This window comes from Sus scrofa, chromosome 9 (genome assembly GCF_000003025.6).
Source record: "Sus scrofa isolate TJ Tabasco breed Duroc chromosome 9, Sscrofa11.1, whole genome shotgun sequence".
Lineage (NCBI taxonomy): Eukaryota > Metazoa > Chordata > Mammalia > Artiodactyla > Suidae > Sus > Sus scrofa.
Window position 1 is genome coordinate 33,230,096 of NC_010451.4, and position 133,946 is coordinate 33,364,041.

The 133,946-nt window shown below is 39.6% G+C and overlaps 1 protein-coding gene across 1 annotated transcript; it reads right to left on the reverse strand.

Moving 5' to 3' along the window:
* MMP20 (matrix metallopeptidase 20) lies at window positions 31,353–77,952 on the reverse strand. The gene is given in 10 exon segments (NM_213905.1): window positions 31,353–33,380; window positions 34,256–34,359; window positions 48,766–48,922; window positions 50,154–50,290; window positions 62,242–62,383; window positions 64,356–64,517; window positions 65,313–65,438; window positions 67,798–67,946; window positions 72,831–73,078; window positions 77,814–77,952. Coding segments are annotated over 10 exon segments (1,452 nt in total). The 5' UTR covers window positions 77,940–77,952; the 3' UTR covers window positions 31,353–33,279.

The following is a 133,946-nucleotide window of genomic DNA, read 5'->3' on the forward strand; positions in this document are numbered from 1 at the left end:
GGAATATAGGGAGGTAAATACTCTTAAAATGATACTACCAGTGAGAAGGGAACAGCTAATCCTTCCTATGGGAGCAAGGAATGATCCATATAGAAGGGGACATTTTAGCTGGATTTTGGAGGGCAACTTGGAATTCCCTTGGGATAGGGAATTATAGGAAGAGTCTGTGGAAAGAGAAGAGCATGAATGAAGAAGAGTGAGCAGTCATTGTTGCTCGGGGTGAGTGGCTAAAAAAGCAGATTGGGGTCAAGCCGTGAAGAGGAGCCTTGTATGCTAGGGAGTTTGAACTTTATCCTAAAGGGTGTCAGGGATGTTTTACAGGAAGAAAGTGGCATTATCAGATTTCTGATGTTTCTAAGAAAATGTTGGTGATTGTGCTGAGAGTGGGTAGTGGAAGGAGAGATGACGCTCTGAAGATGGATATTGGAGAGGCAGACAGATCAAGAAAATGTTATTACAACAATCCAGGTGAGAGAGAGAATGAGGCCTGAAACCAAGAATGACTGTACTGGAAATGAAGGAATTTCAAGATCTATATAGATGGTAGGATTGATCAAAACAAAACAAAACAAAAATTTAGGAGCAGGAGTGAGGAAGAGAGAAAGATGATCTAAGCATAATGGACTTAGTGGATGATCGTGTTACAGAGACAAGGCTTATGGGAGAAGGAACAAGAAGTAAAATTTTTGAGAGGAACAGTGACTCAATTGTGGTTAAGCAATGAAAAATTTGAAAACAGTCGATATTTCAGCTGGAAAATCAGCTTTGGAGTTCATGAGGGTGATCTGGGCTGTAGATACAGGTTGTGAGTGGCGTTTTTCTAAAGAAGGAAACCATGTGTTTTAAAACTGTAAAATATGCATAATATAAAATTTACCATTTTAATCACTTTTAAGTGTACAATTCAATTGCATTGAGTACATTTACAATGATGTACCACCATCACTGAGCTCCATTTCCTGAACTTTTTCAGCATTGCAAACAGAAACTCTGTACCCATTAAACAATGACTCTTTCTTTTCCCCTCCACCTAGCCTGGTAATCTCTATTCTACATTCTGTCTCTGTGAACTTGACTGTTCTGAGTACTTCATATAAATGTATTCATATAATAGTTGTCCTTCTGCATATGGATTATTTCAAGGTTCATCCATATTTTATCATGTACCACAACTTCATCTGTTTTTATGCTGAATAAAATTCCATTGTATGGATATATCACATTTTGTCCTTCGATGGACCCTTGAATTGTTTCCACTTTTTGGCTATTGTGGATACTTGTGCAGCTGTTTGAGTCCTGCTTTTCAGTTATGTGGAGTGTATACCTAGATGTGGGATTGCTAGGTCATATGGTAATTCTAGATTTAACTTCTTGGGGAACCATCGAACTGTTTTCTACAGAGGCTATACTATTTTAAATTCCCACCAATGATGTATGAGGATTTCAATTTCTCCACAGCCTTGTCAGCATTTGTTATTCTGTGTTACATTTTTTTTATAATAACCATCCTACTAGGTGTGAAGTGGTATCTCATTATGGTTTTGATTTATATTTCTAAGGACTAGTGAATGATGCTGACCATCTTTTCATGTGCTTGTTATCCATTTGTAAAGTTTTGGAGAAATGTATATTCAAGTATTCTGTCTATTTTTAAAGATTGAGTTGTCTTTTTGCTGTTGGATTGTAAGAGTTCCTTATATATTCTGGATGTTAAATCCTTATCAGATATATGATTTGCAAATACTTTCTCCCTTTCTGTAGATTGTCTTTGTACTTTTTTGATAATGTTATTTAAATTTACTTTAAAATTATTTTTATTAAAGTATAATTTATTTATAATGTACCAATTTTGAGTCACAGCAAAGTGACTCAATCATATATATCTCTGTGTGTGTGTGTGTGTGTATATATATATATAAAGAATATATATACATTCTTATGTTATATATATTGTTTTATGTTATTTTCCCTCATGGTCTATCCTAGGAGATTGGATATAGTTTCCTGTGCTATTTAATAGGACCTTGTTGTTTATCCATTCTAAATGTAATAGTTTGCATCTACGAACCCCTCAAAGTTTCTAATTTTGATGGAGTCCAGCTTACCTATTTTTTCTTTGTTTGTTCATGCTTTTGGTTCTGTAGTTAAGAATCCACTGCTAAGTCCAAAGTCATGGAGATTATGGCTATGTTTTCTTCTAAGATTTTTATGGTTTTAGCTTTTATATTTAGGTCACTGATCTGCATGCTTTATTTTAGATATCTTTCCTTTTTATGCCTTTAATTTCCCCCTGCTGTAGTGTGGTTTTCTGCTTTAGTGTTCTGATCACACTGACTGAACTTGTTATCAAGTTAAAAGTACCAGTTTCCTTTTGTGTCATAGTGACTAAATACTTAATCTCTTGGTGCTTCAGATTCCTTATCTAAAAATAGGAATAGTACCTTTCTCTTTGGATTGCAGTGAGAATAAGTAAGAGGATTAAATGTATAAAAGACTAGCAGTATTTGTGGAACATGGTATGGTAAGTGTACCATAAATGCTAACGAGTATCATTGTCATTATATGCTAGGAGTTTTTATGTATTGTAATGCCCTTTTTCTTCCACCTCTATGAACCTAGCATGATGATCAGATAGTTAAGTATAAAAAAGCCCCAGGAGGTCTCAATAGTTTTGCTCCAGTAATTTTATCGATGCTGAGAACACCAATGTTTTCTGCGATACAAGGAAGTAACTATTTTAAATATCACGGTGTGGGGTATTACAGTAACCAAAAAAAAAAAAAAAATCTCCTAATCACAGACATTATTTACTTTTTAAGCAGGAAATGCATTTGTGGTATTTATCAATACAATTTTGGGGTGGAGAGTATGAATAGGAAAACATCCACAGGAAAAAATAGAGTAAATCGTATGTTAGGACAAATGACACAACTTTAGTTTTAAATGCATGGAAACATTTCGCATTTAGGAGAAGATGGGGTTATACAGAGGAAAAGAAGGCAGTGAAATTCTTTAATGGATGCAGCTGATGATACAAACAGTCTTCCCATTACATCGGGTGAGAGGTGGCCAGACGAGGTGACATTTAAGCCTGTTCTGGGTGGAGTGTGAGCTGCTATAGCAATGTTGCCTCTTAGTGCAGCCCCACTCCAGGCCCTGCACCCCCTCTCTGACAGCTCCATGCATCAGCTAAGGCAAAGTTCTAGAATTGGGAAACAGGAGGAATAAGGAGCACACAGAGGGAAGTGAGAGAGAGGATGAACTGAGTGACCACAGCCTCTGCTTAGGTCGTGTTCTTCTTTAAGCTTCCTTCCTCTACCCCCAAAGGGAGAAAGCGAAAGCACAACCATTTACTCTTCCTCTCTGTCTAACCCCTTTCTTTCCCCTCAAACCATAACCTGCAGTGATCCAGACCTTGGGTAACCAAGCCCATCTCCGGGGCTTGCAAGAGGAAGGCAGGGAGATTTTGAATGGAACTAGACATTTTTTTCATCAGTGGCAATTTTTACAATTTGTACCCCCAAAAGAAAGGGAAGTGATTATCCTTGTTGCAGCCCAACCCTGAAGTGTGATATAACTCTGTGTACCTGACCTCCTCTGGATGGACTTGCAGCAGCAGCTCTGTATAAGGTGATCTGACAAAAGAGTAGGGACTCAAGGAAGGAGAGTATAACTCCTTATCTAGCTCGGTACTGCAGATAATTTAAAATTTAGTGCTAAAGAGATCCCATCGTGGCTCACTGGTATCGAACCTGACTAGTATCCATGAGGAATCAGGTTTGATCACTGGCCTCGCTCAGTGGGTTAAGGATCTGGTGTTGCTGTGAGCTGTGGTGTAGGTCGGCAGCTTTGATTTGACTCCTAGCCTGGGAACTTCCATATGCTGCTGGTGCAGCCCTAAAAAAAAAAAAAAAAAAAAAAAAAAAAAAAAAAAAAAAAAACCACCACCAACAACAACAACAAAAATAAACCAAACCAAACCAAAATTACTGCTAAGCTTCCTTGTTTTATTTATTTATTTATTTTGGTGAGTGTGCGTGTATGTGTGTGTGTAAATTTCTCGCCAGCTAGATCTACTTTCTGCCCTGCTGGGCTTTTCCTATTTCTACTGGCTTCTTAAACTGTACCCTCCCACCTGCCCCCACCCCGTCTTGTGGCATACAAAAGTTCCTGGGCCAGGGATCAAATCCTCATCCCAGCATTAACCCAAGCTGCTGCAGTGACAATGCCAGATTCTCAACTGGCCGCAAGAGAACTCTAAACTTTTGTTTCATTATTATTTTTAATAGAGGCCGCTTAGTAATCCTTACAATGCAAGCACTCCCTTCCCATTACCAAACAGGCATTTATTTCTCTAGGGGAATTCAGTGCCTACTGGTAAATAAAGCTTAGCTCTTCAGCTACCTCAAATTACATGAACTATATTTAGAGTGTCTGTAGAGGTGATTCATATTTATCATTGTATTGCTTTTTGTAATTTAAAAAATATAGAGAAGCAAATAATTTACTTGAGATTGTTTTTTATTTTTATTTTTTGTCTTTTGTCCTTTTAGGGCTGCATCTGCGGTATGGGAGTGTCCAGGCTAGGGGTCCAATCGGAGTGGTAGCTGCTGACCTACACCACAACCATAGCCACGCGGGATCCGAGCTGCGTCTGCAGCCTACACCACAGCTCATGGCAATGCTGGATCCTTGACCCACTGAACAAGGCCAGGGATCAAACCTGCATCCTCATGGATACTAATTGGGTTCGTTAACCAGTGAGCCACCATGGAACTCCTAATTTACTTGAGATTGTCTGGAGTAATAATAATGGCAAAACTTATCCAGATGTCTTTCAGTCAGTACCTCTAGGGATATTTGCTCTAGGCTGTTCCTTCTTCTCCCATATTTAGATTGACATTGAAAATAACTAGACTGGGGGAGTTCCTGTTGTGGCTCAGTGGGTTAAGAATCTGACTAGTATGCATGGGGGTGAGGGTTCCATCCGTGGCCTCTGTCAGTGGGTTAAGGATTAGCATTGCCCAGAGCTGTGGTGTAGGTCACAGATGTGGCTCACAATGGTGTCGCTATGGCATAGGCCTGTGGCATAGGCCTGCAGCTGCAGCTCTGATTTGACCCCAAGCCTGGAAACTTCCATATTCTGTAGGAGTGGCCCTAAAAAGAAAAATAAAATTACTTTGGGACTTAGAGACAGAAACAGTTACTGGGACTTTTTATTGTGTGTGTATTTTTAAGGGCATAAAATTTTTAAAAAATGTATCAAAGAGGAACATAGATTTAACAAGTTTAACAAGTACCAATTTAAATCATTAAAAGTATCAAAGTAAAAAAGAAGTCACAGAATAGTTATCAAGGAATAGAACACAAAATAAAAGTCAAGAAATAGAACATGTGCAAGTAAGGAAAATTATATATTAAAGCCCACTATGTATCATTTCTATTATAAAATATAACTAAATGACAAATGATAAAGTTTGCAAAACTCAAAGATTTCTGTTACAGAGAGAAAACTATAAAGCCCAATGAAAGTAAGAACTAAGACATAAGACTACTGAGAACCTATAATTAATTACAATGGAGCATAATTTAGAAGACTTCACATGAAAAATAGGGACAAAAATGAACATTTTAGTAAATATAGATGCAGTACCGTAATTTAAACCCTTGTATCTACATAAAATAAGATTGGTTATTTTTTTTTTTTTTTAGTACACACCAATCCTCCCTCCCTCCTTGACTCTCTCTCACATACACAACTAACAAATGCTGGAAACAGTGCAGCCAAACAGGAACTTCATTCACAATTGGTAGACATGAAAGCAGTGAAAGCCCCTTTTAATAAATGTGTGCAGTGGAGAAAAACCCCAAATTATTTCTGTCTAAAGGAAGCTCTCATAAAGTTATGTTACTAAAAAAATCCTAAAGACTGAAAAAATAACTCAAAATAACTCCTTAAAGGAACATTAGTAGCAAAATGGGTCATTGCTACATCCTGGAAATAAAGAATAACGCTATCCATTAAAAAAAATTGAAGTATAGTTGATTTACAGTATTGTATTAGTTTCATGTATCATAGGGATTCAGTATTTTTGCAGATTATATTCCATTATAGCTTATTAAGAGATAATGGCTATAATTCCATGTGTTATGTAGTATATCCTTGTTGCTTAACTATATTGTATATAGTAATTTGTATCTGGTAATCCCATACCCCTAATTTGTCCCTCTCCCCTTTCCTCTTTGGTAACCACAACTTTGTTTTCTATATCTGTCTGTTTCTGTTTTGTATATACATTCATTTGTATATATAAATATTTGCCAGATTTCACATATGTGACATTATACAGTGTTTTCTTTATTTCACTGAGCATAATATTCTCTAGGTTCATTCATGTTGCTGCAAATGGAAGCATTTAATTCTTTTTTTATGACTAATATTCCATTCTGTATATACATCATGTCTTCTTAATCCAGTCATCTGTTGATGGGCCCTTAGGTTGCTTCCATGTCTTAGCTACTGGCAATAGTGCTGCTATGAACTTTTTAGGGCACTTTATCTTTTTGAATTAATGTTTCTGTTTTTTTACAGATATATACCCAGGAATGGAAATGCTGGATCATATAGTGTTTCTATTTTCAGTTTTTAAGAAACCTCCAAAATATTTACACAGTTGCTGCACCAATTTACATTCCCACCCAACAGTGTAGAAGGCTTCCCTTTTATCCACATCTTCTCCACCATTTGTTATTTATAGACTTTTTGATGATAGCCATTCTGACAGGTGTGAGGTAATACCTTGCTTTGGTTTTGATTTGCACTTCTCCCATAATTAGTGATGTTGAGCATCTTTTCATGTGCCTCTTAGCCACCTGTATGTCTTCTTTGGAAAAATGCCTATTCACATCTTCTGCACATTTTTTGGATTATTTGTTTATTTAATTTATTTTTTTGGCTGCACCTGCAGCATGTAGAAGTTCTCAGGTTGGGAATCAAACACAGACCATGAGCCAAGATGCAGTGAGCCAAGATGCAGCAGCAACAGTGCTGGATCCTTAACCTGCTGAGCCATCAAGGAACTCCCGTTTTCTGATTTTTTAAAAAAATGTTGAGTCGTATGAGCTGTTTATATCAGTTATGTCAGTTGAACCATTTGCAAGTATTTTTTTCCTAAGGTTGTCTCGTTATTTATTGATGGTTTCCTTTGCTGTGCAAAAGCTTTTAAGTTTAATTATTTTGTTTATTTTTATTTTTATTTCTTTTGTCTTAGGAAACTGATCCAAGAAAATACCGCTACAATTTACATCAAGGAATATTCCACATATGTTTTCATCTAGGAGTTTTATCTTGAGGTCTTACATTTAGCTCTTTAAAGAATTTTGTATCTATTCTTGTGTAAGGTGTGAAGGAATGTTCTAATTTCATTGATTTACATGTGGTTGCCCAGTTTTCCTGACACCACTTGTTGAAAAGACTGTCTTTACTACATTGTATATTCTTGCTCCTTTGTCATGGATTAGTTGACCATAGGTGTGTGAGTTTACTTCTGGGCTCTCTATTCTGTTCTATAAGTCTGCGTATCTGTTTTTGTGCCAATACCATGCTGTTTTGATTAATGTAGCTTTGTAGCATAGTCTGAAGTCTCAGAGGGTTATACCTCCAGATTTGTTCTTTTTTCTCATAATTTCTTTGGCAATTTAGGGTCTTTTGTAATTCTAGTTCTGTGAAAAATGTCATAGATATTTTGATAGGTGTTGCATATTTTATAGCTTGCTTTGGATAGCATGGCCATTTTAATAATATTAATCATTCCAATCCAAAGAAAGGGGACATATAGGTTGGTTCACATATGTTGAACCTCCTGTGGCCTTGGAATAAATCTTCTTTGATCATGTGTGATCTTTTTTTTTTTTTTTTTTTTGTAATTGTTGGATATGGCTTGGTGATATTTTGTTGAGGATTTTTGTATCTACACTTGGCGAAGATATAGTCCTATAGTTTTCTTTTTTTTGTGTGTTTTCTTTGTCTGGTAACAGGGTAATTGTGGCCTCATAGAATGAATTTGGGAGTGTTCCTCCTCTTCAAATTTTTTGAAATAGTTTGAGAAGCATGGATATTCTTCTTTATATATTTGTAGAACTCCCCTGTGAAGCCATCTGGTCCTGAACTTTTTGTTTGCTGGGAGATTTTTTTCTTTTACAGATTTTATTTCACTTCTAGTGATTGCTTTGTTCCAATTATCTGTTTCTTCTTGACTCAGACTTGGCAGACTGTATGTTTCTAGAAATTTGTCCGTTTCTTCTAAGTTTTTCAACACTGTGTGGTTTTATAACTGTAGCTTCAAGCAGTTTTCAAAACTAAAATCAGCAATATTTTTTGAAGAAAGCCAAGGATCTTAGGGCTTGGGCTGTGACCCAAGCAGGAGGAGATGGATGGCAGGTACTCACCTCTCTGAATCAGCTTGCCCTCTTTCCCTAGGGAGGCACCTGGATTCTGGCTGGACCAGCACCTCTGATTTTTAAAGGCCGAATCTGAGGTTCACTGAGGGTGGTGTCTTCACTCAGGTTTCTCATGTGGTTATGGCTAAGGGAATTCTCTGGTTTAAATCTAGATTCACATTAGAGCTACTGCCATGATCAACCAGGGGTTTATCGCTTCTTTGGGCCCCTTCTTTCCAGTTTAGTATCACTGCCTCTACCCTCTTCAGTCTCCAAGCTCCCTGATGCTTGTTCTTTCTTCATCAACTCTTAGGATTTTATACAGGTCATCACCCCAATTTTTAAACTCCAATAACAGTCCCAAGGTTGCTTGCATTTTAATCCTTTGTTTATAACTGAGGACAATCATTTCCTTTTCAAGAAATCCCAGACTTCAGTGAATGGCCATTTGGAGAGAAGGTAGCTCTTGCCTGCCCCTACCTCCATCACACTTTCCCTACGGTGTCTGTCTCTGGGCCAAAAGAGTTTTGTCACTAGTTCATTATTGCCTGAAACTGTGCTTCTCAAACCTCTCTCTTCAGGTACATTAAAGGTTCTGAGGGTGTGGTCCAAAGTCGCTCACCATAGGTGGGAAAATTTCTTTGATATCTTCTGTTTCATTTTATGCCTGATAATTTGGTTACAAATTTGTCAAGCCTCCATAGTCTACCCACCAGACTCATGAATTTATCTACCAGTATATCCCAAAGAACATAAAGATTCAGGACATTAACAGATGTTACGTGGAAGCATACTTTGACAAAAAAAAATTGGGGGAAATAGTGTGTTAAAGCAAGGTTAACAGCTTTGCTTATTGCAGAAGTCTTATAGCCTTGAATATACAAATATATATCTTGAATCTGTGATTTCACACAGTTACTCCTGGTGGAAAACCTAACAAAACCAGAGTAATCTGGGGAAAGTTAACCTGCTCTCATAGCAACAGTGGCATGGTTCCTGCCAAATTCTGAAGCAGCCTTCCTGCTAAGGCCATTGGACACAGAATCCATGTGATTTACACTTATTGAAAAATAAATAAGGAGTTCCCACGGTGGCGCAGTGGGTTAAGAATCCAACTTCAGCTGCTTGGCTCTCTGTGGAGGTGTGAGTTTGATCCCCTGCCTAGTGCAGTTGATTAAAGGATCTGGTGTTGCTGCAGTTGCAGCATAGGTCACAACTGTGGCTTGGATTCAGTCCCTGGCCCAGGAACTTTCATATGCCACAAGTGCAGCCATTAAAAAAAAAGAAAGACAGAAAAGTAAATAAATAAAAATTTGGATTTGTTAAAAAAAAAAAAAGTCATAATGAAATGGTTTCACCAAGGGAGTTCCTGTCTGGTCTGATTCTCCCTCTACCCTGATCCCAGTGTGCTTATGAAAGGCTACTTAATCTTGCTGTGGTGACTGTGACAGGGACATACATGGACTAGACAAAGGGCAGAGGATTCTCCAAACTCACTGCCACTGCCCTAGTTATGGCTCTTAGAATCCTTTATTTGGAGTTTTGCATGAGTTTTTCACTTATTCATTTACCTATCCATTTTTTTTTTTTTTTTTGCTCTTTAGGGCCACACCCATGGCATATGGAGGTTCTCAGGCTAGGGGTCAAATTGGAGCTACAGCTTCTGGCCTACACCACAGTCACAGCAACACGGGATCCAAATTGCATCTGCAACCTACACCACAGTTCATGGATCCTTAACTCACTGAGCGAGGCCAGGGATCGAACCTGCAACCTCGGGATTCCTAGTCATATTTGTTTCCACAGCGCTGTGACAGGAACTCTGATTTACCTATCAACTATTTATAAGGGCTATGGTATGTAGTTTGGCTCTATGGAAGGGCTAGGGAGCTTGTGAAAAATAACACCTAGACCCTGCTCTTGAGAATTTGGTAGCTTGGTTGAAATAGGCACAGAAGAAGTTACCATTGTGGCTCAGCAGTTTGAGAGCCCAACATAATGTCCATGAGGATGTGGGTTCAATCCCTGGTGGCCTTGTTCAGTGGGTTAAGGATCTGGCATTGCCTCAGACTGTGGTGTAGCTTGCAGATGTAGCTTGGATCTGATGTTGCTGTGGCTGTGGTGTAGGCCTGCAGCTGCAGCTTCAATTTGATCCCTAGCCCGGGAACTTCCATATGCTGCAGATGTAACCAGAAGAAGATAAAAAAGAAAGAAATAGGCACAGAAAATCAGAATGCAATGTGGTCAGTGCAATGAGATGGTTTTGCTGAGACATTGAAGATACAGAGGAGGAATATTTAGCCTGGTTTGTTTGCTGATGCACTGAGAGCAAAGAAGGCCGACTCATACCTGCAATATCTGATTTAGTCAGATATTCTCACAAGTAACTGGTTGGTCCCTTTGAGGAAAGGTGCCACACTGAGGGCTCAGATTCAGTACTTAATACTGACAAGTCAGATCTTTAGCAGCAGTGGCAGCAGCCAGATCAGCTGTAGTTGGGCTCATGAAGAGCCTGTATGCCCATTACCATGTTGTTCATAGGTCCACTATGTTCTTGGGGTAGCTAAGGTTGGAGGTAACCTGACCTCCACTGGATGAATGACTCCAGCCACACAGGTGTTCTGTGCTTCCTCCTCAGTAGATGTGATTTATGTGTAGTCTTATCTGTGATCACTTCCCCCTCAAGACTGAGTTGGTGACTGCTTATCATCATCAACATCAATACCAAATGGTCTGCTCAGTGCTCTCTTACTGGAAGCATCACCCCTCACAACTGTTTTTCAGAGTCAACCATGTGTGATGCTAGAGTACTCAGCAGTCTACAGTGAGCCAGGCATGGATTTTTTTTCCTTGTCATCAGTTAGTGAAGAGGAGCAGAATATGCCACCCCCAAAATATGCCATTTTGGACGAGGGCTTATTTTGAGCTGAAGGCAAATGAGAAGAAACAGAAATAAGAAGAGCTCTCTTCCCTTTCCTTGTTTGCCTAAAGGTAGGACACAGATTAGTAAAGCTATCCCTCATTTCCTCTCCATTAGGAAGGACAGGAGTTAATCACCCAAATCAGTTTTAGACCCTTATCAGTTCAGAGACAGCACTAGAGGAATCTACATGACAGACTTTTCTCATTTGATCTTCCATTAGTTTCTCCCATATACTTACCTGCCCGCAATTTACTGCTCCTAGAAACCTAAACTCCTTGTCCTGTCATTTCTCACATTCATTTTCTCCACGGAATTAAGCCATCATCTTTATCCTAAGTTAAATGAAACTTGTGCACTATCATGTAAATATATCCAAGTATCTAAAGACATATAGTTAAAAGCAAGTAGCTGAACAAAGTCTTGAGTATTATTCCATTTACATAAAGAAATATATATTTAAATTAATATATTTGTATAATAGTGATTTCCTTTGAGGTGGAGAGGGCAGTAGAATACAGATAAAGGGAGATATTCAACTTTATAACAACTTATAAAAGCTAACATTTATTGCATGTCGCAGACCGCAGACCCTGTCCTAAAGCTTTAAACCCAAGTTGCTGCAGTGACAATGCCAGATCCTTAACCTGATGCACCACAAGAGAACGCACGCCTAAGCTTTCTTATGAATACATGTGTTACTTATATATCCTAGAGAAATTAAAAACTATGAAAAGAAATGTGAATGGAAAATCTAAGTAAAATTTTACTTAGAAATGAAGAGAGAATTTTGAACTATCATCTGTGTAATTTTAAAGAGAGACTTGCAGACATTAATAGTGTTTTTTTTTTAAAAAACAGCTTTATTGGTGTATTATTTACATATCATAAAATTCACCTGTTAATGGTGGTTGATTTTAAAAAAAGAGAAGAGTTTTGTTTAGTGAGTTTTGTTTTGGCTCATGGTAGAATTTTCAGATTCATTGTGGTATTTAGCTTGGTGTCCAAGAATTTGGTTGAATTCAACCCACTCACAATTACTAAGCACCTGCAGAGGAGAAGGCCTTGGGGGATATAGCAATGCATGTGAAAATCCCCTTCTTCCCTTAAGTTTAATAGCTGGTGTTTTTGATCATTTGCATTTGATTATTTTTGGCCTTTTTTTCTCTTGGTGTAAATCATGATTAAATTAAACATCACAACACTGTTTTGTGTGTGGCATTTGGTAATAAATTCAATATTTTTGCTATCAGGATTTTTCCTTCACCTACTTCTCAGTTTTGAAAAAGCTGCATTCAATTTTGGTGAATGAAAGACTTCTCTAATATTTACTAGATCCCTTGGAAGTAATTCTCACATCATATCTTATCCTGGTCATTCTCATTTGAGAGTTTCCAAAGTATTTGTACAGTCAGAAAGATAACCCTTGGTTATTAGGAAACCCCACCAGTTCTTCTTTCATGGGGCCTTCTTCTTGACTGAATTTCCCACATCTTATGACTAGCCTTCATCATAGACTGGCCTGAATTGAAAATTTGTATAAGGGTAGTCTTTCTTTAAGGACTTGAGTTTGGTGTATGTCATGAGCCAGATAGCAAACATCAGTTGGGGAAGCAGAATGGAGGTTACTGGAAGATTATAAATAATTGGGGTGGGTAATATGATACTGGAAGGGTTAGTGTAGCCCCCACGACAGACTTGATGGGGCAGTGACCAAATCTGACCCTGTGTTTGTACTGATGGAGATGGTTTGTTGTCTGACATGCAGGAGGCAATATACAGTGCTGTCAAGAACACAGACTTTGGAATCAGATACGTATTGATTCAGATCCCATTTTTTTTTTTTTTTTTTTTTTTTTTTTGCCTTTGTCTTTTTAGGGCCGCATCTGTGGCACATGGAGGTTCTCAGGCTAGGGGTCTAATAGGAGCTGTAGCTGCTGGCTTACACCACAGCCACAGCAATGCAGGATCTGAGCTGTGCCTGTGATCTGGCAATGCCAGATCCTTAACCCACTGAGCGAGGCCAGGGATCAAACCCACAACCTCATGGTTCCTAGTCAGATTCTTTTCTGCTGTACCACGATGAGAACTCCAAATCCCAATTTTATCATCACAGACAGGTGACCTAACTTCTCTGAACCTTTTTTTTTTGAACCTTTCCAATGATGTTCTAAAACTTTCCTGTTTCTAGTCCCTGGATCTTGGTAATTTTTTTTTTCCTGCCTCTAGGCCAGAAGAAATATCTAGAAGTCCAGTTTATTAAATAGTTAAGTCCAAATCAACTTAATAATTATGTCTCAACAACTTAGAAGCTATTTGAAAAAAGAATACACATACATTGGAAGAAAAATAATATTTTTGTTTCATTCTTAAACAATCACAAATTCTCGCTGTGGAATGTGTGTAGCACAATGTCTGGATTTTTGGAATAAGATCAGTCTACACTGATTTTTCACACAGTACTTGCTTTTTATCATAGAACCTGTGGAAAGCCCAGTTTTGTAAAATTTGATGACACCTAAAGGAATGTAGCATGAACCAGTATTGAAACTGTGAACTACCCTGAGCTATGAGTTTGCCCAGTTTCAAGGAAACACCGAGTTGCTGTATTTCCCCTGAAAATTTAAGCTATCTCATTTGTACACCTTGAGGTATGTCAATATGAAGTTTGCCGTGGGGTTGAGAGAATTTAAGTGCAGACATTTTTGGAGGGATCAATGTAATAACACATGGGCAGTGCCTGGTACATCACAGATGCTCAATAAGTGCAGCTAGAGGTGGGGGAAGGAGAGAGAGAATATGGCCCAGAACTTGACTCAGTAATTATTTCTCTTTAAAATAAATTTCACTCAGTACACCGAAACTGAGTTCTCTCTGGATGGCCCCTGGCACTAACACCTGCCATGATGCCTTCTTCCTCTTACACACACCCCCACACTAGGCCAGTAGAACATTGGGGAAAGCCTGGGAATTCTGCTCAGGAGATCTGGTGTGGTGGTCCCAGTACTATGGGGGTAATTACTTAGCCTCTCTGATCCTTTTCCAGAGTTGCCAGGAAATTTTAATACTACATGAAATTTCTGATTTTAAAATAATATTTGTTTCAGCTGTTCAAAGAAAGAAAGAAAAAACAATGCTATGTGACCCAACACCCCGCAGTTCAAACAAAACATGCCTTTAGTTTAAATTTTCCCCATGGACCACTCTTTCCAACTCTGAAGCCAGCCCAACCCCTTTATCTCTGTTTGGCAGAGGCAAGGCAAACTTAGTGTTTACGGTCCATGGAATGAGTCATTTTTAAAACACCCCTTTTCAGTCGTAATCAGGAAATGAAATGAATAAGAATACTGACTGGAAAGGAAATACAGAAAGTGAAAATTTCACCTACCGAACATAGTAATGAATAATAACAAGTTTTTGTTTTTGAGCCTGAGCTTCATTGTAATTATTCTTTGCCCATTTGTGTTAGAATTTGTCAGTTTATCTTTACTCATAGTTAACTGAAGAACAGTTATTAATTTGATTTTAAAGGTTTCTTTCACATGAAGTGACCAATATATAAATAATCACAAAAAATTTTAAGAATAAGTTTGTCAGAGTCATAAAAAATCCCATGGCATACCAGTTTCTAGAAATTGCGATGCTCTTCATGTCTGTTTCTTTGGGATTGATTTAGCATCTTTTATCTGTCTCTACAGTTGAAAAAATTTAAATACCACCCCCCACCAAAACCCCAACTGCTCCACATGATCACAGGGAATGACAGATTGATGGAATTCAATTTTTTAAAAAAATTTTATAATCCCGCATTTCTATGGTTTATCATGAATCTGCTGTTTAAACACAGGAATGTGTAGTACTATGGAAACTGGAGAAACAAATTGTGCCATAATGAGCATGAACCATTATGAACTGACTTTTAAGGGTATGTAAGTAGCTGAGTCTTCATTTGTTCATAGCTAACTGTTCAGGTAGAAGTTTTCCAAACTAACTTCCACATGGGACACAATATCTATTAAAGGCAAATAATAAAAATATGCTAACTTGAAGTCTACATATACATTATTTTAATGAGGTATGGTAATGTCAACATTTATTTAGAAGATAGACTAACACAAGATTTTTGGAGAGGGACTATTTCATCAGTTCTATTACTAGAATTGCTGGCATATGGTGATAATAGAAGGAGACGGAAATTTAGTTTGGGAAGATAAAGCAAGCCATCAGACAACACAGAGTTCATTAGTAAAAGACCGGAACTGGAACTCAGGTTCTTGTTTCCTAGCCCTGGGTTGCAAAGCGGATAGTACTGCAGCATGAAACACGTCTTCAGGACTTTAAAAGAGAAATAAAAATAATTATTAATTATTTAAATATATACCAATTATTAACTTATTGCTTATCATGAAGTAGGTACTGTGCTAAGTGTTTTAGTTGGATAATCTCATTTAATTCTCACAACAGTTCTGTAATTATTATTCCCATTATACAGATGAGAAAACTGAGGCTTATGAGGTGTGTATCATCGGAAAGGTAAATGTGGGAGAGCGCATATTGATCAACAGGGCTGCCTAGAGCTGTGAGCTCCTGCTGCAGCCACTGCCACCTTCCCCTTCACATCCACTCACCTAGCACCAAACCTGTTCCCTTTAGGATGCTGGGAATGCAGGTGGGGTCTGAGTTCTAGACTCTAACAACCTGTGAGTTTGAAGGCATATTATTTAAACTTCAGTGCTTGGTGAATAACGAGAGAAAGTGGACCAGGTGTCACACGGGGCCTTTCCAGCAGTGATGGGTGAGCTCTTTGAAATGATAGCACCTTGACAACAGTAGTTCCAATGAGGTCCAGAGAGCCTATGGGCTGCTCTCTCATGCTCCAAAATCCTGTTGTGTCTGGACCTCTCACAGGTTGTCTGAGAGAGTTTGAAGCTGCCTTATCTCAGGTTACTGGTCAAAATCTATCTCCCCTGGGGAATGATACTTTCTTCTCATTTTTTACTTGGCATTCTCCTCACTCAGGCTATGAGGCTTGGGCTGGAGATGCTGCTGTTCCTTCACAAAATTCTTGAAGCTAATAATTTCCAGCATTTTGTGATTATCTTTTTAAAAATATGTTTTCTCCCTACCCTGGAGGGAAAAAGCAGTAAACAAATAGATTTCTCCAAAGAATAATTAATCTTCACATACTTCTTTGAATGAACAGGCTACAGATATGCTTAGTAAACAGAGGCTGACCTACTTCATGCTGTATTTGTTTTTCATCTTCTCTCCTGCCTTAGAAACCTGTCTTCATATTTCATTGTCTCATTGCCCCTTATGTCCCCTCATCTTATGTAGTATTTGGAGGACTTAGGATAATAGGCAAACGCTAAGAGGCAGATTGCCACCTGGGTTTGGTATCTTCTGTACTTTGTGGAAACACAATTGGCTAGGGACTTGGAATTTGAAGAACAAGTTTTTAACCATGTTTCTGGCACTAATTTGTGTTAAATTAGGCACAAATCTTAACCTCTATGGGCCTCAATTATACTGCTTGTTTGGTGAGAGAAAGAATCCCAACTCCCAGGGCCATGCTGAGAACTACACTCTTGGCATTGAGTAGGGGAACAAGGAAGCTCCTTTCACAGAGACCACAGGAAATAGGACCTAACTATCTCACATATAAATATCATGCATCTTGAAGTTAGAACTGTGGTTCGATCTCTGTAATATTCTTTTGTATATGACAAGCATTGTGTTATTCAGTTTGACTTCCAGTTTGCTGCCCTTTGTGTTGGCTCCATTATCTGCAGATGCCTTATTTTCCCAGTGGAAGCAGTGCAGGAGAGAATTATTTGCGTCCTCTGATGTAGCCAATCTTTAACTTGAGCTTTTGTCTGATGCCAGAGACATTACTCATACCTAGGAGGCCATGTCCTTAAGAAGTATTTTTACCCCAGAAGAGGAGAAAAAAGCCCTGGCTCTGATGTTTGTCCAGGTAAAGGGAAGAGTAGATTTTTTTTTCATTTTTTAAAAATTATAGTTGATTTACAGTGTTTCTTCAATTTCTGATGTACAGCAAAGTGACCCAATCACACACAGTTCCCCCGTGCCACATAGTAGGACCCCATTGCCCATCCATTCCAAATGTTACACTTTGTATCCACCAAACCCAAACTCCCCATCCACCCCACTTCCTCCCCGACCCCCACCCCTGGCAATCAAAAGGCTGCTCCCCCTGTCTGTGGTCTGTTTCTGTTTTAGAGATAGGATCATCTGTGCCATATTTTAGATTCCAAATATAAGTGATACCTATTTCTTTCTCTTCCTGACCTACTTTACCTAGTATGAGAATCTCCAGTTCCATCCATGTTGCTGCAAATGGCATTATTTTGTTCTTTTATGGCTGAGTAGTATTCCATTGTGTATATGTACCACATCTTCTTAATCTGTTCATCGCTCAATGGACATTTATGTTTTTTCCATGTCTTGGCTATTGTGAATAGCTCTGCGATGAATATAGGGGTTCATGTATCTTTTTGAATGAATTTTTTGTCTGGATATATGCCCAGGAGTGGGATTGCTGGGTCATATGGTAGTTCTATATTTAGTTTTCCGAGGTACCTCCATACTGTTTTCCATAGTGGTTGTACCAATTTACATTCCACCAACAGTGAAGGAGGGTACCCTTTTTTCCACACCCTCTCCAGCGTTTGTTATTTGTTGACTTGTTAATGATGGCCATTCTGACAGGTGTGAGGTGGTACCTCATTGTGGTTTTGACTTGCATTTCTCTAATGATTAGTGATGTTGAGCATTTTTTCATGTGCCTGTTGGCCATCTGTATGTCTTCTTTGTAGAAATGTCTATTTAGGTCTTCTGCCCATTTTTCAATTGGGTTGTTTGTTTTGTTGTTGTTGAGTTGTATGTGTTGTTTGTATATTTTGGAGATTAAACCTTTGTTGCATCGTTTGCAAAGATTTTTCTCCCATTCTTTGGGTTGTCTTTTCATTTTTTTAATGGTTTCCTTTGCTGTGCAGAAGCTTTTGAGTTTAATTAGGTCCCTTTGGTTTATTTTTGTCCTTACTGTCATATTCCAAGAGGTGGGTCAAACAAGATGTTGCTGTGATTTATGTCAAAGAGCATTCTGCCTATGTTTTCCTCTAGGGGTTTTATAGTATCTGGCCTTATATTTAGGTCTTTAATCCATTTTTGAGTTTATTTTTGTGTATGGTGTTAGAGAGTGGATATTTTCTGAATACATTGGTGGTATTTTGATTATGAAAGTCAAGGTCCAGGAAATGGGAAGTGGAGGCAAAGGAAGCTAAGTTGATCTGTGTAGTAAAGTAATAGGAATTTCCTGTTTCTCCTGGAGGTCCCAAGGAAATGTTCAAGGACCTCTGAATTTGGAGAAGCAGAAAAGAAAATATAGGCAAAGGGAGAGAGAAAAGGCACAGCAGCTGTGGGGGATTAGGCCCTGAGAAGACCAACAGCCAGGAAAGGATACTGGACTGATGTAGTCAGGGAATGTTACAGAGAGCTTTGATAGTTACTTATGTTGCTTCCTCTTCTGTGCTCTAATCTTAAACCTGCAGTGAAACTACTACTCCCACCAACATGACCTGGGGCGTGGGGAAGGGGCTGTGTCCACACGGAAGGGACAGCAGACCCAGGAAGGGTGATAAGGACAGATGACTGTGTTGATGCTCTGAGGCGGAGCTTGGAGAAGAGACAATGGGACAAATAAGAAATGAGAGAGAATGCAAGCATCCCCTTTAGCCTGGAAACTCCTAGAGCATCTGACTGCAGATAACTTGAGATTCAGTGCAGAAAGGGGGCTCCCACTGTTTTATTTAGAGAAAAGTGTGACCTCAAAGGTGGAAATTTGGAGCTAAAATGTAGTAGTCTAAACTGGCTCAGGGACATGCCCACACAGAGGGTAAGGCTAGGCAAACAGGCAGACTGAGTCTCCCAGGGTTTCTCCCTCTCTCAAGGGAGTCCAGGAATTTCAGGAGGGGAAAACCAATGATTTGTGCACAGACATGCTCCACTGAACGTGGGACGGTGATCAGGCAGCCAGAGGTTCTAAGCACCCTTCCCAATTTACCTTATGTCTGCTGGGCTCAGCTCATCAGAGAGACTGCTTGCATTTTAAAAGGAATTCCCGTTGGAGTGGGAGGAGAGACTGGCAACAGAGGAATGAGGAAGCAAGGAAGAAAATTCCACTGAGAAATAACAAACAGAACCAAAGAACAAACGGTAGAGTTTCAGGAAGAGATAACAGGAATGTTCTCCCCTGGGAAAGGTAAAATGTGTGGGAAAAACACTCTTTTGTTCAGAGTCCTGAGGTCTGTGTTTTTCTGGGGGAAAGCTCCAGAAAGTGAAACAACTCACTGTTCAGGATGTCACAGCTGTGTGAGACTGCAAGTGCAGAGGGTAGAGCGAGCCCAGTCCCGGAGCTCTTGACTTCACCTGTGTGCTGTCTCTCTCCCAGACTTGCCTAATCCCTCCTTCCCCTCTTCCCAAATCTCTGAATTATCTTCCCACCCTACCTGCATCTGGAAGGTTTGCATCTGTTCCCATCAGCCCTCAGGTATAGCCCTATGCAGACAGTCGAGTGATGCACAGGACTAAATGCAGCTCTTCCATGATGGCACTGAGGGGTGTTTTTCATATGTGTTCACTCTGGGTGCCTGAAGGCTTTCTCGGAGAAGTCTTAGCAGCTCAGAGCATCCGACATGGGTTCCAATCCTGGCTCTGCCTCTTTTCAGCTATGTGACTGGGGCAAGTTCACTTAACCTGGAAACGAAGAAACAGTTAATACCTCACTGAGTTGTTGCGAAGATTAAATAAAACAGCACATGTAAAGCACTTACACCGTGTTTGGCACATAGTGAATGCTCAATAAAAAAGCATTTGCAAGCAATGCTCCTTGCTCTGTGGGTTAAGGATCCAGTTCATTCATTGGAACTCACACACTGCTGACGGAGGTGTACATGAGGACAAGCCCTTTTGAGACAGTTTTTTTTGGTATATATTAAAGCTGAACACATGCATAGATTATGACCCCAAACCTCTGCTCGTGGGTATAGTCTTTGTTCGTTTAAAAGACCACCATCATGGGAATTACTTTCTGAGTTCTGAAGAGCCAACTAACAAAGTTTTGAAATACAACCCAATTATAACTTGAGGATTGTTTGTATTATATTTTATTAATAATGCTGTGGCTTGGTGCTCTTTGGTTCTTTAATTCCTGAGCCTTCTTGGCTTGAAGTTCTTGGCACACCATGTTTAGATTAGTCATAGGGTCTTGTTTTGGAATTTGGGGCTCTGTTATTAGAAGAATAATTATATCTTGGTCAGGAATTGGCTGGCTTCCCCAAGTAGACAAGAGAAAGTCCCACGATGTTAGGCCACTAGCAGGGTTTCTTGGTGTATGATGAATGTCACATTGAAATGCTTTACAGTTTTCACCATTGAGGACATTATTACCCGTGTAAGAACTAAACTCTCAGAGTTCCTGTTGTGGGTCAGTGGGTTACGAACCTGACTAGTATCCATGAGGATGTGGGTTCGATCCCTGGCCTTGCTCAGTGGGTTAAAGATCCAGCATTTCTGTGAGCTGTGGTGTAGGTCGAAGATGTGGCTCAGATCTGGCATTGCTGTGTCTATGGTGTAGGCCAGCAGCTACAACTCTGATTCAACTCCTTGCCTGGGAATTCCATTTGCCTTGGGTACAGCCCTAAAAAGCCAAAAAAAAAAAAAAAAAAAAAAAAAAAAAAGTACTAAACTCTCATCAAACTCTCTCTTGGTGATATTTCACTCAGTGTTTTCTTATTCTCGCCTCAGTAGAATTTTTACACTCAGTTGTAATGCTTTAAGAATAAAGCCTTATTGAAATAAATCTTGGTGCAATTATGAAATTGAAGACCCATTCTACTTCTCTTCCTGCTTCCTTTCCTTCTTTTGTATCACCTCTGTAATCTGTTTTTAGGTATTTTATACATATCAGTGTATATATATACATATATATTTGTATGATGTAACTTATAGATGACTTTTAGTTTGAAAACTTGCTGAACAATATCGTTGATACGATAAAAATTTTGAATTTAAGGCACAACATTTTGAATGGCTATGTCCTCTGGACCAGGGCTACCCAAAATGTGGTCCACAGAACGAATCTGTCTGCGATCTGCTTGCTGCCAGTCTGTGATGATGTGCCGATAGAACTTGAGAGTAAGCCTTTATAGACTTGCGTAAGCAATTTCTCAGAGTAATTTTATGTCCGTTGAGTATGTCTGAAATAATGTCTGCCGAAGAAAAGCAAGTGGTTGGTCACATGCTGTTCTCCTCCTCCCCCCCTTTTTTCTCCCCCTCTTTCTCCTTCTTTTCCTCTTTCTTCTTTTTGTCTTCCTTGTCCTCCTCCTCTAGATATAAGAGGCCATGGTGTTTACACAAGGTTATCAACAGTTGTTCCTCTCAGTCCATGCAATGGCAACTTAGTTTAAAACCACTGTTGGAGGAGGTCATAGAGAGGACATGCCTGCAGGGTGACCAGGGGGCTGGACCCAGGCAATTAGAGGCTCTTCAGCCTTCCTCTGTCCCTGCAATGTATGTTCTGTCCATTGTTCCTGTAGCTGGAGCCACTTTCAAGGACACAGAGAGAGTATGTGTTGTTGAGATCACCTGGACTGAATATGGGACTGTGACTGAACCTGGTTAAGATGTGTGTATAAACAAGACTCTGGCAGGCAGGTGCAGAGATTTACTTGCCTTTCGTTTGCCCAAGACAAGCCTCATATGTAAGTTCCCTTGCTTATTACACGTGCCACCTACCAATCTGGAGTTATCTGCCTTTCTTTATTTTCTCCTTGCTTTCTGTCTATGAGAGCCAGTTTGAATTTCTCCCAGGGAACTCCCGAGGCTGTGAACCAACAACCACTATTTAGAATAATTCTTTTCCTCTGTAGTTCCATTAAAAAAAATTTCTGTTTTGTAACCTGAATTTTTTGTTGAATAAAGTCCAGTTCTTCAGCTTGATTTCCAGGATCTTTCACGACTTAAACCCAGTTTAACAGTTTGAACTCCTCATAATTCTCGTGTAAAAGTTATATTATTTCTCCTTATTGTCTATTTCAACCATTTCTCATCTCAGAATGTTTTCCTTGCTTATGTATCTCTCTCTTTTTTAAAGATGAGATTCAGAACCTCACTTCTCCAAGATTGCTGCAGGGCCCTTGACTTTTTGTCATTTTTTATAGAATTCCTTCAGCTCTTAGCCATGTTATCTTTGGTGCTGTTGCCATTGTGTTAACTCTATCTTGTCTATCTGATGAAAATAAATATCCTTTGATGGCAAAAGAAGTTCTTATATGTTGTTTGTATTTTCTGCTCCCTGGGGTTGAAAACATATGATAGGTGGTTTAAGAACCCAGCTGAACCTTGACACTGGTAAAGGATGTTGATTGGTGAGCCATGTTAATAAGTGGATGCCCAGTGCCAGCAGGATCTACTGTTCAACTGTTTCTCTCATGCACACCATCCTCAAAATGCAACTGCATCAAGTTTGTTCATTAGCAGCATAATGAACCCATGTCTTTGGACATTCTGTGCTTTGAAAAAGCTGAAACCTCAAAGGTAAACACTTCATATGCCAAGGGCTTCTTGCGCTTTTCATAAGGCTGGGAGTACCCCAAAATACTTGATGGAAAAAAAATTATTTTGCCAATTATTTGGCACTGTGCTGCTTCAGTAATAGACACATCTCCAGTTCCTGTAAGGTATGGGTTTGAGGGCTGGTTTCCAGGTAAATATAGACAAGGGAATAACTGCTCCTCCTTGCCTGGAGGCTCTGGACCTGCCTGCATCATCCCAGCTCTGAAGGAGGAACAGCTGCCAGATGCCAAGCACCGCCTTCAGGTTCTCAGTGAACTTCCAGAGGCCACATCAGCTGTCCTCAAAAGTCATGCTCCAGAAAGGGTCCTTTCTCAAATGTTCCATCTCTCAGTAGCTCTACCCAGTAACCAACTTTGTGAAGATTAATGTCTTCCTCCTCTGCCCAAATGGAAGGAGGAAGCAGCACTTTGACTTAGAAGTCTGTCTTTTATTTTAACATTAAATATGTCAATTTTTTTTCTTTTCCTTTTTTAGAGCTGTACCTGTGACATTGGAGTTTCCCAGGCTAGTGGTAGCATCAGAGCTGCAGCTGCTGGCCTGTGCTACAGCCACAGCAACGCCAGGTCCGAGCGGCATCTGTGACGTATGCCACATTTGAGGCAACGCCGGATCCTTAACCCACTGAGCCAGGCCAGGAATTGAACCCACATCATCATGAATATTAGTCAGGTTCTTAACCCCTAAGCCACAATGACAAGTCCTAAATATGTTGATTTTATTAGTAAAAATTACTTCAAAGAGAAATTTTAAAAGTCCCATCATAATACTAGGAAGCAATATTAGAACTATCTTTCAAATAGTGGCTAACTCTAATGAAAGCTTGTAATATACCACTGCAGTTTTTCTGAGCCCACATGGGTATATGAAAGCAGACAGCTGTCTCAAGATGTAGCTGAACAATGAATTATATAAGACTGAATAAACTGATGGTGAAAATTTTATTTTTTTATGAGACTTGGAATGGGTAAAAATGAGCATTGTGTGTTCTTTCACTGGAGTTGTGCTGAGTGTTGTCTGGCTGGTCCTCCAGGGAATATTTGTTTGTATTTGATTACTTCACTATCTGATTGACTAGTCTATTTCATAGCTCTGTAGGGATAGGACTGAAGTCATAAAAAACTGCTAACAACATTAAGTTTTTCCTGTCCACAGTCATGCCAACAGTATTGTCCATAGAAATGCAAAGGCTCTAAAGAGCAAACAAATGAAAAAACAAAACGGAAACAGGCTCAAAGGAACAGAGAACAAACTGGTGGTTGTCAGAGGGGAGAAGGGAGGGGCTGGACAAAACAGATGAAAGGGATTACAAGGTATAAATTTACGAAGTAAAAAGTCACGGGGAAATAATGTATATAGTAGGGAATATAGCCAATAATATTTTAATAACTTTGTATGGTGACAGCTGCTTACTACATCTATCCAAACTTCACCCCAACCCTAATTCCTAATTGCCTGACAATTATTTTTTTTCTCAAAGAACTTATCTTCTAACATACCATATAATTTAATCATCTGTTGTATCTACAATTTATTGTCTAACTTTCTCAGGTATGTTGGAAGCTCCATGAGGTCAAGGCCTTTTGTTTTGTTTGCCGATATAATCCAAGTGTTGAATAGATGCTCAATAAATATTTTTGAATGAATTCACATGGAATTGATTCTGGATGCCAGCAAATATGGGATGTCAGAAAAAGGATATGTAGTCAGCCTGACCAGTTCCTGAAAAATCGCTTCTCTCTCTCCTCCCTGTACTAGACCTAGACAATTACGGAAATGGCAGCAGACCTCAGAAATGCTCAGAGCCTGATGTTGAATTCCTAAGGCGCCCCTGGGGGGAGGCTCACTGATGAGGATGAGGTATGAGAGTGGTTGAGTCCAGACTCCAACACCCAGATCCTTGCCCTGAGGTGCTTCAGTTCCTTCCCAGCCCTTAACCTTGGCAAGGAGGCACAAACTAAGCTGAAGGCTGCCATCCCTTTCCAGCCAGGGAAATAGACTCTGTGGAAATGTGAGCTCACAGAGGAAATCAATGAGGCTTCTGAGGAGAGCAAGATGCCCAACATACTGCAAACCTATATCTGAACACACCAAGAGCATTTACAAAAATTTCATCTCACATTAAAAGAAAGACAAGTTGAGGAAGTCTTTATTTTAAAATAATTTGTATATTCAGATTACATTCTCAGACCACAGGGCAGTTAAGCTAGAAGTCAATAGCAAAAAGAGCAATCTTAAGACATTTATAAAAGAAGCTACCAGAAGTAATAAATTAATTTAATAATGTCACAGAATCCAAATTTAATATAAAAAAGTTGTATTTTGGAGTCCTCTCAGTGGTGCAGTAGGTTAATTATCCACCTTGTTTCTGTGGCAGCACTGGTTCTATCCCCAGCCTGGCACAGTGAGTTATGGGTCCCATGTTGATGCAGCTGTGGTGTAGGTTGCAGCTCTGGCTCAGATTCAACCCCTGGTCCCTGGAACTTCCATATGCCACCGGTGCAGCCAGGGGGAAAAAACTCTATTTCTATCTACTGGCAATGAATAATTGGAAATTGGAGTAAAAAATACCATGGTAGCAGGATCAAATATATTAAATATTTATTGATAAATTTAATATAATATAGATAAGACCTGAACACTGAAAACTGCAAAACATTGCTGGGAGAAATTAAGGAAGCTGGGAGTAGCTTTTTCCATGAGGTGCCCTGTCGTAGGACAGAATGGAGGCAAGGCAAGAGCAGCTTGTGGGGTCTGGAGTGGGAATAAAGTCATGCTGAAGTGGCTTTGCCATCAATGTTGACAACTGTAGGAGATATCTCCAGATATTGCTACATGACATCATCTGAGACCAGTGATTTATGAGTATACATGGAAGAGCCTCCAAAAACTCCCAGAACTAATGGTGAAGCATTTGAATTAGGCTGAATTTCTCTGAGATAAGAGGGATAGCTCATTCCTATGGTGAATATATCCCAGGAAACACAGTTTAAATAAATGAAAGCCATACACCTAGACTGACTTTCCTAGACCATAAATGTATCTTAGAATCAGTGTCTTTGGTTTCTGGAAAGTCTTTAATTATAGGCATTCTTTTTTTTTCTTATAACCGAATAAATAAATATCTTGAATGAATGAAGTAATTAGTAATCATTTCCCACCCCACCCTCCCTTTCTGTATTGATGAAGACAGAGCCTTGGGTTGATGCATTGAAAACATACAGAAATATTGAAGATCCCGGAATCAGGTTGCTAGAGTTTTTCATCCTAGATACTTTTGGGAATAGACTTTACTTTCTGTAGTAGTTTGAAGCCTGCTTCCAGTATAGTGAAACTTTGATTCATAAACGTGTAATCTATTTAGGTTTCGGGCTTTCAATCTTAATTTGATCTGGCTGAAACTTATCCAAATATTTTTGTGACTAACCTGTAATTAGTAAAGAGAGAAAGCAGGGGGAAGGAAGGGAGAGATAGAGGGAGATAGGGTGTGTGTGTGTGTGTGTGTGTGTGTGTGTGTGTGTGTGTGGGAGAGAGAGAGAGAGAAAAAAAGGGGGGGTACTGAGAGACAGATTGATTATGTGGTTGTGTTTATGGAAATTGGAAGTTCTGGCAGTTAAAACTTAACCACTTTAGAGTACTGATGTTATGATAATAACAGAAATGAACTTTGATTATTATTGTAGGAAGGAAAATCCAAGACTCTTTTCCTCTTTCCTCCCTCTTGCCATTTTTCTTATTTGGATTCCTGTGGCTTGTGTGGTTCATGCTACTCACCTAGCAGTTAGTTAGCATTGATTTCACTCTCTATAAACGTTCATGTCCATTTCTCCTCCTACCTATGAGACTATGGAAGTAATAACACCTCTCAGGGTTGTTGTGGATCTCAAAGCAGATTAGGTGTGCAATGATGCTTGAAAAATTATAGTGCTGAATATAATTCTGGGACACCAGCCGAGTGATCTGGGGTTCAAAGTAAGGTTAGGAATCTGTGTACTGGGAATACACATGGATGCAGAGGCCTGGTTGCACATACTGGGTCAGGCAGGAGAAGGTGACACCTCTGGGGTTCTTCTTTGTCCCTTGGTATACTGGCCCACTGGAGAGCAAGACTGGCCCTTTTGATACGATCTCACTGATGGCTGGATTGAGGTTCCAGGCATAACTGTTGTCTCGAATATTGACTTGGGTACTGGAGAAGGCTTTGACAGAGGAAAGACCCAATGACTCGATTTTCAGGCAAAGACAAAATAATATGATAGAGACTTTGCTGGTCGCTTTCTCTGTAAGGCTTGGTAAGATTACAAATAGAAGTGTTTTCACTGTAAGAACAAAGTAGACTGAAAAAAAATCTTGAATGTTTGTCTACCCTTCTAAATAAACTCCTAGGCTACCAACAACTTTCTTTCAGAAGAACAATCCTTAAGGTTTTGTATTTTCTTTTGTGATTTATTCTTTGATTTTTGTACCAAGAAATGTAAACACCAGGGGGAAAAACTCCTGAAAACCCCAAAAACTCTTGCTGAAAATGAAACCATGTTTTGAAGAAGGGAAGAAGAATAGATTAGTAGACTGAACACTCCTTGGATGTGTAATAGGCAACTTGAACCCACCAAATCAGCATTATACTCTTGGTTTCCAGCCCTCATAAACCTGCTGTAATCTTCATTTCACCACCATTCTCTCACTTGCTCAGACCAAAAAACCTTAGAAGCATTCTTGACTTTCTTCTTTTTCTTTTTTCATTTTTACCACTGTACCTGTGGCATATGGAAGTAGGCCAATGCCACAGCCATGACAATGCCATATTGTTAACCCACTGAATGAGGCCAGGGATTAAACCTGTGTTCTCACGGACACTATGTTGGGTTCTTAACCCACTGAATCACAACAGGAACTCCAAACTCTCTTGTTTTTCTTAAATCTGACATGCAAATCCTATTGGCTTTTCCTAGAAAAATTTCCCCCATCTGGAAGCCTTAGCATCTTCATTGCTACTTCCTTCGTCAGCACCCTCATCATCTCTCCCTCGGGAAATGTCACTGTCTGGTGTCCCTGAATCCACTCATATGCTTTTATAAGATGTTTGCCAGCCAGCAGACAGAGTGACTCTTTAAAACCTAACTGAGATCATGTCGTGTACCTGTTCAAACTCTCCTTGTCTCATTAGCATGAAATCAGTCTCCTCAGGAGACACATATTATGGCTGGCTTCCTCTCTGACCTCACCTCTTTCTACTTTTCCTCTTGCTCACTGCCTCCAGCCATGCTGGCTTTCCTGCTGTGCCCCAACCATGCCTAATACCTTCCCAACTCAAGGCCTCACATTTACTTCTGCCCCCTGAAACCTGGAGATGTCCAGGTCTCCTTTCTTCCCTCAGGTACATCTTTGCATAAATATCCCCAACTTAATATATCCTTTCCCCACCCATATATATATATATTTTTTTATTTTTTATTTTTTTTTGTCTTTTTGCCTTTTCTAGGGACGTCCCTGCGGCATATGGAGGTTTGCAGGCTAGGGGTCGAATTGGAGCTGTAGCTGCCAGCCTATGCCAGAGCCACAGCAATGCGGGATCCGAGCCACATCTGCAACCTACCTACACCACAGCTCATGGCAATGCCGGATCCTTAACCCACTGAGCAAGGCCAGGGATTGAACCCGCAACCTCATGGTTCCTAGTCGGATTCGCTAACCACTGCACCACGACAGGAACTCCCCCACCCATATTTTTAATTCAAGTATAGTTGATTTATAAGGTTGTGCCAATTCTGCTGTACAGCAAAGTGACTCAGTCATATATATATAGATATGACTTAGTCATATCTATATATATAAAGAATGTATGTATCTATATATTCTTTTAAACAAATATTATTTTCTGGAGTTTCTGCTGTGGCGCAGTGGGATTGGTGGCATCTTGGGAGTGCTGGGATTCAGTTTTGATCCCTGGCCTGGCATAGTATGTTAAGGATCCAGTGTTGCTGCAGCTATGGCTTAGGTTGCAGTTGCGTCTTGGATCTCTGGCCCTGGAACACCATATGCCTTGGGGCAGCCAAGAAAGAAAAAAAAATTATTTTCCATCATGGTCTATCTCAGGAGGAAGGATATATTTCCCTGTGCTATACATTAGGACCTTGTGTTTTATCTGTTCTAAATGTAGTAGTTTGAATCTACAACCCCAAACTCCCCATCCATCCCACTCCCTCCCCTCCCTCTGTTCTCCATGTCTGTAAGTCTGTTTCTATTCATATTTTAGACTCCATGATAAGTGATATCATATGGTACTTGTCCTTCTCTTTCTTACTTACTTCACTTAGTATGATAATCTTGAGTTGTATCCATCTTGCTGTGAATGGAATTATTTTGTGCTTTTTTATGACTGAGTAGTATTCCACTATATATGTGTACTGTATCTTTTTCTTTTTTTTTTTGGCTTTTTAGAGCTGCACTTGTGGCACATGGAAGTTCCCAGGCTAGGGGTCTAATTGGAGCCGTTGCTGCCGGCCTGCACCAGAGCCACAGCAGTGCCAGATCTGAGCTGCATCTGCGACCTACACCACAGCTCATGGCAATCCCAGATCCTTAACCCACTGAGTGAGGCCCGGGACCAAACCCACAATCTCATGGTTCCTAGTCAGATTTGTTTCCACTGAGCCACTATGGGAACTCCTACTGTATCTTCCTAATCTGCTCATCTGCCAATGCATGGATATTGTTTCCATGTCTTGGCTATTTTGAATAGTGCTGCAGTGAACATAGGGGTGCATGTATTTCTTGAATGAAAGTTTTGTCCAGGTATATGCCCAGGAGTAGGATTACTGGATCATATGGCCATTCTATATTTAGTTTCCTGAGGTACTGCCATACTGTTTTCCATAGTGGATATACCAATTTACATTCCCACCAGCAGTGTAGGAGGGTTCTTTTTTCTCTACACCCTCTCCAGCACTTTTTATTTGTAGACTTATTAATGATGGCCATTCTGACCAGTGTGATTCCTCACCCATGTTTTATAAAATGGGACTTCACAAGCCTTTATCCCCTTCTCTCTTTATTTTTATTTTTCAAATCATTTGTAATGTCTTTCATTGTATTTAGATCTACTTAATTCATCTGAGTATTGAATGCTCTCCCATTAGAATGTAAACTCCGTGAGGGCAGAAATTTGCACTGGAAAGCAGCTGAGCCTAAGCTGGTGCCAACATAAAGTAAATGCTTAATAAATGAATTAAGCATTAAGTCTTATCCACAAAAACCTCCCCTCTCATTGTATAGAGAAGAAAATGACTGGAAGCAGGAGTAAAGAGGAAACACCTGGATAAAATATGAATGAAAGCACCTGAAGACCCTGTGATAAATTTTAAAACATATTGCACAGAATTCCAAGTAAAAAAACGACAGTGTTTGTTTGTCATCTACTGTGTGAAATGGAAGTCTAAACTCTTTCCATACAAACATTTGAAAAAGAACAGAGAACCTCACAAAGCTGGGTCTGCCGTTTCACCCCATGCTAACCAGAAGAGAGCCTTGTTCCAGCCACAGAAAATTGAATGCAGAACTGTCAGGGAAGCTCCCCACCCAGGTGAATCCATTTGTCTTTTAGTAGCCTTTCTGGGGCTTTCCAAGGCCACCCATAAATAGTTATCACCGAGGTTAAGAGGACGAGACACACGGAGGTCATCAGAAAGCAAACCCTGTTTTGCTTCCTCTTGATCTTAAAAGAGCCAGTTAAACCATACTTTGTTCAAAACTGTCATTTTAACCAAATATTTTTGCAGTTATTTTGAAAACACATGCGTATATGTTATAAATTATTTCTGCACAAAATTCAATTTTCAGGTGAGCATATTAATGTTCTGACACAAACAAAATCACTATTTCTTGTGCTTTAGAAAGACCACATCTTTCCAAAATACCAGCTATATCTGGGAGCCAGTTGTCTCACTCAACAAAGGAACGAGGATTTGTAAGAATTAGTTTTGGGAAATGGAGGTTACCCAGAGTCAGTATATCCTTTGATTACTGATTTAGTTTGGAATTTGGAAAAGAACTTTCAGGTCATTGGTTATCAATCCTTGTGGTACTTGTATGTAGCTCAGCTGTCTCAGGGATGTCTAGGGTTCTGCCAGTCAGTTGGGTCTCGGAGCACATGCTTTTTTGCATCCAGTAACATTTATTTAGGGAAGTGTCTACAACAGACTTGCCCCTGAGCTAGCACTGGACACAAAGAGGGCACCAGGTGCGTCATTGCTGCGTGGTCCCTGCCACAGTTGGCCAGATTGCATTGCCTGCACAGATCAACACACCTCCTGGATCTCCTTGCTTATTATTTTAAAAAATATAACAGGTTTATTGAGATATAATTCAGATATCGTACAATTCTGTTTAAAGTGTACAATTTAATGGCTTTCAGTATATTCACAGATTTGTGCCACCATTCACCTTTCTCATACCATACATTCACTCCCCCTTGTTGCAGCTCCTGACAAGCAGTAATCAGCTCTCAGTATCTCTGGATTTGAACATTTTATATAAATGGAACCATACAATATGCGGTCTATTGTGTTTGGCTTTTTTCACTGAGCATAATGTTTTGAAGCTTCAACAGTATTGTGGCATGTATTAGTCCTTTTTTAAATTGCCAAACAATATACCCACATATGAATTTACCAGATTTTTAAAAATCCATTCACCATTTGATAGACCTGTGTATACTTTTTGGCAATCATGAATAATGCTGCTGTGAACATTTGTGTGCACTTTTTTTTGTGTGGACATGTATTTCCATTTCTCACAGGTATGTACCTAGAGTACCATTTCATGGTAACTCTGTGTTTAGCTTTTTTAGGAGATGCCAGACTGTTTTCCCTCCTTGCTTATGAATAATCAGAAGTTCTCCTCAGCTCTGTTTTTGAAAAAGTGATTTTTCTTACTCTGTAGAGTCAGTTGCCATTGGAAAGTAGGGATACCAGATTTTGTCTTCAGCAGTCAAAGATTCAACCTCTGGTTGGCTGTAAATAGCCACTTTCATAACAGAAACCAAGCGGAAAGATTAGAGTAACCTGGAGTAACTGATCCAGCCCTTCTTAATACTAAGTCTTTTTAGTGAATGCATGAAATAATTTAGTAAATGATGGCAATAATTATAGCTAATATCTGTTGGACATTATAGATGTTCCAGGTAGTCTCTGAAGTATGTTAAATGTATTTAGTCATCTAATTTTAGAACTACTAAAATGTTCTATAATCCTTACATTCTAGAGGGTAAGATTAAAAAAAAAAGAATTACAGACAACTGTACTTCATCTGTACTAATGGCTCGGTAGAAAGAAAGGGTTTAGCTTGAAGAAAGAAAAACTGAAACAAAAGACAAACTGAATGGAAAGCTATTCAGAAGAGATGCACTTAGATGGGTTAAATAGAGTCATGTGGCAGGTATTTCAGTTTCAGGAAGCAGGAAATAGAGCAAATTACTATGATCTCTTCTGGGTCTGCATATTTACGATACTATCTCAATATTTAAGTTTTCTATAGGTACACAAAATTTGTTGCCAAAGTGTGATAGAAGCTACTAACTAAAGAGAAATGAGGAACTGTTCTTATACAACATTTTGATTGGCGCTTGTTAAAAGCTGTCCTGTTGTAAAGTGCCCTTCTCTTACCTAGTATGAAAACCCATTTGAGTAGATTTGCCCACTATAACCTACTTCAAAGACCAGTGTGAACACATAGAGTCAGAAAAACAAACAAACAATGAGAAACAAAACATACAGTATGTTGTTTGTGATATGTTTAAAGAGGGGTACATGTATATTTATCATAACAAATGTTAAGCTGAAAAAGCTAATACAAATAACAAATAATTATAATTTGTATACTAATGCCATTTCCTATTAAAAAATTTATAATACATGTCAGGGAATCCACAAGTGGGTTTCTTCCTGGAAATAAAAACCAAACTTATCAATTTGCCTCAGTATATTAGGTAAGAAAAAAAAATGGTTGTCTAACTGAAGATTGCATTGTGCTAATTCTGATGTTGTGTACAGTTGACCATACAGGAATTTTACATTTGGATTAAAGTTCTGAATCCACAAGTATGAAATAGTTTAGAAGCATAATTATTTTCCTCGAATTCTAAATTACCCTTAGAATTGAAGGTCAGGGGAAGAATCCCTAACCTGCGTTCTGCTTTAGTCCTTAAGATCCCATTACCAGCTGTTTGCAGTCATCTTCATTTCTCTGGAAAGACTAGACTTTTCTATTTAGCAACCAATCCAGGAATTAGATTTCAACACACTAACCACATCTTCCTTTTCTGTGTCATACTTGTATGCTTTGGGTCCTGAAAAGAAGTAAATGTAGCCTAAAAGAGACAAAGTCGAAGTTGTGGTTACTGACAATGACTTCAGAGGGGAATTGGGAATGAGTCAGGTGACAGTTAGCTAACCCTCTGCATATCTCTCTCTGAGCCCTGGAACCTGACACCCCTCACATGTCAATCATTTCTCATCTTTCTCACTGCCCCTGCTGGGGATGCTTGGTCCTTCTGCTCAGGGTGTTTCCCTCCAGGAAATCCTTTCCCTTTTCCTAGTCAACCTCTAGCCATTTTTAAAATACCATCTGAGGTTCCACGGTGAAATCTGCATCAACTGATGCCTGTTTTGATCTTTTCTTTTTCTTGGAATTATTGTCAAGACTATCACACAATTCAATACTAAGTTATATAGACTGTCATGTTTCCCAGTAATTTCATATGTGTTGGATGGAGAGGCATTTCCCGAAGATGGTAACCATTTCACAAGAGCAGAGACCATATCCGGAACAGTCTTTGCATTGCCGAACAGTGGCCAGTTCTGTGCCACATACTCAAGAAGAATATGCTGACTGACTGATTCAAAAGATTCAGTTAAATTTACTTAACCCAGTTCAATTCAATTTAACTTTCCCAGCTATGTGTTAAATTTCAGAAGTTGGGTGATGGAGTGGGAAAAGGTACCTAGAAGGTACTAATAGACTGGAAAGAGAGAACCATAATGATACCCTTTATACTCTTTCTGGTGGTTAATCTGGCTAGCTAAATTTAGAAGGGACTCAGAGCCAAAAACCAAACCAAATCAAAACAACAACAACAAAAATCCAAGGATTCCTGTTTGGGAACCTGTTTTCTGTGATGTTAAAGCAGACCCCAGATTTCTTGTTACAATTTCAACAAAGAAACTTTTCAGTAGAAACACTCACCGTTTAATTCCACGGCAGCATCTATTTGGCCATTAACTCCTGAAAATTCTTCTTCAGTATTCTTTGGATAGTCTTTATCCATTTTCCTTTTTCGTTCATCATAGCTGGAAGAAGTATTATTTCAAATAATATTAATAAGAGATTTTTATTGCTTGTAGAGGACAATGTGCTATTCAGGTATATTTAGCCAGGGCTGACTTTTGATTTACTCTATTTTTAAATTTTTTTTCTTTTTACATCCACACCTGCAGCATATGGAAATTCCTGGGCTAAGGGTTGAATTGGACCTGCAGCTGCTGGCCTACACCACAGCCACAGCAACAGCAATACCGGATCTGAGTTGTATCTGTGACCTATGCCATAGCTTGTGGCAACACTGGATCCTTAACCCATTGAGCGAGGCGGGGATCCAACCCTCATCCTCATGGACACCGTGTTAGGTTCTTACCCTACTGAGCCACAGTGGGAGCTCCTGATTTATTTTGATTTATTTTAAATCTGTTTTCCTGTCTATCTTTGTCTCTCTCTCACACACAAACACACACATATTCTGACATAACTCTCCCAGGTTCCAGAGGTTCTGGGACTGCTAGGTTGGGAGTCATTGCTCTAAATATTCTCTTAAAAAACCACCAGGTACATTGTTTAGAATGAGTTAAATATTATAGGGTCATATTTCTGTAATTAAAAATTATATTACCTATATTTTAAATTACCTATATTTTAATTACATATAGGTAATTAAATTACCTATATTTTTAATGATTTATTTACTGTTTTAATTTCTCTCTCCATGTATGATTTTCTCGGCTCACCAAACAGTTGAAAGCCCTTTATAGAGGCTTTTATTAATGAGCTTCCTGCTATGTACCTTCAGAGGAGGGATTGAACAAACAATGCAAATGTGTGAATAGTCAGTAGATTAAAAACAAGAAGCAAGAAAATCTAGAATAACTGAAACTCTGCCTTTTAAATCTTTTTAATTAAATTAAATTGCTTTTGTTTCCTAGAAAGATTATACGACTAACTGAAAAGTAGATTAGATTTCTTTTTCTGAATCCACAAATATCATACAGTGATAACTCTAAGGATTGGTTAAGACATCTCTTTGTGATCTAAGTTACCCTTTGTGAAAAAGACTGTGACTTGTATGAATCAGCATGACTTGTGTGAGTTCAGCATGTAGGCAGAGCAGACTCACTCCTTCAAGAAGCTTTCATTTAAAGTGTGAGAAAGTCCCTTTATCATCAGCACAGAGCTCCCAATGGGGGCATTCCCAAGGTGCTCACCCCACTCCTTTCCCACCAAAAGGTCAGACTATTTCTTCTGGTTCCTGGGCTACTGGGAGTTTCCTGTGGTATCAGATCACACCCACCTTCTTCTGAAATGTGCCTCTCATGTGGCTATGACTACACAGACCGGGGGACAGATCTCTCACGATATTAAGCAGGATCGAACATGGGGAAAGAAGTATTCAGGCTGAAACTGACTAGTGGGTTGAGCTGCTTTATGGGGTGTTGAGGGTAGGAAACCAGTTCCTGGAAGTCCGAATTCCCTTTCCAGGGGAACCATTAGAGCCTTCCAATAGCCCAGGGGGAAAAAACCAAGCTATATAAGTTATATTAAGTACAAATAAAAATGGAAGCCATGTACTGTGTTTTGTCAACATCAGAAGTGCCCTTACAGGAGTTTCCTGGTGGCTCAGTGGATTAAGGGTCCAGGGTTGTTGTTGCTATGTTGCAGTTCAGTCCCTGGCCTGAGAACCTCTATATGCTGCTAGCATGGCCAAATAATAATACTAATAATTTGGAGTTCTCTTGTGGTGCATCAGGTTAAGGATCCAGTGTTGTCACTGAAGCAGATTGGGTCACTGCTGTGGCATGGTTTGATCCTTGGCCCAGGAGCTTCCGCATGCTGTGGGTGTGTCCAAAAAAAGAAAAAACATAGGCTAACACTGAGTGTGGAGACAGGGCACCTATACACTATTAGGAAGAGTGGCTGCCCAGTGGCAGGACTGGATTTAGGGAAAGACTGGAGAAAAAGAACAGCCATACATATTCCCTCTCCTATGGCTTGGATTTCTTCTGTTTATTTTGTTCTAATGTCTGAAATCTAGTGTCCTTTGTTAAAAATGGGAAGTGGGAGTTCCTGCCATAGCACAGTGGAAATGCATCCAGACTAGGAATGATGAGGTTGTGGGTTTGATCCCTGGCCTCGCTCAGTGGGTGAAGGATGCGGCCTTGCCATGAGCAGTGGTGTAGGTTGCAGATGTGGCTTGGATCTGGCGTGGTTGTGGCTATGGCTGTGGTGTAGGCCGGCGGCTACAGCTCTGATTCGACCCCTAGCCTGGGAACCTCCATATGCCGCGGGTGCGGCCCTAAAAAGACGACCAAAAAAAAAAAAAATGGGAAGTGAAGTACAGATTGTTCACATATTTATCTTTGTGTGTTAGGTTTTCTTCTCTCACTTCCCTGTGATAGTTGTATTGAGGAAATGATGCTTTGACTGGAGGGAGTGAGGAAGATAATTCTAAACTTGAAATATTTGGGGGGTAGGATGCAAAAGGAAGAACAGAGTGACCAAGAAGCATTTGGCATATCTGTAGATATAGAGGGAAATGTGGTGGCGATGGGAGATGCCCAAGAACATTACTTATTTTCGAATTATTTGCTTAATGTTGACCCCTATACTCAGGGAAAGTGGTGAAATGACTTTCATGTCTTTATTCTTTCTGTCTGCTCGGAATAGAGGATTCAAAACTGAGCTATTATAGTTAGAGCCATGCCTTCCCTTTGCGTGTCTTAAATAGGCATTTATGAGTGATTTTTTAGTACTTGATCACATTTATATTATTTTATGGCAAAATGTGTTCTTAGTTCCAAACAAGTCGACTGACAAAGAATAGCTGTGTTACAAGTTGGGACCTGCTTGTATTATTCTTAAACTGGATGGAGAAATCTGGAAAGTATGAAAGGAGAAAGTAAAGTTTTTTTTTTTTTTTTTTTTTTTTTTGAGAATAGAAAAACCATTTAAATAATACAGGAATAGGAATAAGTTTTAAAGAGAAAATGATGATTATTAATCCAATAAAAAGATCTGAAAAAGAGATCTTTCTCTTTTCATCTGACTGCTTAGTTTGCTAAAGTGGGTCGTGGTGACATCTAAAATCTTATATATCTGTTCAGAGGTAATGGAGGTAATAATATTATATGTAATAAAATTTCAGAAGAAATTTTAGAGAAGGAATGTCCAGCTAAGAATTTTAATTTTCAAGCACGTTATTAAAAACCTAGGCAAAAATTTTGGCAAAACTGTGAAATCATTGTTTTTTTCCATCCCTTCTCCCATTTATATATTTAGTGATTATTCTCCCTTTCTGCTAGCCCCCTCTCTGCTCTCTCACATTTTGCTCTATAACTGCTTTTGTGAGAGTATTACTCTCAATAAAATCTATTTTGAAGTATCATCTGACACATAAATCACCATCTTAGCTAATTAAGGTTAGCTGATAACTGTATTTTTCATTTGGACCTTTTCTATAGACACTTATAGATGGGCATAGGGTTACCTACTTTTCATTTTACCAGGTAAGAATATTACCATCAAACTATCAAAATAAAAATACCAACTATTTTCATTATTATGCCACAAAGAAGAGTAATTTTAACACCAAAAAAAGGCAGAAAGGATATAATCTCAGAATAAAAGATGATTCTAGCCAATAATACTGATCCAGACCACACCCCCTATATTTATAATATTGTGCTATTTTTATTTTTCTGTGATCTTTTTTGTGAAGATCTAGCTCTTAGTTTCTGGACAGGTGTTTGAAGATTTCTGTTATAGAGCAGGGAGCACAATGTGTATAGTGAGATAGCTCTAGGTTTGCATTTTGACTGTTACCTGCTGACTCTGTGATCCGCAAAAAGTGCTCCAACTCTGAGCTCCGGTTTCCTTATCATAGTTATAGGAATGAGAGAAATTCTCTCTCTCACACACACACAATGCACCCCAAACACGTGTAGATATCAAGGACTGGCCCAAACTATAGGCCTTTATGGTTTATTTTGGACCCAAGAACCATAAACTGACTGGCTAGTATGAGACTGAATGAACTTTGTGATTTGAGTCGATAAACTCATCAAAGAGTTTATTTTAGTCTTTAATTTTTTTAATTTTATTTATTTATTTTGTTGTTGTTGTTGCTATTTCTTGGGCCGCTCCCGCGGCATATGGAGGTTCCCAGGCTAGGGGTTGAATCGGAGCTGTAGCCACCGGCCTACATCCAGAGCCACAGCAACACGGGATCCGAGCCACGTCTGCAACCTACACCACAGCTCACGGCAACGCCGGATCGTTAACCCACTGAGCAGGGGAAGGGACCGAACCCGCAACCTCATGGTTCCTAGTCAGATTCGTTAACCACTGCGCCACGACCACGACGGGAACTCCTAGTCTTTAATTTTTTAAACACACGTCTTTAGAATGACATTTTGTAGTAACAGGCAAGGTTGAGAAAAGGAGGATGAGGGAAGATTAGAGAATGTTGAGGTAGTCCAGAGACCTTGGCAAAAAAGGAGTTAGAAGGTCTGCTGGTATGCTGGGGGTTTTGCCGAAGGTAAAAGAAAATAAAAGTATATGATAGGATGAGAATTATGTGCACGGGTATTTTAATTGACAGTAAATAAATAAATAAATGGTGAAGAGAATGAAAACTGACTACATTTTATACATGGGAAGGATCTATGGATTTCGATTCAGAGCGCATTAAATATAGCCTCAGTTGGCTACTCTTAGCTGTGTGACTTTGATCTAATCACTTAATCTCTTAGATACAATGCTTTAACCTATTAAATGGAGAGAGCAATACTTATTTCTCAAGATTGTTGAGAAGGCAGATGAGAAAATGAGAGAATATGGGAAAATACTCAGTGTGATTCCTAACACATAATGAACCATCAATAAATATTAGCTGAATTTTAATATTAAGAAAACATTTTTATTGTGAATCTGCTGTATGCTAGGTACCTGCTAAATTTACATTTTCTCATCACTGAGGTCTTGTTTGTGAAACCAAAATACCAAATAAAAATGACTGACCTGCTAACTATGTTTATTTGCTTTACAAGTATTTGTTTCATTACTTAATATTGATTAATGGGTATAGATATTTAATAAATCACTACTGACAGTTGAATTTCACTTGTAATATTATAGTGCAATAGATAACTGATATGGTTTTTTTATATACTCTGCACCTTTGTAATGTAAGGATTTGGGGACTATTTTGGTGAAGTGCCTATGTATTGTTTAATTTTATGCTTGGAACTGAAATTTGTTAGGAATTTCTGGTGTTTTGATTGTGAGGGTTTCTAACATATGTCAGTGGCGAAACTGACTCTTGCTGCCTTCTTTGAAGTACTGGATGGGGAGTTCAGGCTGCTAAAATGTGAAAAAGGATGACAAAAAGGGGAATTTAGTGATAAGTATCTAAGATATGTTTCAAGAAGTTTCTTCAAAGAAACCTTTCTAGTGAAATAGAAATCTAGAGTCCTCTTTGAAGCTAATAATGCACTTACAGCCAGGAATCACAAGGCTTTCATGGAGGAAGGGGTCTTTGTGATCTACGCTAGAGAGGGCAGGGAGAGAATGGTCAAGAACAAAGAGGAGGGGAGAAGAGTGAGAAACTGCCATGTGCTATCCTAGACAGGTGTCTGGAGCCAGGTCCCCATGGGGAAAGTGACTATGAGAAAATTCTGGAACAAAGAATTTGTAACAATGTTGAAAAATATTGGTGGTCTCAATTACTACCTGATTGTATGACGAATGCAAATTTATATCTCCAGCCAGAATTCTCTGAGTTCAAGACCTGTATGTTGGAGTTTCTGTTGTGGCACAGCAGAAACAAATCTAACTAGGAACCATGAGATTGCGGGTTTGATCCCTGGCCTTGCTCAGTGGGTTAAGGATCCGATGTTGCCATGAGCTGTGGTGTAGGTCATAGATGTGGCTTGGATCTGCATTGCTGTGGCTGTGGCTGTGGTTGGCAGCTGTAGTTCCAATTCAACCCCTAGCCTGGGAATCTCCATATGCTGCGAGTGTGGCCCTAATAAGTGGAAAACAAACAAACAAACAAACAAAAACAAAAACAAAAACCCACAAAAAACCTGTATGTCTAACTCTCTCTCAGATATTTCTAATCTTTGGTCTCACCAACATGTCAGGCTACACACGTGAAAACTGGAATTCCTGTTTATTCCTTTAATTTTGCTTTACTTCTTAATTTTATTCTTTCCTCATTGAATGACTTTAGCATCCTTGTCAAAAATCAACTGAGCATAGATATATGGGTTTATTTCTCGACTCTCAATTATATTCCATAATCTATATGTCTATCCTCATGTTAATATCACGTTTTCTTGCTTTCTAGTAAGTTTTGAAATTGGGAAGTCCGAATTCTCCAACTTTGTTCTTCTTTTCCAAGATATTTTGGCTATTCTGGGTTTTATGAGTTTCCTTATACATTTTAAGATCAGTTTGTCAATTTCTACAAAGAAACCAGTAGTATTCCGATAGAGATTGAGTCTATAGATCAATTTGGAGAGCACCGCTATCTTAAAATTATTAAGGCTTCTGATCCATGAACATGAAATATCTTTCCATTTAGACCTTGTGTAATTTCTTTCAACAATGTTTTACAGTTTTCAGACTATATATTTTCCTCTTCTCCTGTTAAAATTTATTTCTAAGTATGTTTTTCTTCTTGATGCTATTGTAAGTAGAATTGTTTTCATAATTTCATTTTTGCATTTTCACTGAAATATATAGAAATACAGTAGAATTTTTTGATATTGAACTCATACTCTGCCAACTTCATGGACTGATTAGTTCTGATTTTTTTCATTTGAGGATTCCTTAGACTTTTCCATGTAAAAGATTGTATGACATACCAAGATAGTTTTACTTTCCTTCAGTCTGGATACTTTTTATATCATTCATTTTTGCTTAATTGCCCTAGTTAGAACATCCATAAAATCATGACTAGAACAAATGAGAAAGGAAATTTTTGTTTCATTCCTGATTTTAGGGGGAAAGTGTCCAATCTTTCCTCCCTAGTATGTTATCAGCTGTGGATTTTCATTGATGCCTTTTATCAAGTTGAAAAAGCTTCCTCTATCCCTGGTTTGTTGAGTGCTTTTTATCACGCAATGGTGTTGGATTTTGTCAAACGCTTTTCCTGAATTAATTGCAATGGTCATATGGTTTTTAATTTTTAAATTATATTGGTATGATATATTTGTTAATTGATTTTCAGATATTAAACCAACCTTGCCTTCCTGGGGAAAATTCCCACTTGATCATGGTGTATAATTCTTTTTGTATGTTTCAGGATTTGGTTTGTTAGTATTTTGGAGGATTTCTGTGTCCATATTCACAGTAAATATTGATCCAAAGTTTTATTTTCCTGTGATGGCTTTGTCCGGTTTGCATATAAGGGTAATGCTGGCTCCATACATAAGTTGGGAAGTGTTCCTTCCTCTTCTATTTTTTGGAGGAGTTTGAGAAAAATTATCAATAATTCTTCTTTAAGTGTTTTGGTAGGAATTCACCAGTGAAACATGTAGACTTGGCCTCTATTTGTGAACAATTTTTTTATTATGAATTAAAATCTCTTCATTTGTTATAGGTCTATTCAGAGTGTCTGTTTCTTCTTGACTCAGTTTCATCACTTTGTGTCATTCTAGAAATTTGTCTATTTCATAAATTTTCTAATTTGTTGTCATACAATTGTTCATTCCTTTATAATTTATTTTTACCTTTTTCATTTCTGATTTTAGTAATTGAGTCTTCTCTCTTTTACTAGGTCTATTTAGTGAGAAGTTGGTCAGTTTTCTTGATCTTTCAAAGAACCAAATTTAGTTTTGCTGATTTTCTCAAATTGCTTATATATTCTGTTCTTCATTCATTTCCACTGTAATCTTTATTATTTCCTTTTTTCTGCTTGCTTTAGAATTAACTTGGTCTTTTTTCCAGTGTCTTAAGGGGAGAGTTAAGTTATTGATTTGAGTTATTTCTTCTTTTTTAATATGAGGATTTACAGCTATAAACTTCCCTTCAAGTGCTACCTTAAATATATCAATAAATTCTCAAGGTTGTGTTTTCATTTTCATTCATCTTTAAGTATTTTCTAATTCCTCTTGAAATTTCTCCTCTGTCCCATTGGTTGTTGAAGAGTATGATGTCTGATTTCCACATATTTGTAAATTTTCCAGAATTTCCACTCAAATTTGGGTATTGACTCCTGCTTTTATTCCACTGTGGTCAGAGAAGATATTTTGTATGCTTCAATGGTTTTAAATGTTTTGAGGCTTGTGTTGTAGCCTCACATATCATCTATCCTGGAGAGTGTTCCACATAAACTTGAGAAGCATGTATAGCCTGCTTTTATTGAGTGAAGTGTTCCACAGATATCTGTTAGGTCTAGTTGGTTTATAGTGTTATTTAAGTCTTTCTTTCCTAATTGATCTTGTTGTTCTATCTATTATTGAAAGTGAGGTATTAAAGTCTGTTTATTTCAGTTATTTTTCCTGCCTTTGTTTTTGTCAGTTTTTTTGCTTCTTGCATTTTTGGGCTTTGTTATTAAGGTTTTCTTATATTCCTGGTAGAGAGACTTTTTTTTTATCAGTATAAGATATCCCTCTCTATCCCTAATAATATTTTTTATTTTAAAGTCAGTTTTGGTTGATATTAGCTTAGCTATCTTGGCTTTCTGATGTTTTTTGTTTGCATGGAATATATATTTTCTATACTTTTACTTTTAGTGTATTTGTATCTTTGACTATAGTGGTATTTCTTATAGATAGTATACAGTTGCATCTTTTTTTTTAAATCTAGCCTGCTGACTTTTGTAATTTGATTAGATTTCTTCAGCTATTTATATTTAATATTATTGCTATAACTGGATTTAAATCTGCCATTTCACTTTCATTTTCTACATGTTTCATGTATTTGTGGTTCCTTTTTCCCTCCTTAATTCTTTATTTTGCCATAGTGAAAAATTTCCAATTTACCATTTAAATTTATTTCATGATTTTTTTTCACTTCATTTTAAAGCTGTTTTCTTAGTTGCTACAGAGCACATCCTGTATGTATTTTTTAATTTACCATAATCTGGTTTAGATTATAATATATAAATTATCTTTCTATATGTTATCAGCCCAATAACACTATATATATAATATATATATGTGAATTTGATATAGCTTTATATGGTTAATTTAAAAATCAGTTTGCCAGTATATACATTTATACTATCTTTTATAATTATTTATTTACTGGTGATCTTTGTTATTTGATGTGAACTCAAATTTTCAAATTACTGTCTGGGGTTACTTGCTTTCAGTCTGAAGAACTTTCTCTAGTACTTCTTGTAAGGAAGATGCTAGCAACACATTCTCTGGTTTTGTTTATCTGGGAATGTCTTTATTTTGCCTTCATTTTTGAAAGATAGCTTTGCAGAATATAAGATACTTGGTTGCGGGGTTACTATTAAGCACTCTGAAATGTTTCCCACTGCTTTCTGGCCTAACTGGTTTAGCTGACTTCTAGTCTTGTCCCCCTCCAATCCAGGCACACTGCTGTCAGAATGTTATTTTTATAACAAAATCTTATTGTGTTACTTTCCTATTTTTATAACAAAATCTTATCATGTTACTTTCCTATCTATAAAAGACATTTATAGATACCCCTCTTTTCCATAAATCAACACTGATCTCCCTAGAAAGGCATAGGCCCTCTGTGATCTATGACCTTGGACTGCATCTCCCATTCTGGCTCATGTTCTAATCATACTGACCTGCTGAGGTTTTCCCATGTACAGAGGCTACTTCATGCATTGCTGCCTTGGCTTCAACTGCTCTCTCTGCCTGGAAGACACCCTGCCCCTCCTGCCCAGGAAACTCCTACTCAACTTTCAAGATGAAGCTCAGTCATCACTTCCTCTAAGAATTCTTTCTTGATGCTTTTGCTAGACTTGGCTATTTCCTCTTTGTTTTGCCCCACTGATCCCTGTGCTGTCTTCTATGAGGCCACATGTGGTACTTGGATTGCTCTTAATTTTTTAATCTACATATTTGCTCTCAACTGTAAGACTTGTTGAGGGTATTAATAACATCCAATATAAATTGAGTACTTATATATGACAGGCATTTCACATTTTTCTCATTTATTTCCACAACTCAGTGAAGGAGATACTATTTCTGCCTCCATTTTAGGATGATTAAACTAAAAAAGAAAGGTGATCCAGGATGCCAGATGATTGCTGTAAGGCTTGGGATGAATACTCTTTTACTCCTGTCCACACTCTTAAACAGCAAACTTTTTGCCTTCCCATGAGCATCAAAGTCCTAGTACAGAGCCTGACACATAACCATGTCCAAAATATGTAGGTTGAATGTGACAGTTTATCAATACATTAAAAAAATTTAAGATTAGGAGTTCCTGTTGTGGCGCAGTGGAAATGAATCTGACTAGGAACCATGAGGTTGCGGGTTTGATCCCTGGCCTCACTCAGTGGGTTAAGGATCTGGTGTTGCTGTGGCTGTGGCATAGGCTGGCAGCTGTACCTCCGATTAGACCCCTAGCCTGGGAACCTCCATATGCTGTGGGTGCAACCCTAAGAAAAGAAAAAAATTAAGATTAAAAAACCCCCAAGATATTGAACTCTACCCATGTTTCTTATTTTTATTATTATTTCTTTCTCTATGGTGACTAACTATAAAATCTTTAAATAAACAGATCCATTTCCAGTATTTTGGGGGCATCTAGGGAAGAGAGACCTTGGAAGACTGTATGCTACTTTGCATCAATTATGCCTCCAGTCTCTCTGTATAGAAAGAGTGATTTAGGAGTGGAAAGGGCTGGGACTTGTAAATTTGCAAGTCACTTTATACAAAGTTTAGAAAAAATGGACTATATCAAAGAATATTGGAATTGATGGCATTGCCCTGCCTCCCTCCACCCCAGTCCTTAGAAACTCCTTGGTGTAATCACCGTTCTGCTATTAATTGGCAAGAGAGAACATCTATAGGGAGAAATTAGCCCTGAATGGTAGACGTAATGTCAAGGAAAAAAAAAAAAAAAAAAACAACCCTGTCTGGATCATTGAGGGCTTCTAGAAAAAGGAAAGGAAGGAATGAAAGCAAACTGCTATATGGAGAAGTAGCCCTTGTTGAAAGTTGAACCACTATGTCATTTGGTGATGTGGCATGTGATGGCATCAGCATGGTACAGCCCCTGTGGATTCACTTTGTTGTTCTGTGGTCTCCTCCCCTGTAGGTTACTCTTACACTAATAATATGGGTTCTCACTCTTAGAGCCTGAATCAACCTGGCCCCCAGCCAACCTTCATTCTTTAATGAAGGAAGTTCAATAGTTTTCTCATAGCACTTCATACTGGTCCCCAGTCATAGGGGTTCATGGAGAATTTCTCTGACAAGCATATCTAGAGTCTTCTTCCTTTGGCACACTATTTGTGTCACAGACTGAACTAGCAGGAGGACCAAGATGAACCTGAAGAATGATGGAGGAACATAAATCCCGACGCTCTGTCAGTGGGTGTCAATAGAATAAAATTATCGGTTTATAACTTAAGCCTGCGGCCTTCAGTATTTTTGAGTGTGCCCATGTGCTTTACCTATGGATATTCCTTTGTCTCCTTTGCTCTTTCCTTCTAGCCCTTCTTCTTCCTATTTAGAATAGGATGTAATGGCTGAGGCTTCACTAGCCGCTTTGAATCCTATGGCAACCATGAGAGTAAAAACTACTTGTTAATACTGGAGCAAAATGTCAGAAAGAACTTGGGTGCCTAATGACCCTGGACCCATCTTACCAGCTATGAATCTCTTGAACTTGAGACATTTTCCATTTATGAGAAAAAAGATGCTTATGGGTTTAAGCCATGGGGTTATTACTGAGTCTTTCTTATTAGTAGCTGAACATAATTTCTAATCAATGCAGGGTTTTATAAGACAATAAGGTGTTGGACACATGAGGCCCTGCTGAGAAAAATGCATGGAATACACAGGGGGTTATTAATAAAAATGATACATTAGCTTTTCCTGAACTTTTGAGCTGTAAGTCAAGGTTGTCTTATTCCTCAATGTGTAAACCAGTATGTGTGTATGTTGGAGATTATAAAGTAGAAGATTCCTAATGCTGGAAGGTTTGTCTCTGCTCTGCCAAAAGCAGAGATTTCAGAGCAGTGTCAGGGCCCTTCAGTATTTCAAAAGGAAATTCTCTTCCATTATGGTTTATCACAGGATATTGGGAGGATACAGCAGAAATTAACATAATATTGTAAGTCAATTATACCTCAATTAAAAAAAGAGCCTAGTTTGAGAAAAAATTATGTATCTATATCTATATATAGAGAGAGCTGGGTCACTATGCTGTACACCAGAAATTGACACAGCACTGTAAATCAACTCTAATAAAAAAAAAAGACTCTTAAAAAATAAAAATAAAAAAATGAGCCATATAAAAAGGAAATTCTCTTTGACCAACTCTTTGAATGCATTGCAATGCATAGGAATATTAAGGTTTAAGCAATTGTTTGTTAATTATCCCAACTTTTAAAGCAATACTCTTTTTGAGCATCTACTATATACTAGGCACTGTGCTAGGTATTTACATGTATTATATTGCTTAATACTTCAATAACCTGGGAGGTTAATATCAAAAAATGCCCATCATGGTTTCTTCTTTCCAGCAAAATGAATTCTTACTCTTTAATTTACTGCCCTAGGCCTATTTTTTTAATGAATCTGTTTATCTAGATTACTAAAGACTTTTGCTTAATAGACACATAGAGGTTCAGTTGGAGAGGTTCAGTATTATTTCTTCGGGAGGGGGGCATCATTAAAATCAGAGACCCTCTTCCTCCCCATCTGTAAAGTTACAGTGAATCAAAAACCTCTCACCAAGCCCCTTGTGTTCACTGTTAAGCCTTAGTCCTACCTGGTTGGAGGTACATACTTTACTGCAGGGGCTGGTGAGTGGTAGATTAGTCCAAAGACCCAACAATGAGTGGAGAATAGAAATAATGGGTGGATAATCCTCCCACTAAGAATCAGGCTGACAAAATTAACTGAAAAAATCCCAACTCACACTCCCACACACGTGCTCATACATGCATCACTGGATGTCATTCCCTGAAAACCTGAAATGGGAGTTGGGTTTCTCAATATCTATCTTCCTGTGTCAGCACAGTGATTATAACCACCTTATCGTAAAGAAAGACTTTGGAGGCTATGCCCACAGATTTAGGGATTTAATAATTGAATAACTATTGCTATTCCATAAAGAAACTTCTGAAAGAAAAATAGCTGGTTAGTGGTTTGAACATTGGACTGGAAGTGACAACTCATGATGGCACATGATACTTTGAACAATGCTACCAGGGCTCTCAGTGGCCCAGAAGAGTCACAGGGTCCATATTTAGTTGACATTCATTTTTATGAAATTAATTTTCCTTTTCATGAAATAGATCCAGTTGTATTACTTTCTCAGCTCTAAATCGAGGAAGATATTAGTTAAGTGGAGGAAGATGACAGATATTTATTTATAAATGTATTTTGTGCCACAGAAATGGTTATTAAAGATAGGTAATTAAAATAAAAGGAAAACTTTGGGACCAAAAGTTAGGTCCCCTCCTGCTGTCAATCAGATCCTAACATGGACCTAAAGTGTTTAGCATAGTCACCTGTTTAAAATCTGTGTTTTGCTTCTCGAAGTTTAGAAAAACAGGTAATGCTAAAGTGAGCCTTGGGGATAGAGAAAGTGCAAAGGCAGAGCTTGACAAAGAGTTTCACTCAGTCAATCAACATGAGATGAGGCAGGAGAGAGGAGGTGTGACCCTGTGTACAGTGACTGGATGGCAGATGGCACCTTATTCAGATCTGCTTATAATAAGCAGGACAGTCATGGAAATTTATATGATCCTCCTTGAAAAAGAGGAATCTTCATGTTCTGGGTTAAAGGACTTAGCAATAAGGCCTTTTCCTTTCAGCAAAAATTTCTTTCATAATTAAAAAAATTCCTTCAAAGAGCCTGGCAATCATGATCACGTTCATTTGGCACAGAATCACAGAGTATTCTGGAATGCATTGATGCGTAAGAGGAGATCAATTCTCCCCTCAGGCATTTCCAGTGTGTAGTTATGTATTGGGGATGCTGGGCCCACTCTTTTCACCACTGAAAAGTTAATAAGTGCCTTGAAAGATTAGGATGTTTCATGTGCTGGAGACCAAACAGTGGCATTATTGAATGAATGTTTCACCTATTTGGATGGTTCTCTATCTTGAAGGCAGTGTCAGCCATCAGTAGATGACATCTCAGTGGCTGAGAAGAGTCAATGGGCTTATTGCAAATTTGCCTTGCATTCTTTCCTGCAAAAGGATTTTTCCTTCTTACTGAATACATCTGGATAATCAAAAAGAGAAAAGCCATACCTGTAGTATTCATCTCCCACAAAGAAAAGGGTCTTCTGTGTATCCTTGAGATGGACGGCAGCATCTATTCGCTGCACGTATCTTGGGAACCCAAAGTCATAAATAGTCCGGGGAGGACCTTGCATTTGGAATCCTCTTGTTATCCAGTAGTGGGGTCCTGGAAACAGAAATGAAAGTTTACAAAAACTCTCTACCACTTAGTGATGCTCTTCACCAATGAGGCTTTCTATTTAGGACCACAAATGGGGCTGTTTTCTGGGATATTTGCCATGGCTAAAACCCAGTGGGAAATATAAGCCTCTATTCAATTTACTAAAGGACTTAAAACTTTCCCTGGAGGCAAAAATCCCTAACGTTGCCTTAAGAAAGCAAAAATATTGATACCATAGTGTCAATTTTTTTTTTTTTTTTTTTTTGTATTTTCTAGGGCTGCACCCGCGACATATGGAGGTTCCCAGGCTAGGGGTCTAATTGGAGCTGTAGCCACCGGCCTACGCCAGAGCTACAGCAACGTGGGATCCAAGCCTCGTCTGCAATCTACACCACAGCTCACGGCAATGCCGGATCCTTAACACACTGAGCGAGGCCAGAGATCGAATCCGCAACCTCATGGTTCCTAGTTGGATTCAGTAACCACTGAGTCACGACGGGAACTCCCATAGTGTCAAATTTAACACATTTATTTTTCCAAGATAGCTCTCCTTTGTATAATCTCATTTCAGTCTCATGTTTATATATGAGGGAAGAGGGACAAGTGACACACCAATACTATGATTCTTGCTTAAATTGGCACTAGACTTCTGTATGTATCTCTCTACATCTAAAAATATAAGCTAAAACTGATAGTTACCACTGGATAGCCCTTGTCACATCTTCAGTGTTGACACTACTATAATCTCTTGCACAGGCAGAAATGAAGACTCAGGGCAGTTAGATAACTTCCCAAAGTCACTCAAATAGCAGGAGCTAAAAATTGATATTGTGTGTGTCCACCTCCTGAATTCACTGGCACTCCACTCCCAGCTCCTTATGAGCATGGCATGGCAGCAAGGGTTTTGTTCTTCTGAGAGTTCCATGTTGACGTTTGTGAATTAGAGCTCTCAGTAGAGTATACCATGTCACTCAGAGCAGAGTCCTGGGGGTAGGGATCAGGCTCTAGCTTTTGGACTTACCACAGTGCCTCACTAGACTATATCTTTGGCCCTGTGAAGACTTTGACAGTCTTTGTCCCAATACAGTAGAGTGGTATTTCATACGCAGTCTGAGGAGAAAGAAGGAGTGACTGAAACACGCTCCAAGATCACTAAAAAGTGCTGACAGTACTAAGTGTTCCAAACACACCAGGCACTGTACCCCCCCTTTCTCTCCTTGAGGGATCTTTAGAGTACCTTTAAAGAAGTAAGCCATGCCCCTGTCAGCCACTTCGTAAGCTGCATCCACATTGGACATAAGCTGGGGGAAGGAGCTGGTGATGGTGCTGGGCCGGATCCCTGACATCAAGTGGACCTGCCGACGCCAGAAAATCCTATTGGGAAATGGAAAAGAGATCAAAGTCAAGGGTTGAATTAGATCTTCAACTGAACCCGGACTGAAAATTGCAAACCACACTTCAGAGGCCACTTCTAAATGCCTCTTGCCCTTTCTTTCATTTATTTAAGGATGTTCAAAACACAGAAAGATATAGCAAGGAAATAACATAAATGATTTATACACATATTCCAAGTATTATTTGCTACAAATTTCCCTTTCCTCTTCTGATCTTTTAAAAATTAAAATCTCATAAAGATAAATACCATCCAGGTGCACTTTATGAATATTACATAAATGAGCCAAAACTTTGTGATTGGGAGATGCTAACTATTTCCAGCAAAAGCATAAAAAAATTATAAATTATGTTGCCTAAGTACTTATATATTCAAAGTCTTTATATCTTTGGCTAGTTCACAGAAAATCTGGTACATACACATTAACTTAAGATTTAGGAACTCAACCATCCATTTATCCAATATTATTTACATAAAATTGTGGGAGTACACACAAGGGTACCCAGCCACAACTTTCAGTGTAAAAGTGGTCCATTTTAAATTTTGGAGATGAAAATCATTCTTATAAAATATGAGTAGTTTATTTGACTCTATAGAAGCTAGAATTCGATACATAAAATTATTTGTGGACAGGGAAATTGTAATAACATTTTGACATTTAACTTTCTATGTAGTTAGTTTGGGCAGTCTTCAAATCTTAGGTTGAGCTTTAGTTAATTTAAAAAATATTTTTGGAGCACCTACCAGCAGGCACTGAGGTAGACATCAGTGATGAAACACTGAATATAACTCAGGTCCTGTCCTCAAGAAGCTTATGATCTAGTAGCAGAGGCAGATAAGTGATTAGGCAATTATAATTCACAGTGATTCTTGCAATGAAGGGTTAAGTTCATGGTACTCTGGGAACATAGAATGTACCCCACAGGAGGGGTGTGCCATTGCATTTATCAGGGGCCTGGCAAAGCCATCTAGGTGAGGCACTTTAAGCTAATGATGAAATCTAAAGGAGAGCTATATTGAGAGAGAGAAGTATTTCATCATGATCCTATGCAGCATCACAATGCAGAAGGAAAAGCACATCATGTTTTAGAAGATTGTGAGCTGGAGTTCCAACTCCAATGCTGACCAGCATCTCCAAGCTTATTTCATAATCTCTTAAAAGCCAATAATGATACCTGGCCTATCTCATGAGGATAAATGAGGAAATGTATATGAAAATGCATCATAAACTGTAAAGTGCCACTCAAATGGATATTGTCCATTTAAAAAATTATTATTTGGATAACACTCAGGAGACCATGGAGGGTATACTTCCATGGCCCAAGCTCTACACATCACAGCCTTATCTAGAACATCCAGCATGACAATGTGAGAAAAAGAATGTATATATGTATGCATGACTGGGTCAACTTGCTGTATAGTAGAAAATTTACAGAACACTGTAATCCAGCTATGATGGAAAAAATAAAAATCTTTAAAAAAATAAATTATCTAGAAGAAGACCTGTTCTTGTAAACACACAAAAACAACACAAAAATAGAACATATGTATTAACAGATGGAAAACTGAGACCCTAAAAGGATGATGGGCCCAAAGGTTGGCAAGTGGTCAGGGGTAGGCAGAACCAGTTAGACCCTAGCTGTCCTGATTTTCATCACATGACCCATCTAATCTACTTGATCCTTCTCAGCCATGTGGCCTCTTGAGTTTTGTGTATAACCAGGCCCTTGCCCATTGAGACCTCGCCTTTTCTGAAGGCCAGAGGGACTCCACTCCCCTTCTCCTTTCTCTGCACCACCACAAAATGGGAACAGGCTCAGGTATCCAGAATAATGAGGTAATGAAAACAAACAGATCATGTCAACAGTCCATAATCTCATCTTTGATAAAGAGGGCAAAATAATGGATTCACTGGAAGGTCCATGAAGAATCCAATAAGCAAATGTTTTCCAAGTAATTCAATTCAATAGTAATTCCGAAATGCCGACTCTGCTCAAGTCACTGTGCTCGAAGCTCACTAAGGTACAAAGAATGCCTTTCAGGCGATTATAATAATGGGGCTGAGGAAATGAGGAAAGCGGATGGGGAAGAGCAGACACATCTTCCAGTTACCAGGCTCTATCTGACTTACATCTCTGAGGAGGTACAGTTGACTTCTAGCTTCTTTCCCCTTGGGTACTCTAAATCTGGGTTGTATATTCTTTTATTTTGCATTGAAAAATCAAATGACTCTAGGAAAAATTAAACGCTATTTTTCATTTGAAGTTACAGGACACTGATGTCCTGAATGACTCAATGTGAGAGAGAATGTAGGCAAGCCAAAATTAAGGTTAGGGTTAACAGCGTAAGCAAACCGAAAATGTACTTTTGGAATATTTCACAGGTCTTGGAATATTACATTCCTTACTAATAAACCTTGATTCAGGATATCGTGGCTGCTGTGAGGACTAAATTTAAGTAAAGTAGTCATTCTAAACCAAGAATGATTTTGTACTGCAGGGGATGTTTGGCAATGTCTGGTGACAGTTTTGGTTGTCACAAGTAGCAGGGGGCAATGCCATCGGAGTCTAATGGGTAGAGACCAGAGATGTCACTAAACATCCTGAATGCACAGGACAGCCCAACATGACAAAAGACTTGTCTGGCTCAGTATATCAGTAATGTCAAAGCTCTGAAACCTTGGTTTAAACACTTATGACATATTACAATATATACGCCTTATAAATAAGGAAGGAATAAACACTATTCATGTGACACATGTAAAGTATCATAAATTTAAAAAAAATCTGTGATCATGAAAATTGTCATGTCATTTTTTTGTCATATTAACAAAAAAATATGTCTGTGGGTAATAAAGCAATAGAACACATACTCAGAGGATTTATAAATTTAGAGCTACAGACTTACAATAACAAATTAATTTAAATGGATTAAAAGGGTATAACAAGTAACCTGTTATACATTTGTTAGTGAATTTAAAATATAAACGAACAAACAAAAAAACAAACCCAACTATGGACTTGTTGGAAAAGAATAGCTGTAGGATATCTTGGAACCGGTAATGAAAACATACATCTTATCAATAGTCTGTAGTCTGATCTTTGATAAGGAGGACAGAACAATGGAGTTTATTGATATTTTAGACTTGCTGATAGGTATTTAGCCGCACACTGTTTCTCTTTGTGTATCCAGAAGCCACCGGTGTGCCTGGCATGTAATCAGGGCTCAATAGATGTTTGCTGGTTAAATAAATGGGTATCAAAGGGTTGCATGGAACTTATCTAATCATTGATTTTCATATTCTCAGAAAATTTCCTTCCCTTTTGCTAAGGAAAAGCATCTAAGCCATTGTGTTTGAGATGAGGTCACTGGTAACACTCCAAGCTCTTTGCCAGTCCTGTAAGCTCCTTGGGGCAAGGCCACATATTACGCATCCTTGTATTCTCTGGCTTAGCAGGTGCCTGGCACCTATAGGACTAGATTTGTGTCCGCTGAACTCTTGTTCCTTTTTGGTTGTACTGCACTGTCTCCCTCCCCACCTGTGTAAGCTGATTCTCCTAGTCTTTCATTTTCAAGAGAGACTCCTCATCTTTGCTATCAAGGTAATCCAGCCGGACTGGGCACTTTTATTTTCCACCATCTTCACCCCTTACTCTCCTTGACTCTGTTTTTCTCTGTCACTCTTTTTCCTAGTTTCAGGGGGAAGAGGGGTCTTTCTTCTTTCTATCATATTGATGCTCTCGGTAAAATTAATGCTTCTCTCCCCTGAGACTGGACACTGGTGCAGTGAAAAAAGCGAGGGGTGCTTGAGACTTTGTTTTGTTATTGGGTGTGTGATCTTGTATGAGTCACTTAATTTTTCTGAGACTTAATTTCCTTCTGTCAAATAATAAGTAATAATTAATAATACTGTGCTAATACTTCAAAGGTTCACTTGAAATACTGCACATGAAAGTTTTATAAACTGTGGAATACTCATAATTATTTGTAGTACTTTGAAAAGACATGTTTTTACTCTGCAGATTTATTAATTATGTAAAACAGAATTTATCAATAGAGCTAAGTTTCCTTCTAAACTTGTCTCACTGATAGAAATGTTTGTCTCTGGAAACTTTGTGAAGTACAATCATATCATTGGCCAAGAAGCCATTCATTCATTTGCAGGGAGCTCGAACCATCATGGCTGTTTATATCAGAATGTCTTAGAGGCCAAGAAATCAAACATGCATCATCCATCTCACTGAACCCAAGAAAAACAGAGCTTTAAAATTAAAAACCCAGAGTTCCTGTTGTGGCGCAGCAGAAACGAATCTGACTAATATCCATGAGGATGTAGGTTCAATCCCTGGCCTCGCTTAGTGGGTTAAGGATCCGGCATTGCCATGAGCTGTGGTGCAGCTTGCAGACGTGGCTTGGATCTGGCGTTGCTATGTCTGTGCCATAGCTGGCAGCTGTAGCTCTGATTCAACCCCTAGCCTGGGAACTTCCATATGCCACAGATGCAGCCCTAAAAAGAAAGAAAAAGTAAAATTAAAAACCGATACGTAGACAATGGTTAAAAATAATCAAAGCTCTGCATAGTGTCCTTAAATTGTTTATATCGGTCTGAGGAGCCTGTGGAGATCCATATTTATAAGCCATAACTTGTGAAGAGGTGAAGAATCGTGTTCTTAGTCAGAGTGAGTCAGCGATCTCAGCACACCTTCTGCCTCTTAGTCTGTATTTATAATACATAACAGAGAATCAGTCTGAGTAAATACAGTGCCATTTGTTGACTTTCAGTGATGCAACCTTATAGCCAGAAAAGAAATATCTCCAGGGAGACTGAAGGAGGAAGACTTCCTCTTTGGTTTTGCAGGCTTTCCTCAAGCCCACGGAACCCTGGGAAAAGTGAGATTCCAACAGAGCCACCTAAGAGCAGAGGTTACTGACTGTACTGTCCCTTCTTCCCAGAGTGCTTTGCCTTCCTTTTTCTTCATTGGCTGCTTTTCATATTTTCAAGTGCACCCAGGTATTTCTCATCTTGAAAAAACCCTCCTTTGACCGTGTTTCCTCTTCCAGCTGTTACCATAGCTCTTTGTTATTAACAAGATTCTCAAATGAATGCTCTACATCTACCATCACCATTTGCCTTTTCACTCCATGATCTGGATTTCTTCCTTACCACTCTGCTGAAACGACTTTCCTTCATTATCCTGGCCAGTCATCTCTTTTCTTCAGTCCTCACTTTGGTGATTTCTGTAGAATTTTCTATTTATCACTTAAAAAAAAGAGAAGCTCTTCTTTTCTCTGATTTATCTAGGGCTCTATTACAGGGATTCTGTCTCTGATGTCAAGTAGACCTAGGTTAAAATTCTACCTGGGAAAAGAACAGCGTGGATTAAATGAATCGGTGTCTATAAAATGCTTCGCATAACACATAGCACATTGTAAAATGTCAGCTTTTACTGTAATGATTATTACTACAGTTTATTTTCAAATCTTTCACTACGTCCTCCATGTAGGAAATTCGATAACCTACGAAGCCCCGGAGCACTGGCTTATTACTGTTGAATCCCAATAGAATTGCCATCATTTTAAATTCAGCACATCTAAAATTGAGTTTTTCTTTATGTATCCAAAAAATCTCTATGATTTTTCTATCTATGTGAGCCATGCTGCTATCTTTGACTCCTCCTTTTCCATCATTTTCACCAAATTAGTGTCCAAGTCCTGATGGTGATTCCTTCAGGAAGCCTCTCTCTGAAGAGAGGTTGCCCCTCTCTTCAGTCTCTATTTGCAAGACCCTTAAACATGTTTTCCTTTGCTTTCTAATATATATAACATCTTTCAAAATGTGACAATTAGTGACTGACAGATTATTATTTTTTTTCTTTTTACAACTGCACCTGCAGCCTATGGAAGTTCCTGGGTTGGGTTTGAATTGGAGCTGCAGCTGCTGGCCTACACCACAGCCACAGCAACCCCAGATCTGAGCCGCATCTGTGACCTATGCCGCAGCTTGTGGCAATGCCAGATCCTTAACCAAGTGAGTGAAGCCAGGGATTGAACCTGCATCCTCATGGACACTATGTCGGGTTCTTAACTCACTGAGCCACTGCAGGAACCCCCTGACGGATGTTTTTAAATAAAGAATCCTATTTTGAGAATAAAACAATGTGGAGAAGCCTACCAGACATTTGTGGGAAGGCTGGATAGGCTAGAACCTCCTCCTCCTGGTGACTCTTCACCCAACCTGCCAGCCAAGGGCCCAGGAGCGTACGAACTGCCCTACTCACAAAGTGCTTTTCCTACTCACTCAAATGCATTCCAGTTGAAAGGCATTCAATCATTCAAGTCAAAATTGTGTTCTCTTCATAGTCCCATTGCACAGCCAGAAAGCTTTGTATGTGAGTGACAAGACAGACTCAGCACCAGGAGTTAGCCAGCCGGGTTGCCATGGAGGGTCTGCTGGGCTGAGAGACCTGGCTTTCTTATCAAACTAAAGGATTTGCACCTGATCAGTCTTTATGTTTACTCCATAAGTAATATGCTATTATTCTTCTAAGGTCTATAGCTGTGCTATTTCTGATTTTATCATTAAAATGATATGTAAAACCCAGAATAATCTGAGGGATGCAAATATAATTTGGGAATAACATTTCAAGGAAATCTGGGGGTAGCCAGATTTTGTCATCTATTATAAAGAGGAAATCTATGCTAATTAAATGTATATATGAAGTTCATAAATACTTATGACTTTCGACTTATAGCTGAAGTTCGTTTCTCTTCAAACAGAACATTTGAATGTGCCGACGTACCTTTGTACACTGTGGGGAATGTATAACACTCTCACAGTCACTTTAAAAGGCACTGCATTCCATTTTGCTTTGGAAACAAACTGTGTGGCTATTACGTCCACAGCCCAAAATGTCTCATCAACATATTATTGTTTGTGATGGGGAATTCCAGGCTGGTGGGTGGGAGAGAACAGACTGGGAACTCTTTCATAATGGCTCCAGGTTGCTGTGATGACTGTGGCTTGAAAGAATTCTTTGTTCTTTGTCCAGGCTTAGCAAGCACTTGGGGACTTTTGGTGACAGCCAGTAAGGGGTCAGAGCTATGGAGTCATTGGCATTTAGCTCTGGATGGCATCTCAGGAGGCAGTAGGGCAGGGAGGTTGGGAGCAGAGCTTTGGCACAGGACAGTACTAGCACAGGACCCCAGCTACAGTCCTCCTTAGCTGTGTGAGCTGGAACAAGTTGCTTATCTTTTCTACATCTTATAAGACGGGAATAATAACTCATACCTCCCAGGGCTGTTGTAAGGAGCTGATAAAAGAATGCTTAAGGTGGTAAGTACTGAACACATTGAAGTTGCTGTGAGTATCAGACAATACCAAAGAAGAGGAAGAGAGGTTCAAGGTCTCATGGTGGGTCAATGGCAACTCCAGTGCTGAAAGGGTACCACTCTTGACTCCCTGTCCTCCTCCTAGCTCTTTCTAGTTCTTTGGGATTACCTGCCTGACCACAATAGCTCATTAGATAAGGAAATGGGAGAAGATGAGAAGGAGCTGGATGAGCAGATACAAGTCAGCCATCTTTCTTGCTTGAATCCCTTCCCTGAACACTCCTTCCTAAATGCCCCTTCCCTCTATGCCTCCTTTTCTATTCTGATACTACCCTCAGTATTTACAGTCAAGGCTTTGTTAAAAGATTTATCATTTTCAATCAGTCATTAGCAGTTGTTGGATGCTCATAGTTTGATAAACAGGTTAACTTTTGGTGCTTTTTTTTTTTTAAAAAAAAAACAATTACAATTGAGTGAAAGGACATATCTTTGACTTCACAGTCCCCTTTGCCACTATCACAACCACTGACATTACAGAAAGAACAAGCTAACGTGCTGCACCAGGCATGAATGCTACACGCACTCACACTTCTGGGCATGGAGCATCTGATGAGCTTACCCCTCAGGTGATGCCCACGTTACCTTGCTTGGCGTCCTGCTTCCCCCTCTCTGCACCTTGCCGTCAATCCTGGGTCAATGCCTATCAATTCTGCTTTGGTTTACTTTTTGGTTAGAAGCAATAAAAAGAAAGTAATCGACTAAGACTTAATAAAAGAGGATCAATAAAATAGATAATAAAAAAAATACCTCAGGGTGTTTCTAAGTCTTAATCCATTGTAATGCTTTTTGATTTCCACTCCTAAATATAGTAACTGCCTTTTATTGAGTGTTCACTGTGTGTCTGGCACTGCTTTCCCAGTGTCACCTGATCTGTAAGAAGCATGGCCAGATTTTTTTTTTTTTTCATATTTTTGGCTGCCCTGTGGCATATAGAGCTGCAGGGCCAGGGATAGGATTCAAGCAGCAGTCGCAACCTAAGCGGCAGTAGCAATGCTAGATCCTTAACCCACTGTGCAGTGGTGGGGATCAAACCCAGTGCCATAGCATTCTCAAGACTTCGCATATCCCGCTGCGCCACAGTGAGACCTCCAGCATGGCCGGAATTTAAACCAACTTAACCTAAGGCTGAAGCTTGGGTTCCTGGGCTTTCTTCTCATTGGTCTTTGAAAAGTGGATGCCCATCCATTGTTGAAGATTTAGTTCATCTGTTCATAATATTTAAAAATTAGAAATACTCTAGATGTTCATTAGTTTGGGATTGGTTAAATAAGTTAGGATCAGTCTCTCTATATTGGGATAATATATGCATATATAAAATCAAGATAAAATTATTGACATGAAAAAATGAGAGATTGTGGAGAGAAAAAAATTTACAAATCAGAACATCTAATAAGATTCTACTTCTGTGGACCTTCCTGTGTGCTGCCCGCATTTTCAATAAGTCACTCTACCCAGAGGAAAAGTCGGAAGGACATTTAACAACATGTTGAGTAATGTGATTACTCTGTTACTGGCTCAATGTTTGCGTCTCCCCATAATGCCAAGGTATGACAGTTTGTGACTGAGACCAGTAGGAGCTGATTAGGATTTGATGAGGTCATAAGGGTGGGGCTTGATGGGATTAGTGCTCTCATAAAACAAAAAGACCCCACAGTTTCCTCTCTCTGTCTGAATGCACACCTGAGCACACAGTGAGTTGGCAATGCTTTTTGAATGTCCCTCCCTCTCATCTAACTGTGAAGTGTGCAAAGGCCAGGGACTATTGATTCATCTTTATAGTTCTAGTTACTGCAGCAGTGTTTAGCAAAAAAAATACTTTGCCAATGAAGAAAAAAGAATAAAAAATAATATCATACATGCATATGCCTGAGCCATCTCTGCCTATTCTCATGCGGCCGATTGAATTCTGTCCCCAGTAAAGGGAGGAGTGGAGGTGAGTTGGGGTGTTTCTCTTTTTGTCCAAGAAGAAAGCTACAGTAATGGCAGCCATGCTCCCTGAGAAGCCACAGTGTGAGGACAAAAGGAACAATTGAACTTAAACTCATGAGATTTCCAACAACTCTCATGTTTTCCTTAGTCACCATCTGCTTCTCATAATGGGACTTCCAGCTGCAGCTGGTGAATCTGCCTAGCTTGGCCTTGGCCATGGCTTCTCTCAGCCACAGGAGGCCCAATGCCAGTCTCAGCCTCATTCAACCACAACAGTTGGAGTAGGTGTCTTGTTAATTTGCTTTTACCATTGATAAAAAATGATAAAACTATTCAAAACATTAACCCTATCACCACACTATTCATGGCAGTTGGCTCTCTCATCCAAAATGACATTAAATAGATCGTTACCTTCTCTACTTCAAGCCAGTTAGGCCTAATACTAGTTACTGTTGGTATTAACCAACCACACTTAGTATTCCTTCACATATGAACACATGCATTTTTAAATTCATATTATTCATATCCTCTGGGTCTATTATTCACAACCTAACCAACGTAACATTGCTTAGCAAAACTTATTTAAAGCTGTACCCAATATTTCAACCTCTCATTATCAGATGCGTACAGCTCACAGGTGACCCTTCCCTTACAGGCTTTTGCTGTAAAGACTTGATGAAAACTGCTAACATGCCACGTACCATTGCCTAAGCCATATCAATTACACTCAATGCCACTTCCCTAGCAGCTGTCAATAGTAGTCAAATTACTTTCTTTGCATGTCCAGGACAACCTTGTTTTTCAACTCTAATTCTAATCAATGAAAATAATCCTCTCCTGATCAATTCCATTGAACATCTTTTAAGGAGGCATTTTCAGTGGATTTTTTTCTTTCAAACAATAATACTCCAACAACGATTCCACAAATAACTATACCCTACTTCTTAAAAATGAACAGTTCTTGCTGTAACTGTCTTAGGTTTTATTTTGGCACTTGAACTTCACAACACAAACCTAAAATTTAATTCCCCTTTTTACCTGTATAAAATTTCCAAACTCTTCAGATCTTTTTCTGATTATTACTCACTTCCTGTTACCATTTATCAACCTTTCAGCAAACCCCAAACCAGCATCATTATTATTACACTTAATTTGGCTAGAAAAAAAAGTATTATCACAAACTATTTCCTCTCTTCATATAAAAACTTCCACATTGATTTCAAACCAAAAAGGCTTACTTTCCCTCTTTTTCTTTATCATACCAATGTTAAGTTCACTTCTATTTAAATTCCACGAGTAATCTTCATAACAATAAAATACTAATGGGGGAGTGTCCTTTGTGGCTCAGCAGTTAATGAACCCAACCGGGATCCAGGAGGATGATGGTTCAATCCCTGGCATTGCTCAGTGGGTTAAGGATTCGGCATTGTTGTGAGCTGAGTGTAGGTCACAGATATGGCTCAGATCCCCAGTTGCTGTGGCTGTGGTATGGGCTGTCAGCTGTAGCTCTGATTCAACCCTTAGCCTGGGAACTTCCATTGCCATGGGTGTGGCCCTAAAAAGCAAAAAAACCAAAAAAACAAAAACAAAAAACCTAATAGGGAGGCCTTGTGGTTAAGGGATAGGCATTATCACTGCTGTGGCTTGAGTTTGATTCCTTGCCTGGGAACTTTCACATGTGGGCCAAAAAGAAAAATACTAACAAATAAAGATTAACCACTTACCATCACTAGTCATACCTATATGTGCAGCCACTCCTATAGTATTCTTACTAAAAACCTAGCATCTCAAGTATCATAAATTACTCAATTTCCTATGCCATTAAAGTTAAATCCTTCTCATCATTCTTTACAGCTTGCAGAACTCCTGAAACTTCTATTAATAAGCCTCCAAAGAAACACTCCTAAACCAACAGTAATAGAAACCTCAGGGTATTCTTTAGTAGCTATAGCTATAATATATAAAGAACTCACCAACATTCCCTCCTTCTCTATGTTTTCCAACAGCTGGCAATTGAAAAGTCAGAATGCCTTGAGAAAGAGGGATTTAGGAAAAATAGTGACTTTAGAACCTTTAGAACCTTTATCTACCTGATTATCCATGCATCCATCCATGAACCCATTCATCCATGCAACAACCTATTTGCCCATGTTTCTGTCCATCCAAACTTCAGTAACAAATATTTATTGAGAATATGCTATGTGCTTTCACTAAGTATACAGTGGTGAACAAAGCAGACATCAGAGAAATCTGGGCTGGTGTCATAACTCAGCCACTTAGTAAAACCATGTTACCTTGTGAAAGTTATGTGTTCTCTTGAGCTCCTTTCTTTGTCTCTCAATTTGGGATTCTCTTTGCTGCTTCATGGTAAAAAGGGTTAGAAGAAATATTGTACTTACAGGAAAACACTTAGCACAGTGCCAAGAGCATAGCAGGTGCTCCACAAACAGTAGCTCCATATCTCCCCAGAGACTCCTGACTCCCAGCATACTGCCACACAGGACAGCATTTCTGCACAATCTTCACACATGGCAGCAGCAGGACCTCTAGAGCGATGTGCATCTGGATGTGGAGCAGAGTCCTGATAAGAGCTGGTGGCAAGTCTTAGGCTTACCGGTCCCTGAAGAACAAGAGCTCCTTTCCCAGCATTGTCACGGCATCAAAGGATGAGCTGGAGTCACAGATGTCGGGGAGGGATGGATTGTGAGGGGGGCCGTGGGGCACAGTGGGCTTTCCTGTGAATGTTTTCCGAGGTCCTAGGATTCAAAGTGACTTGGTCAAAATAGTACCAGGAATATAGAGTCTGTACAACTTTTGCTCCAGAGACCCACTTCCACTGCATATGTGAAAGCAATAGAGAGCATGGCTGTCAGTGAGAGGCAGATAGGGTTTGAATTCCAGCTTCACTACTTGCTTACTTGTATGATACAGACAAATAATTTAACCTCTCTAAGCCTTCACTTCCTCAGTGTAAAGTGGAGGAAGTCAATAACAGTACCTACTTCAGAAGGTTTTTGTGAGACTCGAAGAATACCTGCAAAGCACTTAGTGGAATGCTTGGCACATAATAAAAGTTCAAAAAATGGTAGGTATTATTTTATTATTATGCAAAACTTCTTTGATAGCTACAGGTGTCCTAAATTAGAAATGTTTTAAAAATTGCCTCAGACTTTTTTTATAATGAAGTATTTGTTTTCAATAAGATTATAACTTTCTTATATATATACATATATATGCATGCATACATATATATTTTTTTGCCATAGCATGCAGAGGCTTGATGTAAGATGTCAATTCCTAGACCAGGGAGTAAACCTGGGCCGCAGCAGTGCCAAATCCTAACCATTAGGCCACCAGGGAACTCCCTCTTGCAAATCTTCATATTATTTTTTTTTTTTGGCTTTTTGCTATTTCTTTGGGCCGCTCCCGTGACGTATGGAGGTTCCCAGGCTAGGGGTCGAATCGGAGCTGTAGCCCCCAGCCTACGCCAGAGCCACAGCAATGCAGGATCTGAGCCACGTCTGCAACCTACACCACAGCTCACGGCAACGCCGGATCCTCAACCCACTGAGCAAGGGCAGGGACCGAACCCGCAACCTCATGGTTCCTAGTCGGATTCGTTAACTACTGCGCCACGATGGGAACTCCCATACTATTTTTGTACAACTTATGGGTGTCCTGCCTTGTGCACAAGCCTTTTCTTAGGGATCCAGGAAAGACTGAGTGAATCTTGAAGCACAGTGGAGGTGGCTGCCACTTAAAGGCATTTTCTGGTGGATCATCTTGGAACACAGGACCTGCCCCTTGGGAGGGTTGCTGGAGGTTTTTCATCTCCCATTCTGTTCCTGAGGACTGTCTATCAGCTGCAGAGGAGTGAGCTGGGGCAGCCTGTGACATTACTCCTGGCAGGTCTCTTGCTTGATTGAGTCTTGTGACCAGATCTGAGTATCGGGGAAGGAGTGAGGCACAGGGAGGGCCCATAAAAGGTGAGACATGGGTGAGATGGGGGGTGAGGAAGCGTCAGCAATGGAGTGAAGATCAGAGGTGGAACGATGCCTTGGGAGAAGATCAGAAACTGGAAATTAGTCAGCTCAGAAATGTGCTGCCATTTTTTGAACACTTACTAATGTGCCAAGCATTCAACAAAGGTCAGGGTGGCAAGGAGGTCAGGGTGTGATGTGGGTGCTTCCTGGCAGTATAAAACCATGTTTCTGTCCTTTATTCACCTGTGTAAAAATGGCCACGTCAAAATCAGAATAATGAAGACTGAACCCATAAAGGGAAGCAAGGATTTCGAGTAGGTCCTTCTTGGTGACCACAGAAAGTGTTTCCTATGGGAGCACTGGGGCCAAGTTTATAAAATGGAGAGTTTCATGGTTTTTTGTTTTCGTTTTTTTTGAACTATCAACAAAAAAATCCATCTTTTTCTAATGTCTAACGCCTGACCTACTCTCCAAAGACGTACACATGATTGTATTTTCTGCGTACGCCAAGGAACCAGTATGCTCTGGAGGATAGATGCACAACTTAACTGCATATCTTAGAACAGAAAGCAATACTCATATCTGGTAAATAAGCTCTTCACAAGAGGGCATAGTTGGAGCTGCGGTCCCTAGCTTAATCTTCGCCTGTGCAGGTAACTCATGACAAAGTATCCTTTCTTTAAGATGGAGACTGAATGCCTGTCACTTTCGGAGGCTGGGGTCCAAAAAAGTGTATTGATTGTACCGTACAGTGCCTGGATCCCTTTCACATCATCCTTGGGGAGGTGGAATCCATAGGGATTCTGGTACTTGTAAGTTGGGTACATCAGTGCTGATGGGTCTGTGGAATGGGCCAGACCCAGTGCGTGGCCAAATTCGTGAGCAGCAACAGTGAATAAATTGAAACCTAGACAATATGAGAGAGAAAAAGACAGCATCAACACAGAGTTTTGTTTTCAACATGTCCTGTTGTCACAGGAGAATTTATGCCCAAATCCACAGTTTATTCATTTTCTTTTCATAACTAGGTTATTCAGAGGTTGGTAGGTTGTTCTGTGCTTAGCTTTGCTGACCTCGGTTCTTCCCCGCTTGGCGAGGAGGCGCTTGTGGGGAGGGGAGGATGGAAATGTAAATCAATCCGTTTCACTCATCGTCACTGGGGCTCAGTAGATTGATAAGAAGGGCCTTGGAGCTAACAGTGGCAACAATACCTACATTTAGGCCATGGCTGCTTTGCTAGTTCTCTATTACAGCCGACTTCCTCTTATCCATACACATTTCACTGGGGAGATTTCCAGATGACATGCACGATGTTCTGGAACTTTTATACCCATCCCCATTGCACTTCTCAGGAAAGTGCTGATTCCCTCAGGTCATTTCTGAATGTAGGCCTATTTCCAAGTACAAGTAAGAAACAGAAAACACTACGTAGTCAAAGAAAAAGAGAGCTGCATGTTGAGGAGGTGGTGGCTGCTTCTTGAGAGTCTATGCTATGAACCCGAGATCAGACACGTCTACAGGACAGTTGAGGGTGGATATTTTCCCTTATGGTGTTCCCTTTTGGATTTTTGGCTTACTTGTTTTTCCTAGCCAGCCCCCCTAGTTAAAGGGTGGCTTGGGACGTTGAACCTCAAGGTTTCATGATGGAGGCCCAGAAGAAGGTACAATATTTTCCAGGTTATGGTGAATTGTGCATATATACCATTCATTCCCATAGTCCACTTCTCAGCATTGTCGAAATGTGTATCTCCTCCCAGGCCTTCTCCAGGTGCAAATGCATGGGCTAGAGTCCCTCGAGGCCCATCGAATGGATAGGAATCCCCGTGATCTAAATAAGTGGGGAGAAATACCAACAGGATTTAGTTCTTCTAGCAGTTTTTGAGGGGTACATGATATCACAGGGAACGGACACTGTTTTGAATAGCATTGACACTTCTCATACAAATAGATTTACTTTTCCATGTTTATTATGTATAAGAAGCAGCTCACATGTCAATGAGTGATCTGTCCATCAAAAAATTAAGAGGATGTTTTGTATTTTAAAGATAGTAAGCATTAAAAATAAAAAAATGTTCTTTTGTTATTGTTCTCATTACAGTGTTTATCTGGGGGGCTGCACCCATGGCATATGGAAGTTCCCAGGCCAGGGATTGAATCTGAGCTGCGGCTGAGGCAACGTTGGATCCTTAACCTGCTGGGCCACAGTGAGAACTCTGCACTCTTTATTAATTGGCACAAGGTCTACTGTAAGACTATGATCATGCTGCAGATTACAAAAGGAGAAAGAAAAGATTGTCATTTTAACATGATTCGGGCTAAGACAATTACAGTGAATTGAACAAGTATATGTTTTCTGTTTCCACAGCACAATGTAATGTAATTTAAGAAAGTGTCACAAAAGAGAAAAATAGTCTCTGTAATTTTGATATACTTGCATGCATAAAATTCATGAAAATAATAAGGGTGTTTATTAATTTACAACTTAAAAGTTTTTTTTTCAATTTTTTTTTTTTTTAGGGCTGCACCGCAGCATATGGAAGTTCCTGGGCTAGGAGTGGAATTGGAGCTGTAGCTCCTGGCCTCCGTCACAGCAACACCATATCTTAGCCACATCTGCAGCCTACATCACAGCTCATGACAATGCCAGATTCTTAACACAGCGAGCAAGGCCAGGGATCAAACCCACTTCTCATGGATATTAATTGGGTTCTTAACCTGCTGAGCCACGATGAGAACTCCATTAAATTACAACTTTTAAAGCTTAATGTGTTTTGTTTTATTATCTGTATTTAATAAAAAGTTCATTTCAAATATAATATTAAAGGAGGAAGAAAAAAAATGAGGGATGTTGTGGAAACTACATTTTATAGGGGTCCTGCTGTATACACAGGGAACTATATCCAATCTCTTGGGATAGAACACAATGGAAGATAATATAAGAAAAGGAAAGTATATATATGTATGACTGGGTCATTTTGCTGTACAGCAGAAATGGGTACAACATTGTAAATCAACATTTATATTTTAATAAAAAAACTACATTTCATAGTTTTTCAAGATTTTAGTGAGCATACTTTGTTTTATTAAAACCCAGCGAAACAAAGTTCTGGTGTGCCATGTCCCAGGTTTTGGCACAGTGGTGTTTAATCAGGTTGCTGCCCTGAGGACCTGGTTAAGTGGTAGCACAGTCCCTAGTCAACTTATGTTTTAGGGGACAGAGCAAAAGCTTGAAAAGCAAGAGTGAGCCAGATGTTAATTCCATCACCCCCAAATCTGCCTGAGCCACACTGTCCTGCTACCTCACAGGGGGTGGCCTTGGTCCTCCTGGAGGAATAGGACTTGCCATGGCTCAGGTCATACCCAGGGCCACCTCTCAAGCGGTCATACTTAGGACTTGCTTGACCTTCTCTCTCCTAGCTTCTAAGCATGTATTCCCCCAGCAAGATCAGGTTAAAACGAAGATCAAGACTTGAAAGAATAGGGGAACTTGGAAATGTTATCTGTGGGAGGGAAAAAGCAATGATACTCACCTTGACTCTGAGGAAGCAGAGAAAGAAAAGGAATTACATAGCCTTTTCTTCATCTACTACTAGACATGTTTCTCTGAGAAGAGCTCCACTCCTCCCCAGGGGGTTGGGGGGATGGAGAAGTGGGCAGGTTGGGAGCAGGCCTGGCAACTCCCAAAGGTGGTCTGCAAGTGTGAACCAGACAGCCACGCCAGCTACTCTCCTAATCACTGCTGCACTGGAACGCTGTCAGGGCCCCCGTGGAATTAGTCCTCAGTGAGGATCGAGTGGGAGATCCTCGCCTAATGTGGAAGCGGGTATATGGCGATGGACCTCCTCATGAGAACAGGATGAGGTCAGATGGCCTCCTAACCAATGGGAAAGCTAAATCTAACAGAATTTGTCCCCAATGGGGCAAAACCCTCAGCGGAAGCTGGGTGTGCTGAGTCCCTTCTACAGCTCAGGCTAATGATGACAAGAAATGCTGAGAACTCCCCAGGTTCTATTTTCTGGCCAGGTGAATGAAGATGGTGACTTTGCCACGATCTTGGCCTCTGCCCATCACACCATTGTGTGAAGGAGGAGCATGCTGGTCATGGGGATTCAATATCACGGAGGGAAAAGTATTGAAACATTTCTCTTCTGGATTAGTACACAAAAATCCAAGAAGCACCACAGTACCTCCAGTTTCAAAGGATATCATAATATCCGCTTCTCCCGCGTTTACTCTAACAAAGCTCAAAGGGACAGCGCTGCTCCAGGCCTGCAGGGCCATCTCCATTGCTTTGTCCACTTCTGCAGGAGTCATGGAAGGTGTGTATTTGGATATTCTGTAAAAACAGAAGGAACATGTTCTCCTTTTAGTAAGTGCTCCTCAGTGAAGGAAGCAAGAATTATGTCAAGGTTGTACTAAAATATTGTAACAAGGTTGTAAAAATATTAAAGATAAATCTACAGTTTAGGTTTTTTTTCTCCAAAATCATAATTCTTATTTTACTGTCTTATTTGTTAAATTACCAAAACCTGTGAAACAATAAGAAAAATGAAGGGGGAAAATGAAAGAGTTGAGATAAGCTGGTGCTGAAATAGTTTGGCTTTCCTTGTTATTATATATCACCAACTTTAAAGAATAACACCTTGTGTAATTTTATGGGTAGTTAGAAGTCCATTTTCCCTAAAGTGGTTTTAACTGAGCAAGGACCTCTTTTTCCCCAAAAGTGACTGAAAATTTTCAGTTGTAAAAAATAAAAACATGAAATTTTGAGGTTTTGCAAATTCTTATTCAGAGGCCATCAGATTTTCCCCAGGGCCACAGGGAAGGTTTTTTTTTCTTAAAATAATGTATATTTTTAAGAAAAAGTGCTAGCTTGTCAGTAGGATGCTCACATGAACTGAAAATGGCTTTGAGTCTTTCATCAAGTCTTGGTCTGACAATGACTTTGGGAGGCAGGAAAGTACAGAATGTTTTGGACAGACAGTGGGTGTAGACAGTTGGTATTTCTCTGGGATGTGGTGAACTGGAGCCCAGGAGCTGGGTGTTCTCGGCAGCATGTAAACGAAGGATGGGAGAAAGGAACTTCCACCAGTGAGTTTGGGCTCCGATGGAGTAAGGGCTGCAGAGTTAGAAGTGAATTAGCCAACTTTGGGACCAGGCTCCTACCCCACTTCCTCTTTCCCCAGCTCCTAGTCCAGGCTCTGGCAAAGAGTAGGTGTCTTAGCAAATACTTGCTAAATGAATGAACTCATGAATAAAAAAGTGTTTTTTAGAGCCTACTCAGTGGTTCTCAAAATTTAGAACTAGTGATAATTACTTAGGAAGCTTGTTAATACACAGGTGTGATCGAGAAATCTGCATTTTCACAAGTAGCCTAGCCTATTCTGATGCAGGTGGTACAATCTCAGCCAGAAACTAACAGTGGTTATTCTGGGATCTAAAAGGAAGGGACCGAGTCCCATAGAGATGATGGGAAATAACTAAACCTCAGCAATGGAGAGGGAAGGAGCAAGGAGATATTTAGCTCCGGGGATTGGGGCCAAGAGGAGTTATCCTGTCCAAGGAGGAAGCCAGAAGGAACCCTTAAAGGGACTATTTAGCGTTTTCAGAACATGCCAAGCACACTGCATGAATAAGAGCCTGTAATTTATCACAGCTCTGTATACAGTTAGTATCTTGAAATTCTCTCACATTATAGACAAATTATTCATACCTACAGAGCTGACTGTGTATGTTGAGATGGAGGAGACAGAGAAGGGGAAGGGACAGCACCAGAAAGGAAGAGCACGTGGAGAGAAGTCCTGATCCGGGGTCTAGAGACTGAGAGGCAGCAGTGATAATAGCTAATAGTCTGTGAACACATACTATGGACTGGACTCTGTTCTAAGCCCTTTTAAAATGTGGTATGTCCTCTAATCCTTACAACAATCTTAGGAGGTAACAGTCATGATCTACCTTTTATGACTAGTCAAGACTTGAGCCCATTCTTTGTTTCCAAAGCTTATGCACATGCGCATAAGCATTATGTTATACTTTGTCCTTTTTCATTCTCTGGGGTATGTTATAAGGAGTTATTTGGAGATCTGGTGGCTAGCTGGATAGATTACCAAGATAGTCTCTAGTTTTCAAGTGGGGTGGCGGTGTGAGTGTGTTGAGGGGTTTTTGGGGCTGCCCAAAGACTGTTACCACACGAATATTATGCTCTTCAAGTCTCTGACTAGCCTGCTCTATCTCCTTTTGTGCATAATCACAGACTAAAATTCTATGATACAGTTTAAGAAATGATGGGAAAGACTTCATAGGTTTACAGAAAGTTTTCCTGTATTACTCTTAATCATTTCGTATTCTCTTGCATGTTCAATTCCTCATAGGATATTTCCCAAATGCTTTGATTTTGTGTGGAATTTTTAGACTTCAACAGACTTATAACTGTGTTCAGAGCGCCACCTTATGGACTCATAGGCTTATAGCAACTAACAAGTGGCCTAGAGCAATCAACTGGTCTTCTTGGGTTTGGGCCCCATGTGATACAGGGACTCACCGGTGCGCTAGCACAGTTTAAAAACAGGGTCTACGACCAAAACTCCTCATTGGTAGGGTTTTCGATTTCCATATTGTAAACACTCTCACTATGGCTAGTTTCAAGCTACCGACTTGCCACCAGTGGACGGTAAGGTTGGGAGAAGGTGAGTAGCAGCACATCATTTCCATCATACAGATAAGCGCTGTAAATGACCTCACGAACACAGGTAATAGCAAAATGTAGTGTAATAATCGGGAAGCAATGTTTTGTTTACCTTTGCTTTTTCGTTGTGCATAACTTATATACAATTTAATATATAATATAATAATAAATATATAATTTAATTGTAAGTTTATACCATTTAATTTTTAACGATGGCTGTGTTTAGCAACCAGCCTTCAAAATTCTTGGAGGCTTAACAACTGGCTGCAAAATTTCAGAAAATCTAAAGACTGGCTCCAGTCGGCTCTTAGGAGCCAGCTCCAACTCTTGGGACTTTTTTTTTTTTTTTTTTTTTGTCTTTTTGCTATTTCTTTGGGCCGCTCCCGTGGCATATGGAGGTTCCCAGGCTAGGGGTCGAATCAGAGCTGTAGCCACCGGCCTACGCCAGAGCCACAGCAACGCGGGATCCGAGCCGCGTCTGCAACCTACACCACAGCTCACGGCAACGCACGGATCGTTAACCCACTGAGCGAGGCCAGGGACCGAACCCGCAACCTCATGGTTCCTAGTCAGATTCGTTAACCACTGCGCCACGACGGGAACTCCTCTTGAGACTATTTTAATAGTGTAGGAGTTCGTTTGCTGCCCAGTGGGTTAAGGATCCCGCTGTTGCCAATGTGGCTGGTATTGCTGCTCTGGTCCAGATTCAATCCCTGGCCACATGCCCAGTGGGCCAAAAAACAAAACAAAATACCGTCTAGTTTTCCACATCCCCAGATATCGACCAGATGTGCTCATCCATATTATGAAACTAGATTCTGACCCTGGCTGGGTCTACACTTTTCTGGGAATAAAGTCCAAAATGCTTAGCCTCGTGTGCTAGCTGCCTCTGGTGCTGCCTGTCCAGCCTCGCTCTCCCCATCCCTCAACACCCTCCGCTCAGCTCACAAGCACTGCTCCCGGTGCTCCTACCCGGTGCTCCTACCGCTACCGCTCTGCACACCAAGACATTCCACTCCCTGCTCCTATTTGCCTGGTCTCCTTTTCTACTTGGAAAGCCCTAATGTTTGTGAGGCCTGAGGCAAAAATACAAACGGAGGCCCCCTTCTTTCCCAAAGCCTCCTCCGTTGGCATGGGCAATGCCCCCATGTCTAGGCAGCATCCACCTGCCTCTAATCCCACCTGTGGGGCAGGCAGGCCTCATAGTTCCTGGCAAGGAGGCCTGCACTGGCGCACAAATGGATGCAGACTGCTGGGCTGGAATTCCTGCCTGAGAACCTAGAGCGCAGTGAGGGTGCAGGTCTTGTGTGTGTCCCCCTGGATTATGCAGAATCCCCGTGGGGTAGGAGGAAGACATAGGATGGCTGGAGGTGGGGGCACACTCAGGTGTGAGGTGGAGGGGGGATAAAGTGGGGACCTTTATCCCCCCTCCACCCCTGGGGATCTTGGGGCTAGGGATTGACCTGCTAGGCTTTGCCTTCAAGTTGGGCTCAGATGTCACTGGCTCATCCCTGGGCAACTGGGTAGATCTCTCCACCCTGTTGCCACAACCCTCTGCTTAGACCTATAGTTTCACAGTTCTCGCTGGGAGCTGTGACTTGTGTATAAGTTCCCTAAATTCAGGGAAGGTAACCTACCCCTCTTTATATCTCCAAAATTGAATGCCTATGGCAGACATTTATAAACTGTCAATAAATTATTTTTGGAATTAATAATTAATTTATTAGTAAGTGAATTTGTTTACTTCTGTTTTAGAAGACTATTTTAAGAAAACTGCTTGGGGAGTTCCCACTGTGGCACAGCAGGTTAAAGGATCCATTGTTGCTACAGTGGATCTATCCCTGGCCCTGGAACTTCCATACGCTGCAGATGCGGCCAAAAAAAAAAAAAAAAAAAAACCAAAAATATCAAAAACCAAAAGGAAAAGAAAACTGCTTGGTCCTGTCAGGTTATTAATCCTAGAATAGATTATTTTTCTTTAAAGATACGTACAGGAGTTCCCGTTGTGGCTCAGCAGTTAACGAGCCTGACTGGTATCCATGAGGACGCGGGTTTGATCTCTAGCCTCACTCAGTGGGTTAAGGATCTGGTGTTGCTGTGAGCTGCAGTGTAGGTTGCAAATGTGGTTCAGATCTGGTATTTCTGTGGCTGTGGCGTAGGCTGGCGGCTACAGCTCCAATTCAGTGCCTAGCCTGGGAACCTCCATATGCCGCTGGTGTGGCCCTAAAAAGACCGAAAAGAGAAAAAAAAAAAAAGAAGAAAAGAAAAAAATAAAGATACATACATTGTCTCTAATTGGTAAAATTGTAAGGCCTAAAATGGCCAACTATTAAAATACTCCCAAGACCCTACTTTCTAGTGAATTCTCCATCATCATTGCCTAAAGATTAGACCTAAAATGTTCTCCTTCTGTCTTAAACAGGAGATGTGCCATGATTTTGATACAGATCAGAAGGAAGATATTTTTAAAAGAAAAGAAAGAGGGAGAGAGAGAGGCTCTTTCTCTCTTAGTTTGGAAAGACTCGATCTCATTACCTGTATGTCAAAGTATTTTTTTTCCATTTGGGTTCACCTGGGAAGAGGCGGTAGTTGGCCACATCCGGAACTCCGCAGCGAGGCCTCTTGATCACATCCATTGTGGTCCGGTCTAACTTCCCGGTGACTCGGAGGCCAAAGAACGCCTGCAGCTCCTTAATCTTCTTCACCATGGAATTGCCTCCCTTTGCAACCATCTCACCGACCTGGTGTCCTCCTTTCTTTGTGTAATACTTGTCAAGGTAAGCCTGAAACGGAGAGGCAGGGGGACATCTACAGCACGATCCCTGGGCAGTACTCAGCTCGGGCAAGACAGGGACGGTGTTCTTGATATGCTAAGATGGTGTGAGAGTGTATGCCCACTTTTGAAAAAATTAGACGTATTTGCATAGATAAAGGTTAGATGGATATATGCCAGATTATTAACAACATTTATCTTTGGGTGGTGGGATTTTAGATTTTTTTTTATTTGGGTGCATTTTGTACGTTTTCCTACAATGAACAGTTACTTTAAGAGGAAAAAGAATAATAGAAGGTGGAAGGAAAACAATGTGAAAATTTCCCCACAGACTATTTACTTGTCAATGAAGTCTCTACCAATTTGAGATATAGAGACTGCCTTTTTTCTCTGGTAAGCGTTACTGGTGTCATATCTTCATTATACATTACACAAGATCAGTATATTCTTAACTGTGGCTTTGGATGGCAACCTGTCCTTTTATGCAAGGGCAGCTGGTCAGTCTGTTTCCTGGCTAAGGTTTTAATCAGCTCAGGTGTGTTGAGCACATGGGGTGCAACTTGTTTTCAAGGAGCAGGTCTCCTAGGACTGGCTCTTTGTCCCTTGAAGCAAATAAAATTAGCCATAAATTATAAGGTTTTCATTTGCAATATGTCACTCAAAACATTTTGTGCCACTTCCTGGCTGACGTGAGTGAAACAGGGTCATGTAAATGCTGAATCAGAGCCTGCTCTCGGCCCAGAAATTTCACCCACTCAACTTATTTCGGGAAAACAAAAAAGCAGTTAAAGGTGTGTATCTATATTTTATTAAATATAAAATTTTATGTTTATATATTATTATAAGGTATTTATTTATTGTATATAAATATTAGTTATATATCCCATTAACTATATTTATTTATATTCATAAATTGTCTTTTATTATGTTTATATAAATAATGTGTATGATTCATTTACATGTCATATATACATATAAGTTCAATGAGGCACAACAGTGTGCTCTGAAAATTGTGCTTCTGTTCTATTCCAACACTTGTGTGCCACTGGCTCAACATCTGATTGTGGGCCTGGGTCAGAGAGTTCAGGACTCATCAGAACTGTCCTACGTGCCTCCCTGCCCTCCATTCTTCCCCATTGTTAAAACCACAGGCTGTCCAGTGGTCCTCTCTCCACTTCTCTAATGTTTGACATATAAGAATAGCAAAGGTTTAGAGGGTCAGTCCCAGAAGCCAGGGGCCCAGGTGTTTCCCCACATCTAAGAGCTTAAAAGTACTTAAGTACTTAAGTGTACTTTGAGACAAGATAAAGTTCAAGTTATGGTTTCTTTTTCTTTCTGTTGGGCTAAGTCACAGAAATGGAACTGTGGGAAAAATCCTAAGTTGTTTGCTGTGTGATAAATCCTAAGTTCTAACAAGCTTGGGCAATTCCTTTAATTTCTTTTGTTATCAGCTTTCTCATCTATTAAATGGAGTTGGTGTCTGTCCTACTAATATTTCAGTGTGAGGGTCCAGTGAGGTCCTCAGAGTAAAAATGCCTTTAAATGTATCAGAAGACCTTAAAATATATGTACCCTCTACTCATCAATTTCTCTTCTGGAAGTCTATGCTGAAAAAGTATCCCTTAGATTAGGCTGATGTGCAAAGGTATTCATAGAAACATTTTTCATCTGGAAATATTCTGTCTCCAACAAAAGAAATGGCTAAATAAATTATAATTCACATATTCTGAAATATTTATAACTTTTAAACATGACTTTATAAAAGTAGTATAAAAATAAAAATTTAGGATGATATAGTAATAAATGTATGAAACAAATTTTGAGTGTAATAACAATTAAAAAAATCTTGCGCAGAAAGTAAACAGTAGTAAAAGCATCTGAATTTAACCAGTTTGTATTCAGAAGGCTTTTATCTTTATTTCCTTTAATTGTAAGTTCATGATAATGTGATAATGAAAGTTTATATTATTTTAAGTACAGTTTAACAGCTAATATTAACTGTTGCATTTATATAACTACTTAAAAAAACAAAGTAGAATAAAACTCTAGCTTATGCGATTTCATCATTTTCTAAGACTTCATGATAATTAGCTAATCAGAATTTAAAGGATATGAGTGGACATTGCATAAATCAACTAAAAATCTGTTTATCATTTCAAGATTATTGTGTTCATGGGTTTAGGAAAAAGTATATAGTATTTGGAAACTTTGCCTGCCTGGAGGTTCCAGGCGTAAGAAATCATTTGTTCCCCCTGGAAAGATGAGAACAATGTGGCAGGTGCTTAACCTGACCTGGGCTCCCAGTTCCCTGGTGTGTACTGGCCTGGCTTGACCTTGGGATTCTGGGATTTGGCCAGTACTTTCTTGCCACACTAGCCTGATGCTCCAACCCAAGCTCCTTCAGCCCCTGGCTGCTGTACTTCCTCTTTCCTCTGCCTGGACTTCTTTGGACAGATGGTCTTACACTGTGAAGTTCAGGCTCACTTAGTTCTTTATACAGTTCAGGTGCATCTCAAATGTCCCTTCCTCAGAGAAGCCTTCCTGGACTACTCAGGTGAAAATGCAGCCCCCGCCCCAGTCCCAGTAACTATGGTTCTGGTTCATTTATTTTCCAATATCACTATCACTTTCTGACATAACCTGGGATGCTTATTATTATTGACTTATCTCTTCCCAGCATCTTTCCACTCCCTCCTCCATCCTCATGTAAGCGGGACTTTGTTCTGTTCACTGATGTCTCTCCAGTGCTTAGAACAGACACTGGCACGTAGCATACAGTAAACCTTCAATAAATAATTGCTGAATGAGTGAACTTAAGCTGTTTTTATGAAATAAGTCAGTTTTCATGTTGCATTTATTATAAGCCTGCTAAAGTCATTAGATATTTCTACAAACTAGAAGGTGGGACAGTATTTCTTTCTTGTCACTGGGATCTACTTTAGAAGTTTTCCCAGGTCATTCCCAGCCTCCTGAAGAGCGACTCCTGTTCTTGCCCAGAGCACATGACTGGGGCCACTGCAGGCAGGAGAAGGTCTGTTTGTCAGGTGCTGACAAGTTTCCTTGATCCTTGGTCCAGAGTCTTTCAGAGAGTATGTCCAAGGGAGACTGAGGAGGGCTGCCTTTTTTTGGAGAGGAAGAAGTAAGAGATCCCCCACATTCCAAGAACACCTAATTCTTTCCAAACACGCCTAGCAAGGGTAGCTTTTCCTAAGACTTGTGGACCTTATTCCTGAATATACCATTGGGGTGGGGGGCGGGCAGCTAATTGTTTTCTGTAAAGGTCCAATAGTTAATATTTTGGGTTTCATCATGTGGTTTCCGACATCATGGTACAAAAGCAGTAGTAGATGATATTTAAACAAACAGGCGTGGCTGGTTTGGGCCCAATGACCGTAGTTTGTCTGAACCTGGACAAAACCATAGTCTCCCGCCACCCCAAAACAGTTCTGGCCTCAGCATGATCCTCCTTCTGCAGGTCACAAAGACTGAGGTTACTGAATCAGAGTGGCATGAGGCTGAGTGAGGGATAATTACATTCAGGGAGAAGGGACACAAAACTTACTGGTTCTAGCAAAATACAATTTGAAATAGACCTCAGTCTTCTGAGATATGTTATTTGGAATTTAGTTCATCCAAAAGTGGGTTCAAGTCGAAGGAGGTTCAATTCAACTGGTCCATATTCAACATCCACTGTGTTGTTTAATTGAAGATATTTAATATGTTTAAGGACTGGTGTGGCAGGGGGACTGACCAATTAGAATGGAGAGTGGTGTAAGCCATCAATAGGGACCGGCTGGTACAGGTGAAAATCAGCTCTGCAATGCAGTACATGGGTGCAAGCCTTGCTGGTAGGAAAGCAACCCCAAGGCAGGGTCGGCCACCACAAATGTGCTATCATTTTGAAAGATGCTTGAAACAGGGGTCCTGGTGCAAAATATTTCACCTACACACCTTTCACCAATGTTGAAAATTCCATCCTTGGAAACTCATTTCTTTAGGTAAAAGATTGCCACCTTCCTTTTAAATGTAAAATAAACCACTTGGAAGCAAATATACATTGAATCACTGAGTCACACTAAGTCTTTGCATAAATTCCAATATGAATTATTTGTATCCAACCTCTCCAGCAGTCAGTTGGGGAGATTTTAAAAGAAGCCCCGTAGGGAAAGTGTTAGTAAATAAGATACTTGGGAAATATGCTTTAGAGAGGAAAGACCCTCACGTGAAAATGGGTAGGCACCCAGGAAAAACTTGGTTGCTTCAAATTCTGATCCAGTTTGCCCTGAGTACAAGAGTCATTTTCTAAAGAGTGAACACAGGAAATCTTTCTGTGTGACTGTTAGGAAGCTTAGCACTAAATTTCTGACCCACCTCTATTGTGCAAATCTTACACTTTGAGTTTTATTTTTCTGCCCTTATTTTCCCTCCCACATTGTTTCTCAAACACATCATTTGTCGTTTTGTAATTCAGTCTTGTTATTTTGTCTTTTGGCAAACCGCCTCAAATTCCGTACACAAGCAAGATACCTGAATAGATCTTTATTCATTTATTTATGCAATCGGGCAACACGGGTGCCCAGTGTGCACCAGACACCAGCCTTAGCTGTGCAGGATATCATATCCATTAGACTTCAGTGGGCTTATGATTTCAAAACCATAACAGATTTACCCTATTTTCTCATTATCCCCCTGTAGGTTTTCTGGGGGAGGAGGGGAAAGAGAGAATTGGGCAAAGATTCACAAACCTGCGCGAGGTGGTAGTTGTTCCTTGAGGTCCTGGGGGTGGCTGCAAATAGGGAGGGGGCTGCAGCGGAAAACTTCAGAGCCGTGACGAGGAGGACAGCGAGGCCAGATGCAGGGAGCACCTTCATCTCCTCACAGTCGCTTGGTAATTATAGCAGCCTGGGGGACGGGACAGCAGACAGTGCACATTTGCACTTCGACTTTGAGCTGCTTTTATAGAGTCAAACAGGTCTGGCCCTCAGAGCAAGGATGATTCATGTCTCAAAAGGTAATTACATAGCTCCTTTCTTCCCTGATGACGGGGTATACAACAGTACACAGGAGTCAGGGAAAGCTTCATTCTTTGCGATTTACCAAGTCATAGAAAGAGAAAAACAGTCACTTTTAATGCAGTTTGTCAGCTACCTAGCACAAATTGGAGTAGACTTGATTAATTTGGGCCCAGCTCCACTGAAACATTTGATGAATCTCAGTTTGGGATGTTTTACATTCTGCTCACAGAAAAGGTAAATGAGCAGGATATACTTTAATTTGTCCTTCGTAATTCTGAGCTCCCCACACATTCATCCAATCGCCTGTATCTTCTGCATCCACTTCTATATTTCTCAGGAATGAATGCTTTTTATAATGGTGGTTCTGGGACACGTAAGATCCTGACTCATCAAGGAAACATTACATTATACTGTGCTGACTTAGGGTGGAAAGTGCCCTGATAACTATTAGAAAAACTTTTGAATAAGTTAATGCAAGAGAGATGTTCTTTGGTAACTGAAACATTGGACAGAAGCTGCCATTCTCTGTTCCTGCTGATTAACTTGAGTCCTACTCCTGTTCCTGGCTCTGATTTAGATGGGCCTTGATTTAGACATAGCACAGAGAAGTGATGTCGTATGGTGCAAAAAGCATTTTGGCATCAGACGAACAGATTAAAATTCGTTTTAAGATACTTCCTAGCTGTGTGGCTTTGGGAAAGTTATGTAACCTCTCTGAACATTAGTTTTGTTTTTGTTTTTTCCAATCTGCAAAAGACTGACGGTAGCACTGTGTGTAAAGCTCCTCACATTGTAGAAGTAGCATAGCATGTAGCATGGTTCTGCAGGCATCGCTTGCATCCCCTAGACCTGGGCTCAGGTCCTAGTTCTGACACTTGTCCATATGACTTTGTGTAGGTTATTTAATCTCTTGCAGCTGTGATATTTTTGCCGGAAAAATAGGGAAAATGATACCTGCTTTGAAGAATTTTCATAACGGAGTAAATCAGGTCATAACAAAGCCCTCATCAGAGTGCTCAGTCCACCTCAGCTCTTACAAAATAATGTTCAATTTATCTTTTACTTTGATACTGGGCACTAGGTAGACTTTTTTTTTTTTTTTTTTTTAATCTTTTTGGGGCTGAACCCATGGCATGTGGAAATTCCCAGGCTAGGAGTTGAATAGGATTTGTAGTTGCCGGCCTACTCCACAGCTACAGCAACACGGGATCTGAACTATGTCTGTGACCTACACCACAGTTCATGGCAACACCAGATCCTTAATCCACTGAGCAAGGCCAGGGATTGAACCCACATCCTCATGGATACTAGTTGGATTCATTACCACTGAGCCAGGGCCGGAGTGCCCAGGTAGGCTTTTTTTTTTTTGGTCTTTTTGCCTTTTCTAGGGTCGCTCCCGCGGCATATGGAGGTTTCCAGGCTAGGGGTCTCATCGGAGCTGTAGCCACCAGCCTACACCACAGCCACAGCAATGCGGGATCTGAGCCGTGTCCGCAACCTACACCACAGCTCATGGCAACTCCAGATCCTTAACGCACTGAGCAAGGCCAGGGATCGAACCCGCAACCTCATGGTTCCTAGTCGAATTTGTTAACCACTGCGCCACAACAGGAACTCCACCAGGTAGGCTTTTAATTAATATTTTTTGAAAGGATGAGTAGATGACTCAATCAATGAGTCTCAAAATATAGTTCTTAGACCAGCAGCATTATTCTTACAGGGGAACTTGTTGGAAGCGCAGATTCTGAGGGACTCTGGGAGTGGGGTCTAGAAAACTGCATTTCAACAAGCCTTCCAGGTAATTCTGATACATGCTGAAGTAGGAAAACCGTTGGAGTAGTTACGACGTATGGGATGAAATGAAAAGTACATGAAGAGCAAAGAACATCCCGGTCACAGAAAGTATTCAATACTGCCCTTGCCATCTACAGCAGTGAGTTTCAGTGGTGACATTCCTGGTGTTTAAAATCACTGGTGAAATCTGTTGAAAATAATTTAATCCTAATATTTGTTAGGTGATAAAAATATGTGAATGTCTTACTTTCACACTTAGACTAGATTCAAGGTTATTCCTTTAGTGATCTCTCCCTCTCTCGCTCTTGCTCTATTGCTTGCTGATATACTTTCCTAAATGAGGAGAAAACAGTTGGAGTTACAGGCTATGTATGGGGCCTAGTGAATAACCCCAGGTACACACAAAGCATGATCCTCAGAAGAAAAAAAGAAAAAAACCCACAGATATAATAGACTAATTCAATATACTAAATTATAAGTTTCTTGAAGAGTGAATGATACAAAAGTCACTTAAATTTGTGCAATAGCCAAGACATGGAAAATGTCCATCAACAGAGGAATGAATAAAGAAGATGTGATACATATATACAATGGAATATTGCTCAGCAATAAAAAAGAAATAATGCCATTTGCAGCAACATGGATAGATCTAAAGATTATCGTACTAAGTAAAGTAAGTCAGAGAAAGACAAACATCATATGACGTCATATGCGGAATTTAAAAAAATGATACAAATGAACTTATTTATAAAACAGAAACAGACTTAAGGTTAAGATACAGAAACCAAACTTAACGTTACCAAAGGGACAGGTAGGGGGAGGGATGGATTGGGGGTTTGGGATTGGTATATGTACATTACGGTATATGGAACAGATGGTCATTGGGGACCTGTTGTATAACACAGGGAACTCTACCCAATATTCTGTGATAACCTAGATGGGAAAAGAATCTGAAAAAGAATAGATATGTCTATACATATTACTGAATCACTTTGTTGTATAGTAGAAATTAATGAAACATTGTAAATCAACTAGACTTCAATAAAACTTTAAAAAATGAAAAAAATGAATGAATGTGCAAACATACACCTATTGTCACCTTTTGGTCTGAAGAAAGGGAAAGGCTATTATAATATAATCCTTCAAAATTTGCATTTATATGGTCTCCTGTCCTCTGCAAGCTACTACTCCACTTTCATAGCAGCTGCCAAAATTGAAGAACAAAGAATGAGTCCTTAAAATTTCCCTCAATTTGATCATCTCATTCCCCTGTTTTCTCCCCAGATCACTGTTCCAATTCATCGTGATGGCCCCAAAGCAGACATGGGAGGTATGTTGGACTGGAGGAATGAGAGCAAGAAACTCTGCAGCCAGTAGAGGGAAAATACTCTCACTTCTTGAACTCTAAAGAGTGGGCTAAATCCCATTTTTGGAAGGTAAATAACTGCTCATGCTGTAGATATTTCTAGAAGATTTCAGTACCCACTGGACTCAATCAATCCCAGTAATCCCAAGTATGACACTTTGATTATTAAGTGCAAACACTGAAGAGGAGTAATGAGTCATTTTTTTACAAGTCATTTACACATTAGCTTGAATAAGTGTTACCTCAAGGCCAAGGATAGGTGATACCCTTGAGCCTTCCAAAGAGAATGACAAACTCAAGCTGATAAATTCTCACTAGGTGTCTTCTCATCCTGATTTTCTTTCTTTGTAGGCAAGCAAAAGTTTGCTTTCTCTCTATCATTCTTATAGCAAATCTAGATTAAATCCAAATCATTCCAATCTAAAAAGATCACATCAGGGCGTTCTTGCTGTGGTGCAGTGGGTTAAGAGTTTGACTGTAGCAGCTTGGGTGACTGCAGAGGTGCGGGTTCCATCCACTCCATCCCTGGCCCAGCACAGTGGGTTAAAGGATCTGGCATTGCTGCAGCTGTGGCTCAGATTCAGTCCATGGCCTGTGAACTTCCATATGCTGTGGGTGTGGCCATTAAACAAATAAAAATAATAAAAATAAAAAGATCATATTGAAGCATGTCAGTGACTAAAAGGGAATGAAATGAGAGAAAAATGTGGAAAGCATAGTATCTGTAGAGAAATTAGTTGTTGAAAATAATATACATGAGACAGGAGGTTGGTAGCTTCTGGGCAGTGTTGATGTTTTGGGGTTCTTCAGACTTCATAGAAACTTTATAGGGAACTCAAGTTTCCATGTACTAATAATGTAGGGGATGAGTGTTTTAAACTATAGAATCAAATTCACTGCAAAGAACTGCTTCTTTCTAGATCCTTCCTAAATTCATTTCCTTAGGGATTTTAGTAAATCCTCACTATTTAGGTTTCTGTGATGGTGCCTTCTGTGTGTGTTTGGATTGATGAATAATGGTTGAATAAATTACTGATTGCCCATTTGACTTACTTAAATAAAGGGCTTGGTATTTAGACAGACCTAGAATTAAATACTGACTTGGTCACTTTCTAGATGTATTACCAATCAGTTATTAAGTTTCAAGCTATGAGAACCAGTTCCGGATAATTTAAGAGAAAGCATTTTTTTAAAAAAAGGATACCAAGTAGTTCAGGAAACTGCCAGGAAGGCTGGAGCATTAGGGTGGGAGAAACAGAGGGACCAAATGCAGTAGAAACCAAGGAGTGATCTCTTTCTGGGGCCCTTGCTTCTTACCACTGGTCAATGTTATAGCTGAACAGTCAAAGCCACTGTGGCTAGACTCTTATTTCTGATTGTCTTTGTCTCACTCCCTCAGCTTTAGAGCCTTTGACGGAAGATTCTGTTGTTTTGGTCTTTAAACCAAAGACAACCCTCAGAACTCCACACAGAAAGTGAGCAAATGATATGATATCACTTGTGAAAATGAGAAGCTCAGAGAGGGACTGGAAACCTCCTGCCCAGAAGCTGACTTGCTTATTGTCACCAAGAACAGGAGAAGAGAGAAGGAGAGGAGAGGAGAGAAAAAGAAGGTGTGTATATATAAAAATATATGAATATATACATATATATATATACTTATATATATGTATAGTATGTGTCTGTATATGATAATATACACATATGAGAATATATACACATATATGTATGTGCATGTATATATAGTGTGTATATATGTATATAGTGTATATATGAGAATATTTACACTCATTCATATATTCAGTAAATATTTATTGAAGATCAATCATTTGTCAGGTACTGGAAGTGCAGAGATGTGAGACTGTTTTGACACTTCAGGAGTGCAAATTTTACTCCTCTAATAAGATTGAGAACTTGGAGTAGGATCCTAGTTAGAAATGGACTGAATTTTGTGACCAAAAATAGTGCCTTACATTGCAAATTGGTAGAATCCTTCTAAAAAGCACTGTATACCAAGAATCATAAAAGGGTTCATACTTTTTTTGGACATACAATATTCCTAAGAATTTGTGATGAGAATATAACTTAAAAGAATAAAAGGAAAAAGTGTTTATTTCATCTTCATTCTGAGAGCAAAAACTTGGGAACAACCTAAATGTCTAAAAATAACGAAGAAGTGGGAGTTCCTGTTGTGACTCAGTGGAAACAAACTTGACTAGTATCCATGAGGACGCAGGTTCCATCCCTGGTCCCACTCAGTGGGTTAATGATCTGGCATTGACATGAGCTGTGGTGTAGGTCGCAGATGTGGCTGGGATCCTGCGTTGCTGTGGCTGTGGCGTAGGCCAGCAGCTATGGCTCCGATTAGACTCCTAGCTTGGGAACTTCCATATGCCACATATGCACCCCTAAAAAGCAAAAAGCAAAAAAAAAAAGAAGTTACACAAGCTATGAAAATGTAATGTTCTATAATTTAGTCATTGCAAAGGAAATAACAGTGCATAAAATACTAAAAGAACAATTTTAACCAAACGAGGAAAACACGAAATTAGACAAGTTTGTTTCTGTCTCCTAAAGAAAGGTGTTCAGATGAAGGCTAAAAAATTGGAAGGAAACCTGGGGAAATGACAACAATAGTGCTAGGTGGTAAGGCCTTATACCTTGTAAATCTTCTAATGCTACCATACGTTAAAAAAGACAGTGAAATTTTGAGCTATGGAGAACAAACTAGTGGTTATCAGTGGGAAGAGGGAAGCAGAGAGAGACATGTAGGGGAGGGGACTAAGAGGTACCAACTATTATGTATAAAATAAGCTACAAGCTACACAGGGAATATGGCCAATATTTTATAACAACTATAAATGGAGTATAGCCTTTAAAAACTGTGAATCAGTATATCGTACACCTATACTTATATAGTAATGTACACCAACTATACTTAAAAATGTATGACATTTGCACCACACACACACACACACACACACACACACACAAATAGTGAAATTTGGAAAGATTATATCCACATACGCTTTAAGTTTGTATTTGAGAAACTCTGTATGATGAAATCATTGGCATATTTTACTTATTCATTTTTTTTTGCCCATTCTTCATTTATTTCTCATTCAAAAACTCTTGCCTTTAGCCTATGTGCTGGTAATGGGCTTAGTGCTGAGGTACAAAAGATAAATAAAAACCTATTCCTACTTACCATGGTCTCAGAGTCTCCAAGGATAGACTCAGATGTAAACTCAAAATACCCCACAGTGTAACTAGTGGAATAATAGACGTGTTTCAAAGTCCAGATGAGGGCAGAAGAGGGCAAGCCTCTTTCTGCCTGGGCTGTTGAGAATGGCAGTGGGATGGAGGAAAGGAGGGGTCAGGGTAGGCTTTCCATGGAGTGGAGTTTTAGCTGAGTGCTGATGGGCACAGAAGGTAGTTCACCAGCAAGACGGATGAGGTGTGAAGGACTGGGCAAGGGGAGTGCAGATTCCAGCTATTCTGGGGTGAGAGTATCCATTCTTAGGAAATTGAAGGTCTTTCTATGCATGGGTCTATTTGGGGGCAGCACCAGGAGATGGGGCAGGAAAGGGAAGCAGAGGATACCTCTCGCCCTCAGTTCTGATGACTGAAACAGCAAGGCAGAAGCCAGGAATCATTTACCGGGTGACCCATGGGCAACAATGAAAGCCAGGAGTGCAAGTTCTGTCCCAAGCTGAGGTCCAAGGGCAGGACTGAAGTGAGGTTCCAGGGCACAGAGCTGGGATATGGTGGCAAAACAAAGAAGGCAGAAGGTGAGCAGAATGCCCAGAACAAGTCTGGAGCAGCCCCAGTAGCAGCCAGGGCTTTGAGGGCTTGCTGGGTTTATTTAAAGGGCATGGAGAGGGATGGACTGGGCAACGTCATGGGAGCCTTGTGTGCCAGGCTAAGGCAGCTAGACATTAAGGGTTTGGGATAGAAACCACTGGAGCCTTTCTTTCCCAGGAGTGACATGATTGGGTCTGCATTTACAGACTGCTCTGAAAGGAGCAAGTGCATGGAGTGGAATGGAGGGAATGAGGATGGAGACCAGCGGGTAACCGAGGGGGTGGGGTATAGGAGACGTGGGTCGGAGGGCTGACAGTTGTGTTATCTTAGATCATGTACCATGAGAGCCAAGCATGTCAGTACAGTTAGCAATTTGTTTATTGTTGTGGGATCCCAGGCCTGAAATGCAGTGATCGCTGATGTGAACTTTTGAGGTTGGATAGTAAATGTGTTTACAGCGGCTGTGTAAGGGGTGGGATGTCAAAAGTCTCATGAGAAAGCATTCCACTTGCCCAACTCTTTTAGTGAGTCAATTCTCTAAATTACAGAGCTATTTAGTGAATGAATCAGTAATTTCTAGAAGTTGATAGTTTGTCCAGTAGTTTCTTTTGAAGTCTCCATTTTTCTTGAGTTTTGTCTACATGTAAAATTGATTCACCCACACTCCTACCACACTTATACCACTTCCTCCTCCTCAATTTTCCCGTATGTATGTTCTAAAGTGTTTCTTGAGTATCCTCTATGTGTGCCTAGGCACTGATCTGGGTGCAGCGGATGCAGAAGACAAGGTGGCATTTGAGCAGAGCTTTAAATGTCATGAGAAAGTGAGTCTCATCAGTGTTTAGGGGTGAAAATATTCCAGGTCTGCCCTCTGGGGAACAGTAGCTTCCAAAAGAAGCCTTGTGTGTCTGTGGCAGAGCCAGGAGCAAGGAGGAGGCTAGATTAGAGTGAGTGAGGGCAGTAGGTTAGAAGGGTCAGGGTGAATCTTGGCTGGCCTTGGATTCCTGCATTGGACTCTCCATGTGATGGGTAGCCACGTGGAAGGTTTGAGCAGTTGGACCACAGAGCATCTAAGGTGTCTGAAAGGGTGACTGGCTGCTCTGGAGATGTGAATGTGAGCAGGGAGACCAGCTGGGCTTCTTGGTGTCTGGGCAAGAGGTGATGGTGGTTAGACAGGAATTCTCAAAGTATGGCTCCTGAACCAGCAGCATCGGCATCATTTGGAGATTTGTTAATTCTGGGCCCCATCAAGAACTACTGAATCAGAAACTCTGAGGATGAGGGCCCACAAATCTTTTCTAAAAAAGTGCCAGAAGATTCTAATATAAGCTTACCTTCCAGGGCCACTGCTGGGAAAAGGTGGGAAGAGCTTGTCAGATCTGGGATACATAGAGAGAAAGCTTTTGGGGCTTGCTGATGGCATGGATCTGGTGTGCATGCAGAGGAATCAAGAATGAATCTTGTTATGTTTGAGCAAATGGTGAGGGAATGCAGCAAAGCATGGTGATTTTGAACATTAGTTTGAGGTAGTCCGTCTGGGTTCAAGTCCTAATTCTGTCACTAAGTACCTAAGTGACTTTGGGCAGTTTACTTCATGTCTTCTGTGAAAGCAGACTGAAATGATGTTTTAGGTGCAATGATGCCCAGAAGACCCAAGAAGGGCTTCTGTGTCATTTCCCAGGAAGGAATTAATGAGGAGGTTGCCACTGTGGGCATTTGGGGCTCAGCCTGACTGGGAACCCTCTGAGACCCTATGTGGTTCCTACTTCAGAACTGTCATCAGAAAAGGGGAGAAATATGAGCTATTTATCCAGTAACTCTTGTCTTAATTGGTTAAGGTTGTTCCTAGGGCATTCCTTTTCAGGAGCTTCCAGACCTGTATGTGCCTCTGACCAGAAAATGCTCTCAGAAAGGTAGAGGAACTGCCTATAGCAAAATATGAGTGGGTCACTGACAGTGTCTGCAGCACAAAATTCTCTGTGCCTTGCTTTTCTTATTTGGAAAATATGAATGACGGTAATAAAACATCCCTTATAGAAATGTTGTAAGGATTAAATGTTAGGGTATTTGAAACTCTTGGAGCTTGTGCCATATGCATACTAAACACTCAGTGAATATCAGTTACTGTTTTTAACAAGATAAGAAATATGGTGTGAACTTGGGAGGGAGGGAATTTAAGAGTTCTGTGTTGGACCTGTTATGTGTGATTTCAGGAAGGCAGTGGAATGTAAAGCTGGAGTTGGGGAAAGGTTGAAACTGGAGATATGAATTGGGGAGACATTATCAGTGACAGTAAGGCTACAAGACCAGGTGAGATCACCTGTGGAGACAAGACCAGGTGAGATCACCTGTGAAGACAAATAATGCAGGCTTGAGGGCTCTTTAACCTTAAGTGTGTCATCCAGTTGCCTCTTTCTCTAGCTCTTGAATCGGCTCTTGCTCATCTGTCCACCACCCCCATTAAAAAATAGGTTGTCTTCTTTCTTTTCTTTCTTCTTCCCTCCCTCTCTTCCTCCTTCCCTTCCTTCCTTCCTTTTTTAAAATAAAAAAGCCATTGAATAAGGTCAAATGGGGATGCTAGCTTGGGGGAAGTCAAGTCTGGCAGGGCCAAGAGATTGGCTACACCCAGAGCCCTAAGATAATAGGAGGTAAGCTTCTTGCCATTGGAAAAGACAAGTACGGACAGAAACAAGAGAAGCTATAATGAATGAGGCCTGAGAGAATGGAAATGAGAGTATTGGTGTAAACCCAATGGCACAGAAATAAATATGGAGATAAATGTGCAAGTGTGTGTGTGTGTGTGTGTGTGTGTGTTTTCTATCAGTGTTCACTGAAAGGGCCTGGGAACAGTGATATACCAACTACAGCATGCACACTTTGTAGCCAGATTTTGCTTTTCAAATGCCACTTCCACTGAAAATGACCAGGGCTTCTTAGAAAAGGCAGATTCTGAAACTGGAGAGGGAAATTAAAATATGAACCTGGTGGTGCCAGGTAGTATGGAAGTTTTCAAATAATGATGGAGATATGTCGAAAGGACACAACTACCTTGTTGGACCCCCCTGGCCTAATCTGAGATGTTTAGCATCAAAATACATAATGAGATCAATGGGTTGTAGTCCACTGAATAAAATAAGAACCTATGAGTGTATACTAAAATTAACAAACAGATAATGAAGAGAAGAGAAACTTCTTCCTTCTAATAAAAAGCCAACTAATAATATTTGTGGAAAGTATGATGACTTTAGAAAATAACTGTTTGAAAACCATCTAAGTGATTATTGATTCAGGCAGAAAACATCAAGGGATGCTAAAAATAGTGGGTGAATTGGGGGGAAGAAGGGGATTTTTACATGGTTACAAAGTATCATCCCACAAAAACATGTATTACTAAAGAAAAAATTTGCTGTCACCTGTAATGGTATAAACAGACAGAACATGCAACCCAATGGTATCTGTGATAGTGTAGCCAAAAGTACATATATTAGACAAACCAAAATTAAAGAATATTCTAAACATTGCTGCTTATATTTAAAGAATAATGGGAGCTAGGGAGAGACAGGACGGCATTATAGAAGGACTCAAGCTCACTTTCTCTAAAGAAAACACCAAAGGTGCTACTAACTGCTGAACAAATGTAAACAAAATAGACTAGAAACTACCAAAAAATATATCCCACACTCAAAGACAAAGAAGAAGCCACGTTGAGACAGTAGGAGGGGTGCTTTTGTGATATAAACAATACCATATCCATCGGGTGGGTAACACAGACTGGAAAATGACTATTGCTGAGGCTTTCCCACAGGAGTGAATTCCAAATTCCATATCAGGTTCCCCAGCCTGGGGGTCTGGCACTGGGAGGAGGAGCCCTTGGAGCATTTGATTTTGAAGGCCAGCAGGGCTTATAAGCAAGAGATCCACAGGACTGTGGTAAACAGAGATGCCACTCTTGGAAGGTGCACATGGGGATTCATGTGCACTGGGTGCCAGGGAAAAGCAGGGACTCCATGATAATGTGAGTTAGACCTACCTGTGGGTGTTGGAGGGTCTCCTGGGGAAGCAGGAGTTGGATGTGGCTCACTGAGGGGGCAGAACACTGGAGGTGGAGGTCCCAAGAATAGTCATCAGTATGAGCTCCCCTGGAGGCTGCCATTTTGGAAAGATATGACCCCACCCATCAGAGCTGAGAAGCTCCAGACCAAACAACAAACAGTGTGGGAACATAGCCCCACCCATCCACACTCAGGCTGCCAAAACTCCTCCTAGGCACACAGACACCTCTAATCATACCCAGAGACAGCCCCACCAGAGGAACAAGACTCAGCTCCACCTTGCAGTGGGTAGGCTCTAGTCTCTCCCATAAGGAAACCTTCAACAAACCCCTGTGTTGACTTCACTCACAAGAGAGCAGACAGCAGAAACAAGAGAGACTACACCACTGTAACCTGCAAAAAAGGGAGACTCACAAAAAGCTACACAAAATGAAAAGACAAGAAATATAAGCCAGATGAAGGAACAAGATAAAACCCTAGAAAAACAGTTACGTGAATTGGAGATAAGCAAACTTTCATGACAAAGACTTTAGAGTAATGACAGTAAGGATGATCCAAGATCATGGAAAAAAAAAACCTGGAGGCAAAGATCAATAAATTACAAGGAACATTTAACAAAGAAATAGAAGTTTGAGACATTAAACAAGAAGAGATGCAAAATACATTCACTGAAATAAAAACTTCACTAGAAGGAACCAATAATAGATAAAGGGGGCAGAAGAATGAATAAGTGAAGTGGAAATCACTGATGCAGAATAGGATAAAAGGAAAAAAGAAATGAGGACAGTCTTAGAGAACTCTGAAACAATTTATAAGTGCACCAAAAGAGGAGAGAAAAAAAGGGCCAGAGGAAATATTTGAAGAGATAATAGCCAAAAACTTTCCTAACATGGGAAAGGAATCACTCATTCAAATCCAGGAAGCACAATGAATGCCATGTAGAATAAACCCAAAGAGGAACACCTTGAGACACATATTTATCAAACTGACCAAAATTAAAGACAAAGAGAAAATATTGAAAGCAATAGGGAAAAGCAACAAATAACATCCAAGGTTACCAGCTGATTTTTCAGCCAAAATTCTGCAGGTCAGAAGGGAGTGACATGATGTACTTAAAGTGATGAAAGGAAAAAACCTCCAACTGTAATACTCTACCTATCATGACACTCCTTCAGATTTGTAGGAGAAATCAAAAGCATTATGGACAAGCAAAAGTGAAGAGAATTTAGCACCACTAAACCAGCTTTACAACAAATACTAAAGGAACTTCTCTAGGTGTAAAAGAAAAAGCCACAACTAGAAACATGAAAACTAGAAATGAGAAGGCTCACCTGTAAAGGCAAACATATAGTAAAGGTAGGAAATCATCCACACACAAATATTATACCCAAACCAGCAATCATGAGAAGAGGAGGATCAAATGCAGGATCCTTGAGATACATTTGCAATTAAAACACTAACAACTTAAAACAATATTGTATAACTAAAAGTCCTCAACAGATAAGCAAACAGATAAGAAAAAGCAACACTAAAGATAGTCATATCAAACCATAAGAGAACAAGAAAAGGGAAGAAAAAAGACCAAACAAAAACAAAGACAAAACAAACACCAAAATGAGAACATACATACCAGTAATTCCCTTAGGTGAATATGAATTAAATGCTCCAGCCAAAAGACATAGACTGGATGAATGGATACAAAAACAAGACCTATATATGCTGTCTACAAGAGAACCACTTCAGTTTTAGGGACACACACAAACTGAAAGTGAGAGGATGGAAGAAGATATTACATGCAAATGCAAATCAAAAGAAAGCTGGAGTAGCAATACTCATATCAAACAAAATAGACATTAAAATAAAGACAGTTATAAGAGATAAAGAAGGACATTGATCACAGGACCAATCCAGAAGATGTAAGAATTGTAAATATGTTGGGAATATTCACACCCAATATAGGAGTGCCTCAATATATAAGGCAACTGTTAATAGCCATGAAAGGAGAAATCAGCAATAAAACAATAATAGTGGGGGACTTTAACACCCCTCTTATAGCAGTGGACAGATCATCCAGACAGAAAATCAACAAGGAAACACAGACCTTAAATGATGCAGTAGACCAGATGAACTTAGTAGATATTTATAGAATATTCCATCCCAAAGCAGAAGAATACACATTCTTCTCAGGTGCATATGGAACATTCTTTAGGATAGATCACATTCTGGGCTACACATCAAGTCCTGGTAAATTTTGGAAAAGTGATTTGAAGCATCTTTTCCAGCCAGAATGTGATAAGACTAAATGACAAGAAAAAAATTGCAAAAAACACAAACACGGGAACTAAACAGTATGTTACTAAACAACCAATGGATCACTGAAGAAATCAAAGAGGAAATTAAAAAACACCTAAAAGCAAATGACAGTGAAGACACAACAATCCAAATCCTATGGGATGCAGCAAAAGAAGTTATAAGAGGGAGTTTTATAGCAATACAAGCCTACCTCAGAAAACCAGAAAAATATCTAATAAGCAATCTAACATTAAACACAAATCAAATAGAGGAAGAAAAACAGACAAAACCCAAAGTGAGTAGAAGGAAAGAAATCATAAAGCTCACGGCAGAAATAAATGAAATAGAAACAAAATAATAGAAAAGATCAATGAAGAGTTCCCATCGTGGTGTAGCAGAAACGAATCCGACTAGGAACCATAAGGTGGTAGGTTCGATCCCTGGCCTCACTTAGTGGGTTAATGATCCAGCGTTGCCATGAGCTGTGGTGTAGGTCACAGATGCGGCTTGGATCTCGTGTTGCTGTGGCTGCGGTATAGGCCAGTGGCTACAGCTCTGATTGGATCCCTAGCCTAGGAACCTCCATATGCTGCAGGTGTGGACCTGAAAAGACAAAAAGCCAAAAAACAAACAAAAAAGGAAGAAAGAAAAAAGATCAATAAAACTAAAAGCATGTTCTTTCAAAAAAAAAATCAACAAAATTGATAAGACCTTAGTTGGGCTCGTCAAGAAAAAAGAGAGAGTACTCAAATCAATAAAATTAAAAATGAAAAAGGAGAAGTTAAAATGGACATCATAGAAATTTATTTGTTTATTTATTATTTTTAAAATTTATTTATTTTTCCCACTGTACAGCAAGGGGATCAAGTTATCCTTACATGTATATATTTTTCCCCCCACCCTTTGTTCTGTTGCAATATGAGTATCTAGACATAGTTCTCAATGCTACTCAGCAGGATCTCCTTGTAAATCTATTCTAAGTTGTGTCTGATAAGCCCAAGCTCCTGATCTCTCCCACTCCCTCCCTCTCTCATCAGGCAGCCACAAGTTTATTTTCCAAGTCCATATTTTCTTTTCTGTGGAGAGACATCATAGAAATTTAAAAGATCATAAGAGACTACTAAAAGCAACTATATGCCAATAAAACGGACAACCCTGTAGAAATGGATAGATTCTTAGAAAGGTACAATCTTTCAAAACTAAGCCAGGAAGAAGTAGAAAATAAGTACAGACCAATCACAAGTACTGAAATTGAAACTATGATTAAAAAAATTCCAAAAAACAAAAGTCCAGGACCAGATGGCTTCACAGGCGAATTCTACCAAACATTTAGAGAAGAGTTAACACTTTCCTTCTGAAACTATTCTAAAAAATTGCAAAGGAAGGAACACTTTCAAACTCATTTAATGAGGTCACCATTACCCTAATACCCAAACCAGACAAAGATACCAGAAAAAAAGAAAATTACAGGCCAATATCACTGATGAACATAGATGCAAAAATCCTCAAAAATAGCAAACTGAATCCAGAAATACATTAAAAATCATACTCCATGATCAAGTGTGATTTATCCCAGGGATGCAAGGATTTTTCAATATCTGCAAATCAATCTGTGTGATACACTACATTAACAAACGGAATAACATAGGACATATAATCCTCTCAATAGATGCAATAAAAGCTTTTGACAAAATCAAACACCAATTTCTGATAAGGAAAATATTCAGAAAGTGGGCATAGAGGGAACCTACCTCAACATAATACTGTACATGACAAACCCACAGCTAACATTATTCTTAATGGTGAAAAGCTGAAAGAATTCCTGCTAAAATCAGGAACAAGACAAGGATGTCTGCTTTCACCACTTTTATTCAATATTGTTTTGGAAGTCCTAGCCATGGCAATCAGAGAAGAAAAAGAAATAAGAGTAGTGCAAATTGGAAAAGAGGTAAAACTGTCTCTGTTTGCAGATTACATGATAGTATACCTAGAAATCCTAAAGATGCTACCAGAAATCTGTTAGAGCTTGTCAATGAATTTGGTGAAGTTGCAGGGTACAAAATTAATACAGGGAAATTGACTAACAATGAAAGAACAGAAAGAGAAATCAGGGAAACAATTCCACTTACCATCGCATTGAAAAGAATAAAATACCTAGAAATAAACCTACCTAAAGAGACAAAAGACCTGTACTCTGAAAATTATAAGATGCACCAGTTTACATTCCATCAACAGTGTACAAGATTCCCTTTTCTCCACATTCTCACTATCATTTGCTATTTTTAGAGTTTTTTATGATAGCCATTCTGACAGGTGTAGGGTGATATCTCACTGTTTTGATTTGTATTTCTCTAATTATCATTATCATTATTATTGGGTGCATATATGTTAATGAACATATTATCCTCTTCTTGTATTGATCCCTTTATCATTGTATAATGCTTTCTCTGTATTTTATTATAGCCTTTGTTTAAAATCTTTTTGTCTGATATGAGTGTAGCTACCTCTGCTTTCTTGTCATTTCTGTTTGTATGAAATATCTTTTTCCATCCCTTCACTTCAAGTCTGTGCCTTTCGCTCTGAATTGAGTCTCTTGTGGGCCATGTATACATAGGTCTTTTGTCCCCCTCTTTTCTTTTTATGGCCATGCCTGCAGCATATGGAAGTTTCTGGGCTAGGGGTCAAATTGGAGCTGAAGCTGTGGCCTACACCACAGCCATGGCAACACCAGATCCAAGCAGCCTGTGCCAACTATGCCACAGCTTGTGGCAATGCTGGATCCTGGATCCTTAACCCACTGAGCAAGGCCAGGGATTGAACCTGCATCCTCACAGAGACAATGTCAGGTCCTTAACACACTGAGCCACAATGGGAACTCCTAGATGGGTTGTTTTTTGTTTGTTTTTCAATCCAACTTGCCATTCTATGTCCTTTTTTGGGAGCATTTATTCCACTGATATTTATCTTAATTATTGGTAGGTATGTACTTATTGCCATTTTATTATTTGTTGTCCCCTTGTTTTTGTAGTTCTTCTCAATTCATTTCTTTTTTGTATCTTGTGATTTCATGATTTTCTTTAGTAGAATGGTTAGGTTTCTTTTTGGTTTTCGTATATCTTTATAGATTTTTGATTTGTGGTTACTATGCAGCTCACATATATTGACCTATACTTGTATCCACTCATTTTGGTAGTCTTTTGAATTCAAACACATTTCAAAAGATCTGTATTTTTTACTCCTTTCCCCCACATTTTCTATTTTGATGTTACAGTTTATATCTTCACACTTATCCCTTGACTGTTTATTATAGTTATAGTTGTTTCACATGTTTTTTGTCTTTTAACCATTGTATTGGCTTAAGTGGTTGATTATCAGTCCTTACTATATATTTGTTTTTCCTAGTGGAATTTTCCCTTTCCTATGGATTCTTACTTCTTTTTTTATATGCTGACTTTTTTTTTTTCATTATAGCTGGTTTACAGTGTTCTGTCAATTTTCTACTGTTAAGCATGGTGACCCAGTTACACATACATGTATAGATTTTTTTTTCTCACATTATCATGCTCCATCACAAATGACCAGACATAGTTCCCAGTGCTATGCAGAAGGATCCCATTGCTTATCCATTCCAAAGGCAATAGTTTGCATCTATTAACCCCAAGTTCCCAATCCCTCCCACTCCTTCCCCCTCCCCCTGGGCAACCACAAGTCTATTCTCCAAGTCCATGATTTTCTTTTCTGTGGAAAGGTTCACTTGTGCCGTATTTTAGATTCCAGATATAAGTGATATCATATGGTATTTGTCTTTCTCTTTTGGACTTACTTCATTTAGTATGAGAGTCTTTAGTTCCTTTTTTTTTTTTTTCTTTTTGTGTTTTTGCCATTTCTTGGGCTGCTCCCGAGCATATGGAGGTTCCCAGGCTAGGGGTCGAATCGGAGCTGTAGCCACCGGCCTACACCAGAACAACAGCAACACGGGATCTGAGCCACATCCGCAACCTACACCACAGCTCACGGTAATGCCGGATCGTTAACCTACTGAGCAAGGGCAGGGACCGAATCTACAACCTCATGGTTCCTAGTCAGATTCGTTAACCACTGCTCCACGACAGGAACTCCGAGAGTCTCTAGTTCCATCCATGTTGCTGCAAATGGCATTATCTTGTTCTTTTTTTGTGGTTGAGTAGTATTCCATTGTATGTAATATACCACATCTTCCTAATCCAATCATCTGTTGATGGACATTTAGGTTGTTTCCATGTCTTGGCTATTGTGAATAGTGCTTCAGTGAACATGCAAGTGCATGTGTCTTTTTGAAGGAAAGTTTTGTCCAGATATATGCCCAAGAGTGGGGTCATGTGGTCGTTCTACGTATAGATTTCTAAGGTACCTCCATACTGATCTCCATAATGGTTGTACCAGCTTACATTCCCACCAGCAGTGCAGGAGGGTTCCCTTTTCTCCATACCCCCTTAGCATTTATTTGTGGACGTATTAATGGTGGCCATTCTGACTGGTGTGAGGTGGTATCTTGTGGTAGTTTTGATTTGCATTTCTCTAATAATCAGTGATGTTGAGTGTTTTTTCATGTGCTTTTTGGCCATCTGTATATCTTCTTTGGAGAAATGTCCTTTCAGGTCTTTTGCCCAGTTACACATACATGTATAGATTCTTTTCCATTGGGTTGTGGGCTTTTTTGCTGTTGAGGTGTATAAGTTGTTTGTATATTTTAGAGATTAAGCCCTTGTCCGTTGCATCATTTGAAACTATTTTCTCCCATCTGTAAACTGTCTTTTTGGTTTCTTTTCGGTTTCCTTTGCTGCGCAAAAGCTTGTCAGTTTGATTAGGTCCCATTGGTTTATTTTTGCTTTGGAAGACTGATCTGAGAAAACATTTGTGAGGTTGATGTCAGAGAATGTTTTGCCTATGTTCTCTTCTAGGAGTTTGAGGGTATCTTGTCTTACATTTAAGTCTTTAAGCCATTTTGAGTGTATTTTGGTAGATGGTGTGAGGGTGTGTTCTAGTTTCATTGATTTGAATGCAGCGGTCCAGTTTTTTTCAGCAAGTATTGCTGGGACTCTTTTTCCCATTTTATATTCTTGTTTCCTTTGTCAAAGATTAATTGACCATAGGTGTCTGGGCTTATTTCTGGGTTCTCTATTCTGTTCCATTGGTCTGTATGTCTGTTTTGGTACCAGTACCACACTGTCTTGATTACTTTGGCTTTGTAATATTGCCTGAAGTCTGGGAGAGTTATGCCTCCTGCTTGGTTTTTGATCCTCAGGATTGCTTTGGTGATCTGGGTCTTTTGTGGTTCCATATAAATTTTTGGATTGTTTGTTCTAGTTTTGTGAAAAATGTCATGCGTAATTTGATAGGGATTGCATCAAATATGTAGATTGCTTTGGGTAGCATGTGGCCATTTTTATGGTATTTATTTTTCCAACCCAGGAGCATAGAATATCTTTCCATTTCTTTACATCTTCTTTAATTCCTTTGATTAATGTTTAATAGTTCTCAGCATATAAGTCATTCACCTCCTTGGTTGGAATATTCCCAGGTATTTGACTTTTTTGGGTGCATTTTGAAAGTATTGTATTTTTGTATTCCTTTTCTATTATTTCATTGTTAGTATACAGAAATGTGACTGATTTCTGAATGTTAATTTTATATCCTGCTACTTTGCTGAATTTGTTGATCAGTTTGAGTAGTTTTTGGGTTGTGTCCTTAGGGTTTTCTATATATAGTATCATGTCATCTGCATACAGTGACAGTTTTACCTCTTCTTTTCCTGTTTGAATGCCATTTATTTCTTTTGTCTGTCTGATTGCTGTGGCTAAGACTTCCAAAACTATGTTGAATAGCAGTAGTGAGAGTGGGCATCCGTGTCTTTTTCCAGATTTTAGTGGGAAAGTTTTCAGCTTGTCTCCATTGAGTATTATATTTGCTGTGGGTTTGTTATAAATGGCTTTAATTATGTTAAGGTAAGTTCCCTCTGTACTTTATGGAATCCACTTTATGGATTCTTACTTCTTTTCCATAGAGAAGATCCTTTAACATTTATTTTAAAAGAGTGGGTTTAGTATTTATGAACTCTTAGTTCTTGCTCATTTGAAAATTTCTTTATTTCTCCTTCTATTCTAAATGGTAACCTTGCTGGGTAGAGTATCCTACATTGCAGTTTTTTCCCTTTAAGCACTTTGAATATAAGTGCTAATCCCTTCTGGCCTGCAAAGTTTGTGTAGAGAAATCAGCTGATAGGGAATATGAGGGTTCCCTTGTATATGGCTCTTTGTTTTTCTCTTGTCGCTTTTAGAATTCTCTCTTTACTTTTAACTTTTGTCATCTTATTTTGCTGTGTCTTGGTTGAATCTGTTTGGGTTCATCTTATTTGGGGCCCTCTTTGCTTCTTGTACCTAGATATCTGTCTCTTTTTTCAGGTTTGGGAAGTTTTCAGTCGTAATTTCATCAAATACATTTTTCATCCCTTCTCTCTCTCTTCTCCTTCTGGGGCCCCTATAATGTGAATGTTGGTATGACTAATGTTATACCAGAGATTCCTCAAATTGTTTTCATTTTATATAATTTGTATTTATTTTTTTCTGTTCTGTTTGTGTGATTTCCATTATTCTATATCCAGATCACTTATGCATTTTTCTGTATCATTTACCCTACTATTCAGTCCTTATAGTGTGTTTTTTATTTCAGTTCTTGGATTCTTCATTTATGATTTGTCCTTTTTTGTATTTCCCAGTTCCTTGTTAAAGAGATCAGTGTGTACATCAATTCTTTTCCCCAACTCAATTAACGTTTTTATTACCAATGCTTTGAATTCTTTTTCTGGCAAATTATTTATTTCTCTTTCATTATTTATCTTTTCAGGGTTTTTCTCTTGCTCTTTTAATCGATAGTTATTTCTCTCCCTTTTTGTCTTGCTTAACTTTTTGTTTCTATGAATTTAGGTGAAAAAATTACCTATTGCAGTATTGAAAGGATGTTCTTATGAAAGAGCATCCCTATACAGACTGTGTGTGCCCAATGCCTTTGGTGGGAGAGATGGACTTGACTTGGAATCAAATCACATCTTTCCTCAGGGTGTGCTGTCAGTTATCACCTTGGGAAGAGGTGGGGCTGGAGATAGAGGGACTAGAACTGGACCTCAGTGTAACACAAGAATTCCCCTCTGCCTATTGGGGGTAGGATCTGATTCTAAGTTTCTGGAGCACAAGTCCTTAGGTTCAGCCTGAGATGACTATGTTCTCCTTGTGTGTTTTTTCCCATCCCCACACCAGGATCCAAACCTCAGAGGGGTGGAGTGCTGAATTTCTGTCTCTTTAGACTCAGCTCAGAGATCATCTATTTATCTGTAAACTAATATTTCTCTTGCTATTGGGTAAATTGTCCATCTCTCCTTTAATTGTACTTTGAGCTCCTTAAGGAAAGGAACTGAACAGTCTAGTAAATATGGTTGTTGAATGTAAAGTGTTTAATAAATTAACAAAATATATCTGTTGAACAAATTAAAAAAATTTGTTGATGAATTAACAAAATTACTTGGTAAAAAATGGGATTAGAATGAATATTATGTATGGAAAAATATTACCACATAGTAGTTTCTTTAAACTTTAGAAAAAGGTTAAACATATTATGATTTGGAATTGACAATCCCTTCAAGCATTTTTAAAATGGCTACACAAATGTGTACAGTTTAGTGAGTGGTTATAGGAATACTCTCTGGTTTTCTTTTCTTTCATACTTTTATTCTTCCCAATCTTTTAAACATATCGTAAATTTATCTACCTTACCCCCACCTAACTACTCCACAATTAAAAAGCATCCCTTTGTCAAGAACATGGGGCTCACAATGGATTTCTTCCCTACCTCCATCCCTTCTCTGCTGTAGGATATTGCTTAGGAAGTTTTTTGCCAACAAAACTTGAAAGAATACATCATTTGCAAAGATTTTCTCTCATCATGTGGGTTGTCTTTTTTTTTTTTTTTGTATGATTTCCCTTGCTTTGCAAAAGCTTTTGAGTTTAATTAGGTCCCACTGGTTTATTTTCATGTTTATTGTCATTATTCTAGGAGATGGATCAAACAAGATATTGCTGTGATTTATGTCAAAGAGTGTTCAGCCTACATTTTCCTCTAGGAGTTTTATATTATATGGCTTTAAATTTAGGTCTTTAATTCATTTTAAGTTTGTTTTTGTATATGGTGTTATATATAGAGTGTTTTAATTTCATTCTTTTAGTTGTCCAGTTTTCCCAGCACCACTTCTTGAAGGTACTGTCTTTACTCCACTGTATGTTCTTGCTTCCTTTTTCATAGATTAGTTGGCCGTAGGTGTTTGGGTTTATTTCTGGGCTTTCTATCCTATTCCACTTATCCAATACATACAAATATCTCATACAACTCAACAATAAAATAAACAAACAGCTCCATTGAAACATGGATAGAAGACCTAAATAAACATTTGTCCAAAGAAGACATATGGATGGTCAGCAGGTACATGAGAAGATGCTCAACATCACTAATTATTAGATAAATGAAAATCAAAATTACATGAGGTACCACCTCACACCAGTCAGAATGACTATTATTAATAAGTCTACAAACAACAAATGCCGAGAGGGTGTGGAGAAAAGGGAACCCTCCTACAATGTTGGTGGGAATGTAAATTGGTACAACCACTATGGAAAACAGTATGGATGTACCTCAGAAAACTAAAAATAGAATTACCATATGATCCAACAATCCCACTCATGGACATATATCCAGACAAAACTATAATTCAAAAAGATAGATGCTCCCATATGGTCATTGCAGCACTATTCACAATAGCCAAGACATGGAAACGATCTAAATTTCCATTCACAGATGAATGGCTTAAGAAGATGTGATACAAGTATACAATGGAATACTACTCAGCCATAAAAAGGAATGAATTAATGCCATTTGAAGCAATATGGATACAACTAGAGATTCTCATACTAAGTAAAGTAAGTCAGAAAGAGAAAGACAAACACTATATGATAATACTTATATGTGAAATCTAAAATATGGCACAAATGAACCTATGCAAAAAAAAAGAAATGAACTCAAAGAAATGGAGAACAAACTTGTGGATGCCAAAGGGGAGGGATGAGGGAGTAGAATAGACTGGGAGTTGGGGTTAGTAGATGCAACTATTACATTTAGAATGGATAAACAATGAGGTCCTACTCTGTAGTACAGGGAACTATATCCAATCTCTTGGGATAGACCATGATGGAAAATTGTATGATAAAAAGAATGTATATATATGTATGCTTGGGCCCCTTTGTTATACAGCAGAAATTGGCACAACATTGTAAATCAACCACACTTTAATTTTAGAAAAAGTTGAAAAAATAGCTGATTAAAGTTTACACCTATCCCAGTTACTCATTCATTTAAAAAATGGCCATATGCCTGGCAGTGGTGATGTAGTAAACATGACCCAGCTCTGTCCTTGGGGAGCTCACTAGCTGGTTTAAGAGACAGTCATTGAAAAGAGCAGTTATAAAACAGGAATAAAGGGTGGATATAGAAGGTCATTGTTTTGGGATATGGGATTTTTACAGAGGTCAGGGAAGGCTTTCTTAGCATGGTGGGAGGGGCAGCAGTGGATCAGGCAAAAGAAAAAAAGGTGGCACTTTAGGAGGTGGAATATCTGAGATGGCCTGGTTTCTACAAGAAGCAGAGTGGTAGGACACAAGGAAGAGGAGCCTTGGGGGGACAGTCACGGGGCGTCTTCTGCATCCCATTAGGAACCTGGACTTCACCTTGCAGAAGTGAACATGTTCGCCTTGCCTGTACATTTGACTTTAACTTTTTGGCTTTTTATTTGTTTATATGTAACTTCTTCTATTGACTCTAGTATCAAGAATGGAATTGTGGTTCTGGCTGAAAATATCCATTCCTGAGAAATTGGGGTCCATGGAGAACAGGAAGAAGTTTTGGCACACTCTTCTCACCTCCTGCATCTATAGGGTTGAGTCTACAGTGTGCTGCTGGGTTCTTCCTAGGCACGAACTGGTTTCTTCTTTGGGGTCATCAGGGCTTTATTTATTTATTTATTAAAAACTCCTCCCCATCCCCTAACCATGTCATCTTTTTTTTTTTTTTCTGTTCAAGTGAAAATTTTCTAGATTTCATTCTCATGTCTCATTTCCTTGTTGCTGTTTTAAAAGAAATTTCTGACTTTTAAGTCTGATTACCCTATTCTTATAATGAGAAAAGCAGTCACTCAAAACAAATGTAGGTCTACTATAAGGTAGGTCTTTTTTTTTCAACAGTCGCTTTTAGAGACAATAATGGCTTGGACTCCATCTGAAGTCGTATACACTCATCATTCATTCAAATGATTCTTTTTTTCTTTCTTCTTGGAGATTGAATTCAAGGAAAATTTAATCTTAATACTTTTATTTTTCATTTCATCATTTCAGTTGTCCTTGTTTCCCTCAAAACTGCTTCCCCATTGTCATATATTTATATGTTACAACTTTTGTCTGTAATTTCTCATTTCACCTGTTCCTTTTTCCTGTGAGAATTGAATTTTAAAAAATTCTAGCATGTTTCATTTAAAATTGTGTGTGTCCCTTTTCCCATTTCCTATTTTTTTGTCTTTTTTTTTTTTTTTTTTTTTTTTAAGGGCAGCAAGTGCAACATATGGAAGTTCCCAGGCTAGGGGCCAAATTGGAGCTGCAGCTGCCAGCCTACAACACAGCCACAGCAATGCCAGATCTGAGGTGCATCTGCGACCTACACTGAAGCTCATGGCAACACTGGATGCTTAGCCCACTGAGCAGGGCCAGAGATCGAACCCACTTCCTCATGGATACTAGTAGGGTTCTTAACCCCCTGAGCCACAACAGGAACTCCTCCAATTTTTATTGAAGAGGAATAAGTAAAAAGTGAAATTAGAAAGAAAAGTTACCAAGAATGATTTCTGAATAGTGTTGTTTCACACGGCAGTTATAATGTACAGTTTTAATTAGGAAAGCACACTGGCTGTGTTTTCATGTCATTGAGTAATTTTAATATTTTTCCTGGAAAGTCTTTAAAATGTTAGCCATTGAGTTTAAACCGAAGGATGTAATTTATTCATCTGCCAATAGCCAGTTGGTTTTGGAGTGTTTTGGTGAGAGGAACAGAAATTAGAATTATTAACAGGCAGTGGCAAATAGGAGTGGTCACCTCGTGGTGTCCGAATTTCAAGGTCAAGCTGACAGTGCTGGGTATGCCACTAGCTTTTTTTTCCCTTGAGAACCCAGGATCTTTTAAAAAATGCTAATTTGTAGCTTGAAACTGTTGAAAATATAAGAAGCAGCAGCAAAAGAGACGAAGCAGGCACTTTTGGATATTATAATTAAACCTGAGGTTTGTTTTTATTATAGTTCGTCAGGTTTAATCATGCTCTTGATTTCCATGAAATGTCATAGAATCACAGGACTGAGAAGGTCTCAAAAGGTCTTTAGTCTCTGTCTCTAGAGACAGGGGTTTAAACTTCTGCAAACATTTGCTTACCCTGTAGTTTTCTGTTAAAATACCCAGGGAAGGAAGGATGCCCAAAGGTCCCAAGATTTTTTTGAAGAAGTAATATTTTTTTTAAGCCTTTTTTGGTTATGGTTTCACCATCTGACATAGCTGTTGTCAGTTCTTTCTTTTCTTGCCACTTCTGGGTTTTTTTTTTCTTTGATCTCTTTCTCCTTCTCTCTTCAAAGAGAACTTTAAATCCCTTACTTCCCTGCCATACAGAACAACTTAGCAAGCATGTCTGTTTCTCAAGCTTGTGTCTCACAGCATGTTGGTGATTCTCACCTTTGACTGGTAGTGGTATATTTAGACAGTTACCTCAGGACAAATGCAGCGCTTTCTCTAACAGAGATTTTGATGATTGGGACGTTTCTTCATCTCATTACATTTTCATGTACTCTTCTTCTAAATAAATGGCTCCATTCCTTCATTCTTCTAACACAGTGCTTCCTTTCCAGAAAGAATACAACTTTGTTTCCTCTCTTCTTGGTCCTCTGCTCAGGTTAATACCCATCATCTAGGTTTAGACCTGGAGCTGATTACAGGTTTCTAAAATAGGCCAGACCACTCCAGATTGTAGCATTCATGGGTGGTTGAAACTGCTGATGACTCAGTTCCTGGGATTTGCTAAATACCACCATTTGCAACTCAAACTATATTTTATCATTATTATTTATAAATGTTCATTTGTTTTCATCAGATTTCTGGGTGTTCTATCCTGCTCATTTTGCTCTATTCTCAGACTTAGTAGAGTGAGGCTATTTCTTTTCCTCTACTTTTCAAGGCCAAAGGATTCTAAGGGTTAAAACTGTGTATGTAGAGTTCCTGTCATGGCACAGCAGAAAGGAATCTGACTAGGAACCATGAGGTTGCAGGTTCGATCCGTGGCCTTGCTGCTCAGTAGGTTAAGGATCCAGCGTTGCTGTGAGTTGTTGTGTAGGTTGCAGATGTGGCTTGGATCTGGCTTTGCTGTGGCTCTGGCATGGGGGGCAGCAATAGTTCCGATTAAACCCCTAGCTTGGGAATCTCCATATGCTGTGGGTGCAGCCCTAAAAAGACAAAAAGACCAAAAAGAAAAGAAAAGAAAAAAAGAAAAAAAAAGAAAAAACCCACAAAAAACTGTGTATGTGACACTTGTCTGGCTAATTTTCTTTGGTCAATTCAAGGGCTATGGATCGTACCAATTCTGATTATTGGGTTGTGGACTTTCTGGTTTGCTGTCTTGAGAAAGCCTTTTGATAAGTGTGATGATAGGGGTACCACGCAGCTTGTGAAGGGAATAGAACAGGAGGGGAAACTTTAGGTGTGGGGAGTCAGGGAAGGATTTTCGGAAGAGAGGAACTCTATCTGATACCTAAAGCCTGAAAAGGCGAAGGCCAGGTGAAAAGGACAGAAGAGTAGAGGGAGAGAATTCCAGAAAAATAAAACCACAAGTACCAAGTCCTGACGGTGAAAGGGAACATGGCCATGCTTAGGCAAACTTGTGAAAGTTCAACATGGCCTGAGCATTAGACATAAGGCTGGGTGGGCAAAGGATGAAGGTAAAGCAGGGTAGATACTTTTCACGTCGGACCTTGTCAGTCATGTTAAGAAGGCTAAGAGTGATGGAGAACCACTTAAAGTTCTTGAGAAAGGGAATGCCATAGTTAATTTCATTTCAGAGAGCTTACTTTGGCCTTGGTGTATAAAACTGGAGGAGAGCTACTGGAGGACTCCAGGAGCTGGATGTAGCAATAAACCAATAGAGGGATGGTGGAAGCTGGAACTGAGGAGGGAAATAATTAGGTAAATTTGAAAATGAGGTAAAATGGACCAATGAGATGAAATGCACTGCCACTCCTGTCATATTTGCCATTAAAATTATACAAGTCTTTTGAAATTCCCATTGTGGCTCAGTGGTAATGAATCCGACTAGTATCCATGAGGATGTGGGTTCGATCCCTAGCCTTGCTCAGTGGGTCGGGGATCTGGTGTTGCCGTGAACTGTGGTGTAGGTTGCAGATGTGGCTTGGATCTCACATTGCTGTGGCTGTGGCATTGGCAGGCAGCTGTGGCTCCAGTTTGATCCCTAGCCTGGGAATTTCCATGTGCCTCGGGTGTGGTCCTAAAAAGCAAAAACAAAAACAAAACCAAAACAAAACAACAAAAAACAAAAAATCTCCCCTAAAAGCAAAAACTATACAAGACTTTAACCTAATCAGTAGAATTGGCAGCTCTAGTAAGCTCTTGGGGTTTCTTTGATTGACAGCTTGCCTCTGAATAGGCACGGCTTAGAAGCAGAGTGACTAGCCTTTTAAGGCATGCGATTCCTGTCTTGTATGTATTTGGGAATTGAATGCAAGAGATGAAGTGCCAGCCCATATAGTTCATTGATCTCAGCACTGATTAGAATGTCTGCATCTTAAAGTGGTCATAACTGGAACCTCTACAGAGAAGAGTCAGAAGGTAAGAGGCACTTGGAGTTCCCACTGTGGTGCAGTGGATTAAGAATCTGACTGTGGTGGCTCAGGTCACTGTGGAAGCACGGGTTTGATCCCTGGCCTGGTGCAGTGGATTAAAGGATCCAGCTTTGCTGCAGTTGCAGTGTAGGTCACAGCTATGGCTTGGATTCAATCCCTGGCCTGGGAACTTCCATATGTCAGGGTATGGCCATTAGAAAAAAGCGAGAGACACTCAAAACACATCATATAAGGACTAGGTCAAGAAAATAAACATATTAAAGATTCAGGTGAAGGCTCATAATAACTCTTTTTGAATACCTACAGGGTTCTTCAGTTTGTTCTATGAAACTTCAGAGAGGTGGGCTGGGATCAGTGGAGAGACAGAAGTTCTTGGGGTATATAACAGCTCACCTTGAGGTGGTCGAAAAATGGAGGCAACGTGATCCCTCCCAGTATAAACATTAAGCAGACCAGGCCAGGACCTCAAAAGTACCTTCCAACTCCAAGTCACTTCAGTTTTTAAAATTCTTCTATTTTTCCCTCGGGTCTCCGGAAGATGGGTCTTACACAGAGCAAAATAGGAGATATTTGCCACTTGCTTTAAGCAACGTAAATGAGTAATAAATAAATGTTAAAAGGGCAACTACTTCCTGTATTATTGTCTCAGACTTGTCGCCATATTCTCTTTTTGCCTGGATCTTTAGAAGCCTATCCTAGAATGGTATTCACTGAAAATCAGTAATAACCTCTGTCTATGCTGACATCCTAGGTTTCCTATCTCTATCAGTCTTTGCTAGAAGCATCGAAGGTGGCAGTGGGATGGGAGTGAGGGTAATCATGGTAGAGAAAGCAGGGGATGGTTGGGAGTGAGAACATACGCAAATGTATATATGCTGCAGTTCACATGTACAGACCGTCTCACTGGCAGTTCAGAGATGCAATATCTAAAATCTTGCTCCCTTTTAGCAAAAATTTGGGGATTTTTAATATCTACTTGCTCACACTTCTTATCAAAGCACTGTCTCAAAGGTTAAATTCCCCATTCTAACTCATTTTCCCTCTTTCCCTTTCTCTCCTTTCCTTTTTCAAACAATTTACTCTATAAGCTGTTAGATGGAGTCCAGGGAAGGCAGGCATCTGTGCTGGTGTTGGGAAAGCTGTGGTGGGGTGAGGTGGTGTCTCTCAGTGGAACAGCCCAGCACAAGGTACTTAAGGACGAGGGAGGTGAGGAGGGTGTTCATGCAGGGGTGTGGGTGATGGCAGCCCAGGGAAGGGAGTTGGAGCCTAAGAAGAGGGCATCTGCGTGAGCTTTAAGACAGCAGGGCACCCAGTAGGTTTGTTACATACAGGAGGATCCATTAATTCAGTAAATGCTATACAGGTAATGGGAGCGAGGTTTCTCAAAGTCAGAGAATGGCACTGTACGTTAGGAAAAAGGAAAAATCTACGTGTGGAATTGGGATTGGAGATGTTCATGTGAATTCATGGTTTTCAATGTATATAGATAGAGAAATAGGCATAGTCGTTACATATTATGTGTGTGTATAAGCATATACGAGTGTATGTATGTGTATGACTGTATACACATCTACATCTAGCGTTATCCGATGAAGGGGTCCTGGAGCTGTGGCACCCCAATAGTAGTAAACACAACTAGTCCCTACATATTGGTTTCTAAATACCATTCTCTCCTCAAAGGGACCAGGCCTCCTTGAGGAAATGACTGATTCCTAGAATGAGGAAGGAAAAGTTCAAGATAAGCCTGGAATATCTTGTTTACAAAGAGAGTAGGGAATTGTTTAAGAATAATGGAGACTGCCCAAAAGACACAATAATCATCTTGAAGGGGCCCTGATGGCCAAATTTGAGCACTTTGAGTATCAAAATAAATAATGATAGTTGCACAATATAACAGAATAAAATAAGATTCCATTAGTCCATGCACGTGTAAATTAAAAAATAGTTTAATGTCAATTGAGATATTGATATAGTCTCAAAGTACTTCCTTTAATGAAATATGTATTAATTACAAAGGGAAAAGGAGTAATGCAAGAGTTGAGAAAACCAAAAAGAAAAAAGCTTCACAAGAGTTTTGAGGGAGGGGCTGGGAACCTGAAATCCTATATAAATGGGGAATAAAAAGTTTTGGACAACTGATATTACCATGATTATACTTATACTCACAAGCTGGTGAGGAATGTGGGTATTCAGATTAAAAGCACATGATCTCATTTACGTTCATCCTCACAACAACGGTAAAATAAACCATCGTCCTGGTCTCTGGGACTTTATTTCGCACCTGCTATGTTCAAAGCTGCCTGCATTCCATTTCCCCGTTGTGTTTTGGTGTCCCAGTGATTATATAAGTGTGGGCTCTATCTTGTGTTCATGCACAGATTCTGCCTCATGAGAAAGTATTCTTAGTCCTCTGCTAAGTGGCTGATTCCACTCCCTCTAGCTATGAGGTTGCTGAGATCAAAGAAAACTGCTTCCCAGGGAAGGTTTTTTATTTGTATGAAATTAGCCAGATAGGGTACTACTCAATAAGGGATGATTCTTGAATCCATGCCCAAGGCTCATTAATTCCCAGTTACACCTTGTTACAGTTCTTCCCTTGGGAATGTAGAATGGAAGTTGGGACAGCCAATCTAGCACAGCTTATGTGGCCCAGCCACTAGTAATATAAAGCAAGAACCTCCCTAGTGCTCCGTAGTGCGCATGAACTTAACTTCCTTTCAGTTTAAAAGAGGCTAATGTTGTTCTATAACCAAGGTCTAGAAGGCCTATCGGAAGAAAGGCTTGCCTTTCCCTGTAACTGAAGCTCACAGAGTATCCCATCTACAGAGGTTTCTGCTGTCCACATAGACACATTGTGTGTAGCTAAAGTTAGACGGGCTTCAACAGTTCAAACCCTGAGGCTATCTGCACCTAGTAGAGGCCTATAACTTTGCTGGGTCCAGAGAGGTCAGAGTTTGTTTGCCAGCCTCTCTGTGAACTGCCTCTCATCTCTATCAAGACATCCTGCCAGTGCTAAGACCTGTGGACTCCAGTGTCTTTGATGAGGCCCAAGGGGCCTCCAGTTGCCATTTCACTGAAACCAGATCAAGTTCTTGCTGTGGATTTAGCCATCTTAACTTACAAAAGTCTTAACCCACAAAAGCCAAAACACTAAACTTAGAAGCCTCTTGTGCCAGTAGCAGCAGTTAAAAGGCAGCTCCCCAAGTCTAAAAATCCCCATGCATGCAGTTAGCTCCCAAGAGAGAGGAAAAAGGGACTGGCCTTGCATGCCCACCTTCTCCCTCTAAATTCATCAGTAAGTAAGAAAGTAGACAGGTCAGAAGTGTTAAAACTACTGGAGCTCCTTCTTGGAGAAGGAAATATCAGGGGTGGTGAAGAAATGACTCCTTTAACAGATACTGCTGCTACCAGAAAAGTAGTTTAAATACCTGGCTAACATCCATAATCTCCTGAGGAGTGTTTAAAAAATACTGACTCCTAGGCCTCATAGTGGAAATGGGAAATCTTAATACTACTGCAGCTTTGAATTAGTTTCCTGTGGCTGCTGTAATAAATTGTTATAGGGAGTTTCCGTCATGGTTCAGTGGTTAATGAACCCAACTAGTATCCTTGAGGACCTGGGTTCTATCCCTGGCCTTGCTCAGTGGGTTAAGGATCTGGTGTTGCTGTGAACTGTGGTGTAGGTCACAGACACAGCTTGGATCCCCTATAGCTCCCATTCGACCCTTGGCCCCAGGAACTTCCATATGCCTTGGATGAAGCCCTAAAATGACCAAAAAAAAAAAAAAAAAAAAAAAAATTGTTACCAACTTGTTTGATTAAAACAATTGCAATTTATTTTTTAATTTATTTTCATTTATTCATTTTTAAATTTCTTTTCTTAAAAAAGTATAAACTTGGCAGGACTGTGACAATCTCCCCTTCATATTTATCATATTTTAAGCTAATTTTTATATAGTAATAACAATTTAAAAATAAAAATTTTAAACAATTTAAAAATAAAAATTTTAAACAATTTAAAAATAATAAAGGAAAAAGTGAATGGTCTTCTTTGCACACCATCCACTTCTATTATTGACTTATATGTATATTATATATACATATATAAGATATGTGTGTGTGTATATATGTCATTCTTTTTTACCTCGCTCCTTAAAATTTATTGCCTTAAAGTTTTGGAGCCCAGAAACCTAAAGCCAATTTCATTGGGCTAAAATCAAAATGTTAGTAGGGCCATGCTCCTCTAGATACTCTAAGGGCGAATCTGTTCTTGCCTCTTGCAGTGTCTGGTGGCTACTGACGTTCCTTGGCTTATGCAGCATCATTCCAATGTGCCTCCATGGTTATAGTGACTTTTCCTCTTCTGTCTGTGTCAAATTTTCCTTGTCCTCTGTCTTATAAAGACAATTATGATTGGATTTAGTGCTTACAATGATAATCCAGGATCATGTCTTCATCTCAAAATTCTTAATTTAATTGCATCTATAAAAATTCTTTTTCTAAGTAAGGTAACATTTATAGGTTCCAGGGATTAGTAGGTGGACCTATCTTTGGGAAGTGATTTTTCAGCCTTCATAGTCATACACAGACATAGGATGCGAGCATTTATCAACACTTTCTTTTATTATGTGTCCTCGACAGTTGGACTAATTATCTTCTCTTCTTTCCCTTCTTCCCTCTTCCACTACTTTATATTTATTTGTTGCAGTTATCTTTACAAATGAATCTACTACCTTTAGGACAGATGAGTTCCTGCTGTATCGCACAGGGAACTATATCCAATCACTTGTGATAGAACATGACAGAAGATAATATGAGAAAAAGAGTGTATATATGTATGTGTTTATGTGTGTGTAGAACTGGGTTACTTTGCTGTACAGCAGAAATTGACAGAACATTTGTAAATCAACTATAATAAAAATAAAATAATAAAAGTAATAGATAATGTGAGCATACTGTCCAGAAAATAGGACAAAATATGAAGAGGTAAGAAATTGGAGAAAAAGATAAAGTTGGAAATCAAACCAGAACAACCAACATCCAACCAAGAAGAGTTCCAGAAAGACAGAACTGAGAAAACAGGAAGAAATTATTAAAGAAATAATGTATGAATTTTTCCCTCCTTGGAAAGCAGAAAATATCTAGACTGAAAGTTGTGTAACTCACCAGTTACACATATCAACAAAAGCAAAAAGGCTTGTATCAAGGTATATTACCTTCAAATTCAGAGAAAAGAGAAAAACCTATCACAATGAAAGCACAGAAATTGAAATGGCTAGATACTGGACCCTAAAAGATGGTAGAGAAATGTCTTCAAAATTCTAAGGGAAATGACTTTAGCTTAGGTTTGTATACCCAACCAATCTCTCAATCAAGATATAAATCAAAAATTCAAAAAAAAAATTTCCACGTATCTTTTCTCAGGTAGTCATTGGAAAATATGGTTTAGCAAATTGCTAGGGTAAAACAAGAAAGAAAAAGACATGGTATCCAGGAATCAAGGGAGCCAGAATGGAAGAGAAATGAAGGGAAGTTTCAGGATAAACAACTGAACTTTAAGGCTAGAGGTCTACCATGTCAGGATGAACAGCTTCATCCTCAGGGAGGAAAAACAGAACTAATTAAATGGTTAGATAGTATTTGAGTTGTTTAGTTATTGATAGGTACGCATCAAATCGGCGGGAACATTTGAAAAAATTTGGAATGGGCACACACAGAACTAAGCAATGAAAAACAAAGCAATAACTAACTTTTAGAAAAAAAACCTCTTAAGGAAGAATGAAAGGTTTAGGTAAATGGAAATTTAGCCATAGTACATTATTTGACTTAGAATTAAACAATATTTACATAATAAAAACATAAACTATTGACTTAATTTAAAAAACTGATATGAGTAAAGAGGAAGTTTAAGAGAGGAAAAGGGATAGAGGGTTGGGAAATAAACCCTATCTTAACAGAAGTCAGTAGATAATGTATAAAACATATAAACCAAGAGGTAAATGCATAAGCATATTATTTAGAGAAGTAAATTTGAATACCAGAAGACAATTAAATATGTAGTAGTGGCTGCCTCTGTGTTGTCAGACTGAGGCAGAGCAGAAGATAGCTTTAAGTCTTTTAATACTAACTGATGTAATTCTCTCTCTCTCTCTCTCTCTTGGCTTTTTATGGCTGCACTTGTGGCACATGGAAGTTCCCAGGGTAGGAACTGAATCATAGCTGTAGCTGCCGGCCACAGCACAGCAACACTGGATCCAAGCTGTGTCTACAACCTACACCACAGCTCAGGACAATGCCAGATTCTTAACCCACTGAGCGAGGCCAAGGATCAAACTTGATACTAGTTGGGTTAGTTAACTGCTGAGCCATGGTGGGAACTCCTAATTGATGTAATTCTTTTTTTTTTTTTTTTTTTGTCTTTTTGCTATTTCTTTGGTCTGCTCCCACGGCATATGGAGGTTCCCAGGCTAGGGGTCGAATTGGAGCTGTAGCCACTGGCCTACGCCAGAGCCACAGCAACGCAGGATCCGAGCTGCGTCTGCAACCTACACCACAGCTCACGGCAACGCCGGATTGTTAACCCACTGAGTAAGGACAGGGACCGAACCCACAACCTCATGGTTCCTAGTCGGATTCGTTAACCACTGCGCCACGACGGGAACTCCTAATTGATGTAATTCTTAAGGAAAATTGTAAATGGATTTGCATCATGTACACTGTTAACTTAGAAGCCCCCCAGCTTCAGCTCTCTTATTCCTCTTTCCCTTTCCCCCAATCGCATTTAAACAGGACCTCCCCCTTGCCGTTGGTAAAGGGACTCTCACCTGAAAAGTCGAGAGGTAAAAATAGTTTATTCTTTGCTTTTGCGCCTCCGCATCTTTAGGTTTTGACAATTTAAGGATTATTCCAAAGTAATTTTGATTCAACTTGAGTTTTGCATTAACCATTAATTTTATAACCTAACCCAAATCATGTCATAAACTGTTGAAACACAAGATAATAAATATTCATCATTGTAATAATAGTTAAATATTATTGGAGGTTTGTCATGTGCCAGGCCCTATTCTAGGCATTTAACACATTCCCATCATTATTCTTCATAAAAATCTAAATTAGCACTATCACTACCTTCATGTTTAGTGGAAACTAAGGTCCAGTTTTGTCACTGGGATGTGGGTGGGAAGATTCCCTTCTCTCTTTTGCTGTTAGCAAGTAATCTGAGAACAGGCACTTGATGAACTTGAAAAGGTTGGGATGTCGTGGGTCTCATCCATGTACACATTGTACGAGTCTGATTCACGATCACCACTGTTCACGAAACCCTGTTCTACCTCCTCGGGGGCGGGCAGCTGCAGATCAGGAGCCAAGGTGCAGAGAGGGGGCTCCCTATAAGAACAGGAGGTGGACTTGAGGTCTAATACAGCCCCCCCCGACCTGAAACCCCAGTGCCAGGCATTTGTTCCCCTTCTGTACTTATGAAGACATAACTAATTTCTCACCAAACTCTTTCTGAGTCTAAATTGTAGCTTCATGACTTTTTTTCCCCTTCCACACTGCAGCACTCCTTTCAACAGCTGCCCATCGTACAGAGCTGTCTCTCCAGGTGAAATATATTTGCCTTCTTTTAGACCCTTATTAAATGTTAGGTCTAAACATTAGCATTCCAGTATGGTTTGGTTTCTTCCAACTTTCAGATAACTATACAGATTACAAAGTGCTCTCATGTAATTTTTTTTTTTTTTATCGGCATAACAACCCTCTGAGCTCTCATGTACTAAGTATTTATTACATGCCGGGCAGTCTAAAATATACTAACTTTGTCCTTGTAGGTAGGTACTGTGATTCCCATTTCACCAATGGGAAAACAGCCTCAGAGACTTGAAATGGCTTGGAAAAGCCCATTGGTAAATAGTAGCATAACTAGAAGTAGAACTTGGACCTCTTTCAAAGCAAGTTCTCAGTTTCTTTCAAACACTGTAGCCACCTCAAGTTTCCAAACATTAGAGTAAATCCAGTCCTTTGGCCAGATGCCTGATGGAGTGTTGCTGCTGATCAGTAGGAGTGTTGCTCCTCCCCACACTTCTACCCTCTGTGTGTGTGTGTGTGTGTGTGTGTCTGTGTTTACACACGTGCATGCAACATCCACTTATTTTAGGCCCTTGAAACCTTACTAGGTCTCCTATTTGGCCAAACACAGAGTTTAATAGTGTTACAAACACAATCATTTTTCTTAAGACCCAGTTCTCTACCTCTTAGAAAGACCTGTATGTATAACTGGAAAATAAATTCCCAGCTCTGCTCTTAAACTGTGCAATGATTCTGCTGATGGCAGCTGAGTATAACTAAAGGGTACAGAGATGCCTAACCTGATATTAACAAAGATTCAAGGAGAATAAAAGTGCAGACAGCCTTTCTTCAATTTTTGAACTCAGTCTTTGCTATATTGTATCTAACCTTTTGGATCTTGCTGGAAAGGTATGTTTTAAAATGTAAACATAGTTATTATATTTAATTTTCTGTCTCTCTCACCTCTGCTCTTCTAGTCAAAGTTAGATTTGCAGGCACTTCCTTCTATTGAAATTTTAATATCCAATTCCTTTTTTCTTTCTTCTTATTTTATGCAAGTAGAATCTATCACAATATATTACAGCTGTGGGGTTTTTTGCCTTGAAAAAATGTTTAAGATATGCACTTAAATATTAGAGGCAGTTATCTTGGGGGCAGAGGGAGGTTATGTATAACTGTGGTCCCTTTTCCATTGTTCTTTTCAGACTGTGCTTTTTAAAATGGTGATAATATCTCCATAGAAACATACATGTGTCAGGTTATACCTGAATCTATAATATTTTTATGTCAAGCAAACACAGACGTATGATGAAATAGAAAGCAAAATTCAGATGAATTTTTAAGTGTTAACAGGTATGTTTAGAGGTATTTATATTTGCAAATCTGATTTTTATTACATCTACAACTACTTCTTTGCCAAAAGGGATTATTTCCTTAGGGCACTTTGGAGGAAAAAATTAGAGAAGCCCTAAATGTAAGAGAAGTGCTCAAGCAATATCTGATAGGAATGTTCTAAAGAGAATTTCTAGGAGCTCCCATTGTGGCTCAGTGGGTTAAGGACCTGATATTTTCCCTATGAAGATTCAGGTTCAATCCCTGGCCTTACAGTGGGTTAAGGATCTGGCATTGCTGCAGGCTGTGGTACAGGTTGCAGATGAGGCTTGTATCTGGTGTTGCTGTGGCTGTGGCATAGGCTGCAGCTGCAGCTCAGTTTCAACCCCTGGCCTGGGAACTTCCATATGCCACAGGTATGGCTGTCAAAAGGAAAAAAAAATTTAAAAAGTAAAGAGGATTTTTATATTCATAGGAGAAGGGTTGATGATCTCTGGGGTCCCTACATTTAAGGTCTTCTAAATAAATGCCTTTAAGAAGGCAGGCAGTGCCTGAAAAGAGGAAGGAAGAGTCTTAGATTTCCAGTTTTGAGATCTACCGCAAGGAATATCGTTTATGTTAACTAGCATTTACTTATACAGCAACTTTCTTTTCTTCTGTACAAGATCTGGTCATAAACTAAATGATGCTTTTCAAGGGCAAAATACCCCTTCTCCAGTTGCTACAGAAAGTTCATCATGTTTTCCCACATGTCCGAGATTGATTCTCTAGTTGATGATTATGAAGTTCCCACCTTATACTTAAGTTTCAGATTCTTAGCTCAAATTTATTTGGTTTTCTGGCCATGACCCTTCTTCTTATACCCCTATAATACGATAAATCAAAAGTGGTTGTGTTGGTGGATTCCCCATGTCCACCCCTAGATTCTGCAATTTTCTAGGAGAATGGACAAGGCCTCAGCATTTAGTGGTCCTCATGGCTATGATTTATTAGAGTGAAATGGTACAGAGAAAAATCAGCAAAGGCAAAAGCGGAAGGAACGAGTCTGGGGGAATCCAGGTGCCAGTTTGCAAGAGTTCTTTCCCAGTGGAAACCCATAGGATATGCTTAAATCTCCTAGTAGCAAGTTGTGACAATATATGTCAACTGTTATCAACTAGAGAAGCTCACTAGAGACCTCAGTGCCTAGAGACATGACACCTCTGCCTGCCTCTGCCAGGCATGAACCCAAATTCCTTCTTGGAGGAAGCATGTGTTCTTTATAAACCAGATTGTTTGCATGAACATTTTAGGCACAGTGGTGTTAATAGTGGAAGCCATTCCAAAATCCAAGTTTCCAGAAGCTAGCTAGAGGCCAACTGTGCAAGCAGAGCTGTCTAAGGCGCTTTCAGGTCTGCTATGTAAATTCTTTTCTGCACAGTGGTCCTTTAACATTTTCTGAAAAAGAATTTTAACCTTGCTAGCAAAAGAATGAGCTTTGGGTTTTCTTTTGTAGTTTTTGGAGTGAGTACAATCACTCTCCAAAATTCCCTTGTTTTCTAAATCAGAAAGAACAGGAAGAATTACTGCAGGAGAATCAGTAGGAGGATTTATTTAAATCCTTCAAATGGGACTGAATAAGTAGAGACTTGTCCACAAGAGCATCACAGCTTGGCTCAGGTAAATAACCATAAATGAGATCCCTTACCACAGTCCAGCGTCTGCCTTAAGTATGTGTTGGAGCAGGAAAATATACACGTGCAAGAGCCACAGTAAGCACTTAAAGGCCTCCTCCTGGCTTACTGACAGGGGCTAACTGCTGATTTCAGGTTTAATACACAGTCATCACATTAAACAATGTTTACTTGCCAGGATCCTATTGTGTCTGGCTGGTGCAGCTCCTCGAGGTTTTTTGCCCTCCCCATCTGGGTGTCCCATCTAAGCACATTACCTCTCAGCCCCTTCAATTCCTTCCTGATGGCTCTGGGTCCCTTGTGTAGCTCCTAAGGTACCATCACTCCATTTCCTTCCTCCACTTCTTACTGCTGTCCCTTGGGAAAACCTAGCTGGAAAGTTGAATGGGTTGGACTAGATAAAAATCGCACATAGGCGACCAGTCCCCTCACCCTGCAACCTGGCCCTTGACAGTCAGAGAGCTTTATTATTATTTTTTCTTCTGTCCAACACAGCATTCCAGACAGCTATGACCAATTCCTCAAAATTGACTTATAAATTGAAGCCTACTTCTGCCTGGAATAAATAGCCTTTAAGGTCCTTTTTATTTATAAAATAATTTTTTAAACAAAATAAAATTTTAGTGTACTTGATTTTCGCCTATGTTGAGAGAAATTGTAAAATCAATAGTATTTATCTTTTAGGTGTATTATGAACATCCCCAAATTATTTTGTTAAGGAAAGTGAAATGCAAAATGCAGTAAAATAAAACCAGTACCCGACATTTCTCTAGCAAAGGGACAATGTGGATATGAATAAATATTTCAATTTATGGGAAAAATAACTTGGATTGTTTGCATTTGTGTACAGGAGATGTATTGATAATGTGTGAAAATCAAGTTAATTTCTGTCTCAAAAGTGACGTTCTTTGTGCAGGACCAGCACAAAACTTGGGAACATGCTCAAAATTCTCAGCATATGGAATTTTGTAATTTGCAGGTAGAGGCTGCACTTCACTTTCTCAGGTCTGAAGACAAGGCAATTTTAAATCTTTTGTTCTCAGAAAAAATAAAAATCTTTGAACTGTATCTTCACAGTATTATATGCTTATAATCAAGAGAAAACTTTGCCTCCCTGGAGAATAGCTCAGTTGAGGAAATTCTGTTTTTATGGGGAAGCACAGTTTCCTTTGAGAGGGTTGATTGGGTTGGGATATATTAACACTTCCTACTGGATTACTGAAAAGAGCTTATCATTATGGTCCTGTATTATTATAATTTGATTCTGGTATGAATACGGGTTATTAATTTGTACAAGGAATAATTAAAATATTGATTTATGAGGTACTCCATATTTGTCATAGTATTATTCCGTCAACTACTCATTTTATTTTTCCTATAACACCTTAAAGAGCTGTAGCATATGGCATTATTCATATGGAATAGATAAGAGAAAGTAATATTGAGTGAATTGCCAAATGTACCAAGGCTATTTTGGCAGTAGACTGAAGTCTATAATTGAGGTCCTCTATTCTTTTAACCACACATTTCTGGCTCTCTCTGTTTTTTTTTTTTCTTTTATAATTTTTTCCCTTCCTCTTTTAATTATGGTAAAAAACTCATAACAGTATTGTTAACTACAGGCACAATGCTGTGCAACAGATCAACTACTTTATTCTTGTAAAACTCATGTAAATCAAAGTGGACTAAGCAGCCTAACACAGTAGTATATTGATCGAGTGTTGTGAAATATTTGATATTTTTAGGTGAAAGATGGACATTTAAGAATTATATATTTAAAGAGTTCCTGTCATGGCTCTGCGGTAACAAACCCAACTAGTATCCATGAGGACATGGGTTTGACCCCTGGCCTTGCTCAGTGGGTTGAGGATCCGTTGTTGCTATGAGCTGTGGTATAGGTCCCAGATGTGGCTTGGATCTGGAGTTGCTGTGGCTGTGGTGTATGCTGGCACCTGCAGCTCCAATTCAACCCGTAGCCTGGGAACTTCCATATGCCGTGGGTGCGGCCCTTAAAAAAAAAAAAAAGATTTATATATTTATATTAATGTGAATTAGGATGGTTGACCAACACATCAATCTTATTTGTGAAAGTCAACCAAAAGTTACATTTATACTATATTTATTTCGAGAAAAAGAACCAAATTAGAGAATACTTAGTAAAGAATAGTGCATATATGGCAAAACTCTCATAAATGGTATGCAGTTGTTGGAAATTTGGAAAGTGATAGCATAGAGGAGAGAGACAGTTTGGGATTCAAATCCTTCTTTCAGCCCTTCTTGACCATCCATGTGAATTCGAGATACTTAGCCTCTTTGCACCTCAGTCCTCTTATCAGTTGAAGGAGGAAAATACTGCCTCCTTCTGGTGTTGTAAGGATGGGATGTAATATATGTCATGTTTCTAGCATCACAGTTGATATATAGCAGACACTTAATAATAATTAGAATTAGGGGAGTATCTGTCGTGGTTCAGTGGTTAACGAATCTGACTAGGAACCATGAGGTTGCAGGTTCGATCTCTGGCCTTGCTCAGTGGGTTAAGGATCTGGTGTTGCTGTGGCTGTGGCGTAGGCCGGCAGCTACAGGTCCGATTGGACCCCTGGCCTGGGAACCTCCATATGCTGTGGGTGCAGCCCTAGAAGAGACAAAAAGACACATATGCACACACACACACACACATAAAATAATAATTAGAATTAATTGAATGCTTCCTGCGTGTCAAGATTTTTCCAGAACTTTACGTATATTAACCCAGTCCTTAAACAAAACAACAACAAAACAAAACCTTGGGGGAAAGCACTATTTTTAGCACATTTTTGGCAAAAAAGAAAGGCCCATTGAGGTTAAGGCAATACATTCCCAAGTTGTACAGCCAAAAAGTGGTGGAAGGGAGATTTGAAACCAGGTAGTCCGGCTCCAGATCCAACGAGATGCTAGTACGATCTACCGTCATGCTCTGAAGTCTGTCATTCAGAGGCCTTTCTCCAGGGGCACTGGGTAGTCCCTGGTATTTGCTACAGGGACACCCAGAGGATTAAGATGGGACATATAGAGAAATAATTAAGGGACGTGCTGGTGACCTTGAATGGTAGGACGAGAGGCTGGAATTTATTTGATAGGCAACGGGGACCAATTAATGGGCATCAAAATGCTCCAGATCCACTTTGAGGCTCTAGGGACAAAAAAACGACAACAAACAAATGAATATGATATGGTCTAGTCCTCATTTTACTCTAATGAGAAACAGATGGTAAAAATCCACTGCAATAAAGTAGAATAGTTGCATGAGAGAAATCTATATGAAACTAGTAGAGACACATGGAACAGATGGTCAAGTCTACTCACAGAGGCAAGGACAGAAAAGGCTTCATAAATGACATGAAATAAATAGATCTTCAAGGGTCCATAGAAGGTTTTGAGCAGGTCATAGTCAGAACCATGCATTTTATCAAATAGTCTTTTGCGACAGCCCACGGAAATGAGGGCCTGACCCTGGGTGATGGTGTTAAGAATGGGGAAGGGTGTGTAGAGATGTGCTGAGGTAGGATTATGAGGGGGTGACAGTTACATGTGGGGGTCCAAGGACAGCAATGACCGGAACTCCTGTGACTGGGGTGCCATTATCAGGGACAGTTTATGGAAGAAAAGAATGAATTAATTCTAGTTTGAGGCATCTACAGGACACAGGAGTGTGGATAAAAGACTAAATGAGGGGATAATGTGTTTTGGCACCAGCTTTCTCTTCAGAGTGACTATTAAAAGTCATGTGACTGGTAAGGATAGAAAGGGGTCACTCCTGACTTCCCCATGAACCCGATTTAGTTTATTAGCCTCACTATTGTCACTGGATGCTCAAGAAATGTGGGAGATGAAATGTGATTTCTATATGGGAGGGGTGGGGACCATTGCAGTACTCAGCCCTGGGCTGGTTGGACAGAATCTCTCTTGTTCATTTGCATCTGGATTTGCTTTCTTGAGAAAAAGAGAAAGAGTGTTGTATTACCTATTGGATGAGCAACTTTGAGAAACTGGGTACTCGTTTAATTTTCATTTGGTAAATACTGTGCAAATGTGTATTACTAGGTAGTAAGCACAGTTATTGAGGTTGGGGATGATGTGGGGAACACACATTATGGGATTTACATTATGGGGCAGGAGATAGTAACCAAATAAGTATAGGAATGCCTTGGGGAAGAGAATCCAGGAAGGTGGGATGGCAAGTGCAAAGGCCCTGTGGCCTGAACAAACCCAGGTTAGCTGAGTGAGTGCCTTTGTGGAAAAATAAGAAATTGCTCTTCTGGACCATCACCCCATCCTCCCTTGAATTTTAGGAAAAGCCCCTGAATTTCTTAGTTACTAAGTGAAAAAATTCCTTTTTTTTATTTATCACACCTTGTTACTTGGTGTGGCTCTCGGTCTGATTTGTAACATCAAAGTCAGCCTTGGAGAAGCCTTAGAGCATTTTCTTCCTTGGAGCTCAAATGCTCTGGGAAGCAATTGCCATCTAGTGGCAAAATGAGGAAACACGCCTGGTAGATTGGGAAGGGGGATCGTTGGCTATGGAATTACTCTGAAAATTTGCATATTTGCCATTCTCACAAAAATCCAAGTAAGCTGAGCAAGCCCCACAGTAACCTCTATCACAATTATTATCCGACAGAAGATGTCATTTCTTTGACTTATATCAGCATTTTACAGGTTTCCACATTTAATCCTCACAGCAACTCGGCAAACTGGCCATTTTTCTTACCCTCGTTTTGACTAGGAAGATATCTAAAGATACCCTCATTTTTTCAGTGTATTAGATCTTTAAAGTGACAGAGTTCACATTTAACCCTGGTTTGTGTGAGGACAAACTTGAGCAACATAGCTTACCTGCAGATAGCTCTGAGTGAAGGAACTAGTTCTTAATTGGACACCGATAGGTCCAATTAGCTGACTGAAACCAAGCCCAATATTCTCATTATGAAGGAAGTGCTCAGAATGAGGGTTAATAGGGAGAAATCACCACAGGTAAATGTCAGCTCAGCATAAAGAACTTTCTACCAATTAGACTTGTCCTTAAGGAACAGGACACCTTAGCTAGCAGATACTGTTGGGATCCCTACTAGGTGCTGGCAGAATATTGCTGTGTTTTGTTTGGTCCAGGCCATGTTTTGTGAACCTTTGAATTTGGGTGCTTTGTCATGGAGTTTTTATCAGTTTGTCACAGTCTCAACCATTTCTTAAATACTACACATGGCCCAATTCACACATCTACCTTACCTGCCTTGTCCACTAGGCGTTTGGATTACTGACCATTGAGTCATTTACAGGTGTTTTAAGAGAGATCCTATTATATAGCTGATGGGCTTAACAATATTTGAAAACAAATTTATCAATTTTTTTAGTAGAAGGTTTAATACAAACAATTTAGTTCCAGATTACCATAAGCATTTTTTTTTTTTTTTTGGTGCACAATAGGTAAAAATGTGAGAAAGAAAAAGAATAATAACAAGTACTGACATCTATTGAGTACATACTGTTAGTGGCCATAAACTCTGATTCTCCAATTTTTGTCCAGTTAGGGTCTGCAATTATTAAAAGAGCCCCCTTTCACCTTTCAGCGTGAATCTTACCCCCATCTGTCGCCCGCCCAGGGGCAGCCTCTGCTATTAGTTTCTTCATGATCACTTAGGAAATTTCTATGGATATATAAGCCCATGTACATGCCTATACAGCCCTTCCAAGAGAAAAAAATAAATTGGAGCATATTGTGTTTTACATCACTCTTGACTTTGCTTCTTTTTCCCTTAGTATCTCTTAGACTTCTTTTTACAATACACAAATAAAATGTTAAAAGTTAAATTTCACATGAATATCTGTTTTTTTAAACCTTTTATTTAAAAATAATTATAGATTCAGAAAATGAATGTAGATTATAGATTCACTTCATACTGTATAGAGTATAGAGAGGACCATGTACCTTTTACTCCATTTCCCCCAGTGCTTACGTCTTACACAATTATAGTACAATATCGAAGCCAGGGAACTGACATTTGTACATTGTGTGAATATTGTTCTGTCATTTTATTATGTGTGGACACTCGTGTAGCCGTCACCTCTTGTGCTACCCTTTTATGATTACACCTGCTTCTTTTGCCTTCACCGTCCCATCCATAACCCTGGCAACCACTAATCTGTTCTCCACCTCTATGATTTTGTCATTTAGACTGTTATATAAATGGAATCTTATAGCGTGTGACTTCTGCCTCTCTCCCCTCCCTTCTTCCCACCTGAACCACTAGTTTAGTCTCTATATCTGTGAGCCTGTTTCTTTTTTCTTTTTTATTATATTCATCAGTTTATTGTATTTTTTAGATTCTACATGTAAGTGATATCATACAGTATTTATCTTTCTCTAACTTACTTTACTTAGCATAATATCCTCCAAGTCCATCCATGTTTTTGCAAATGGCAAAATTTAATTCTTTGTTATGGCTGAATAGTATTCCATTATGTGTATGTACCATATCTTCCTTATCCATTCATCTGTTGCTTCCATATCCCAGGTTGCTTCCATATCTTGGAAACTAAATAATGCTGCTCTAAACATTGGGGTGTGTGGATCTTTTCGAATTAGTGTTTTTGTTTTTGTTTTGACATATACATAGGAATGGAATTGTTGGGTCATATGATAGTTCTATCTTTATTTTTTTAACGAGCTCCATACTGTTCTTCACAGTGGCTGCACCAATTTACACTCCCACCAGCAATGTGGAAGTGTTTCTTTCTCTCCACACCCTTGCCAAAATTGTTTCTGTTCTTTTTGATGTTAGTCATTCCAACAGATGTGGGGCGATATCTCATTATGGTTTTAATTTGCCTTTCTCTGATAGTGATGCTGAGCATCTTTTCACTGCCATCTGCTTGTCCTCTTTGGAAAAATGTCTATTCAGGCCTTCTGTCCACTTTTTAATTGGGTTGTTTGTTTTTTTGATGTTGAGTTGTATGAGTTGTTTATATATTTTAGATATTAACCCTTTATTGTTCATGTCATTAGCAATTTTTTTTCCCATTCAGGATGTTGTCTTTTTATTTATCAAGTTTCCTTTGCTATGCAAAAGCTTTTAAGTTTAATTAGGTCCCATTTGTTTATATTTGCTTTTATTTCCTTTGCTTTAGGAGGCAGATGCAAAAATATTGCTGCAATTTATGTCAAAGAGTGTTCTGCCGATATTTTCCTCTAGGAGTTTTATGATGTCTAGTCTTTTAGGTCTTTGATCCATCTTGAGTTTATTTTTGTATATGGTGTTAGGGAATGTTTTAATTGCATTCTTTTACATGCAGCTGTCCAGTTTTCCTAGCACCACTTGTTGAAGAGATTGTCCTCATTGTATGTTATTGCCTCCTTTGTTGTAGATTCATTGACCATAAGCATGTGGATTTACTTCTGGGCTCTCTATCTTGTTCCATTGATCTGGTTCTGAGGCCAGAGGGCAGAGCTGGGTTCTGGGTTGGGTGGTCGTGGGGCCAGGAGTCGTGGGTCTAGTGCTGACTTGATGGTGGATGGGGCTGGTTTCTGACATGTCTAGCTGTGGGGTCCAGGGTGTTCCAATGTTGCCGTTGGCCTGCTGGTGAGTGGGGCATGATCCTGGGGTGGCATACTGAGGATGCAAGGTGTCTGGAAGCTGGTGCCACACTGCTGTTAGGTGGAGACATTTCTTGGGGCCTCTGGATGTGGGGCCTCTGGATGTAGGGCCCTGGAAGTTCTGGAGTTGGTATTGACCTGATGATGGGCAGAGCTGATTCCTTGCATGGCTGGTTGTGGGGTGTCCAGGGTGTCCTGGATGTGGCTTGTTTCTTAATCATCTTCACAAAGTCTTTCATGTAGCAAAAGTTTTCAATTTTGGTGAAGTAATTGGAGATTTTTTTATCAGACGTACATTATTTTGTTCTTTTTAATGGTTGCATTGTATTCAATTGTAATGGTGTAGAATAATTTAATTGATCCTTTATTTATGCACATTTAGTTATTTCCAATAATTTACAATTAGAAATAATGCCACAGTGACTTTCAGTGGATAGTCAACTTTGTTGATGTGTGCACCTATATCCTTGGTATAAATATCTGGACGTGGTATTGACCAGATCATTAGGTGCGTGTATTTTAATTGCCTGCCAACTACATTGCAATAGTTTACATCTTTACTAGTAGGACATGAGGATGCTTTTGATCCTATACTCTCCTCAAGGTTATGTGTTTCACATTAAAAAGTAAACAAATAAATTTGATTACCTGAGAGGTGAAAAAAATATAAATATCTCAATGATTTTTACAATCTTATTTCTTCAGTTATGCATGAAATTGAGTATAGATTCATATGCAGTCCTTCCTTCTTTTGGCCATGAACTGCTCCTGTCATTTGACCATCTTTCTATTGAGTTGGTGGTCATTTTCTCACTGAAGAATTTTCAACATTAAAAAAATAAACACTCCCTTTCTTTATGCAAATAATTTTCCTTTTTTTGCCCTCTTTATAGTATTTTTTTTTTTGTCATGGAGAAACTTAGATTTTTATTTTGTCACTTTTTTTTTCAGTTTTCTATTGTGATTTCTGGATTTGTTACTTTTGTTGAAAGAAAAAATGTTTTATGCAATTCTCCAACATTCTCTCAGAACTTTGACATTTGCAATGTGATCTAAAACATCGGTTCAGGTGGAATAAGTCCTTTTTACTTCAAGTGTTGTTCAAAGAATCTCAGGTCCTACTCAAGACCGTCCTGCATCTGCATTTTACCATGCTCCCTGGGTGGTTCATATGCATATGAACATTAGAGAAACCTTGGAGTAGGTTGTATATGTTTGTATTTTCCCCTTTAGTAGACAGTTTTCAGACCCTACAGAAAAGAACACAGAGCATATTTTCAGCTCATCAGGTTTTCACTAGGTGGCGCATGGAGAATTTTAAATAATGGTTAAGATTCAAAGATTTAAATTCAGCAGATTATGAAAACCAGACTTGCCCTATTGGGTCCATTCAGCTATAAGAGTTAAAAGAGGTTAAGAGAGAGGTCAAGTTAGATCTAAACTATGCCTAGTTCTGTGATTTGGTTTTTTTCTATTCTGGTCTTTGGTTTGAATGTTCTCACTGGCCAAACATGATGTTTCCTTCCTAATAACTCTGTGGAGGTTTCTGGAGCCTGATTGTGTGCTAGCAATCTCCATAAATGAAGTTTTTCACTTTCCCTGATGGAATCAGTTCTTTCATAATGGCTAAATCCAAGCGAAGTCCAGCTAGCACTGGTGGTTGGCTAGTTATTCTCACTGTCCTGGACTGTCACAAGGTCGGAGTTGTATTTACATTGTCCTCTCCTTTTCTCTTTCGTAGCAGAAGGGACAAAAATAGAGGCAGCCTTCCTTGGGCAAGAAGAATGGATTGGGAATCGTCTCACAGTCAGGCATTTCCCATTCCTCTCAGCAGGTAGTCATATATCACCATAGAGAGAAAGATGCTATCTTTGTCTCTCATTGTTTTGAGCAAGTTCCCTTTCAAAGTAGTTACAATTGATTTAATGAGGGTCTTGATGCTTTAGACAGGTTCCTGAAAACTTGCAGTTAGGGCGGATGTTGGTCTTTTTTGGGACAGATATTTCACAGCTGGCTTTAATCACTCCCTTTGGTCTTCCAAACCCTTAGGGCCAGCCAAGGGAGTTGCCTCTTTTCTTTAGGAAATGAGTGGCTGGTTATTAGGAAGCCCAAGGGAACCTGAGGCTGGCTCTTGTTTGGTAAATGTATGGTACACAAATGGAGGTACAGAGGCTACTGCTGGCTGCCTTTATCCAAATCCTGGTGTTGACTATAAGCACAGACCCAAGCACAGTCAAAGGATGGAGGCTCTCTACCTGTCTTTCTTGGTTTTGCTTTCTCTACTTCAAATCTTCACCATTGTAGCCACAATGGAGTTAGGAGGATAAGAAAGGCAGATGAAGTGGTGGTGGTGATTGTGCAGTGATTTTTCAAAGTGTGCTCTCCAGACCAGCCATATCAACATCTGGCTGATGGCTGATATACAGTGGTATTCCATTTTGTGTGTGTGTGTGTGTGTGTGTGTGTGTGTGTGTGTGTATGTGTGTATCTCACATTTTCTTTATTCATTCAGCTGTTGATGGACACATGTTGTTTCCATATCTGGACAACTGTAAATAGTGCTGCTATGAACATTGGAGTGCATGTATCTTTTTGAATTATTGTTTTTTTTTTCCCCCAGATATATACACAGGAGTGGAATTGCTGGTCACATGGTAGTTTTGTTTTTAGTTTTTTGAGAAATCTCCATACTATTTTCCACAGTGGCTGCACCAATTTACCTTCCCTCCAACAGTGTGTGAGGGCTCCCTTTTCTCCATATTCTTGCCAACCTTTGTTAGTCTCTTCTTTCTGATGATAGCCATTCTGACTGGTGTGAGGTGGTATCTTCCAGTGGTTTTACTTTGCATTTCCCTGATGATTAGCAATGTTGAGCATCTTTTCAGTACCATCTGCCATGTCCTCTTTGGAAAAATATCTTTTCAAATCTTCTACCCATTTTTTAATCAAGTTTTTTTTTGTCTTTTGTCTTTTTAGGGCTGCACCCATGGCATATGGAGTTTCCCAGGCTAGGGGTCTAATTGGAGTTATAGCTGCTGGCCTACACCACCGCCACAGCAACTCCAGATCCGAGCTGCATCTGCGACCTACACCACAGCTCATGGCAATGCTGGATCCTCAAGCCACTGAGTGAGGCCAGGGATCGAACCCGAAACCTCATGGTTCCTAGTTGGATTCGTTTCTGCTGTGCCATAATGGGAACTCCAAGTTCTTTTTTTTTTTTTTGATGTTGAGTTGTATGAGCTGTTTATGTATTTTGGATATTCATCCCTTAATAGGTCATATCATTAGTAAATATTTTTTTCCCATTCAGTAGGTTGTCTTTTTGTTTGTTCAGCTGTAAAAAAGAATAAAATTTTGCAAATAAAATTGGAGGGTATTATGCTAAGTGAAATAAGTCAAACAGAGACAAATACTGTATGATATCACCTAAATGTAGAATCTAAAAAATATAACAAAATAGTGAATATAGAAAAAGACATATTCACAGATATAGAGAACAAACTAATGGTTATCAGTGGGGAGAGAGAAGAAGACAAAGCGAGGCAGGGGTAGGGGATTAAGAGGTACAAACTATTATGTGTAAAATAAGCTATAAGGATATATTGTACAACACAGGGAATGTAGCCAATATTTTATAATAACTATAAAAGAACTATAACCTTTAAAAATTGTGAATCACTATATTGTAACATGCAATACAGTACATCAACTATACTTCAATTACAAAAAAAAGAAATAAAACTCCTTGACTTAAAAGCAAAACAAACAAACAAGCAAAAAAAAAAAAAAAAAATCCCACCACCTGGGAACTCGATAGACATGAAGACTCTCAGGCCTCACCCACTGAATCAGAAAATCTAAGCGGGGAGCCAACAGGCTGTATTTTAATAAGCCCTCTAGGTAATTTTGATACACACTAACATTTTAGAACCACTATTTTAGAAAGATCCTACTACTCAAAGAAAGACTGTGGACTAGTGTCTTTTCAGAGCTTCTGAGAAATCCAGAATCTCAGGCCCCACCCTTCTGAGATTCTGATGTAATTGGTCTGGGATAAAGGAGCCGAATTATTGGTAATTTTAAATGCTCCTCAGATGGTTCTAATTGTGAATTGCTATGGACTGGATGTTTGTATCCACTACCCCCCCTCCATTTATATGTTGCAATCCTAATACCCAATGTGATGGTATTTGGAGGTGGGGCCTTTGGGAAGTAATTAGGGTTAGATTAAGTCACGAGGGTGGGGCCCAGGTGATGAAATCAGTGCCCTTATAAAAAGAGGAGGAGACAGGTAACCTCTCTCTCTCTCTCTGCCTGCAAGCCCCCACCAAGCGAAGGCTGCATGAGGACATACCCAGAAGGAGAGAGCTCACCAAGGACTCCACCACGCTGGCACCCTCATCTTCCAGCCTCCAGAACTGTGAGAAACAAATGTTTGTTGTTTAAGCCCCCCAGTCTGTGGTATTTTGTTACTGCTGCTGATCTGACAAAGGCAAGCATCTAGGATTAAGAACTACTGCTCTAAGGAAGAAGTTGTTAAAAGCACTTTATGCTTTGTGGGAGGAAAGGTGGTCCCTTCCTCACAGATGTTAAATGATGTAAATGATTTTCCTTTGCAGATTTACTGGAACTCAGTTAGAAGAGCTCAGTTATGATACCTATCCCCCAAAAGGGGTAGGTTTTAGTGTTTCGGCAGTGGCGGATGACCTGGAGGAATTAGGCCAGGTGTTATAAATGACACAGCATCAGTCAATGATACTTTCAGGTTCCCTTAAGAGAATGAAGCAAAGGGCTAAGATCAAGATACTACCAGTGTGAGTGAGGTGAAGGCCATGAAAAACTGAAATGGGGACTAAGAAAAGGAGGCTGACAGTCTAGATCCAACTCCAATCTAGCCTATGATCACTGGCCCATGGGCTGCACCTGAGGAGAAAGGTGGGCAAGTGTCAGCATGAGAGGGGCTTTGCCTGGACTCTGCCCGAGGCCACCATTAGCTAATAAAGAGACCCAGCTGGGGAGAGGGGAAGGCAGCATTTGGGAGAGCTTCGGGACTGTCCCTGCCAACTGCATGGCCATCAGGCCTGGCCTGCATTCTCCCCAGGAAACATCAGCCTCTTGGTCCTTCAGGTTAACAAACCAGCTGTGTGAATGTTGATATTGTTAGGAAGCTTCAGGGTCACGATTTTATGAACAGCTGTTCCTACTTAAGGCTGCCTCCATTCTCTTATAATCCTTGGGGTGGCTGGCATTTATGTTTTGGGGTGTTAAATATTAAAATTTACTGAATACTCCTCTTTGAATGACACAAGGCACTGAGTTGTGTTTTTTTTTTTTTTTTGGTCTTTTTAGGGCTGCACCCATGGCATATGGAAGTTCCCAGGCTAGAGGTCCAATTGGAGTTGTAGCTGCCAGCCCACACTACAGCCACAGCAACATTGGATCCGAGCTGAGTCTGTGACCCACACCACAGCTCACGGCAACACAGAATCCTTAACCCACTGAGCAAGGCTAGAGATTGAACCTACGCCCTCATGGATACTAGTTGGGTTCGTCAGGAATTCCTGAGTTGGGTTTTAATATTCCCCAAACCACCTCTGGGACTCCAGGCTTGTGTCTTCTGAAATAAATGCAGGGAACTTGAAGGCCCAAACAAGATCATAAAAGTATGACTGCAAGATTGTTTCTTTCAATCCAATACATGTTCCTTGAGGCCTCCTAGGTATTAGACGCTATACTTAAACATAAATGGACATGATACTAAATATAAAAATGCCTAAGGCATGGTCCTTACATTTAGGAAGGTAGTCAGTAAAGACTAAAATAAATTGACATCATCAACAATGACAAAGAAGTGGAGAGGGAAAGAGTGTAATACAGAGAAGAGTTGTAGTAAAAAAACAAACAAACAAAAAAACAGGGCCACTAGCTAGGGTATCTGAATATGGTGTCTGAATATGAATTCCATCTTTGTTATCAGCTCATTGTGTATCTTAACTTTCTTTTGCATAAAATGGATTTATTACCGCTAGCATTTTCTTTTCTATCTCCCAAGGCCATCTTGAGAAGCAAATAAGAGCATATATGTGAAAATAATCAGTGAGATAGGAACTTTACCTGTCATTATTATTGTACTTGGCTTATATACTTCAAACAACTTGCAAGCCAATATTTTTAGTTATTTTTTTAACTACTTTAAAATAAGAGTGTCCTAGGCCGAGAGGCTGGAGAGTTGTCAACGCCTCTTTTGACAACTGCATTCAGAAGGAATGTTTGCATTGAGGGATGCAGACACCATTGGGTTAAGCATAACCTGAGTTACTGTCTTTGGTCGCTGCTTTCTGTGTTGTCAAATTGCTTAATGGCGAATGTACTCTGTTCCTTCCTTTTTCTTTACACACATTGAGAAAAGAGACCGCAGCAATCATGAAATCAGAACTTTGGTGAAACATATTGCAGAAGAACCAGAAACATGTTGCAGTGGAGCTTCTGGGTGCTACTGCCATGTGGTGGGGGGTGGGGGTGGGTGAGTAGGAGGATCAGGTTCTTAAGGTAAACAGAAAATATGCCCAAGGGAGTTTTGTTTTGTTTTGTTTTGAGTGGTTGGTGAGTATGGGACATAATAGACTGTTAGAAATTCGTATTCCATGAGAATATTGGAAATGTGATTAAATGAGACAGAATTTGGATTCTGACATTTATCATGTGACCTTGGGCAAGAAAAATACTCTCTCTAAAACCAATTTCTTCATTTATAAAATGAAACAATACCCATCGTTACAGGATTGTTAAGAGGATAAGTGAGATACCATAAAGTAACTAGAATCATTATGTTTGATAAATGGTTACTATTACTGTGATTATTTAAAGTCCTTATAGAACTTGCTTGCAGATGAACTATCTTTAACAGTGAAGATAAGGACTTATAATGTAGAGCTCATTTTCCACTTGAGCATCTGTTTCAAACAGGGTATGTGTTCCATTCTGAGAATGCACTGTTCTTGCCACCAGGAGTTAGGTCTGAGAGAAGTAACTGAGGTGGAAAATAGTCAAGGGAGATGTTTTTAGAGAATCATTGCCTTTAATTTTAAATGCTTGAATTTATTCTTTTTGTTGTTTCTTAAAATAGGTTGCATTCTTCTAGAAAATGAAAAAAATGTCAGTGTTTATAATGTTTATTAAAATAAAGTCTTGGAGTTTCCATCGTGGCTCAGTGGAATTGACTCTCACGAGTATCCGTGAGGATGCAGATTCGATCCCTGGCCTTACTCAGTGGGTTGAGGATCCGGTGTTGCCATGAGCTATGGTGAAGGTCTTAGTCGTGGCTTGGATCTGGAGTTACTGTGGCATAGGCTGGTGGCTACAGCTCTGATTTGACCCCCAGCCTGGGAACGTCCATCTGGCACTGGTGCAGCCCTAAAAAGACAAAAATAAATAAAGTCTTAACAGCCCTCAAGGCCAGCAACTCAACTTGCTGACATTTAGCGAGGAGGTGAAGCAGAGTTCTACACTTCAGACGATAGGTCTTTCCTTAAGATGGCATGATGGAAACTATCTCATTTCATATATTTTTCCACATTGATTAAAAAGTATGAGATATATGTTCACTTGTATATGCACACATACATTGTTGACATGCACATTAATGAACACCTAACAGGAAGAAGGTGCCCATGTACCTAAAATGCATAGCAGAGTTTATGTTTAATTTGTCAATGACTAGGGATCAATTCTCAGTTTCATCTTGTCTTTATTTGGGTCACTGGCTGGGTGACCTAACCCAAGCCTGTGTCTCTGCCCAGTAACCCCCAGATATGCCTCCTGCCCCCATGCTCAGGCTCTCCTCCCAACCTCAGACCTATGCATCCTGCAGTCAACTTGGTGATTTCCTCCTCGGAGCTGTTCTTCCCCCAGACTTGATCACCTCAGGGAGGGGATGCTCCATTCTGCCAGTTGTTCAGAAAACAAAGTTGGGTTAGGTTTGACTCCTCTCTCCTTATCATACCCGTCATCCAGTCAATCAGCAAGAGCTGTCCTCCCACCTCCAAAAAACGCCCTCAGGCTCTTCTCATGGTTCCCACCATCACCTGTGGTGGCAGGTGTGTACCTCCTGGTTTTGCTCTTTTGCTCCTATAGTTTACTGTCCTCAGAGCAGCCAGTGATTCTTTTAAAATACAAGTCATATAATAATGTTGCTTCTCATCTTTAGTCTCTCTAGAATCTCAGGTCTTTTCTGCCCCCCCGCCTCTTTTCCAACTTCATCTGCCCTCTCCTCCCTCCACTCTTACCCCAATTTTCCCTGGTCATGGGAAACTCATTGTTCTGCAGCTAAGCCCCAAGGCCTTTGCCCCAACCTTCCTCCTGGGGCGCCTCTGTTCCCCAGGATGGTTTGCTTGCTCACTTCCTTCAGAGGTAAGAGGTAGGTCTCAGGTCTTCCTTAAGAGCTCTGTGTAATTCTCCTCTAAACACCCCACGTCTGCCACACTATCCCTTCACTCAGTACCGAGTGTTAACTGGAAAATAGAAATCACTCTGAGTATTTGAAACAGGAGTGATTTAATGCAGAAAATTAGTTCTGTGAGTGATGACTGAGAAGCCATAGGAGACAAAGAAGCAACCCAGGAATGAGAAGCAGTAGGGGATCGCTAGCCCTGGTTTCCCACCCCCTGAAGGTGGGAGAAAGCCACCCACGTCACCTGACTGGGGCAGGCAACACAGTGGTTGTGTCCAAACTGGAGCCCTTGGGAGATAGCCACCAACCCAGATGCTGGCTTCTTTCCCTCTCTGTGTTCTGGGCTCTCTCAGTGCATAGAACTCACTCAGACCTGGGCTAACACTGAGGCCTGCAGGGGGCAACACCCACCACCTTGTTCTGAACAGAGGAACCAACTCCAAGGCAAAGCATTGGCACAATCTGCGCTCTGCTTTTCCTCAGCATTTATTGTCCTTGACATGGTTACTTTTATTTGTCGTTTCTCTTCTTTGACTGGAATATAGGGTCCATGAAGGCAGGGGCTTTGCTGTTTTGTTTGCTATTATCCCTGGCTCCCAAAATAGGGCCTGGCACATAGTGGTCCCTCCATAAATATTTGAATGAAAGAGTACGCCTCAACAGAGAGTGCATCTGACATATAGCAGGCATTAAATAAACATACATTGAATAATTGAGACTGATTTAAAAAGAAACATGGAGTTCCTGCTCTTCAGTGGGTTAAGAAGAGACATAGTGTCTGTGAGGATGTGGGTTTGATCCCTGGCTTCCCTCAGTGGGTTAAGGATCCTGCATTGCTGCAAACTGCAGCATAGGTTGCAGATGGGACTTGGATCTGGTTTTGCTGTGGCTGTGGTATAGGTCAGCAGCTGCAGCTCCGATTTGACCCCCAGCCTAGGAATTTCCATATAACATAGGTGTAGCCATAAAGAGAAATACAAAATAAAAAGAAACGTAATTAAATAAGGAGAAACTTGGGTTCCACATAAAGGGCAAATCAAGGAGGGGATTAGACTGAGGAGCAGGAGGCTAGAGTCTAGGGAAGAAGTAACTGGCAAGATAACTGGAGGCCATGTTGGCTAAAGGACATTAAAAATAAGAATGCTTTTCCCTTCTCGCTTGGTCGAGGGACTTAGAAAACCCCATGGGATTTTCCAAGTCTAGTTCATTTAAATTTCGAAGGATGGATGATATCTCTCAACCTCTAGGTTATACTTATAAATCTTTTAATAAGGCTGTAATAGTCAACATAGATTCCTTGGAAAACTGTGTTTCTAGATATTGCACTGGGTTGAAAATAGGATTTTTTTATTTTTTTATTTTTAGGGCTGTACCCATAGCATAGGGACGCTCCCAGACTAGGGGTTCAATCAGAGCTGCAGCGGCTGGCCTGCACTACAGCCATAGCAACATGGGATCTGAGTCGTGTCTGCAACCTATACCACAGCTCACAACAACGCCAGATCCTTAACCCACTGAGCAAGGCCAGGGATAGAACCCATGTCCTCATGGATACTTTTGGGTTTGTTACCGCTGAGCCATAACAGGAATTCCAAAAATAGGATTTTAAAAATAATTGTATCATTTTTTTCCCCTTGAAAGTCAAGGAGAAAGTAACTGCCCATAAGCAAATCTGAGCGTAATTTCAGATGTTCTCCAAATTACATCATGGGTGTTTATGCCACAAAACTCAGAATAGATGTAAGGAAACAAAACAAGCCTGACCAATATTTGAGAATCTATATAATGTTAGGTATTAAGCTGCACTACTTTTCTTAAAAAGCAATGTCGAAGTAGAATTAATAAATAATAGAATTCACTAATTTTAGGTGTACAGGCTTAAAA